The sequence below is a fragment of the Poecilia mexicana genome, unplaced genomic scaffold (assembly GCF_051168715.1).
Source record: "Poecilia mexicana isolate PSO_F unplaced genomic scaffold, ASM5116871v1 scaffold_22, whole genome shotgun sequence".
In the NCBI taxonomy this organism is placed as follows: Eukaryota; Metazoa; Chordata; class Actinopteri; order Cyprinodontiformes; family Poeciliidae; genus Poecilia; species Poecilia mexicana.
The window spans coordinates 22441388-22553823 of record NW_028263391.1 but is presented as its reverse complement, the minus strand read 5'-3'; the positions used below and the strand labels follow the sequence as shown (position 1 = coordinate 22553823).

Here is a 112436-nt window from a genome sequence, read left to right as displayed (position 1 = left end):
CTCTCTTACAAGCTGCTGATTTGTTTTTCGAGAAGCGCTCATTTGGAATTTACAACAGAGTTAATACGTTTATGGCTTATTAACACTCATAGCACTTACTGCAAATCCTCATATGTTGCTCAGAAACCATAAACTGGTAAAAGTTGAATCATATTTAAATCATGCTGAAGGATTTGGAAGGAGCCGTCTGGAGGTGACTCTCCGAGGTCAGTGAGCAACGATGCAGAACACCCATCGGTTAGCTGCAGCAGCAATGCGGTCCACGAAAGACGTCTTTGCATTACTTTGGGTACGAAACCTAAAAAGACTGCCACACACACACGCACACACACTCACACACAGTTGACGCATACACAATCACACACCCTGCTGACACCTCAGTGTGGCCACACTCTCACCTCAAACCTTTCCATTCACTGAGCGACAGGCCAAATTTTCCACCAGCGGATGTTTTTTGAGGCCAGCTTTTGTTTGATGAAACATAAGACCTCAGTGGGGGCCGGAGAAAGCCGCGTTTTCTGGTGGATACTTCACGTTTTGTTCCACCGACTGAAATCACCTTTTATTAGCTTTTTATTGTCTTTGTTTATCTGAATCAGACATAAATTCGACATTTTAATGAAGCTGACTTTTCTCATGCTTCTCTTCCAACTTTAAAACAATAAACATGAGGCTACTTACAAAAAAAGACGCCCAAAGCTGAACAACATGAGTTTGTCTTTCCATATATGGAAGTAAAACACCAAAACTACAGACAAAATAGTATTTTTTTAGCTCTTGCTCAGATACACACACTCCAACAGGAAGAGTGTGGGTGTTTGGGAACAGCTGCATGGAGAGGCATCAGACCCAGCTTCCTCCTGGTGCAGCGAGCACCAGCTCTCCTCCCTTTCTCTCTTTCACTCCCTCCATCTTCTCATTTCTTTGACGTTTAATTATTCTTTTCCTTGATTCAAAAAAAAAATCTGCTCCTCTCCTACACAGCGAGAAACAGACAGTATCACACCACCATCTCATGTTGGCTCAACTTGAGATTCAATCTGCACCGTTGGCAGAAATTAGCAGGCTTTGGCATGCACACAGAAAACAGTTAGTGCATGTTGCAATGCAAACACAACATGCGTATGTGTGTGAGTGTGTGTGCGTCTGTCCTGTTTTTGTCCTCCTTTCCACGTAATGGTGAAACATCAGCACATCACCACTTGAAAGCCTGAATATTGCACAACATTTTCCTGTGTCGAGCTCTAATCGCGGCGCTCGCTGGCAACGTTAAAACTTTCCTTCACTTGCACAGCTGTGTGAGGTGAGGCTGAGATGACTCAAGAGGCAGATGGACAGAGCAGATAAAGATTCAAGATGAACATGGGGAGGAAGATGTTTTGGAAATTTGACTGTTGCATCAGAGTCTCGGTTGTAAAATGTCAATGGTTGAGATGGTCTTTGAAGCCGGTTATCAAAATGATAAATGGATGCTGCATATGTTGGCAAATTTGCGCACCATATGAATGTTTCATCCCCCGGTTTGAATCAAGGCCAGACAAATCTACATGCACAGGTGCAAGAGAGGCTGAGCATATCTGTGTTTCACTTTCCCTTCCAGTTTTCTCTTCCTGCTCCCAAACGCTAATGCTCCGCGCCGTTCCAGCCGGTATTCCTGTTCCTTTAAAGCCTCTTTCAGCCACTTTCTGTCAGCAGCACGCCCCCAGTGCACAGTAACTGCACTGAAGACACTCAGCAGTTATTTCTGGGTTTCCTGTGTGTCATGCGGTGGTAGCTTGAGCTAGCTAGCATGGCTGACAACACACAGGCTGACAGGTGCAGCATGTCACGGAGTGGGCCGTCAGCCAGAAAGCCTGTGGGCCAGTTAGTAGTCAACTGGGCCCTGCAGCACGTGCTGCCCTCCGCCCGAAACACGGCTCCAATCCCAGAGGGGCAGAGAACAAACTCTGTCATGTTTCCTCAGTGGAATTAAAAACCATTGTGTGTGTGAACATGTGTGAGCTCGCCGCGCCACACAAACCTGTTTTAGATAACCTTTTTATTAACTTACACATAACTACATGCACAGTAGCTGCGCTTATTTCCTTCTTCTCCCTCGGCGTTGAATCGTCACCCACAGATCAGACCTGGAGTTTAACCAGCTTGCAGGGGCCACCAGGATTTGCCCTCTCTCCCCAGCTTGCCCCCAAGCCGCAGATGCAGGAACCCAGACAAGGCTGCACTTCTCTGGGCAGCACAGAGACGCCGCTGTGCTCTGGTTCCTGGAGCCCCGACGCTCTGATTGAGACCGTGTGCCCCTGCAGGAACCAGAGGGAGGGGAAGGGAGAGCATGGGAGGGGATGCAAACACATCTGGCATCTGAAAAACCCTGCACATAGCTGCTCATATCATCAGGAGATAAATGTACAAGCAATTAAAAAAAAAAGGAAAGTAGAAAACAGACATATCTAAAGCATGCCTGCTGGAGCTCTACAATTTGGATGAAGCAATTAAGTGAGGAGCAGAACAAGACGGCACAGCCATTCTCCAGCTGGTAGGACAGCACAACTCCAAGCTATTGTTCTATTTATACATCCTACCAAACAACGCCGTGCTGATGTCTGAAGCAACAAATTATGTTACTGCAAAGCACATGAAGAGGAAATGCCAAAAAAACAAAGCAACTTTTAATCATGTGTATAAATACCGCACAAAAATAAGTTAAGATCTATTGATGTCGTCAAAGGGAAGTTAAATAGAAAGCTGCGAAAAGGAGGACACAATAGAGAGCGTATCAGTGCAAGACATTTTGCGTGGGTGCACGGCTGTGCAAGGTGTCTTTTTGGTGTCTTTTTGCTCGTTTTGCGTGGGCGCTCCCCTTTTGCATTAGGCGGCGGTACAGGACGGCATTCGGAGTTGCTGCTGCTGCTGCTGCTGGTGGAGACGTGTGCTTACGTGAATGCATGTGTATGTGTGGGTAAAAGTGCAGAGAACCTCTGATAAACAACCGACACGTTTATCTCCACGTCTCAGCCCACTGTTTCACAGCGCCACCTGTTTTCACAAACCTGCTCAATCCTCCATTAGGAGGGTTTTTATTGAACCGATTAACTAAGAGATGTGTATTCTTAAAACGTTTCAGCGAGAGACGCAGTTTGTGGCCAGCTGTGGGGCCGTTATAAGCCCATCTGCAGACAATAGGCTCTGTCTGATGGGCACACAGCCTGGTTCCTGTCCTGCCTCGCCCCACTGTGTTTGTGTGGATGCCTATATGACAGTACCATGCATTTCCATGCCCCTTTTTAACCTATCACAAAGACACCACACACTCCTGCAGCTATTTCTAAATGTGACTCATTTTTGCATGAAATTTTCGCAGCACATCTCGACTCATTCTGAACCTAGTGTGTGTGTGTGTGTGTGTGGCAGAAATCAGCAGCAGCTCGCTGAGGCCACTGGTGCAGGTGGCGGAGAAGCTGATCACTGATCCCAGCCTGCGATTAGAGCTCGTCAAAACCTGAGGAACTCAACAAGCTCGTTTTATTAAAAGGTTATCTACTGTTAAAAATGAAAAAATCAAACTGACATGCAAAGTATAAGCAGGCTCTGGAAAACAGCTTGTTGGCCAAACCACACACAACTCTGAGCAGTTCGATCAAGCAAGCCGCAGCTCCACATGCCTCGACACACACATGCACGCACGCACGGCTCCTGCATGCAGACACATGCAAAAATATCTGCCCCAATACTAAAATAGGCCCGGGGAGGTTGCACCTGCACCTGTGCCCTGGTCCACACCTACACACAGGTGTCAGGATGTGACACATACACACAGACAGAGAAAGAGATAGCGGAGAGGGAGGGGGAAAAACAAGAGCGGGGTGAATCACACTACTGCGGTCGACCAGAAAGCTTTTTCTAGATATCATCTCTGTATTTTGGATTCTAACCATGAGTGTGATTTTCATTTTTAACTACACTTTCACAGCCGTGTGTTTAATTTTAAAAACACGGCGTGCAGAACGGTTTCCGGGGATTTCTTGTTTCTTTTCTGAATGATTGTATTTTTAAGATGTTCAGCTGTAAGTTGTTTTTCTTTTAATTCTAATTGTGGTTTTGCAAGAAGTGGGGTGAGGGGTTCAGCAAAAACCGAACCAGACAAAGAGCACAGAGGCTCAGAGTTTCTCATTCTGCTTTCCAAAATGAGTCCTCTCTAAACGTGTGTCTGAGTCACAGATGTTCCCTCGCTGCTGTGGCACGTCCCTTCTCAGACGGGACAAAATAGTTTATAAATATAGCATAAAATAGTGGGCAGGTGTGTGCATAAACAAATATTGATACATAGAAAAAAAATCATCCACACAACAATCAAAAATATGAAAGAGATTCAGTTTATTGTTTCTTAAATGAGATAAGAAATGTCCTTTAATTAAAATTTATATGAAATGTTATAAATGACAATAGCAATAGAAAACTGGATATAAAGCAATAAAGCAATCAATTTATATTTAGCAATTATTTCACAGTTATTGAACTTCATCTGACTCAAAGCGCCTTTACATTTGTTTTCTAGATTGTTTTAGTTTAGAAAGTTTACATAAGAAAAGTTTTGATGATGATTTTTAACATGAAAAAACAAAGTGAAAGTCGATCATGTTTAAGAAATACCGCCACCGTGTGGACATTGAGTGCAGCTGCAGTCCAAACATTTTGACTTATTCTCTAAAATAACATCAGGTCTCTGTTTTACTTTAGTTTACTGATTCATCTTGAATGTTTTTTTTATTTTTGTAAAAGATAAAGAAGCACTCTCATGTTATAAATGTGACTTTTGCAACACATCTCCACACTTTAGCTGAAATTCTAAATATATAATTTCAGGCTTATTAATAGTTCCAATACATGTGGATAACATAAAATTATATAAAAGACACCTTTTATGTACACTCATTGGCCATTTTATTAGGTACGCCTGTTAGATTACCTGGAAAAACTAACAGTGACTCAACCAATCACATCACAGAGTGAAACCTGGGAGTGGGAGAGTGGAGCTAATAAAGTGGCCGATGAGTTTCTATCATTTCAGGATTACATGCAACAACCATCCAGTGGTTAAATGTAGATATACTGGAATTAGAAGCGGGCGACATGAAGATCTTGGTTAAAACACAGCAGAGAGATGGCGTGATCATCTGTTCTGTGCTCTTGCTCTGATTTATCAGTTTTTCTTTAGCTTCACAAATTAGCTGTAATGTAGCAAGAGAGTGTGTTACCTGAGAGGTGTTACTGTTTATTTAAAAAAGTAAAGTATAGTTCTGAGCTGAAGGAAACGTTCGGAGGGAGAGTTAACACCAGAGAACCCTGGGTGTTGTGCAGGATAAAAATCAGATGGGTGGAATTTTTTTTACATCACAGAAACCTGACATTTTATCAGAGGGTGCTCACTTTTGTTGACTAGAAGTCTTTCTTCCCCCCACAAGTTGGAAAAATTGTGCAAACTAATATTAATCTGTTAATCTGAAGATGTTTTCTGTCCGTTGTGTTTTTCTTTCTGAGCTTTTTTAGGAAATGATGATAAAATGGTGATTCTGACTTTGATGTAAAAAACAAACTGAAAAGGTTCATGGAGTGTTCTTGTCATGTCGCCCACTGCTAACTGGAATCATGTAAGTATTTTCCAGTTTGTCGTAAATTTCAGACTGAATATGCAAAAGATAATAAAGAGTAAATATGCATTGACTGTTATTTCTGTTTCAACTTCTCTGTTGCATTTCACATCTTTAGGTTCTGTTGCTACATACATGTTAAATCTGTCACTAATTCCATTTCCTTCTTATCAAAGCTCCACTTGTCTTCAGTATTTAGGTTTCTTTACTTTATTTTCAGTCTACTGCTTTAAACTGTAATATTTTCACAAATTTTAAATGTTTTTGATATATATATTTTAGCATATTTTAAGGATGTTGCTTCATTTTATTGCTTTTTGCTGAACAAAATTCCTGTTTGGATCATACAATCGCCTCCACACACGCCTTACAGCTCCTCCTTGCTGCCTCCGATGGGACAGGAAACCCCGGTCCCTTTAAGGCCACAGTATCCTTTGGGGACCTTCCTCAGGTACTGCTGGTGGTAGTCCTCCGCGTAGAAAAACTCCTGTCCCTCCAGGATCTCAGTGGTGATTGGACCGTAGCCTTTCTTATCCAGTTCCTAGAGACAAAACATGGAAGCGTAAATCCAAGCAGCAGAAAAAGTCAAATGAAACCATCAGTGCTGAAATGTCTTCATCTGCAGCAGAGCATTCCCAGAGGTTTCCTCCCAAACATTCAGGATTCCTTTTTCCCCCCAAAATGACACTTAATGCATCCTTTAATCTGAAATATGCTGATACTGACATTTAGAGACAAAAGCCTCATAAAAAAGATCAAACTAAAAATAATTTAATACACTACATAATTTTTAAATCCGTAACATTTTTATTTATCTGTTGAATTCATATAATACATAAGTAATCACAATTATTCTTACATAATTGTGTAGTTATTTATTTTTAATTAATTATTTTTTTTAATTTCTTTGCTCCTGTCCACCAAAAAATAATTCAAATTGTCACTTTGACTGTCACTACAACTATAAAATCAAACATAATACCTCTAAAACAAAATGGTTCTAATTATTTGAATATGAATTATTTCACTATACATTTATCTAAATGATTTGTATTTAACCTAAATCTTTAATGTTGAAAAACTTTTTAAAAATTGTTGCATTCAGTTGTGTTTTACTCTGGGCCAAAATGTTCCATAATCCAGTTAGTATGTCAGTTTTACATACATATTTGTATATGTAATAAAAAACATACACAATAAATAAAAATGCATGTACACCAAAATTATAATAAAAATTTGATTGAATTAGATGTTAAAATCATACTACATTATTTCAGTATTTAATTATTCCACAAGGAAAACGAGACAGTTAAATAAATCTATCTCAAATAATTGTACTTAAATAAAAAAAATCATGCTTATTAATATCGTTTTAAATTAAATAAATATGTTTATATGTATTCATTTAAACGTTTAAGTATTGATAAACCTGTTTATTATTTTAAGGAATTGTAATTTTATTTGAATGTCATTGTAGTTACAAAGCATACAAAGGATTTTATTTATGTGTTGAATTTTCCCTCACAGCTGTGAATTTTCAACATTTTCATTTTACGCTCCTCAGTCCGACTGCAAAGTGACACTAGAAAGGAATATCAGCTTCTTCTTATAGTGCAGCAAGCCTTCTGCGGCTCTCTGTAGGACAAAGATTCAAAGAGTATCCGCTCGCTTTGAGAACTCCTCAGGACATTTTCACACTTACCTTTTTCTAAACATGACGAGAGAAACCTTCAAACGCTCTAAAACAACGCTTTCTTCCACACACTGAGCCTCTAACAGCTATATCAAAGCTATACCTGCTGCGCTGAGTGGTTTTCTCCATCTAATAATACAAGCGTTCAGTCCTCTATAGATCGCTGCTGCTGGAGCTGACGAAACAAACTGGAGGAGCACCGAGACTGTTTGTGGGCAACAAGTAGGTCTCTCTGCGTCAGAACAGTTTGCAGCACTCTGGAGGTTTGTTTTGCTTTGTGGGGGAGTACGCCAAGTTCAGCAGGCATCAAGAGGAAGAAGCAGAGCGTGTTCGATACGGGCTCAACTTGTTCTCATCAGCCTGCATCCGCTTTCTGCAGGATTCATAGACTTTGCTCCTCATAAGGAGACAAAAGTTTGTATTTGACATGTTTGCAATGTTGGCCAACAAACAAAACTTAAATTATTTGAGGAAAGCATGCCTTCTATGGCAATTTATTTTAAAGTGGCAGTGTGTTACTTATATATAAAAATATATTGTTTGCATGTTTGTTGAAACTGTCACTATGTTGTGACAGTTTGGTATGAGACAGATAATAACTGAGTTTCTCTGGCTTCTGCCAGTGCTAACAACAACCAATCAGAGCCAGGAGGCGGGTCTTAGTGCTGTCAATCATGCCATTCACGCCCTCAGTGTCCTCCCCCATGATTCGCTACAGCTTCTCCCCGTTGTGAATGCTAAGTTTAACTGGCAGATAAACAGTTGTTTACCCGCCATCAGAACATTTACAGTGTTGATTGACAGCACTAAGACCCGCCTCCTGGCTCTGATTGGTTGTTTTTGGTTGGGAGCGGTGGATTTCGTTCAACAGCCCAGGAAGGATGATGAGGTGGAGATGGAGCTTTTCACAGATCGTCTCTTAAATACTGTCACGACATGCTTAAGTTTTGATCAAAGTTGTAGCTTTAAGGTTGTTAAACGTTGCTGTATAAAGACTGCAACTTTAAGCTTTAAATGCTGCCAAATCAGGCAAATGTTTCAAATGAAGAGCTTACATGTGAGTAGTGTGTAGTACATGTTCATGCTGCTTTGAAAGGCATGCCAGAAGATAAAGAAAGAATGCATGTTTCTGCAAGAGATTTGTAAGTACAGGAGAAAAACACAAAAAAGAGTTCAACAACGGCTGTGCTCTGTTCTGACAATGCTGAGGATGTTAAACTTTAATGAAAGGAGCTCTATTTAAAGATTCATTACAGCCTCGCGATCCGATTCATCTAAGAGTAAAAGGAAATTTTTATTTGAAGAGGATTAAGATGAGATTATAGAGGAAAAGGTCAGACAGCTTTCTGAAAACGGAGCCGTGGGCAGCGTGAGACCTTTCAGTGAGATAACCATCAGAAACGGGTCAAGAAAACCTAACGGACGAAAAGGAAACATTGTTGAACTCGTCTGAGGAAAACATTGACCTCAATTATGTCTTCTCATTGAAAAACACAAATTTGAATCCGAATAATGACTTTGACTACTTATAGCTGCATTTTAACAAATTAGATTATAATTGAAAATGTTCATTTATAATTTACACAAACAGTGTAATGCATCCAAGCATTTGTTTGAGCCAATTTTGATTATAATGGCTTAAAGCTGATGAAAATCCAAAGTTAAGTTTCAGAAAATTTTGACAAAATGGCTACAGTAACACAAAAACTTAGGACAACTGAAGGGTTTTCCTTTGTTCTCAGACATGATGACTGCTTGGTTGTGGCTCCTTTAGCCTGAATTAGTGGATCAGTGCAGCGTGACATGGAAGGATCAGCCTTGCTTTACTATTGACCCTCAGCTTGTCTGGTGGTGCCGTTCCTGTTTGCTGACCAACCAATCACAATGATCCCATGGTCACAAGCCGCAGTGTACCGATAAATAAATCACCCAATGAACTGGGCCGTTAACAACAGTAACCTCACTGTTGCCAACTCTGCAACTTTCTTGCTGTTTTTAGTGACATTTCAGATAAAAATAAATAAATAAAACAGTATCGGTCAAAACTAACTTACTAATAACTTTTCAGCACAACTTAAGCACTTGTTTTAAGTCAATAATTCTTTAGTACTGAATTTAAAAAGTACCAGCTATAAGTAAAAAATGTCAGTGGAGCAAAACATCATAACTTATAATATGGGAAACGTGTTTTGTTCCACTGGTTGATTATTTTATCAATATTAAATAATTATTGACATAAAACAAGCTTCTATATTGTGCTGAATGGCACATAATGGCACATTTTCTCATGTTATAAGTGAAATAATCTGCCAGTGGAACTATTACTTTTTTTTAATCAATATTAAGGAATTATTAAATAAAGCTTCTGTAAGATAGTTTTGTCTCATTTCAAGTGTACTGAAATATTTGCACTAGAGGTTAAACCAGAAATACTTGGAAAGATTTCAGTGTAACATTCGAGTTAACAGAAAAAGTCACGTAAATCTATATATGGTTTGGGTTTTTGATGGGAAAAACAAAGATAAACCATCTTTTGATTACATTGAATTTTATCCAGCACACTTATTTCATAATGGAAACTTTAGCAGCTCAGTTTGAGGGCACCGCTGGTTGAGAGTAACAGCCGTGTTGTGTGTGTGTTTGTCCACATGGAGGCAGTGTCGCACCGGCTCAGCGTGGCAGCGCTGGGACTGATGCAGAGGAGTCAGTAAATCAAAGCTCAGAGCCCCACAGAGAGGTTGAGGCAGCAGCTGACCTCTAACTCCTCAGCGGCTGCTGCTTCAGTGTGAGGTCTCTGGTCTCCCTGCAGGATCCAACCAGCGCAGCCTTTAACAAATACAGCAGACAGATTCACTTCACCGCTGCACACTATGCACATACCGCCAGGAAAGGCCATATTTTGATGATTTCAGGCAGCAGGGCTGTGGAAAGCCGGCTGACGGAAGCACAGAGCTGCACGCCGTGGCCTAATTAATCAGTTATCACCAACAAACCACAGTCAGCGCCGCAGAACCCTCCGGGGCGTTCTGGACGGCCAAGGAAAGGTTTGCTATTCCGAGCCAAACACACACCTCCACCCTGACGCCCCCGCACCACTCCCTCGCTCTCCATCCAAGCCTCTACAGCAGTCACAACACGGCAGCCATTTTAGATCTATAAATCAGAATGCATGGCGTCATGCCACTGTGTATAACCTTATGTGGCTTCACTTTCTCTCTCTCTCACTGCAGCAGCGGCAGAGGAATGGAGGAAAGAATATGGAGGATAAAAGCGTCCAACATGGAGAGAAGCGGAGTTAGCTAGACGTCTTCAGGTTGATGCTAATCGGGATGTTTGGACTGAAGCTGGCGGACCCGTTCAGGTTCTGTGCATTAGTGGCTGAAAAGCGACAGAAATCATCTCTGGAAACCACCTAATATTGGGATGTGAATCCTAAATGTAAACTAGAAGCGCATCTCTGCCTCGGCTCAGGAGGTTTTAGGAGAAAACCGGAGCGAATGTGAACCAAATGTGGTTAAATTTAATGTTAAATTCAGAGTTAAAAATCTCTAAGTCGTCCTGAGTGAGAAAAACATCCCTGAGTGTGTGCGGCCAGAGCGGCGCTCACTCAGCCCAGTCAGCCCTTCCTTTCTTCACGCCTGTCGGAAACACTCCCATGTCAAAGACATGGCTGAATGGGTGCATCCCTCCTCCTCCTCCTCTTCCACTCTCTCCATCTCCTGATGGATTTTCATTCTCTTGCTTTCTCTCTCTCCCTCAGACCAACGCTCCAATGTCCTCCCTGCTTCCCAGCCAAGCGAGAGAACCCCTCCGCCCCCCAGCAACGTCGCCGTTGCCACAGAGGCGACCCCGGGACACAAATAGGACGTGACACCCCGAGAGAGGGGCAGAGGTGGAAGAGGAGGGAGGAGGAAGAACATGTACTCTCCCTTCTTCTCTTCTTTACCCCACAGTCTTGTCTCTGTGCCTCCTTCCCTCTGAGGGCCTTCAGCAGAACAGCGGTGGGGAAGACAAGTGCACTGACGTAGAGTTTGTGACACTCCATGACTCACAGTGAAGACATCTGAAGACGGATACGACCTCAATTTGACTGTTTTCTCAGCTTCGCTGCAAAAACACGAAATCTTACTAAATATGTTTAGTCTAGTTTCTAGTGCAAATATCTTAGTACTCTTGAAATAAGACAAAACTATCTTACAGAAGCTTTATTTAATAATTCCTTAATATTGATTAAAAAAAAGTAATAGTTCCACTGGCAGATTATTTCACTTATAACATGAGAAAATGTGCCATTATAAGTAAAATAATCTGCCAATGGATCTTGTACTTTTTTTATCAATATTGAGAATTTATTTTATTTAGGACAAGCTCGTACTTCTTGCTGAAAAGTTGCTTCTAAGCTAATTTTGTCATATTTCATGTAAACTAAGATCTGCATTAAAATTATACCAAAAACACTAAGTAAGGTTTTATTTTTTTGCAGTATATTTTCCTAGCAGAGCAGTAATGGTACTAATATAAATCAATTCAAATTCAAAAATACTTTTTTGATCCCAAAGGTAAACTAAGTGTTGTTGTAACTCGTATTAATTCAAAATTCTTCATAGAGTCATTGTAGATGGTGATGGCTGGAACAATCTCCTGTAGCGGTCTGTATTACAGCAATTTTGAAGACGCCTCTGACTAAAGACAGTGTTTCTCTAAGACAGTCTCAGAAAGAGGCTGGTCAGGGGGGTCTATAATTTTCTTTATTTTATGTAAAAATTGCAAATATGTGCAAAACAACTTCAAACATATTCATGACTCTGATACCTCATATAACTAAAGCTAAAAGATAGCTCTCTAGTTATATGAGATTAAGATGAAACTTTTGGACCTGGATGCAAAGCACAGCTGTAAACGAACACCGTGAAATTGTGATGGCTGCATCATGCTGTGGGGATGCGTTTCTGCAGTAGGACGGCTGAAGTGAAGGACAGATGAAACTAAATGCACAAGAATCCTTAGAAGAAAACTGATGCTGGACATACAGCAGTGCGACCATGAAATGGTTCAGATCGAAGCAAATGTGTGTGTTTTGATTGCCTAAAACTACATTTAAAAATAGAAAAGATGGTAGAAACACACCCAGAAAGCTTTCAGCTCCAACTGCAGTAAAAGGAAGTTTTACAAAGTAACAAGTCAATGTGGAAGTCCCACCTGTGAGATAAAGAAAATGCATATTTTTCCTCTCACTTCTCAATTATGAGCTACTTTGTGTTGAAATAAAATGAATATGTTGTAGTTTGTGGTTGTATTGTGACAAAATGTAAATAAATTTAAGGGGTTTTAAAAACCGTAACTGCAAAAGGTAAAAAAAAAATTAAAACAGGAAGCAAAGCAAAATTAGTGCATTACTAAAGATATGGACTGAATTTAGTTTGCATTTAAGAAGCAGAAAGTCTTAGCAGCAAAGTTTAGATGTATCAGAGTAAATATGTAGATTTTTTTTCTCACAAAGAAATAATTTAAAATGAAATCTGCTGGATCACTTCTGTTAAATCTTGTATTATTTTTACAATATGAAACTGAGTTCTGTGTAACATGTTTTCTAGGTGCAATCAAATTTTTTTATTTTGTCCACCATGTGTTAAGAAAACAGACCAAACATTTACAAAATGTGTTTTAGTAATTAAAGCTGGTGTCCTCTGAGCACGGCTCTGATTTTCTCTGCATTTCAAATACCTTAAACCTTAAGCTGGTTTTAGGTTTATTTATTAAAATAAACACTATATGTAGCGCTAAAGTTAAAAAATGAAAATAAACTGCAAATTTCCAACCGAGATGAGCTCATTTAAATAAATCTAGAAGTTAAAAAGACAACAGATGAAGGGATTTCCATTCCCATCCTGCTCCGGATTCCCTTCGCTCTGATCTAAAACCGGAGTGGCGTCGACTGCAGCTGCACACCTGAACTCTGGAGTTCAGAAAAAAAAAAAAAAAGCCCTTCAACATCTTAAAAATGTAAATACACTTTTGAGCACGCACTGCACACATCAAAGCTGCTCTACGGTGAAGAGGCGCTAGTAATAGACAGACTGTGGCTCAGCCTGGAAATACATGAAAAAGCCTGACATGGTGCAAGCCGACGAGCGCGCTGCAGCCCCGGGGTCGCCCTCTGTGACCTCAGAGAGGCAGAGACGGCAGGACGCAGAGAAACAGATGAAAAGATGAAGATTATGAAGAGGAATGAATGCAAATAAAACACATTTAGCTGTTGGAAAAAAAAGAGGAATGGAAGATAAGAAGGCATCCTGAAATGTGCCCGACGGATGAAGAGATTTTTATTTTCTGCTCTCCTCATCCGTCTTTCCCTGCTGCAGCACGGGTCAGGATCCATTTTAGTCAGGCTCTAATCTTCGCCGAGCCCTCCTACATTTTGTGAGCGAGGAAGCCAGCACTCCTACATCCCTGGAGCAGAGAGGGATGCACGTGCTTTTTGGAGCGAGGGGACGAGCGCTTAAACTTGTTTTATTGTTGTTGTTTTTTAAGGCAGATGTGAAGCGGAAGAAAGAAAATCTCAGCAGGTCCGTCCTGATTTCACGTTAAAACGCGTCTGAATAGAAATCCCAGATTAAGAACAACTCATTTCATTAACGGACGTCTCAGTAATACCGATCAGTTTATAGGAAACGGCAATAACTTTTGCAGAAATTGAGGAACATTTGGAATATCAAAATCTCACTTTTGAACACTTTCCAGAAAATAAAAAGCAAAAATAAACTTGTGACTAGAAGTCTGATTACAAAACCTGCTGATGCTCCCCAGCCTCAGGCATGTCACTTCTAAACTCAAATGCCTTTTTTTCCCCTCCACTCATCATCAGAACTTCACTCCCCCTTCCCTCTTCATCCCGTTTTCAAGCTCATTAAGTTGGGATGCTTTATCAGAGGGCACACTCCCTCCTCCAAGGCCCGACACACACACATGTGCATGCACAAACACGCACGCCATATTCAAAGCTAGCTTGATAAACCCTATTGTTCATACATGCACACACACATATAGGAGCCCCCGTTCATCCATTTTTCTCTCCAAACCCCTAACCCATCCCTAAGCCCCCCCCAACCCCCTCCGTCTCCTCCTAATCAACTCTTCCCATCCCTTCTCTCTCACCCTCCACTAAACCCTACACCCCTCACCCAGCTCTGGGGAGACACTTTCAGGCAGAGAGGGAGGGATGAAGAAGAAGGGGAAGAAGAGAGATCGGGGAGACGGAGAAAGAGAAGCACTCCTCCTCTCTGCTCTGCTGCCACAGCGGCTGGGCTACAGAAGCCTTTGATGTTCTGCAAATTTCAAATTTCATTACAGAGAACCCCCTTCTCCCCAGCGCCCCCCCCTCCTCCACTAACCCTCCCTCCCTCTTCGCTCTTGTGCTTAAACAAGCTTTTCTGCCTCACTCTCTTACCCCCCCTCACCCAAACCTCCCCCTCAACGCTGAAGTTAAGGAACTGAAAGCCCTGCAGAGGAGACTCCTCATATGGGTTAATTATTCATTGGGCTGTGCCTGTATGTGCCAGATGTATGTTTGTGTGTGTGTGTGTGTGTGTGCGTGTGTGTGTGTACGTCTATGACTCACGGCCCCGGCAGTGGGCTGGAATCTGGATTTTTGCGATGCCTGTCTTATCTCTGGTCATCATCCACTCCCTCTTGTCACTTCAGTGAACGAGGCTTAGTTTCTGCCGCGAAAGTCTTCCAGACCTCGAACGCAGCAGGAACGCCTTCATCTAGCTTCGTCCTAAGACAAGTGTTTGAGAGCAGCGCGCTGCCATCTTGGTTGGGGTTGTGTCAGCCGCTTTAGGAAGATGGGAGCCCCAGTGGCCCGTTGATGGGAGCGAGGTGACGTTAAAGTGCTTGACAGATCGGTTGTGTCAGCAGCGTTGGTGGGGAGAAGGAAGGAACGAGTCTGAATGTGTGTAGAAATGCGTTTTGAGAGTCTCTGCTGTAAACCTGCCTTGAAATCAATAAAACAAAAATAATACAACTGTGTTTTAATATGACCCTGCATGGTTTTATAAGCTTCTGATCCATGTTATTACTGTAGTTAGGCAGTAATATGGTGATTCTGTGCACCACATTATCTAAAAATAGCAGATAAAACAGAACTATATGTGTGTGTGGAAATACTTCCTTTACTCCGATACCCTTAAATAAATTCTGTATTAAAAGTAATCTAAAAATAGCAGATAAAACAGAACTATATGTGTGTGTGGAAATATTTCCTTTACTCCGATACCCTTAAATAAATTCTGTATTAAAAGTCATCTAAAACAACCCACCTGAGTGTATCAACCAGAAAGTATCAGGAACACAAAGGATCACAGCAGACAGGTCAAGGAGGGAGATATGCAGATGATCAAATGAGTGTTGGGTTTTAAATCAATATTTCAGGCTATGAACATCTCACAGAGCTCTGCTCAATCCATGATATGATGATGGAAAGAGACTTTTAATCAGAGAAGCCTATAAAACTTTGGAGAGGTACACAGCTCAGGTGGGAGAAACCGTTACCAGGACAACTACAAATCATTTCTTTCCAGAAGTGCAGCGAGAGGAAATCCACTGTTGAAGGGAAGCAATAAGAACTCGTTTGCAGTTTGTTAGAGACAGAAAACAGATGGAAGAACCTGAACACAACATAACTCATGATGAAGCACGGTGGCGGGAGTGTCATGCTCTGGAGATGCTTTTTATTCAGCAGGGATGGAGAAGGTGACCTCAAAACTCTTTTCATCATCGCCCGATGTATGAGGAAGGATTGTCTGTTTTTTAGTTTTTTGAGACATTAATCTGCAAGCACTGAAGTGTCAAAAATTGCAGCAACATTGATTATTATATAATTAATTAAGTGTAAAGTCGATTATAATAAATTGCTCTGCCTGCACAAAAAAGTGCTTTTTTGTTCATTCATGGCAATAGCAAAAAAATAAATATACATAAAAAACACACAAAAATATTTACTTTACACCTACAAATAAAATAAAAATAAATATCCAATTGCAGCAGTAGCGGCTTAAAAATGATTTTAAATAGAAGTCAACAAAATTAGCCTATGAATAAAACTAAAATTATAAAAAAATATATAATTAAAAACTCACAAAACCTCATAAATTTTAAGACATAACTTGAAATATGAAATCTTTTTTTGGCTCTAGCATTATAACTGAGTTAGATACACAAACTAGTTCTATAGACAATCCCAGGCTAGAATATTCCACATTGATTGCAGATTTAAAAAAAGTTGAAATTCCTCAAACACTCATGTCTGAAAAATAGAAAGAAAGACTGATAAATATTCCTTATGATCTCATTTTGCCTTGTGAACTCAGTATCTCCACCTGCTGGATGTTTTGTTACACACCTTTTGTGTACAGAATTTTAATTGGCTTTAATTGGCATTTCATGATTTAGCTGCTCAGTTCAAAGCATGAGAAGTAACTAAAACCCATGCATTGAGTTTTAGTTGAAAAGATAAAGATAGCTCCATCAGCTTTAATGAGGTTTATGTGTTTCAGGAAGTCAGTGTGGGACATGAGGTCAGCAGAAAGAGACAAAAATGTCTCTTCAGGTTTTGTGAACATTTTTAGTTTAGTTCAGGTTTTGATGTGAATGTACGAAGTCTGAGTTGCACATCTCTTAGTCTCATGATGCCTAAAACACTGAGGGTGCCTGGTTTATAAACACAGAACGTGTGCGTGTGTGTGTGTGTGTGTGTTTCAGTTGACAGCCTGTCAGCAGTGACGGCCCCCTGACATGGCTTCTTCCCTCTTTAGCTTTTTCTGCTGTCCTTCCCCGCCTCCCTGTCCCTCTGGACCCAGCTGCCAAAGCTCCCCTAACCCCTGACCCCAGCTCAAGGCCAAGGTTGAGAGGTTGTTGCCACGACAACATAGCAGCCCTCTGATCCTTGCCTGCTGACCCAGAGCGCCCAACGTAACCAGGAAGATGGTAATTTGCTCTCCTTTGCCCCCCGTCAGCTAGTCCATGAAAGCCATTTAGAGCTGAGAGGAGGAGAATGAGCCAAGAAGATGCAGGGATCAATTTTAAATGATGGATGGATGGACAGATGGACTGAAAGAACAAAAGGGGAACGCGTGTGCTGCTGAAAGGAAATCAGTTGGGATGACCTATTGACCCTCCTCCCTTCTTTCAGCTTAAAAAGATGGAGATGAGTTTGATCCAAACAGAACTCGTTTTTTCAAACTAAGAGGTCAAAACTTAAAGCACTGACTAGTTATTGTTATTCAAATAACAAAAAAACGGTTAATGAGTCAAATAAAGACATCAGCTGCATTAACTTATTCCTATTTGTTGAAGTGTTTGTTTCCTTTTACCCTTTTGTCAATTCAAACTCACATGGCGATGCCATTTTAACCAAATACTTTTATTTTGTACCTGTAACTAAAGCAGATTTCAACCTTGTACTTAACTTACGTTTTAGTAAGTTAACCTTAGTTTTAGATACATGAATTTAAAACTATGTGCAAATACCATGATTTAGTGAGTCCCATACAAGATCACCATTGTGAGCCATCTAGCACTCATCCAGTTTTAGAAAAATCCTAACAGGACACTCACACACACGTTGGCTGGTGTGTGTTTGTGTGTGATCACCTTCTGGAAGGCCTCCTTGCTCTTCAGTGCAGCCTCCTGCTGAGCTGGGCTGGACGTGTAAATGACTGAACGATACTGAGTGCCGCTGTCATTGTGCTGCTTCATGCCTGCAGAAAACACAAAGCAGGATGAACACAGCAGCTGCACAAGGGAAGAACAACCAGAGGATGGAAACGTTCTGCATGAATACGTCACCACGCTGCATTTTCATGAAACAAGAAAAACTGCCAATACCAAGTCTGAGCTTCGTTTCATTTGCCACGCTCAGGCCTGATTCGTCCCGGACATGTTCAACCTAGAAATCCCTTCAGCAGAACTTGTCTGACAGCATAAAGTAGGCCACATTTTGTTTAAAAGCAACATCTTTTGAAAAAAACATTTTGTACGTACTCAGATTATCTTCTTCCAATATAATTGTTTAGCCAACCAGAAACGAGCAAAAAGGACAAACAGGACAATTCACAAGAATCTTTTTACAACACTGTAAAACATAAGATCTAGATCTGATAGATATTACTTACTTTTCTTTACTCTTTTGAATTTCTTAATTAATGCCAAATTGGTTTGGATAGTTATTGTTTCTTAATAAATCAGATTCTCATAAAAAACTGTGGTTTATTTAATTGACTGACTTTGTTGAAATCTTTAAGTATCACAAAAAAGTAAAAGCAGATTTTAATTTGCAGAGGAGCAAATAGGACTGTAGGTAGATGCATTTTCGTCTCCTATAATCTGAGAGACGCTCTCAACATTTTCATCAGATTTACATCAGTGGGTTTGGAAGGAGGCCAGGCCCAAAGCACCTTGATTTAGAGGGCTAAACAGCTTCCATCACTTCTAACGTTTTAAGGAGCTACAATCCTTAATGCACACTGATGCATCAAGGAATGCATCAGTGTGCAACTCTCTGCTGGCTGCAGCGTTTGCTTTTTGTCTGATTCTTAAACTCATCCATAACTGGAAATGCTGCCGTTTCGGACTGGTTGTTATGAGCGGCAGTCAGTGGAGGCTGTAACAGAAACGCCTTGCAGCCAACTGAACGCACCATCAGCTCCCTGCAGCGTTCTCCTAAAGAGGAACTTTTCCCTTTCAGGACTTCTCGAATGTTTCTTATTGTGTTAGGTAATTTTCTGGCACTAATTCAAGGAGAAGCTCTAGCTGTAAACCCAACAGTGATTGCTAATCACCTTATAAAGTTGACGTGAGAACGAGTTGGCAAACGGCTTCTTGGTTGCACATCACACATGCACCAGTGTTGGATTCCAAGCTGTGTTTGAGCTCATCCAACAGATCCGAGTTTCAACATAAAAAAATAACCTCCTGTGGGAAATCATTGGCTTTTCAATCACTAAATGTTCAATAAATAGTAACTCAGAGTGTCCAGGTTGGGTGATGCTTTTCAGAGCGGCCATATGCCAGAGCTACAACTGAACTAGATGTAAGAATTGGCACAGAAACCAAAACTGTTTTTCTGTGTAAAACGATAATAATTAGCTGATGGTTTTTATCAAGTTTTGACATCTTTTACATAACAAAGTGTAAATCATTTTACAAATTGGCTAATAATATCAATTATAATAATACCATATCATAATGCTGCCCACATCAATCTCCATTCACACACACTTTTATACACCAACGAAGCTGGAATCGAACCTACAACCTTCTGATCACAGGATGACTACTCTACACACAGAGCCACTGTCACTGTAGGTAGACTGTGTAAAACTCAAAAAATATAATTACATAATATTTCCCCTTTAAATAGAGAGTGGATAACCACAGACCAAATTAGCACAATTCATAAGTAATGTAAATATTTGTTTATTAAAGTGTGTCTGTCTACCCCAACTCTAATGTCAAATTTCTTTTACGTCTTTTTTGATGTATGAAACATTTTTATAACAACTGAAGTTACTTTAATGTACTATAAAATGGTATTATGTGCCTGTAAAACACATAATGTTGCCCCAGAAGGACAGAGGCAGCAGTGATGTAAGACTGCTCTGTAGCTCAGGCTCGTCTCCCCAGAGACGAGTCGGCACTTCACACATTGGGACATGTCCAAAACTGCTCACATGGCATTGTTAGCGACAAGCAACAACTTCTCAAACACTGAGCTGTAAAGTTTGGATGAGAGGCGAAAGGTGAAAAGAAACGGGAGAAAAGTCCAGCTGCATCCTAGTAAAGCACTTCTGTTTGTGCAGACCTGGATAAGTGAGAAATTAGAAATTCAACATTTGTGCAATTTTATACAACAGAGCTTACATTGACCTCAGTGCGATTTACTCTGAGCCTTAAAATCTGGCATGACATTTGGCAAGGCTGGGAATTACCCAGAGGATGCATTAAGCACTTTAACTAAGATGTCTGTTACTTCTGGCTCCATTAACCCAAGATGGCCGAAGCCTGACTACCGAAACCGAAGCCTCAAAGCAGTGGTTGAGATTATGTTGCCTACATTTATCCGTTGTAATGAATGGATCAGTTGTGATCACAGTAAGTTAACGCTGCCGTGATACATCAGCAGTACTGCTGCGTCGCCTTTCTGTGTTCACCACGGGAGAGAAACAATCTCCACTGACACAGAAAACGTCTCCTTGACACAGTAATCTGCATATCTTGTTGTCTTTAGATTAAACGTTACCTTACATCATGGAATGTCACAACCTATCTGCGAAGCGGCCTGCTGGAGCGGAACGGCCATAAGTATTCATCTGGTCGTCATTCAAATCAAATCAGACAAGCAACCAGCGGCTGCTCTGTGACACACACTGAATAAACTCACAAGAAGGGATGTTTGCTGCCTCGGAGAATCCGCTTCACTCAATGTTCCTCAATAAAACTACATTCTTGCGTGGTTCAAATATGATGAAAATGTGTATTGGAGGGGAAAAGCTGAATTACAGAAACCTATGCTGGCAACATTCAGGGGAAACATTTTTCAAATACAAAGATTTTGAAAACAAAGGGGAGCAGCAGTTACTGTAGTTGTGATGTCAGTTCATGAATTCATCCTACAACTATTTAAACAAAACATTAACTTATGAATCATGTTGGCATCAGTAACTTTGCATATCTTTTTGCATAAGAGCCAGAGGAAATATCTCATTTAAATATCAATTGTTATTGGAGAACTTTCCTTTTGGTTTTATGAAGCAATAATACATTAAATAATTCAGAACATTACAAATGAACTAAATTTTTCTTTACAACTTAATCCCAAACAACATCCAGATGTTTTCCAGTAAAATCACTTCCTACATTAACATTACGGCAGCGGATCGTGCAGAACGCTGCAGAATTTCTCACCCCTCCAGCGTTTGCATAGAAATTTTTTCTGTGAAATATTGCTGAGTGATGATGCAATTCTGCTAAAATTTACTTCACTAAAGTTAATCTGTGAAAGTTTTTATATTCTCACAAGGAGAGCAGACAGTTCCTAAAGAACAATGTCACAACTATGTTCCAGCAAAAAAAAAAAAAGTTAGCACTGTGATCAGACGCCTGAATTAAACAATAAAAGTGAGCTGCAGTTTGTAAAAGTTTTCTTACCCTAAGATTTATTTGCTTTCAGCTCTTTTCAACAACAAACTTATTGATGTTCCATTAGATTTTAATTGCTAGGCTAACAAACATAACTCAGTATTAGGAGGAGGAAGGAAAATGGTCTTCGAAAATGTTTACAAATAAAAATCAAAAATTAGTGGCACGCATATATTCAGCCCCTTTAATGTCATACCGCAAAATAAAATCCAGTGCAGGTTATTGCTTTCAGAAGTCACTTGATTAGTAAATATAGTCCAGATGTGTTCATTTTATTCTCGGTATAAAAAACGTACGACCCACTAGGCAAATCATTTTGGCCCGACCCAGACCAAATTTTGGGTCTAAATTGTAGCACAAAATCTAACTTCTAACAAGTAATTTGATAAAGCATTTGAAGACTAAACTATCTATATGGCTTTCATTATAATTTATTAAAACACTCTGAATAGAGAGACTATAGGCTTAAAAAGAAGAAGAGTCGCCCTGTTCCACATAAAATAAATTTGTTTTAAAAAGCTAACTGTGAGAAGCATTAAGTACCAATTTATTGGTACGATCAGCATCAGTATCTGTGAGTACCTAAACCGAAATGCTCATACTCATAAGTTTTCCAGCTAAGAAAACCCAGCAGATGGCATCGAATAACGGACTTACAATACCCAATACGAGGATGCAAGCAGCGACAGTGGAGAGGAAAAACTCTGCTTTAGCAGAAAGAAACCTCCAGCAGAACCAGAACCTGATTCAGTACGAGCGACCATCCGCCACGAACGACTGGAGGTTTGACAAGACAAAGCGGATACACAAAAAGAACCGATAGAGACTTTCAGAGTTATAAAAAGTAAATAACGGAAGAGGGGGAATGTTTAGTTGTTGGCAGCACTATCTCAGCTGATGTTCTCCTCCTGGGAGCAACCACAGGGAAACAGAACATCAGACCAGAAGAAGGAACAAAACTGAGAGAAAACATACAGATAACAGTTTAAAAATGAGCAAATGATGCAATTTAGAGAGTAGTAGAAGAAGAAAGTAGCAGAGTAAAATATATGTCCATAATTGTCTCTATAAGATCCTCGTCTCCATAACTAAAAATCAAACAAAACCCCCATAAAAAGAAAGAAAAAAATAAAACCTCCCGCCTTCGCCTCACTCTCTCCATTTTTAACAGCCCCCTTCGTTATTTTCTACATCCATCAAAGGCGGCAGTAATTATTAATGAGAACCTCCCTGTTCTCTCTGCATTATGCATGAGAGCCTTGCCTCTGAAAGCAGAGGGTAATGGGGGTGGACAGAAGAGGAGGGGCCAGAGGTCACACATGTGCACACACACATGCACACACCGCCTTGAGGGGTCACTGACCTACGCCCGGCGAGCTGAAAATATTAATTAATAGCCCCTCCCAAAAACGGGAGAATTTTAACGTGGCTCCTTTAACTTACACGGAAGCTAAAGTCAAAAGGAAGTGGGAGGGTGGAGGAGGCGGGTGGAGGGGGTGTCACTAAGGGAGTAACTCTCTCCTGGAGACAGTCATGCACAAACCTAATGTACGCGCAAACACTTTTGGTTGTCTTCAAACCCGCTGAGAATTGCTGCAGCTCTGTAAAATCTCTTCCAGTGTTTTTGTTGCAAGGAGGGAAAAAAATGGCTCCACTCAAGTTGTCCCTGCTGGCTGCTGGGGATAAAAGCCTGTCATTTCCCCCACGTCCAACTTTCCCTTCAGGTCTCTGCTTCCAGATTTTGCTCTAATTCTCCGTTCTCCTCCGGCTCGAGGCTCGTCGCTTGTTAATGCGTGTCCTTCTAGACTCCGTTTGTAACTGTCTGAGCCAAAATCGAAGATTCTGTAAAATTAGGGGTTTGAGATGATTCGTCTTGCAGAAAGCACATCTCACCTCAGTTCAGTTTTAGAAGATAGAAATATAATAAGAAGGTATCAGTTTGAAAATTATGTTGATATTTCTGAGAAAAGAATGAGAGACTAAGATTTTATTTGCTTCTGAACTTTCCATTATTTTCTTTCTGAAGTAACTGGCTGCGTTTCCATTGTACATAATTGGGCAATTTCACATTTCGAAAATACATTCACTTAATGGAAACACACCATTTTGAAAAAAACTCATTTGTTGATTAAAAGTATCACTTTTTTCCAATCATATGAATCACATGATCAACAACCGGATGTTGCCACTGGCAGAAACCATGAAGAAGAAAACAACAGGAAGTGGTAGGAGGATGACGGCCCGCCGCCATTTTTAATGATTTATTGCCTGAACAAACTTATTTTTAATTTAAGTACATGTCTTATTTAATGGAACCAGCACAATTGCAAAATTTTATTTTTTCAACATTAGCAGAATACTGATAAAGTTTTACACACGTCTGTAATGGAAATGCGGCTCCTGATAAACAGAAAGCCCTGACCTGCTGCTGGTGTCCAGTTATTGTTGGTGTTTTTCTATAACTGGCACGTTTTTGAGCATGAAGGAAGAATATTTGATCTCAAAATTATTGCACAAAGTCTGTCCAATTAGATGGTGGTAAAGTGAACACTAATGAACAATCTAATGAATTTTCTTTTACGTCTTTTTTCCTCCCCACCCTTTTATCTTTTCATCATCCTCCCCTTGAATGCAATATCAACCCAATATCTGTAAAAACTGTAACCTGGCCCCCCATTCGTTCCAACATCAAAAGGAGATTACTTAATGTTGATGGGGTTTTATTTTTGCTTTTTTATTAGAGAAATACACAGAAAGACCTGTAATTCCAGATAGATGCAGAGATCCCCGTACATGTGTGATAGTAGTAGTGTTTGTGCCGTGCCCTGCAGGCCCGTTCCGGCTGTGTGCGTGCCAGCAGAGCTCTCTCCTCCTCCTCTCTCCTCTCGACTTCTATTTTTGCCCTGTTCTTATGTAAGCCGCTGCTAACGCGCTGGAGACAGAGGCAGAGTACGTAGCAGGGATGGTGAGAGCCTCCCTGGTGGACACACACACCTGCACACACGTCCATACGGGCTGCGTACGCATGCAAAGGCACGGAAAGGGGAGCAGAAAGCGACGTTATGCTTGCACATACAGAGGCAATATTAAATCACAACGGTGACTCTGCACATGACACATCATGCACATTACCACAGTCGTTTTCTAGAAAGGGGAGCACATCTCACTCGGTTATTATCTGATTACTCATTAAATACACAGAGAGACACAAGCAGGGTGAGTTTACACTCTGCAGTCGCTTCACGCGTTAAAAACAGCTTTATTTTCTGTTTTTAGTGGCGCGGCGCTCTCTAACATGATCACTTCATGGTTCTGGGCGCGCTGTCAGAACACTGTAACTCTGGCCCTTAACTGTTTATTTTTAGCTGCTTCTAAATGGAATAAGTGAAGCTTGCTGCCACTGCATAAGATCAAAATTTTTACTCCTCAAAATGTATAACCGTCAACATTAGACAGTAGTTTTACTCAGCAGCTTTTTTTGAGGCAGATTTCCATAAAAATTATGCTCATCAATATTAATGGATTCTAGAACAACTCCACATATTTTCGTTTTGTTATACTTATTGCCTTTTTAAAATTAGATTACAATAGGAGACGGAGTCAATCTGATCTCATATCAGTATAAATTACTGGAGTAATTCCTGGATCAGATATTGGACTTTCCATCCTCTAAGTCAAACAGCATGGTCCTGTGTTGCTGCAGGTCTTATTTTTCCAGATTGTCAGGTTTTATGTACTGTGGTAGAAAGTCAGAGTACCCAGAGAGAACGCATGCATGCATGGGGAGAACTTGTGAACGCCATGCAGAAAGACCCTCGCCCAGATTTTGAAGTATGAACACATGGAAAGCCCCACCGTCTTCTGAGATATTCCAGTGTTAAAAGTAAAAAATTAAAATAAAAAAAATGCAAGATTCATATGTGCTCTTTGCAAACATTTAGAGTGGTGGGGATTGTCTCTGTGAAGACAGCAAACTGCTACAAGAGAAGCAACTAAGAGCTTCAGAAAGAGCAGGAAAGATAACTCAAATACAGAAATTTGGTTTGATTTTTTTCTGACTATGTAGGACATGGAAATGTCTGCAGCCTGTAGAGGCTATTTTATTGGTTTTTTTGTGTTTTTTGTTTTCAGATCAAACATCCAAAGTCAGGAACTTGAAAGTTGCATTTTACTTTTTTTTGTATCCCGTTTGGGACAAACGAACAAAGATCCATTTTCTATTGTTTCCCACTGCTTCTCCTGCTCTAATAAAAATAAATAAATAAAGGTAGACCCCAGTGCATGCTGGTCATATACCAGTCCCCGTTCTCTTTTAGAAATGGTCCCACCATTTTTCAAAGAACAAAACAAAAAATCTAACAATTACATATACCTTATAAATAACCCAAAACCATAATGTAATCCAAATACAAATTTAACATAATTCAAAGAAACAAATAATAAACTGATCTGATAGCCATCTATTTTATGAAAGAGTCAGTACCACACATAATAGTAATATTTACAATGTAGACATTAAAAAGAAGCTGCTGCTTAGCGCAAATTGTGTTAATCCCTAACAAAATTTATTAAAAATGACAAATTGCTACTTCATTAAGCTTATGAATACCTTATATTCAAAACAGTAGTGCAACATTTTATAACATGTTGAGGTTGACTTCTGCATCTGCAAGTCTAAACATTTTAAGTTTGAGAAGTTCTGTTAGCTCTATGGTCAGTAAGGTATAAAATAGGCTGGGCTTGTTTCCAGTGAAGTAAGATTGATCCTCCAGCAGCGTCAACAAGATTCCCCCAAGTGCACTGGACGGATAAGTTACTCCAACGAGAGCAACAGATCAGAAAAGGCATCATTTGACATTACATCTAAGAGACCTTGTGCGGTTCTGCACATGTAATGTCTTCGGTCATAACTTTAACAAACGCTGACACTTAAATCTGAAAAAAGCTAAAATGGTTGCAGCCATTTTTATTTTTCAATTCTTTATTATACTCCACTTATTTATTTCAAAGCAACAAACAGACATCACACATTAAGGCATTTTGAGGTTACACCAGACGTGGAAGTCTTGGCGAACTTATTTATTTTTCCATGAACCATTGAAGGAAATGACAAAAACCTCAGAGGAAAACACTGAGGGCAACAAAAATGGAGTGGCATCAGATGTTAGTGGTTGTGGGATTTCTCTTTTGCTATTGCTAACACTAGACCCATGCATTTGTTATGGCTGTATTTACCCAGAATGCCCTGCACTATAGTCCACTTCCTGCTTCTGGAGCGATCTCCTCTTTGCATCCAAACTGTGTCAGAGTTCACTTCAATCAAACTGAGACCTAACTGTTTAGAGTTCGTGTTTTTAGTCCTCATCAGAGTTTGAATACATGTTCACACTTCCACAAACAAACCGGAGTTTGATTAAAACAGACTAAACAGAATGCACTGTTAGAGTCTAACTCGTTTTTATGCTCCATAAATACCATATTCCATAATGTTCTTGTAAACACAAGACTTCTTTAAAAACATATACAAAATGTATTTCATCAGAATTAAATGGGGGTTAAAACTCAACCCCCACAATGCATACACTCATGCTGCAATCTCCATAAATTAGGGTCGCAGCACGTGTGAGAGTGTAATGACTGACACCTGGTAACGAGCAGGCCATCATCAGCCAACCAAGCAGGAGAAACAGGGTCAGGTTAGGAGAGTGTGGGGGTGGCTGGGGCCACAGGTCAGAGGTCAAGGCCTCCTCATGGGAGTGGGGTTTGCTTTAGACGGCAGGAGCACCCCTAACATTAAGGGACGGGGTGACACAGGGGATATGAGGAGGTACCCCAACAGGGAATTGGCGTGTGTCGCAGCCAGCTGGGGTTAAGATATTATATAAAGGAATATTCATGCTCATTTCAGCTGTCAGAAAGAAACTGCCGCCAGATGGAAGACAGCTTGATTTATGTCCGTTTGATTGTTTGACCCTGTATCTGTGAAGAGCTGCAAAAGTGTATCTTCATTTTGTGGATCAGCCCTGCACAGCTTACAGGGGAATCTAAAAATCTAGGTTTTGCGAAATGTCAAAACAAACCGTGAACGACTTCATCTCAAAAACGTGTCAGACAGATATGCAGAAAGTCTCTTTTCCGACAATCCCACTCCACAAATGTTTCCAAACCGGTGTGAGCGTGCATGTACGTGCAGACGTTATCAAATGAGGACAGCTGCGTCGGCCATTTTAGCTGTGCATTTGTGTTTTTGTGTCTATCGGCACACGCCTGAGTTGCCTGTTCACTGACGCAGCATCAGCAAGCCCACACCATAAATACTGCATGGCCTCAAAAAATAGAGAGGATGAATGCAATGAGGGAAGAGGAAGTACAGGGGAGGAAAAGGGATCAGGAGGAAACAACAAGGAGGGTGGGAAAGCATAGGTTGTTAAGATGAAGGGCGGCTGGGGGTTGAAGAAAGGGATGGAGAAGAAGGGAAGATGGGGGGAGGGAGGATGAGGAACAGGAGGAGATAGTGACTAAGAGATAAAAGAGGAGCGAGTGGATGTGAGTGTGTTTGTGTGATGAGCGGATGGCCTGAGGGAGCGGCCGAGTCAGCGTGCCGCTCTGCGGATGTACCAAAGGGGCTCCGGGCCGTTTGCTCACTCACTCGCCCCTTCGCTCTGTTCGTTGCAAAGAGGACAAGGGTGGAGGGGGAAGGGGGTGCAGGTGAACCTGACAAGTTGGGGGAGGATGGAAAAATGTGCAAACATGAAGAGAACACAAAAACTGAGGGGGGAACGGGGTAGAAAGAGGAAAACCAGAAAAAGGGTAAAAGGGGGGAAACAGAGAAAAGCAGAGGGTTGCAACTGATGCAAAGATGCAGTGATGGGATGACAGAGAGAAGCTGCACAAAATGATCCATTTTCCACTGCTTAACCGCAAAGTTTAAGGAAACCATTAAGGAAAACATGACCTACAGGCCTCTGAAGGTATTTGAGAACAATAAACGGTAAAAAATAAACCAAAAAAAAAGACATAAGGCTATTAGTGGATCTTATTTGCATGTTTACGTGAATGTGCATTGGTTAAAGTGCCGCCACATGAATATTTATCCTGAAATCAAACAACCTTTTCAGTCATGATGATGAAACAGGACTGCTGTGACCCTCTGACACAAAGAAGCCACTTTGTTGACAATTTGTTTGTGCCTGAGAACTGTGCATGAGCGCATGCGAAGGTATGCTGCTGAGGGCTTGTCAAAACACAGACATAAGAAACTTATGATATGGAAGCGTGTTGAATCGAGGGGGGTATCGAGGGGTGGAGGGGGTTTATGCAACATCCCAGGGAAGCCAGCGGATTGAGACTAGCGTTGCTGAATATGGAAAGAGGGCACACAGCAAAGGCTGCTGGGAGTTTCTGATTGGCTGCTAATGTTGCTATCCAGGCCGGGATTGGTGGAGCCAATGCAGCCCGACATCACGTTGTTGGGACTAAACCCTTTTGAACTAAGGCAAAGCAGCAAAGGCACAGATATCAAAACACATTCACCCGCGCCCACGCGCACATGCATGCACGCATTTGCAGCTGCACATATTACATGCAACTAAATAAGTACCTATGCACGGTTTCAATCACATGCCAACACTGATTATTAAATAACCCTGGCCTCCGTGCTGATGCACATCAGGAGGAAACAGAATCCCAAAACGCTCTTTGGCTTTTCCCCACATACCATCTCGAGTGAATCTACACAGGTCAAAGCGGAAAGAGCAAACTTCTTTAATTTCTTCATTCTCTTTTAAGCTCAGCTCTAAGGTGGACAGAATAAATTGAAGCTTAAGCATGCATGAAGGCACAGCCAGCGGGCCGCTTTCCACCACTCCACGCTACATTTGTCAAATCAGAAGAATTTCTGCTACACGTGAACCCCGGATCTGAGAGCAGGGGAACGGCACGGATTCACATTTAAGTCACGCGTGAGGAGCAGAGCTCCTAGAAAAAATTTTATATATATGAGTACTTTTGAGTTTGCGGTGATTTTTCAATATGTCGGCCGGTTTTAACTGTGACTAACAAAACAGAGTGCATAGAAAATTAGCTGCATGCTATTAATAAAACATGAGATGAGCCACGGCAGTGTGATCGGGGGAAATGTATGACGACTCCTTTGGCCTCGCTGCCTCTGCCCTGTGGCGTGTCGGCTCAACTCTGTCTGCGACTTTGCCTGTGGTAAGACGTGTCTCTTCCCTCGGCTACTGTGAAGAGGGGACTAATCTCTTCTAATCAGGAGAATGTGGTTCTCAGATAAACCCAAAAAAAAAAAAAAAGTCTATGTCTTCCCCTGCCTCCCGTCTTAAACATACTGAACAATGGGTCGGCCAAAACCTAAACAGCTGCAACAAAATAACTCATAACTCATTTGATTCATTTTACACCAATCAAAACTTTTTCACAGATCATCATCATGCAACCACAATCTTCAAAGTATTTTATTGCTGTTCTTGTGTGACAGACCAACACAGAATAGAGTGTTATTGTAAAGTAGTAAAAATAAAGATCTTCACCAGAGGTAAAACATGCATTTGTTTTACCCGTTTTAAACTCAGCTGTATTTCTCTACCAGCTTTAGGTCGATTTTGAAGACTGCCACAGATTTAGGTCTGAACTTTGACTGGGCCATTTTAATACATTGATAAATTTAGATTGTAGATTTAGCTGTAAGGTTAGGCCCAGCCTGTGGGAAGGTGAACCTCCACCGTATTTTCAAGTCTTTTGCAGACTCTTATATTTGCCCAACTTTGACCAGTTTCCATGTCCGTGTTGATATAAAGCTGCATGATGGGACTCTGAGTTTAATGTTATGGATTCTTTAGTGTGTTAGTTTTCTACCACGTTTCTTCCAACTAAAGTACGCTATTCCATGTGTTTTCTGTGCAGCTTACATGAATTGTGACAAACATCGTGTGGCTTTCTTTAAAAAAAAAAGTCCTTGTTGCCAGTCTTCCATAAAGACCAGGTATATGCAGTGCACTACTAATAGTTTTGATGGATTGTTGCAGCTCCTCCAGAGTAATTATGAACCTTTTGGATGTTTTGCAGCCTGTGTTCTGTTGTTTGCTCTAGATGTGTGCTGCTTCTTAGAGTAAATCTGTTACCTTAGCACTGATTTGTTCTTTTTCTAAACTTTTGTTCATTTTTTTTTGGTTGAGGCATTGAATGTTTGGACAACTATGTACTCTAGGTTTGGATGTTGTGCAGCTGCAATGATTTTTGCTTTTGAACAGTTGCTATGACGCTTAGAGTAAATTACATATTTTTGTTACCCAGGACATGTTACTGTGGAATACCGTCTCTGTCGCCCAGATATTAACATGCTATGTCATGAGATTGTTAAATATCTACTGAGTCTTACGTCAGAAATGTATTTAGACTTATTCAAACTCTGACTGCTACTGGAGATCCTTCCTGCCACAGCATCACCATCCACAACGACTCTTAGAGGATACTTGAATGACGAGAGTTATGGCAGCATTTAATTTCTCTTTGTGATGAATAAAGTGTTTTTGAACTGAAGTGAATTTGGTTATGTTCTCTAACAGACTGAAGATGTCTCAATAGAATAGCTGGATTAATTAAAGGGACTAAATTACACACAAAGGGATGGACTCTTTACTGAAAGATTAACAATGGTTTGCTCTGGATTTCATTTAGGGATATTAGAGTAAAGGGGGCTGAATACATATGTACACCAAACGATGAAATTTATGAGCGAAAAGACAAAAAAACTGTAAAATCATCAAGGATATAAATTCTTTTGTAAGGTATTTAATGACATTTCCTAAAGTGATGCTACTGAACGAGGTGCGTGCGCCTCTTAGGGCTGAAGGTCGGGCCTATGAATCTTTGATCCGTCTTTCCTGGTCCCACCCTCCCTACATTCAATATGAGCTAGCAGAGTGCCACTTGGCCCGTTCCTGCCATCTCTCTCACACACACACACACACACACACACACACCCTCCATGTGTCCTCCTGGTGCATTAATGTTCTTACATCACCTCCTCCAGTGAGCACAGAAAACAAGAGCACCAGACTCGAAGAGATGGAGAGATGGCTTTTAGTGGGGGATGGGTACGCTGTGCACGTGTGGGTGGCAAATATGTGGCAGGCTTCACAATAATGCTGCAATATGCATCATAAGGCAAACACTTAAATCAGGCACAATTTACTTGAAAAAGGTCAAATTTTCTAAATTCATTTGCTCCAAGAGGCTCAAGTTTAAAAAAATTATATTTTTACATTATTCGTATACAAAAGATGTTGTTGTTGTTTTTGTGTTTTTTTTAAAGTGCAAGATGTGCACAATGTAAGAAATACTTTTTCCATAATTTTGGCTTGAATGTGGCACCACAGTGGCGTGCGCCATCATGGATGGCTGGGTCTCAGACACATTAACACTGTCTGGCATTGACTTGCACCCACGAGACCTTCCCCCCACTGCAACATGCACGAGCGCATGCCTGGGCATCACCCTTCTGCTCTAATACACTCTCTCCCCCTTGGGATGGCTCCTTTTTGGAGGGTGACTGCGGTTTGTTTGGATGCGCGCTCCTCCTACCTTGTGTAGGATCGTGATTCTCCCAAAACTGTCTGAGGAGTTCCTCCAGGCTGATGTCTTGAGGGGAGAAGACCACCCTCACCACCTCAGTGTGGGCCGTCAGACCTGAGGGGGAATCACAAATTGACATCGCTCAAAACAATCCACCTCATACTCTTTATTTTCAAATACACAATATGTTTAGTACTAAAAATAAAAAAGAAGTTCCAGGTTTAAAATTGAAGACGAGAGAATCAGGGTCCATGCACCACAGGTAGAAAACATTCAGGCTGAATCTCCTATGAGCTGTGTTATTTCTCATGGCACCAGAGGAGAAAGAGAGAAACAGAGGGATGTATGGAGAGAGAGAAAATGAAGGCAAAGACAAAGATGGAGCTTATGGTGGAGGTTGCCAAAAGCTCACAGATACTCATTCCTGTATGCAGCTGCCAGGATACTGAAGCCTCAGCGAACTGCCTGCAGGCGCTCTCTAACTGAGAGCTGCTTTAGGTCTCATATGTTCTGCATGTGCATCTGTGCACGTTCATAGCAGAAAAGGTATTTTACATTTCTTAACATAGACATATTTTATTAGTAAGTGAGGCATCATCTAAAATCTTGCAGCACAGTAGAGGTAATATAACTGTAGACGTATTGTACAGCGATCACTGAGTTCACATAAATCCAGGCTTGATTTGCTAACAAGCCTGGAAAAAAATTTAAATAAAACATGTATTTTCATATGATCATCTTAGAAAAAAAAATCATAAACAGCTGCCTGCCAACAAATAACAGGAATATATTGGAAGCATTTACATATTTTTGTACTGAAATGACAGTTTAGGAGCATTAAATACTCAATAACAGCAACAAACTGTACAGGCCAGCAGCAGCTGCAGAGACATTAGCCATAACCAAAAGCAACAATTTCATTTGGAACAAACAAGATCTTCTCAGGAAAAGGTGACCATGTGCCACGACTCTCAAAGCTTGTTCCACATGTAGAGGGTGAAAGGCTGGGAAAAATCAGGACCAGTAAAGCTGCAGAGCTTTAATGTTCTGCTGAAGGACCATTCAGTCAGCTAAAAAATCAACAAGCCAGCCTGTTTAACTCCTCTGCCACTGAAAACAAGCAACTCTGGACACCAATTAAAATGAGTAAAGTTAGGAGTAGAGCTTTTACATTTGTTCAAAGATGTACTGATAAAGTGTCATGTTCACACGTCCTGAAGTACACTGGCTCCTAATATTGTTTTTTTTTCTTTTGGATTAAAATGTCAGGTTTTTGTAACGTAAAGAAAAAAAAACATGTCAAAAGTCATGATGTGACAATAATCCTTTACAACTGAAATGCAAAACAAAGAAATCCTTTAAAAAAAGGAAAAATAAATTGAAAAATGTGCAATAATGTGTTTGTACAGCGTTCACACCCTTACATTATTTTTAAACCACTTTTTGAGTTGTATGCATTTATGTAATTATTTTTCCTCCCCCTCAAAAAGTTAATTATTTCTTTACAATAAAACGTGTCATTTATTGCACCCCACAAAATAAAATGTGAACTAAGTTTTTTGCTCTAAGTCATGAATTATATTAGTATTTTAATCTACCATCCCTGGAAAGATATTTTTTACTGCATTGTATTTTAGCAAGAACTGAATTAGAATACATTTAATTAAAATGAATGTTTTTAATTTAATGTGAATGTGACTATGTAATTGAACTGAATTTACTAAATTGGATCTTTTTCTTCTTTTCAAGAGCCTTGTTCCCAGAACCTGTTGGGAACTGTCACTGTGTAGAGTTAAATTGAAATATATGCATAATGTAGCAAATATGTTTCAATGTAGCAATTGTAGCAAAAATTTATAAAATAAAAATGTTATTTATGCATTTACAAATAAAAAAGCCAGAGTATTTATAACACCATATGTGAAGAGACTGAGCTGGAAATGAGCTAAAACAGCAACTCCAATAAAAACTTTCTGCTTCATATTTTAGGCAACATCTTATAATAGAGATGGTAACTTTACCTGACCTCATGCTGTTCTAACAGTGGGCCTTCAAATGTATCTTCATTCACTGCTTTGGTTATCATTGCAGATGTATCTTTGTTCATGAAACCTTTTTCTCCATAAGGTTCATGTTTTTTTGTCTTTCTAACTGTAAATGTAACAGATTGAGGTCCTGACCTGCAGGGCATCTACCATGTTTTGTGTCTCTTCTGAATGATTTGCAAAAAAAAATAAAATAAAATGCCAGAAGGGCCTTTGAGCTCATTGCAGAGAACAGGACGGTTTCAATAAACGGCAGGAAGTCGTATTATTGGTTCAATCATTTTACCCAGGTTCTTAACATTTTTCCTTCCACAGCTTTGCATTCTGTGTTGCAATTGTCTGGCACATTAGAGTGTGCTTGTGCTGTAAATGAGGTAAATTACGCTGATTGATAATAAGATGCATACACAAAGGGAATTTCTGACTGCTCTCCATCCTCCCCTGTTTCTGTCCGTCAGGCCATCCACCTGCCTGCCTCTCCTTCCCGTCTCTTCTGACAGTTCCATCAGCCGTCTCAGTCAGTCCGTCCTGCCATGGCGGCGCTGACAGCTCCTCGGCCGCGTGCCGTCGCAGTGTTCTGCTCCGTCATGGCCACTGGAGCGACGCCTGCTCTCTCTGAGCCGATGGACAGGACCACTGCTTTTTTCTCACGCTTTTTTTTAACCTCCCTTAAAAAGTTTATTTCGCTCATTCCTGCGTTTGAGCACTTAGTCTCGTCGTTTTACTCATCCTTCTCCATTTTCCTCCACAGATGACCATCTTGCTTCTAAGAAGCTGAGAGAAGCAGCAACAGGGGAGGCTGCTGGTAGAAACCATGTGAAGGAGCATCCTGTCGGTGCGCTTCATGCTGTGCCTGCACCGCGACTCAAAGCCGCCTCCCTCCTCATAAAGTCCCAAACGAACAATTGAACATCTTCATTTTCAATATGCATCACCTTCCTACGAATCCATTTGACTGCTACAATAACATAATGGGAATTTTCTTAACATTACGATCAACAAGAACAGAATCTGTTTCTGCAAATCACATTCTGTGGGAAAGAAGCCCATGTATGGCGCCTTCGATGCAGAAACCTCCGTTACTAAAAAAAACACCGCAATACAGCACAGCAGAGAGCAAAATCCTCACAAGTAGGTCATGTGGGGGTGGGGATGTTGGGGGGTGCAGCCCATCTGGAGCAGTGCATTCTGAGTAGTTGACTGCAGATGAAGGGAAGAACCAAGACGAGAGAGCTTTATTTAAAACAATCTTCCTCTGCATCCGCTTCCTTTTTTCTTTAAATTCTCTTTAACCTTGACACTTGCAGCGTCAAACGTTCTGCCAACCTGTTTCACTTCCTCGCAGGAAGGCAGAAGGATCTGTTAGCGGGGATCGGAGAGTGGGAGGTGTAAATACCAGTAAAAAATGTGCAAAGTGGAATACCTGTGCAGACTTCATTGTAGGTCGGGTTGGGTGTGAAGCCCCCGGCGAAGCCCACCTGGGTGGAGAAGACTCCTGGAAGCCGCCAGAACAGCTTCTCAGCTCCCCAGAAACAGCCCATTCCTGCACACGCACACACACACACACACACACACACACACAGGCTCAGTTAGGCCTTTTTGCACTGCGTCACACAGAGATTTCATGAATGCGGTGAAGTTTCAGGCTTTATAAACGGATGACTCTGCCACCTCACCAAACATGATGGTTTCCATGCCTTCTGGAAAAGGCTCCACAGTGGGATTCCCGTTAACGGCATGCTTGTCTGTGAGGTAAAACAGTGGAAAATGTGTTATGGGATCATAACAGTAAAACGAAACAGCGTGACTTTCAGAGTGTTAAAGAGCCTGAATGCAGCGTCGAGTCGGCCTCAGCGGCTCTCATTTAACAACATCCTGACCCAGGCTGACGGAGCAGAGCTACGAGAAGATATTTAAGAGATTACATAGCTTTGATTGTCCCTCTGATTCTCCCTGCAGTTCCCTCTTTATACAACTACACATATTTAACCCATTATAGTTCTGCTTTTATTACTCAGATGGGTCAAAAGTCCAGTCAAAGTTGAGATAAGAAGGTGTTTCCTGATCTGCAGATGTAACTGTATCAAAAGGTGGTTGTGCAACATGTTGACTCAGGAGGATAAAATACAAAAACACACCACACTTTTCAGGTTTTATTTGGGATTTAATTTCATTTCACAATAAATCCCAGAAAAACAAATTCAAGTTTATTGTTGTTCAAAATGTGGAAAGTTTGATTAATATCTTTGAAAGGCAACAGGATTCACAACATATAACACATGTGATCGATGTCAACAGGTAATATGTCTGATGGAATATTTAATATTCAATATAGGAAATATTCACTGAACTCTGACCCAGAACTACACAGCCTTCAGGAGGATGTAGGCTGCTGAAGCCTTTCCTACAGGGGTTGTAGCATCCAAGGCAAGGCTGGTAGCATCAACTAACTCACTCACTCTCTGGTTACCTAGCAACAACATGTTGAGTAACATGCACAGCAGCAGTTTAAGTTTTTGCCACTGTGACTCAAAAATGCTTCATAATGTCGAGTAAAATCTATGGATAAAAGAGGAAAAGTCATGCCATAGGTTCTATACTAATTCAAATATTTAAAACAAAAAACTCATCGATAATTATCAATATCAACTGATACGTTCTTCAGCTATATAGACCAGTTCTATCTCATCACAGTGAAAACATACAACTATAAACAGTACAGAAACAGTGCAGCCTGAAATTAGAGTGCTAAATGGGAGGTGCGTGTGTGTGTGTGTGTGTGCGTGCGTGCGTGCGTGCGTGCGTGTGTGTGTGTGTGTGAGGCCCTCAGATATGTCAGGAGGATTAAGGTTTAAGAAGACTGAGGTGACTTAGCGTGTAAATCTCCACTCAGCAAGGCTGGTTTGTACTGCAACCACTAATAGTTGTCTCCAGATAAACAGGCCACAGCGTACACTAAGAGCTTAGCTGTATGTCGGTAATGGATGCTTATTCCAAGTTCCATGAGGTGATCGCTTATTGTCCGATTAAGTTACGTTATGTGTGACACTGACCTGAATACTAACAATCACTAATCTGATACAGACAGAATAGTTCATTTCCTAGATAGGCCTGGGATGATCCTTAGCTGTGACAAAAGGCCAAAGACCATTAGCTACCTGCAGTTTGCTTCAGACTTAGAGGAGATTACGATAAAGACAGACCACACTGAAGCACTGAAAAGAAAATGTTTTCCCATGCTGGGACTCTAAAGATAAGGTCTTTTGAAGAAAAAAGGAAGCAAGGGGCCACTGCAACGCTTGAGCAGATAATACAAGTCTTGTTGTATTGGGGCATTTTTTGATATTTCACAAAATCGTTTGGTTTTCTGTGCAGTAACAGATTGCAGACACATGAAGGACTAAAATGTCACGGAGGCCTGGATGCCCCCAGGCAGCCGCATCGTGGACTCCTATTGAGCGGCAATTCTGTGTTTTTATTTTTTTATTTTTAGCAGGAGGTTATTTGGCGCTGCCAGGTCACGCTCACAAGCACAGTCGGCTGCAGAATCAAAGCAGAATCAAAGCACATCCATGTGACGGACATGCTAAATCTTCTCCGTCTCATTGGACGACTTGAGACGGTGGAAGAACAGAAGAAATCGTCTTCTACCATTTTCACCGTCTCCTAGATATCACCCCCTGGAGTTGCCAAATGACTTCGAGAGGTAAAATGAGAGAGTGAGAGGGAGTTAAGTGTGAGATAAAGGAGTAGGAGGAGAGGAAAGAATAGTCGGAGGAGGAGATATCCGCCTGCCAAAACGATAAAAAGAAGTAAATCGCCAGTTAGAAGCAACAGATTAAAGTTCCGGTGAGGAAGCAAAAGACTCGCCTGGCTTTCAGACAACCAAACCTTCAGACACCTCATAAAGAGACGAAGCACTTCATGTAAGTGAGAACACCGAGAAAATAAACACAAACAAGAAAATATACAATAAAGAAAAGGCGAGTTAGCTAAGAACCTGTTGACATGATATCCGCGTGTTTCAGCTGCTCTCCATCATTACTTCACACTCGCTTCCTCACACCACCGCACTTTGCTCTTACAATCACTTGCATGGTGACGTGCATGCAACCTGCAGCACAACTGTTGGTGCACCAACCGCTGTTGTGTTTATTTTTTCCTGTGGAGGAGCTGGCAGAGGTCCAGTTGGTGCCAGGCTAGCGCTTTTCATTGTGCCCGGTCCAACACACCCTCCTTCTCACACCCCACTCTGCAAGAATTACCCCATCTTACACACACGCATCGAGAAAGAACCCGGCTGAATACCCTCACTACGCTGCCTTACCATGCCAGCAAAAGAAAGAAAAGAAGACGACAAAAAACAAGCAGGGAGGGGGATTGCCTGGGTTTACAAAATAAGTTAACAGGCTGAAAATGTGGAAAGGACTCATGAAAAGATTTTTTTCCTGTTTTGGATGGGATCCAGGCTTAACTTCTTTAGCACACCTTTGTTTTTGCAGATATCTGGAAAGTGCAGATCACAGTGTACGCCATGTAAGGAATGAAGCAAAATCCTTTGGTCACCTTTTGTTGCTTTAAGCCTAGCTGCTGTAGGCGGCTGGATCAGAACCAAAACGTTGGACCGGACGCCCTGCCATTCTGCTTGAATCAAGGTGACTACTGTTCAGGGGCAACAATCTGGTGCTCAGCGGAAAACAAACACCCAGTTTGAAGTCTTGTGGTGGATTTTTTTTAGCCTTTGATAACTTCAGATTCAACCTATGGTCCTTGTGTTTCTCACCCGCACAACTGAAGTCCAAGCGCTGCTGCCTCCTCACACAGAGACACGGGAGAGGTACCATCCCAGCATGCCAAACTGGTGACGTTGGGTTGATTTCCAGACAGCTCGGTTTGTTTCCTTCCAAAAATCCTCTCTTTCTCTTTCCCTTCCCTCCCTCTTGCCATTCCTCTTTCTAGTTGCGCACAGGTTGGCAAGGAGTCAGGCACGAGTCGTCGGAGGAGGCTGATGCTTTATACTGGTGCCAACTACCCTCTGCTGGATGGGAGGAAGGGAAGGGGCGAGAAAAGAGTGGGGCGAGGGGGGCAGCAAGACGGGGGGAAGACCGAGATCTGGTTTTACTCAACAAAAGGAGGTAAATTAAGGAACTAATGAGAGTGGCCTTCAAACAACCCAGAGAATTTTGTGACACACTTAAACATACACACTCTGGCCACTATATTAGGTACACCTTGCTTGTATCTGACTGGGCCCTCTTTTGCCTAATTATTAGTGGCAAAGAGATTTTGATTCATATTGACATGATGGCAGCGCCGTACAGTTGTTACAGATTTATTGGGTCCACATCCATGATGCATATCAGAATTCTATTGGATGTATTTTCTACTAATATTGATCATGTGACTATCGAGATCGATATCGTTATTGTATTATAGCCCAGTCCTAATATATTATATTATTATAAAGTGATCTGGGTTCATTTCAAATCCGATGGACTCTGACACAGAAAAGAAAGGGGGAAAAGAAAGAAATAGAGGTTGGATAAAACATAAATAGAAAAGCAGGAAATAAAAATAGAGGAGAGGTAGAAGTAAATCTGTCGCAATAAGCAGTTAATGAATTCATCATATTATAAATAGAAATGAGGTCAATAATTTCTACTCTGATGGTTAATATGTTAGGGCAATTTCATTTACACAGACATCATAATCAGTTTGAATTATTGCTTCTGTTGTGTGTGGTTTTTATTCCTATTTTTTTCCTTTTTTGTTGTGTGTTTTATTTTGGAAAATATTTTTTAGTTCCAGTGTTAAGCATTAAAAAAGTTTATTTATCTGGGAGGGAGCAAACTGGCATTATTATGCTATTATCAATAAATTACTTGAAAATGGTATCAAAACTATAATATTATCATAAATTGCAATAACTACTGGGACAATTTATTGTGCGGTAAAATTTGTTATTATGACAGGCCTAGGGAGACGGATCGAGAGAAGACAAGAAGACATACCAGATGTGTATGCATCTGCAGAAAGAGAGAAAAACCAACACCAAGAAAGCAACAACATGCATATATAAAACAGCAATATCACTGAAAAGCACACAATACTAACTAAACGATGTATTTAGTGGCAACCACAGCCCAATTTATCTGAACACCTGAATCCAGACTTGTGTGTGTTTGCATGCTTGTATTTATAAGGTTTATAAGGAAGAAGTGTGGCCCCCAGGATCCAAGGCAGACACGGATGAGGTCCAAGTCTCCAAAAATGGGAGCCCCGAGAAGACCACTGCAGGTATTTAGCTGCATTGCCATTAGTACACAATGTGTTCTGTCTGCCAAATAATGCTCCAACCAGTGGACAGTTTCTGTGGACAGATCTGCTAAATTATGCATTTGCAATGAGTGGGACTGTAAGCCTTAGAGAGGTCAGCAGAGAGGGCAGCACAGTGTGTGTTATTATAATGGATAAAATCATTAATATCTTTAAGAGCTTCTGTTATTGTGCCATGTTTCCTTTTTCTAAACCCAGACTAGAAGTCAAATACAACCTAGTTGATAATTAAAAGCCCCATTAAATGATCACTAGCAAGGAAATTGAGAAGTTTGGCCTTTACAAGTAGCTTGGCAATGAGCCTATAGTTATTTAGAACAGACAGCAGACTTCCAAGGATCAATGTGTGTTTGGAGGCACTGTCCAGTTGGAATTCCCAGTGGCTTGACTGGTTTGACGCTTGCAGACACCAAGACTCAAGTGACTAAAACCTGAGCAGGAAACAACTGGAACAGCTGTGTCTCTGTCCAAACCAAAGCCAGTTTTTAACATCAACACGGACTGAAAAGTACCAGCTCCAAAATCAGATTCATATTCATATTAATTTGTGGTCCAAAGTATAGAAACTAAAAGACAAAGTATCAAAGAATCAACACAATTAAGCTCCACTTTTGTCTTCAAGACAAAGAACATAAAGTGTTCCTGCTGAGGCCTTTTAACCTAAAAGCCTTGCACCAACTTCCAAGCATGGGGTTGACCACATCATGCTAAAGGCATATTTCACATAACCGATTGCAGAAAGTGACTGGAATAAGATGGATGAACTTCTGACCAGAACTGTAAATTGAAGTCCCAACTATAGGTCACAATGCGAATGCTCCATTTCTGTGTATGGAGTTAGATTCTTGAATGTGATTTTTTTTTATTCACCCATGTTTTTGATTGAATGGTTTTCCAAGATCAATGTCAGAACAAAAACTTACATTTTAGGAAACCCTCCTCCACACGGAGCAAATCCTTTTTTATTTGGCTCACATTTGCCTATTTGTAAACTTGCATCACCACTTTGTCATTCCTCACAAACTGAATAAAAACAGAAAGGGCATCTAGAGAGAGCTGTGAAACAATACTGGCAATATATCATTGCCATGAATCTGTTTATAACAGTTACAGTGAAACACGTAGCAGAAATTGATTTCAGTCGGCTTGCCTCCCCCCCCATCCTGTTTAGAAGAAATATTGGCAGTCTATCCTGCCCTGACTCAAAATAATAGCTACTGTGCCCCTACCATGTAGCAATCTGCCATTGGATAATTCCTGCCAAGGTCACAGACTACATCACACAGACCACAGTGAGGGAGGGAATGCAGGGCAACAGGAAACAGAACCAGGAAGAAGGAGTAACTTTATCAGGGTGCCAGGGCAAAAGGTTAATCTGAAAAGGAGTCCTGTTCGATGCAGAGAGGAATAAAATGGTGTCTGCTCTGAGGTCCGCAGGGCTGGGACTGAACTGGGCACATATGAAGACACTCCTTAAATCATTACTGCTTGGAGGACCACAGAGATACGACACACACACACACACACTGGAGACAAAAACCCCATCCTCATCTAAACTGCCACCCCCATGGTGAAAGGGGAGGAACAGATTTCTGCCATGCAGTGTCTCCGAGCTGCTTCGACAGACGGAGAGGCAACTTACGACGGGGTGGAGCCTTCATGCGCATAATGCCCAGATGGGCCCCTGGATGCTATAGTACCTCTTCCTCCTATGCACTCACGCCTGGCTCCCACAATGCACTTAGCGGACGCAAGTGTCTGAACAGGTGACAAATGCAAGCAGCCGACTCAGATTGCATAATGTTTCTCATAACGGGCCATCCTGTTTCATAAGAGAAACCCGAGCAGGTGAATGAAAGTGTCACACTGCGATCAGCCAAGTAATAAAACTGTTGACAGCAACTACTAACAGCAAACAACCCAGCAGGCTCTTACAACCACTGAAAAAGAGTTTATCAGTGTCCAAAGGTTAGAGCTTTGGCTCAAAAGACTTTACAATACATGTTGGTTGCCAAGGTTAACTTTGGACAAGAATTTTAGAAGTTACCGTTGATTCAAAGATGTGTGAATCACCATCACTGTGTGCCCAGTTTAATTTCAGGACACACGTTACAGCTACTCGTATAAACAGAAATTCAACAAAAGTTTCACTCTGCATATCTTTCCACATTTGGTCAGGTCACAACCAAACTTTTTGACAACCTGATCACTGACTTATCACACAGAACATGAATTATACTGAGATTAAATGACCCATATGTGAACTGGATTTAATTTAATTTAGGCTTATCAGCATAAAGAGCCCAGAATACTGATGAATGCCATGCTTCTTAAGACTTTCATCTGTAAAACATGTTAAAACCACATACTATTTTCACATCACAATCATGCACCAGTTTGTTTTAAACTCACCTGCACAAAACTAAAAGTCTTATTTGTGATTGTTTGCATCCAAACTGTTTTATATCTACACAGACAGGTAGCAGTGAGTGTACCAGAGTTTGAACTGTTTATATGTAATCACATCCTGGTTATTTAACTACAATGCTGGGTTTATCGTTGAAGAGCTCTGATACTTATATACTGTTAGAGTTGCTCAGTGAAGCATTTGATTTTAAGACCTTTGAACTGAAATATGTTGTTTTACATCACAAGTTCATCAGCAGAGGCTGCAGGCTGACCAAATCAACGTGGTTTCAGTTCACGTTTTGTTTCCAGAATACATGTCTTTTTAATTCATGAACACAGGTAATTTTTTAATAATAAAACATTAAAAACAGCAATTTTAACCAGAAAACTAACAATCTTAGTTAGTTTAGAACTTAAAATGAGTGATCCTCGGTTATGATTTGTCTTTTACCGATTCATTTGGATCATTACTCTGGATGTTTCTTTAACCTTTATGGAAAAAAATAACCCTGAAATTTGGCTGAATCTGTTCATACTGAGTGCAACTAAATCTTTTTCTGTGTTTTTATGAGGATCATATTCCACTGAGTTGGACACAGTCATCAGGAGTCTGACCTCGATTGTTTGGAGGAACTGTTGTCTAATACATTTTAGGAAATGTTATTTTCTGTTGCTTCCACCTTTGGATATCTTGTTTTGATGGGAGGTTTTAGAAATGTTGAGGTTTTTTATGTTTTCAACCCGAGTCACTAACTGTATCAGGCTGGGCTAACCCATTAAAACTGACATTTCACCGCTTTTCTAAAATAAGAAAACTGCATTTCTAGCTTCCCCTGACAAGCAATATAGACCACCATTCAGGCATAACATTATGACCCATGATATGATCATCTCTACATGCCATCTGCTAGTGGGTGAAATACTAAAAGTGATAACTGTCCTGAACGTTTAGTCCGTGTTATTAGAAATTTGCATGAGTTTCACAAGGACCAAATTGTGATGACTAGACACTTGGATGAAAGCATCTTAAAACCTTTGACCATGAAGCAATGGAGGAAGGTGGCTTGGTTCTTTTACATCAAGTAGATTGTTGGGCGTGCATGAATTGTTTACCTGGAAAACATGTGGCAGCTGGACATCTTTTGGGAGGATGGCTTGACTTCCTCCCAGTATGCCACTCGAAATTTACCTTACCCTTCCACATGTGCTTTTACTGTTTGTCTGTGATGGACTGGAAACCTGTACAGTCTGGATAGGACCCTGCATGGATGGGTGTAGCTCCTTTCAGCAGGATAATTCACTCTGCCACAAAGCCAGAGTTTTGAAGAGTTGATTTTTCCTTTAAAACAAACCTATTTTGCCTATAGGTTTGCATAGCATACTAGTGCAGCAGATGGTCATAATGTTATGCCTGATCTGTGTGTTCTATTTAGGAGTTTATATTTAGAGAATCTTGGTTAAACTAATTTGTATCCAGTGAGTTGGTGATTAAAGTGCTATCAGTTTATGATGTCATGCCCATCTGTTGCTGCAAATGAATCAGCAGAGCTTTCCATTATGATTTAGGTATAAATAAAAATATTATAAAATTCTGGGAGAAAAAATATAGATGAAGTTGTTTCCTTGCATTATTTTGAACCTCAGTTCTTCTACAGTCAGTGTGTGTGTGGGTCTTTCTTTTTTCAACGTTACATAACAAAGCTTTATTAGTTTCAGCAGACGTGGCTCCAGAAAAAAAATCCGACTCCACGATTCGTTTAAACTTTTATAAACTTACGTTACTCTGCAATTTACCTGCTACGACCATCCTCTCCTCCCTTCCCTTCAGAGCCCGCTCTCTGCTCGGCAGCTCGGTCTTATCGGTCATTCTGTCAGCGGCGAGCAGCGACACGTACACCAGCAGCAGCCCTGCGCACTTTCTGAGTGTCTGTGGAAACCAGGCCGAGCACGGCGGAGCCTTCCGGGAAGGTTTCATAACGGCCCCCATCACGGACTTACGTTAAACGGCGAGGACGGGAGGGAGCGACACCGGAAAGGGGAAAAAAAAAAAACGCCATCAGGATGAATATTCATGGCACGTGGGCCACGTCGTGCGATGCATATTAACTAGTCAAGGGGTTAATATGACTTTGGCACAAAAGCCTGCAGAGCACCGTGTGCGGGAACGAAATTAAATTTAAATAAATATCCACCACATTCAGCATGCAAATGAGCACTCGCCAATTATCTGCTGCCGTTTTGTGGGAGGTGCTTCTGGTGGAGCAGGTTAAAGTATGGATGTATAAAGTACCAGTCTTAATGGTCTGTGCAAGTTTTGGTAACTGGATGTTTTCATTAGACACCAGCAGAAGTGGTGAGAGTAAACCAAAAACTGTCCTCAAGTCAGAGTAGCACTACTTACAATTTTACTCAACAAAACAGTGAAGCAGCCATCAAAGAAACAAGAAAAAGTAAATATGCATTTGATCAAGAGTGAGTAAATAATATATTTTAAAAAATCGGCAGACAAAATTATAAAACTATGCAAATTCTGGTGTTTCAAAGAGTAAAAAATAAACACAAATACATAACAGTTAAAATATAAATTACTGAGAGGAAACATTTCCAAATGAAATGTGTTCAACAGAAAGCTTGATATCAATCACTTCGGTAGCTAATGAAAGTGGTATGTCTACATTATATATACTATCAATCAGTCAAGTTTATTTGTAAAGCACATTTCAGCAGCAGCATGGCCTTCAAAGTGCTTTACACTGTGAAAACATTAAAAACTGATCAATAAACACACGATACAGTCACCAATTGTGAAAGCCAATAACACACATTACATTTTGTGAAGTGAATTTGTTAAAATCATCAACACATCAAATATGTTGATCAATGTTTCATTTATTATTGTTCAAAAGCAACTCTAAGCAGGTGGGTTTTTAGTCTCCATTTAAAAGGACTCAGTGTTTCAGCTGTTTCACAGTTTTTGGGAAGTTTATTGTGGCACATAAAGCTGAATGTTGCGTTTGATCCTGGTTCTGGGGAGGCGAAGCAGACCAGATCCAGAAAACCTGAGAGGTCTGGAAGGTTGATCTTCCCAGAGCAGATCTTTAATATGTTTTTGTGCTGAGCCGTTCAGTGATTTATAAACTAACTAACTAAAGTCTATTCTCTCAGGGTGGAAGGACTTTAAACTGGGTTGATGTGCTCTCACTTCCTGGTTTTAGTGAGAACACAAACAGCAGCGTTCTGGATCAGCAGCAGCTGTCTGATTGATTGTTTTTAGGCAGACCTGTGAAGACACTATTGGATTATTAAATATATTATGCAGGGCACTTAGGGACCACAACTGTCCATCAATAGCTCTGTGAATACTTGAGAGCCCCTTTAAAACACTTATAAATGCCTGTTTTAATAGTTTAAACACTAAATATGAATTAATATGGATACTGGAAACCATCTTGGCTCTACTGGAAGATTTTCATTTATGATAATATATAACTATGATTCTTGAAGAAAACTCAAGTATTCTAAATATTTTTTCTAAGTAATCTAAAACCAAATTCATTAATTAATTCTTCAGTGTTTCCCTTCAGGGCCCGCCGCAGTGAATCATCTGTGCAACTTCTACAGCTTCGTTATTGATTTAGCCAAGTACTTTGGTATTGTGAATCAAACTTATCTCACTATGTTTTCACATAAAAAAATATATAAGTGGGTAAATAAAACTGAATATCAAAGAATGACATTTTCTATCAAAGTCTTTTAAAGGTACAGTTCTCCACTGCTTTCAACTTGAACTTCAGGAAGACCTAGCGATGGGACGGTAATGATGATAATTGTTTGTCAGTGGGAGCATAAAGTATCATTCCTTGTTCTCTGATTCAGTCAATGAGAACAACAAAAAAGAAGTACTCAGGGCATTGTTCCCATATTCTGCAAGCCAAAATAACATCACAGCCTCCTCTACAACCCTTCCCTCCTCCCTGTCTTCCTTTCTCCCCTCTCTTATCTGCCAGAGAAATGAAGCTCAGTCACCTGTGGAGGAGCTGAATGCTGAACAGAGGGACTTTGCAATGCAAATGCCAGGTAATTACCCGAAAGCTAGGAGAGTGGAAGCACACAGATGAAAACAGAGCAGGCAGAGTAAGAGCGGAAGGCAGAAGGAGAGATGAACCAAGTGCTAGGTTCACATGCCTGTTGATGCCGGATGATTGGGGTGTAACTGTGAGTTTGGAGAGGCGGTGTGGGAAGAGGAGAAGGGATGAGGTACAGAGGACCAAAGGGATGTGAAGACACTACATAAATACAGTAGACACAGTGTGTTCTTCTTCTCCCCATTCTTCTCTGCTTCTAAAAACACGCTTCCCACTTAAAAATCAATCAATATCATTTCTGTAACCTCTGCAGAGTTGTGATTTTAGAAGGATCTACTTTAATTTGAAGGAATTTCTGTGATCAAATGAATGTAGGAGTGGATATGTGTGTGCTTGAGCGCTTTTGTGCACATGAGCATACGTACACGCTTTCTTACAAGCACTTGTGCAGACATGCATGCATGGAGTGGTTGCATGCATATATTTGACTGTATAGCTGGTGTGTTGTAGCGGAAGATTTAGCGAGCATGCCAGCTTGCAGCTGTTTGATTGTCAGACAGTGAATGCGGAGAGATGTGCAGATGCGATTATCAAAGAGATTATGAAATGACCTGGAATTAAACACTGCGGCAGACTTTAGCAGGGTATCACTCTTTGTTAAGCCCCGGGTTTGATGGGAGACACTTGGTTAGCCAGGTCACATACCTGCCGTATGCACTGTAAGCTGACATGCTTGTTTAAATTCACTTCATGGAGACATAAAGCACTGCTTAGACAGACTCTTTATATGTCTCAAAATACAGTCACTGGTATCAATTTCAAAACTTTTAATGATTTATTTGAACTTTTACTTTTCCAGGGTGGAATGTTTTTTAAAATGAAAAACTATAATAAATATGAAAAACAAGAAATTGGTGGACAGGTCTAAGTTTAACATTTTTTCCCATACATAATGTGTCAAAATGATATAGACTCAAATATTAGCATTCACGCATGAATGTTTTTTTTTAATACCTTCAAGCAAGAAAAGAAAATCCAGACATTTTTTCTAGCAAATTTCTAACAAATTTCTGGCATCATTCTGGATGGATTTCAACTTGTTTTGGCTCCATTAAACTGGTTGATCTCCTAAGACGGACCCTTCTTTTAAGAGTACTCAATAAGTTTTCATCAGGTTTGGACCTATTGGATCACCATCTGTATCCAAATTTCAAACATCTTCTCCAAACTCTCACCCTCAGATGAAATCAAGTTTGAATGAAACTTGCAGCTGCACGCATGGACAAACCAAAATGTTTCTGGAGAAAGGTTTTATGATCAAAAAGGGACAAAGATTGACTTGTTTAGCCAAAATGTCAAGAAATAAGTTTATACGAGTCAAGAGAAGACTTTCAAAACTTAGAACACAGTATCAGTTGTCACATGGTGGAGGTAGCATCATGCTGTGGGTTTGTTTGGCTGTCACAAATTTAGAAAGAAAGGAGACTACCTACATTTTTTTTCCTATTTCTAGAGCAAATCTAGAGTTTGATGTTGTGAACTTGGACCAGTTGGGTGTTTGGATGGAACATTAATCCAAAGCTAATGCTACAGACAGCTTAATTTGAACTTAAGGTGATTTTTCTCCAGTACCAGTGATGTTTAAATTCAATTTGATGTTGTTTCAGGTGAGTAAATAAGTTACATCCAGAACTTAAAATGCATACAATGGCAAAGTTGGCACCTTTGTTTTTACAATGCAGAATTTTGACCCTGTGGATTTATGAAAATCAACAGTAAATTCAGACTTGTGAACACAATTCTTGCTTAAAATCATCCCTGAAATTGTAGTTTGAATATCCATCCAGCTTCCAAAAAGAAAAGTTAAAGTAAGTCATTAAAAGTTGAAATTAACATTCCTGCAGTTAAAGAGTGGATGCAAGCTTCTTACCAGAACTGACCAGAAGAAGGGGTCGTCAACCTGGAAACTGCTTTGCTTGTTTAGTGTAATTGTGGCTTTTTAAAAGTCTCACTTAGACTAATTAGAATAATAAATCATGCCGCCTCTGTGTTTTTAAAGGACTCTTTTCGTCTCGCCAAAGCAGGTGGGATTGTGGGCTGGTGAGAAAAAAACAAAGGCTTTGATTGCTCTGCTGAAGCTGCTGCTTCAATGTGGTTCTCTGGCAGTATTCACAGACCAGAGTGGGAAAAGCAAACTTGACAAATTTTCATTCATATGCCTGCCTGTGCTTGAGTTCACTTGCCATAAATCAGTCGGCTTATTGCAGAATGGGAAGAGATGGAGGCCAGTTTGAATGACTTGGAAAGGTGAGGGTGGTTTGGACAGTGGTGCATTTCCAAGAATTTGCAGCAAATATATTCTCTGCATAGGTCATTCGGCTATAGCAGAATCTCATTTTTCTCTCACTTTAGAGACCCAACACAATGTAACAAAGTGAAAATCATGATGCAGCAAACAGTGACATGTTAACAAGTTGATTTATATGAACGTCTCTTTTATAGATACAAGGGGAGAATTTTTTTATTGTGCTCATAAAATCTGAATAAATTTAGAATTTGAACAAAGACAAGTTTACTCAATATAAATAGTAATTTAAGAAAGCATGAGCCCTGAGATTTTCTGGCTTAATAAAAACTGTACCTCATTTTTTGCACATGTATATGATAGAGATGGGATGGACCAAATGCAGACCTACAAAGACATGACCGTCCTCTCAAACTGAAAGACTGAGTCAGAAAAGGAGCTGCAGGGACCCACAGCTCTGGAGGAACATACGTTGTCTAGTTGTGATAAAGCTATGTATGGGACACAGCAATTACTTGGAAGGAGGTGGATTTCTGCAGCTCCTCCTGTAAAGACTGGTAAGATACCATTGCAACCTCATGTCTTTTTCTCTGATTAGTGCTCTCCTGTCTGGTCTGTCTGCTTAGGTGGACATCCATGCCTTGGTAGATTTACAGTTGATGGATTTAGCAGAGCTCTGATAGGCATTGCTTTAAATTTCTTTGCAGTTTTATTCATCTTCAGGAAATGGGTTTCTTTTGGTTGACTTCTTCAACGGCCTGCCTGCAATCTAAATCGGTTTAACACCGGAAATCTATCAAGGCGTCTATTTTAAAGAAGATAAGTGGACAAATATAGTCCAGAAAGACGCACCCAACCCACCAAACCAACTCAGAAACACAATTGTTCACTTAGAATATCCTAGTGCTTAATTTTGGACTGCAGGAATTTGACGGATCTGGGGAAAAACCACCCACCACTGCATGTGAGTGGGGTTTGAATAACTACTGTGATTCAAACCATTTTCCTTCTGTCCTGTTAGCTCACTGCTCCGACCTCTGAACCGTCAAACTGGCCCTCAGACATGTGAAGAATTTGAAACTAGAGGAGTCAGAAATGGGACTTTTTGTTGGATAATTGAAAAGCTTTTGTAATATAAATGTTTCCCAGAGCTTGTCCCGTTGCTCCACTGATTAACCATTTGATCAATGTAAGACTAAAATGAAGCAAAAATAACAAAAAACACAGTAACATTATTACTGCCTCTGAAATATTCTTAAATATAACACGACTTTGAACTTAAGTGAAGTGTATTACTGTCACTTCTGAAATGTTTCCACTCTACAGAAGAAAGCTGTCACAACCTCTTGTGTTTGAAAGTGATTACACACTGCATGCTCTCATACTTGTGTGTGCATTCCTCTCATTTGACACTGAGTCTATGCAGTGCATGCTTAGCTTTCCTATGCTTCTGAGGACAGACTTCCAATTAGTTTTTCACTTTCATGTAGCATAACGTTTTAAACTTAGTTTTGCATTTGTTATGTCAGCAGTTCAAATAATTAATTCGATTTATGAAGTGACTCTTGAATTATTGTCAATATTTAAACTTTAACTCAAATTTGGAGTGCTCTCAAAACTTAATACCACAAGGATCATCAAGGTCTGCAGTTTAGCAATGAAAGTACTCTCCATGGAAACTGTAGACTTCTCAACATAATGAAATAAAACAAAAACACATGCAACGTATAAATAGATTAGGCTCCTAATGAAGAGCTAGTTATTGGAACTTCTTTAGGAAGGGGTATATTGTTCTTATGTTCTTACGCTCCAATACATTTTTTAAAGATGGCCAAAAATATGAAGTAAGACATTCAGATCAGTAATGTTCAAAGTGAAACAGAATGGCTGCTATATCTGTGTCATGTGATCTGCTACGATATCCCTGGACAGATAAATGTGTGTGTGTAGAGAGAGAGAGAGAGAGAGAGAGAGAGAGAGAGAGAGAGAGATAATGGTGGGAAAAGAGCAACTAAAAATCATTCAAATGTAAGACTTTCAAGCTTACATGTATGAGGCAGAGCCAGTTTTTGTGTCAGTTCTGTTGTCACAAAATTAACTGGAACCGCACTTCAATATGATACAAGTTGAATCATCAACAGGTCATATTACAACAGAGCAGAAGCTAATGTTAGCATTTTTAGCTATTGTTTTTGTAGCAGATATATTTTTTCCACAGTAAGATTTTGTAAACATTTAGTCATCAGATATATTTGGGTGATTCGATCATGACCTTTTTGGAATGCTCATCACTGCTGTTGCAAATAAATGATAAAATCAATCAATCAAATTTTATTTGTATAGCACATTTCAGCAGCAAGGCATTTCAAAGTGCTTTACATAATTAAAATAAAAACAGCATGTAATAAACAGTGATAAAGAGAAATAAAAAGCTGTAGAACTTTAGTTTAAAATTACATTTTAGGTGTTACTTTGTGAGAACACAGAAGCAGCTTTCTTAACCATGTAAACTCATGTTAAAGCAGAACACTAAGAAAACGACAGCTGGGAAAAAGTACTGGTTGAAGAGGCTGCAGCGTCCTGAACGTCATAGGAGGTATATTACTGATGAAATGTGGCGTGCTGTTTTAATGCTATTTTAATGCTGCAGAGTTTATAAGCTCATAAATAGAACTGTTTTTATGAAGTTTACTGGAGCTTTGGTTATTATTTTATATCCTAACTTTGCTTTAAACCTGCCTGCTGTGTTCCTTGGTCTTCATGATGTTTCTGTCACAAACCTCTGAGGCCTTTGCAGAACAGCCTGATTTATTCTGTACGCTACACATCGGTGGACTGTGTTTTCTAACTAGGTTTGATGTGGATTTTAAAGGGGCTCAAATATGCATTTCTAAAAAAATGTGAACCCATCCATCATTTTCCTTGTGGGTCTTTATGTGGGTCTATCATAAAAAGCCAAATTTATTTTTATGGGTTTTTGGTTATGATGTGACAAAATGTGAAAATGTTCAGGGGGTGTGAAGACTTTTACACTTTGCTGTATGTGAAACAAGCAGCCAGACAGAGAGCAGGTGGATAAAAGCAGAAAAACCAAAAAAACGACCTGATGGGCGATTTGAGTGAGATGAGTGCTGCTCCATAATGCCGGTCCACTTCCTCTCCATCTCGCTCCAGCCTTGCTAAGAGCGGCTGGGCTAAGCTACTCTTGCCCTACATACAGCCTAAACAGCAGATTACCGACTGTCCCTCTAATCCCATGCACCGGGGCATGTGCCACTGTCACCATGCACGAACCACCCAATCACCCTGCCGCCTCTGTCGCAGCCCCCCGCTGGGCTGGTATCCGAATAACCTCCCCCCACTCCAAACCCAGACCACAGCAGCTTCTCTCATTCTGGTTTCTGTCTGTTATTGTTTTTTTAAATTTAGTTCAATCTGCAAAAAAGCTCGCTCAAAGCAAAAAATATTGAAAACCTTAGTCTATTTGCTGCTCTCCTTCTTCTCCCCTAGCAACACCCCCTCTGATTCCACATCCTCTCCCAGCTTTAACCTCCTCATGACCACCTGGCATCATGGCACAGCCTCCTCCAGTCCCCCGGCCTTACCTAAACCAGCAGACCTGAGATTAGGGTTAATCTGGACCTTGTGTCATCCTGTATCCATCCACCTCCCCCCACAGCCCCATTCTTTCCACCCTACCTCCCTTCCTCTGCTTTACCAAAGAGGCTTTGGTTTAAAATCCTTTATTGCAAACCCCCACTCCCTTTGCAGTGTCTTTCTGCGTGCTGCCAACTGCAACTTTTCCTCCTGCACCACGTCCTCAGCCAATCCTCCAGCAGACACTGGGAGAACCTGTCCCCGAGCGATGAGATGCTTGCAAAGGATTTTTTTTTTTTCTGATCGTCTCCTCCGTTAGAATAAATCTGAAATTAGGTGTCTGCAGAAATGCGCTAAAATAAAACAAGAAATCTGTTCATTTCTACAAAGTGAAACATAGAAAGTCTGCATCCATGAAGAGTTTTTTTATACTCAAGTTCGGGACAGAATAACTAAACAATTCATCCCTCCGTCTTCGCTCCTGATCAAGGCTACCCGATGCATTTAGTGATTTCTGTTCTAGCCGGAGGACTGAGTGAAGATGTGAAGGCCTGAGTTGGAGGAAGGCTTTTATAATAGGTGGAGAAAGAAAAAGCAAAGATGCACAAAGCAAGGAGACAAATAAAGAGCCAAAGTGCTAATGCTCCCTTCTTTTTCTTTTCTTTTTTTCTTTGTCTGTGAAAGTAAATGGCAAATTCCCCCTCAAGCAAAGTCTCCCATCTTGAGTTGAAAGGCCAAAAAAAAAAAAAAAATTTGGCTGACGGATACTGGAAAAAAAGAAGAATTAAAGTTCCAGCGGAAGTGGCGGCAGATGTAGGCCAGTGAGGATGAATAAGGAAACTTAAATGTAAAGGGAAAAATAAAAAGGCCCTTGAGCATAAGAACCTGAATGAAATTATGCTTTCATGATAAAACAGAATGCAGAATGTCGTGGCATGATCAGAAGATGCACAGCTTATAATGTTAATATCCAATTCCTTGTGTAGTTCTAGTCAATTTGCTTAGCTGTGTTTAAGTTATTCACATTTTTCACCATGTATGTTTTTTAAATTTTAATTAAAGTGTGGATACACCCTTTAAAATATCTCAAATCCTAAGTTCCTCATTCTGTTGCCTTCCTGTGAAAAGAACAAAAATGCAGCTACATAACAGTCATTACATGTAGAGGTGAACCTGTAGGAGTGACTGACGAAAAGCAAGCTCACCCGCTGACGGGTGGGAGAAAAAAAAGTCAAAGAGGAGAAGCGAAAAGCGTTCGAACTGGTTGCGCAAAAAAACGTCCTCAGAGAGCAAGAAGGAGAGAGCAAGCAATGTGGTTAATGGACGTAAATTAATTGCTGTCATGTGGATTCTGATCCCAATAAATCAGGGTCAGTGAGGTCTCTGGTGCCATCGCTCCATCACTGGGATCCTGCAGGAAGAAACCTTCATCTCACACACACAGACACACACAGCGACTCGCAGCTGTACACATAGAAATATTTGACTTTTTTTAGTTGAGAATTAAAATTAAACATGCAGGTAGAAATAAAATTTCCCCCAAAAAAACAAACAAAACCTAAAATAAGAATGCAAAAATAATATCAAGTTATTGCGGCACTCCTTGACTGTATTTTGGATGCCGGATCCTCGCATAAGTGAGGGTTTTTAAAAAAATGCACCACAAGTCAAGGCAAGACACTGGATGCCAACTGGTGCAGATCTAACTGGGTTATAAATGCAATGTGCCTCAATAAATTAGCAATGCTTATTATTAAAAATTACCAGTGTGCTTTCTGCTTAGCTAGGCTGCAAAATTGATTTACCTTGTTTTCTGACCATGGCCGTCACAAACACTTCCTCTCTGCTCTGAGAATTACTAAACGTGCTAATCAGAAAATATGTGATCCATGTATTTTAATTACAATTCACACAAGAAAATTCAAAAACAAAAAGTGGTAAAAGAGGCCGCAGCACTGCAACAACCCACAGATGAAACTCGGAACAAAAACGCCGTCCACGCTGAAGTTGACATTTTTATATTTAATTTATAACCACTTACAGTAAAGCATGCCTTATTTTGTATACCGCACATTGTGCCCTCTTTGATACCGTATGCCCCAAAGCAAATCACTCATGTTCAAACAATAATATCTGAATGCGAGCGAAATGGTGCAAAATGGGAAGTAGGTCACATAGCAATTTATTTGACAAAAAGGGGATGGGGGGTGGGGAACTGGGACAGGGTGTATGCAGAGGCAGCAGCAGCAGCGAAGGTTTTCGGGACCAGAGATCAGATTTTAACGGAGAAAGTGATCGATCCTGGAAGAAAAGTTACAAACACTTAACGCTCATTAGATCTGTGTTTGGGCTGGTGTGAAGCTGGAACAATAAGCTCGGCATGAAGTCTCACACACACACACACACACACGCAACAAATAAAGCATGCTTACTTATCAGAGGCGTCATTGTCTGTTCTTGTGAAACTGAGACCAATTTCGCAGCGCTGCAACGATACTGTGCTTCAGCACAGCTGACACAGAGAACGGCAGCAGCATTGATCAGCTATCAATGAGCAGCCCAATAATCCTGACCAATATATAACAAACTGATTTCTAAATATATTTTAAAAACTCTGTATAAATTACAACAAGTATATCACTAAGCATCACATATGTATGACAACAATAAAAAACATTTCAATCCCATGTATTTTTTCATGATTTTATTTAGGAATAATCTTGCACTTGTAATTTATCTAAAAACTGTAAATATTTTTTTAATCAGAAATAAAACTGTCTAGAAAAAAAATATTCAAATGCAATATAAAAATAAATTACAAGTGCAAATTTAGAGGCTATTTAAAAATGCTACATTTCTATGGATGAGTGAAATCTGATATTTAGAGACGACTAATATAAAACATTTTATTAGATAAATATGAGGATTGCAGATAAGATATGACAAAAAAATGATCATTTAAATAATGTCACAGATATACAGTTACACACACCAGGTCTGAGGAGTGTTGGGTGATGCGGCCCTCTTTGCATGTTTAGAGACGATGTCATGTACATCCTCTGCAATCTGCACAGACCGCGCTCAGGACCTGTAAAGCCACATTAACACATGAGAGAGGCTCTGGAGCACCAGTCTTTTCTAATGACCCGATAATCCGACCCAAATGCTGCCTGCTTGCTAATCTCCCCATCAGATTACCAAAGTGGGAGACGAGCACTGCCTATTTGTCCCTGCCTGCCTGTCTGTCTGTTTCTGCCTGTCTGTCTGTCTCTTCTGGCTTGTCTCTTTATATAATCGCTTGACTCTTTTTTCCCTGTGTATAAAAAAAAAAAAAAAATCTTTTTTCGAGTCTTTCTGATCTTCGCAGCTGCCAGCTAGCAGTGGTTGCACGCCCGTTTGTTACTCTCGTCTTTAAAAATTAAGGACAAAGTGCGAAGACGTAAAAAACGCTGTAAGAAATATTTGTTCTGCCATGTTTTTGATGTGGACAAGGTTCAACTTTTTGTGAAAAAGCACCATTTATGCTTATACACCATAGCATGCAATTAAAGGGAAAATTAAAGAATTAAAGAATGATCTTTAACAGAAAAATATTTTAAAAAAATAATCTCGTCTTCACAAACAAAAACAGGATCTCTCTGGTGTTTCACACTGGAGCTCTGCTCCAAGGTGTCCGAGCATTTCAGGCGGAAAACATCCAACCTAACATCATGTATGTCTCCCATCAGCATGTCTGCATCTACATGTTAGCCTTCGAGGCCACATAAAATGTCATGTTAAATCTATAGAAAGCACTTTGAGGAGCTCGCTCCTCGGGTCTGTACGTGCATTTAAAATTTTTGTGCATATATTTGACACACATATTTACAAAAAGCTCAGACGGAAGCCCAGTTTGCACACGGATAAACAAAAGATGTCTGATTTACTGCTTCAAATCTGTAACTGTGAGGAGTTAGTGACAGATTATGGACGGTGTCTACGTTTCATAAATTGTGCACATCTGATGTGTTTAAGGAACATTTTTAAAGATTTTTCTGCATTCTTTTGCAGAGGCTGAAATAAAATAAGTTTCACTTTTCTTTCCATTTTTTTTTCTAACTGTATTTTAATGAAGGATAATAATAATAATACCTACACTGAATAAAGGAAGCAGTGGCACTGATGTATGAATAAATCAGATCAGCAGCCATAACAAAATGTTACATTGTTTATTGTAAAAAAAAAAAAACAACAGCAACAGCTTTACTCTTGAAAGGCTTTTAATGTGTGACCTATTGATTTCAACCTAAGTATTTGTGTACTTCTACACAAGTGGAGACAAAATACATTGTAATGTGGAAGAAGTTCACAGCCTTACAAAAACACTGACAAAGAAAATCTCATTCAATATGATTCAACGACGACCAGATGAAAATATGCTCCTGTTTCTGTGTGGATACGACAGCTGTGGACACTTATTAAGGAACGGGAATGGTGATAGCAGCGGGAATACCGGGATGAGCTAAGTGCTGAAGTGAGACATGAGACGGAAAAGAGCAGTGGTGCGCTGGAGGGAGCGGGAGCTGGAAAATAAAAAAAAAGAGCTAAGGTCATCCCTGGTAGATTCAGCAGCGTTAGCGGGGCTCGTGTCGGTGTGCACGTGTGTGTTTGACAGGGAGAGCGAGGGGAGGGGGGGGGGGCTGCTGCCGCTGCCCATTTACCAGAATCAGCTGATGGCTGCGGATGATGGAGCGGGGAAGGAGTCAAGGGTCAAAGCCTCGCATTGTCAGCCCTGCTCCACTCTCTCATGGGGTTCCCTCCCTCTGCCGTCAGCCCCCCCACCCCGCGGCCTCCTCCACATTAACACCCATTCACCAGCTTGGTGCATTGTTGTTGCTTGCAGCAGGAAGAGAGGATGCGATGCGTAGCTTACAGACGTCACTCCTGCAGCTCATTTCTGTTCTGCTGCGGTCGCTCCAAACCGTTCATCTGCTTCAAGTGTGTGAGTGCACTAATATGTGTTTATATGCAGGTGTGTGTGTGTAGGACAAGACAAGAGAACTGCCCCAGCCCCCCCCACTCCTCTCATCCCCCAGTATTAGATCTACCCTCTCACCCCTCAGCTACCCCCCCCGCCCCGCCGCCCAGTGCAAACCTCCCCCCACTTTGCCTGTGTAATCCCTGCCAGCTGGCCCTGTTGGCTAATCCCTGTGCACTGATCAGCTGGGCCATGCATCCAGTACGGGACAGGATAGGGACAGGGGCAGATAGGGGCGGGACATTCGATAGATGTGTGTTTGTGTGTGTGTATGGATGTATGTGAGATGGGGGGTGGTGTCGACCAGAAAGCATAAATTGAAGCCCGTGCCTTTTCCTCAGCGCACTGTGTCTGCGTGTGAGCCAGTCGCCTGTCCTCCTCGTCCGTCCGTCCCTTATTTCCCTGTTCTCCTCCTTCTCCCTGGGATCCTCATACATATATACCTACCTGGCTTATATATGTATATTCTACATCGTGGGCTTTTTTTCCCCATTGTTTCTGGTTTTGTCTTGAGCAGATCCAAATGGATTTTTCCTAAAGCCGATGAACGGCTAGAATTTAGCTGAGTCCATGTTTTTTTTTTCTTCCTCCTGCTACCTTCTCCTCCTTTCCCCCTTGACTGCATGCGTGACACCTGCCTGCATCCCGTCCCTTCAGTCCCCCCCTGTTTGCTATCCCGCCACCCCTTGTGTCTTCCCAACGCAGAAGAACCCAGACAGGATGGAGATGGAGCGGCGCAGCCACAACAACTACAGCGGCAACAAACAACAACAAGACCGGGAGCGAGGACCTGAAGGAGGACACACTCTCCATCTTCTCTGCTGTTTTTCACTTCAGCCTTAGAGAGGAAGGACGTATTCGATCAGAGAAAAGAAAGATTCTGTTTGTGGTAGCATTGTGTAGGGTAAAACGGAAAAAGAGACTGATTGCAGTGATGAAGAGTTTTAAAAAAAAAGTGATTTCCTGGAGTGATTTGTATGATAAAAAGCTTCAATTCAGAATTTTTTCCTTCTTTCCATCACACTTTACTGCTTGCAAATCGATTTGTGCGTGTGTGTGTGTTGATATTTAGGTCCTGCTCTCTGGTCTGTACAGATACATGCGCAGAGTGTACAGAGCGAGAGAGAACAGTAAAGAGATGGAGAGCAGGAGGGAGGGCGAGAGGGAGATAGCGACACAGCTTTACCAACTGGGATGAAGATCGGTTTGGTCTGGTTAAGCCGTACCGAGCTCCAGAGATCTGGCGATGTGTAGAGTCCGGCGCTTTGCTCACATCAGGACATTGCGGAGCGTCGTTGGTGTGTCCTCGTGAAAAAACGAGCGTCCTTCCTTTGTTTTGCTCTCAGGGGGAAGATGTTCTGCAGGAATGGTAGCGATCAGGTAGCCGGGCAGCTGCTCTCTTTATGGTGCAACAAAGGTAGCTTCGCTCGCTCGCTCTGCCGCTCTCGTCTCTCTGTTCCGTTTACCCAAACAGCATCTGAAGGCTGTGAACCCTGCTTTGATGACAACACTTTTTTTTCCTCTCCCCCCCTCAAATTTTGTTGCTGCACATCCACATTTGCATGCGTGCATGTATGTGTGCCGTTCAGTGCGAGCCACCGTTTGCAGTGTGTGTTTGTGTCTTTTTCTGTACTATCTGCACAGAAAACATTATTTTTTTAAATCAGACTGCACATTTGTGTGGGATTAACATGGCTGGCACTCTGACGTGTGAAAGACCCGCAGAGCCGCATCTGAGCCTACAGGGAGGACAGATCACAGGTGAGGAAAAGGGAATGAGAAAGTACAGCTGAGCGGAGGCAGAAATTTCTTTGCACTTTTGCAACAGAAAAGAGGCGAAAAAATGCAGCAAAAGGAGCGAAGTTCAACGTGCGGTACATGACAGATTAGAGGAACATGGAAGCGTTAGCTGCGAATGCTTGGAAGTTTGGGTTTGAGCTCTTTGTGTTCACAGTGGACCTTGATTTAATTTCAATACAATTAAGGCACGCGGTGAATGCCAAGAGAGAAGCCACAGTCGACCCTCACCTGCAGCGTGTAGGCGACAGGACAGGGCTGCACAGATTAACGCGCTTCACAATCCAGATTAACCAGACTGCACGCACAGATCGAAGAGGAGCAAATGTATATTTTAGGACACAGACCCACAACCACTGGGCACTGGGCGGTTAACATACTGGTTTCCATATTGTCCCAGCAAACAGAGCCATAGGCAGCATTGCAGTGTTACTCCTGCAGCCAAGTGGACAGAGGGATCACACTGGGGGGATTTGCCATGTGGTGACAGTGGGACACTTCAAAGGTCTGTGTGTTTTCTCTGAGAATACACTTCCTCATGAGGTAAAAAAAAAAAGACAAAAAAGAAAAATACTGCCATGATATTACTTAAGGAAAGCAATAAATCAAACTCCTGCTGTGTATTTGTCTTGTAAAAAACTCAAAGTCATCCTCCTGCATGTTGGTTTATAACTTTAGCTTCGATTTCAGCTGCAACACGCTTACCTGCATTTGAAATGATCCGTTTGGATTTCTGACTTTCAGCATCACACTTGTGTTTTTTCCTTCTTTGAAACATTTCAATAAAGTCGTCGTTTTATGGACTGAATTTCTATCCGTAGTATTTCTTGTTAAAGTACAAAAAAAAATCCAAAATAAGAAAGCCTCAAGTAATTTTAATAATGAGCATAAATTATTGTATTAAATAAAAGAAAATCACAGCCTTACATCAAATGATTCAAGCTGCAAATCGCTGCAGGCAACAAAGATGTGAGCTGACCTACATCACAGATGAGGGAGGCAGAATATGCAGACAAAAATAAGATTTTTTTGTTGTTGTACAAATTCATTATTTACAATAAGTTGACATATAATTCAGATTTTTTTCAGATCAGACAACAGCAGCTAAAAACTTCACTAACAAATTTATTTAAGAGCAAAATCCGTGTCTTATTTAAAAAAAAAATAAGATAAGATACCACAGCTTTAGAGCAGGTCTACATCTACGCATTTCTATTCGCATGCATTCATCTCCTCACAATTAAAGTGTGCAGCCGGTGAGTGTGCCACATATGTTGAGACAGAGGTCATCAACTGTTTTCAGGTCCCTCTGCCTGTCTGCACATTATGCATCGTCACAATGCTCAATACAATTAGGAGACATGCGGAGGGGGATGCCGAACACATCAAACACTGCAGAACCCCTGGTGCTGGAGAGCAGGTGACCATGTACAGACGGCCCCTCCCCCACCGCCCAGAAAAATCATCTCCCAACATGACATCTTTTTTTTTTCTTTCTTACATATATGTAAGTAAAAAGAAGTAAGAATATGCCATGAGGCCGCCATATTCAATTAATACTAAAATAAAATAAACATAAATAGCGTAAAATAGATGATTCTGAAACTTCCAACTGACAATACGCATTTAAAATGCATTGATATAATAATATTCTCAGAAAAAAGATTGTGCGATCTATCTTTTAATACAAACTACATTATGATATTTAGAGGATTAATTTTCTCATTTTGATATGGAGATTATTTTTTTCCCAGTAAAATGCAGGAGAAGACAGAGGCAATCTAATTTAGTCACGTAAATAGAGGTCGGGTTGGCGACATGGCGAAGCGTCACTAATGGAAGAAAGAGATGGATGCCTTATGATAATGAGGGGAAAATAAAGCAGAACCATGACCTTGCAGTGCAAAATGAACCCAAACCGTGTAATACGTCGCTCACAAAAGGATCTCATGAGTCGAGAATGTTTTCTCTGGATCGATCTCATCAGGATTTAAAATATATATAAATAATTTTATCCTCAATCGTAGCTGTATGATAATTCAAATTTTTATTTTATGGATTTGATCCATTTAAAGAAAATAAACCGTGGGTTGAGGATGCCACCTCACACACCATCACAAACTCTCCCATCATGTCTTAGTTTGCTGCTTCATCTCCGGCATGCTCTCAGCGTAATATGCACTCTGTGGGATGTTCCAGAGCTGACCCTCCTCCTCCTCCTCTTCCTCCTCCACCTCTAGCACCACTTTCTCTTTCTTCCCCGCCGCCCTCTCCGTATGGGGCATCTCAATGCGCCCTGCTTTATGGCTGCTCATTTGCATCCCAGGAGGGGCTGAAAGGCGTCCCCAGAGACACGCAGATAAGGGTCACAGGAGAACCCCTTGAGGGCGGCACGCTTGCCTCGCACACACACACCCTCCCCCCCACCACAACACACAGACGACACGTGCCATGGAGCTCCCTCCCGACACACTCAACGCTCACCAGCCGTGGCTCTTTTATCAGCTGTTGTCACTTTGTTAGATGCCGTCCATTCACGATAAACCCGCCTGTAATAAGGTTGAATCTGATTTCTGAGGGTTATCCCCAGCAGTGGGCGACACGGACTTGAAGTTTCGTCATGATATTTTGCTGTACTGTTGTGATAATGAAAAATTAGGGGTGGGCATTTATTGTATTGTTTATCATTCATGCCATAATAAGAATTTTGATTTCTTAATGATGTTAAAACCCCCAAAACTTTTCACTGTTTGTTTAATGAGAGTGTAGATTAATATCATTAATTTGAAAATGTGATTCAAACCCGTTTTCGAGCGCAGTCATACGTCTGCATGTAATGTTTATCATTATCACAGCAGTACTACAAAAAATCGTGATAAAATTTTAAGTCGATATCTCTCACCCCCACGATAAATGTAATAAAAACGATTTCTATATCCGAGAGTGAGAAACGTTTGCGTGTTGCGGCGGAAAATTACCTCAGGGCTGAAACTCGTCAAAATGCATCAACACAACGACTCTAATATGGCATTTAAAGAACAAGCACTTGACGGAGTTTGGCTAAATCGAGGCTCAATGCAGGGAAAAAAGGACAGATAGCAGGCAAAGCAGCGCACAGCTACCAACACTCACCCGGATTAGCATCACGGTCAGAAAGCTAAACAAATAACAGAAAAAATAATTAAAGTCTTCAAGCTGGCGGTGTAAGACGCTGGTTCTGCTCTCGCTTTTGGACCGCCGCTACGCGCTAAAGGTAGTAATATTTCTCATACTGAGCGCCACTCAACCTCCACCAGACAGTGAACTCTCACACCGAACATCTGCTTGAAGCTGCAGCATGTGACTTAAAAAAAAAAAGATTTTAGATATGTATTAAAATATATCTATTATGTCTAAATTAGGTGAATTTATTGCCAGATAATTTTTTCCATTTTGCCAGATAACATAGTATCATTTATACCTAAAGCGAAAAATTAGCAACCATTCCAGGCGATTGGCAGTGATCAGTGATCAGCATCACTGATGATCGGAATCGGCATCAAAAAACCTGATTGGAGCATCCCTATAACATCTTTTACACTGAACCATCCAGATTAAGCCTAAAATCATCAGTGTGAAACCTCTGACAGAACCAACGTACAGCGAAAGTCAAAATGTGCACGACCTTGTTACAAAGGTTAAATTTCTGTAGCATAAATAAATTCTACAACCAAAAAAAAATTTTTTCCAACTTTAACACAACATGCCTAGTATTCAAGTCAACTAAAAAACACACTTAGGAGAAAATAACTATTATTGTTATTCTGTTTTTCCTCCTACCAACAACTTTCCTGTCATTCCTCTGATCTTATTCAATCATCCGAGATAGTCACATGTGGGGTACCCCAAGGTTCCATCCTCAGACGCCTCCCTTTTAGCATACATGCTTCCGCTAGCTCACGTTATGTAAAGCAATTATGAGATTAGCTCCCATAGATATGCAGGTGATTCATAACTCTTTATCATAATGTCACCAGGTGACAGCACTGAATAGAGGCTGGAAACAAGTCAGAGCAAGGATGTGCCATAACTTTCTCCAGCTCAGCACAAACAAAACTGAAGTTATCTTTGGATGCAAACATGAACAATGTAGAGTTAGCTACTGCAGCTAAAAACTATTGCTCAGGCCCAAAAGCTGAAGGGAAATACATTTTAAGATACTTTTGTTAGTTTATAAATCACTGAATGGCTTAGCACCACAATACTTTAAAGAGCAGTTGTTTTTCTATCAAGCTTCCAGACCAATCAAGTCTTCTGGTTCAAGTCCACTCTGCATTCCCAGAATCAGAACCAAACCAGGAGAAGCAGCATTCAATGTTATGGTTCACGAATATGGAGCAAATTTCCTGAAAAATGCATAATTGCTGAAACACTGAGCTCCTGCTGTTGGCTTGGAGGTGGCTAAAAACCCATTGTTTATGTTAAGCCCTACTTTAATCTACTGTTAATATGCTGACAATTAGTCTGACTGCAAGAATATCAAATAGTCAGCCAATTTATTTTTTACTAACAGGTCTACACCGGTACAAATATTAGATTTTTGCTTGTTTAAATGCGAAAAATGCGTCAAAGTGCACAATATATGCCCTTTTGAATTTGTTTTTCCAAATGCAATATGTTGGAGGATATCAAATTAGACATTACGGTGATTATTATGGCACTTAATACCCATGTCACTTTAAAATCTCTATTTTTAAGACGTACATAAACCGCTTAGACACCTCTAGCCTTGAAGAAACGTATTCAGAAATGTAGAAAATCCGAAATGAAAGCTGCAATACAGGCTGCTGTTCATTTACACACCAACGTTGCGCAAGCGTGACCAAAAATATTCTTGAAAAGCCTAATTCTTTTCATTTCTTGCAGATTGTAAAGCTTTTCTCAATTTCTGATCAGATGACGTGATAAATTTCCACACCAGTACATTTTATAGACAGTATTGCTTACCTTGTAACACAAGGCCTCGTGACCAGGAAGGAAGCGCGATGAACTGATCCCGGCTGAAGAACATGACACGGTAAACGATCCTGTGCCGCCCTCTTGTGTCCACTTCGACTATTACAGAAATAATTTCCAAGACAGAAAATGGCGGAATGTGGATTAATCAAATATTTATGGTAATTACGGAATCTTGTACGTGTCATATTTTACAAAATGTCATTTTCCACCAATGAGTGAGTGTATGTAAGGTTTTTAATCAAGCTGAGTCACATTTCATGCCAAAAAAAAATAACTGAAACGATCCGAAATACGTAGTTCTAGGATATATTTTCAATTTACCTTAAGCAGGTAGAAGATGCAATATTCTAAACACAATTATGAGAAGTTGACGGCTATACCCGGACAGTTTCACAGCAGACATTTGACTTGAATGCTTAAAGAACAAAGGTGTCTGCAAGAACTGCATTCCATTTAGATCATTTCTAGTTTGACACACACTTAGCCCAATAACCGACATGCACCAATGCAGAGGTGGAATTCAATCCTCATGAAATCAGTTTAAACTTTACTGGTTTAAAGGAGAATAAGTGCAAGTACAAATAGCCAATGAAAAGCAAAACCCAACATAACTTTGTGGAGCATCTTTATTATGCCACAAATAAAAGCCAGTAGTTCTCAAGGTTTCCTTTTTTTCTAAACTGACAATGACACCGAGCAATGCATGGCTGCAATTAATGGTTTATTATGAATGTCTGGCTGAGCAGAAATAAGAATTGGGGAGTGTGGAGGACAAGGTGACACAGAAAAGTGGAGCAGTAGGAGAGGCAAAGCAGGGTTAAAGTAGAACCTCCATCATTTGCAGGCTGATTATAACTGAGCAGAAAAAAACATTAATACCATGTAAAAACAAGCTGAATAAAGAAGCCACTTTCAAGTCGAACATAAGGAATGCACACAACTCTGCTGAATATACCACATTTATTACTTTTGAACTGATTAATAGAAAGAGTGGGGGCAAGGCCACTCGCATCAGTCATAAGAAAACGGAAGAAAAAAAAGCAGCCCATAGCAACAATGAGTCAACTTCTTCAAGAGACAAAGAAAAAGGCGTAAATAAAGTCCAATGAAGACTTAACAGACGGCCCCATTTTTTCCCCATAAAATTATACAGTGAGCAAAAGCTCATCAACTTAACATGTTCTCTGAATTTAAACATTTAACCCCATTCCTTGGTGTTCCTGCCTTGATCCTCCTCACCCCACCTCCCATACACACTCCGACAACATGTGAAAACACAGAGGGCTTTACTTTTTTCTTTTTTTTAAACAAACATCTGTAGTCCTCCTAAACAAAAACGTGGCAAGCATGTACAAACAGAAACTGAAGTGAGAATAGTTGGCACCAGCCGTCGGTGAGGAATCCACTGTGGAAGAAGTTGCTCTGGGTTTCTTGGTTGATGATCCGAGCATCATTTGCAGACAGGTGTAAGGTTTGCTTTTAAAGATGAAGATCTTTCCATTCTTTTTTTTTTTTTTTTCTGGGCAGAGGGGGACGCTAAATTTTTCTATATGGATTTTTATCATTAAGGTTTGTGTGAGAATTACAGACTCAAGTCTTGGACCATAAAAAATGGATGCCGATCCTTGTGTTTACAAAAAGAAAGGAAAGAAAGAAGGAAAGGAAAAAGCAGCATACAAGGAAAAAGCGTATGTAGTGGAATGGGGTAGGGCAAAAAAAAAAAAAAAAAAAAAAAGGATTTCAGCTAAGGATGCTATGCATTTAGTTGTAGTCCTATGAATAATCGTTTCCTTTTTACTACAAGTTCGAAGTAAGTCTTTAAAGTCAAAAGAAATCAAAGTCTTCATTTAGTTTTTTTTTTCCTCTTGTCCTTTGTTAAATCTTCACCCCTATTAGAATTTCTTAGAGATCTGAATGTAATAATGTACTGGAGCGGACAGGGTTTTAGGAAGGGGCATTGCAGTCCTTTGACCAAAGCACCAACTGTTACTTGACTCGTCCTTGACGCTCCTGGAAAAAAAAAAGAAGCAACAATTAAAAACAACAATAAGTACAAAATAAAATACAATAAAACATTTTTTTCTTCCATTTCCAATGGATTATAACAGAAGGGGACGTGTGGTGCATTAAACAAGCAGATAGAGATTGCATACTGTGAAGAGTGGATATCACTGTATCAAATAACCGACGATGTAGGTAGAATAAAAAAGCAAACACGTTTTTATTAAAAAGTCAACATACCATGGCATAAATCAACAATACATGTGCATCAAATTACTCCTGAGCTCAAGTAAAGTTACCTGAAGCCTGTAATGACTCCTGTTGCTTGGGTTGCTGGGATATGGCTCACTGCCTTGGACCTCCACCTGTCAGACACAGCACAGGAAACTGAGCACAACATAAAGAATGTGGTTTCCACCTATAGACTTCAATTATAACCACACATTTTAGATTAAAAACAACTTTGATACCGTAAAAAGAATAAAGGTTGTGCTTCAGAGACAGAGTAATTAGAGCAGTAATCCAATAAGGAGAAGTTAATATTTCCAGAAATGTATGAAAATAAACTATTTCTAAGCATTTATTTAAATGTTCAAAATGACATTCAAGAAAAGTAAAACTACACAGCAAAGAAATGGACTGTAAAACTAAAAGTATGTTTCCAAAACTCATACATGGACAGTTTAACTGTAAAACTGTTTTGTGTGCAAACACATGGAAGAAATGAATAAATATTATTTTAATCAAATACCCCAACCTGTGAAAGAATCCAAAATCTGCTGCTTGATCATTTTATTCCTCATGCTTTAAATTCACTATGTAAATGATGAAGTGCAATAATTGCAAAATAAAGATAGTGTTTCACCGTTTCATGGTCTAATCTGGTTCATTGTAAAGCCAAAGGTTAAAGGTTACAACAAAAAGAAAGGAGCCAAGCTTCTGGACTATACCAGAAAATGTGTAAAAATATTACGAAATACACAAACCCTATTGTGTTATGGCAAGTAGCTACTGCACACATTGGTATATTAAAATATCTGAGGTGCGATGCGTGCCTATTTTCTTCTTCCATCACTCTGTGGCCTTCAGCATCTTAGCCAAGGTCATTTGTGTCCAGTGTGAGGATCTGCTGCCATGAGACTCCAACTAATTATTACATTAACATGTAAAATGGAAGTTCAAAACACTTGGAATAGATTAACCAGCAATTATTGCTCTCCAAACAGTCCTTTGTAACGTGAATATTGCACACACTCATGTTACGATATTTTGTCCAGCTGTAGTTTCTGCATACAAAACCAAAACCACCACCAACATGGCAGCTGAGCTGAAAAAAAAAAGTCATTCACACATATTCAGGGTATTTCCAGTTTATAATTTGACTTGTGACTAAAATATTTAAGAACTGCACAATACTTTGCTGTATTGTCATGTGTTTGCATATCAACACTGGAAAGCAGTAATTGAAGGCTAATATACACCAAGTGTCATCAATGTACACTTTGAATGCCGATAAGGCTTGATACAAGTTTCACTGCAGTAGATTCCCACAATTGACAGATCAAGGTAATCTGTCAAAGGTCAGAGGTCATGAGTAAAAAGAAAAAGTGGATTTCTTCTAATTGATACATCATTACATTTACCTACAACACTGTTTTTTTTTAATATTGTGCAGCTCAACGATAAACAGAGAAGGGATAAACAGGTCATTACAGAGAAAATAGTTAAACTTAGAATAAAAATCAAACTTGTACTAAACCTTTTCATTCTGTGTAATGTGACAGAAAAATGCAATATATAAAAACATTCAGAGTTGAACAATTGTTTTATTACACATTTCAATCATTTAGGAATGGTGTTTTACCTTTTTCACACACTCTTCCTCCTCCTGACGCTTCTCATAGTGAGAGAAGTCATCGAAGATGGAAGTGGTGTGTTTATATCCAGCGATGATCTTTAACACCTGCCTGGCCTTGTCCAGCGGTACCTCCTGTGTGTCCCGAGAGTTGGTCACCGGTTTGTTTTCGTTGTTCTCTAGCCGAATGTGCCTCAGCTGACTGTTGGGAACGTCTTTAACAAAGATCCAGCGCACGTCGAAGCGGCCCTTCCACTTGTCCTGCGACCACACGCCAGCAGACGTGTTGTAGTCCACCGGTGAGCGCATCTCCGCTACACCACAGAAGTGCCCGCTACCGTTGACGCTGAACAGAAGATAAAGCGGCCCTTTGCCCGCCAACGAGCGGTAGGCGGCGTCGAGCCGCTTGTTGCCGTGCTCCGTGCTGCACCAAATGTTGTACTTGATGGAGCGGTGGATGTCGTCCTCGGAGTAGCTCTTGATGATGAACACGCGGCCCTGCTTGAGGTTCCAGTCGAAGTCCTTGGGGTTGTAGTTGTTAACCATCCGCAGCTTTTCTAAAACGGGGTGAGGCTCGGACGGGACTCCGGGAACCACGCCGATGCTGGAAGAGGAGGGAGGCGACTGGCCTGACCCGCTTCCGCCAGCGTCTCCAAACCCATTGGCCCGGTTACGCGGAGGGACCCAGCGAGTCGGTTGAGAAGGCTGCTGCTGTTGGTGGTTTGGCGGTGGTGGACCCTGGGAGAGGGGTTGGGGTATCTGAGCCATACCTGGCTGTCCAGTAGGTGGAAGATGATGCTGCCCCAGCTGGGAGACAGGTGGAACCAGCTGTCCATTGCTCAGAGGCATCTGTGGGTTCCCTGCAGCTGTGGCTCCAGGCTGCGGAGAAGCCTGATTAGGTGGCTGCCCGTTGCTGGGAATAGAGGGTACCTGCTGAGGGGTGGCAGCTTTGGGCATGGTGCCCTTGTTGTCCCAAGTGCCAATGTCCATGTTGTGTTTAATGGGCGGAGGAGGCAAATTGGCACCTGCCATGCCACCCTTGGTTTTAAGCTTGGGTTGAGGCTTGGCGGGTTTGCTGGCGATGTCGGCCCAGGAGGCCGGCTTGGCTGGGGCAATGGAGACGGGGGGCATGCTGGGAGGTCCAACAGAAGATACAGGGCCCAAGGGCCCCCCACCAGGCAGCCCAGAGCCAACCACCTTCGGAGCCATTTCTCCATTCCCACCAGGGGCAGCACCACCGATTTTAAGACCCGCCATGCCCTGGTCCAGGCTGTTCATGCCAGGTGCCTTGTTGAGGGGTTCGTTGGCAGCAGGTGCAAATGGGGACTGTCCATCAATCATGGCACCCCCAAGCGAGCTGGGGGCGTAGGCATAGCTGCTGCTGTAGCCAGAGCTCTGCGGTGTCCCCGACTGTCCCTGAGAGCTGCTGTTGCCCCACGCGGAGAAGTCGATGCCGCTGGGGAAAAAGTTGAAGCCATGCTGGCCCAGGAACGGGTTGTTCCCCAGGGGACCAGGCTGGCCGAACATTGCATCTGGGAGGTAGTGGGGTTCGCCATTGCTCAGCTGTCCATAGGAGGCCAGGTAAGGCATAGGAGGGTCCCCACCAGTGGACCACGCTGCCTCATTCAGGGAGTAGGAAAAGCCAATGGAAGGACTGTAGTAGCTGGGCATGTACGAGTCCGACATGGCCGTATAGGCATTGCTCTACAACAGAAACAGACACGGCATTAACAGTGTTTCAAATAACACTCCATATTATTCCCCCACATTTATCATGCCAAAATTCCATATTTTTCCAGATTCCAGCATACTTTTCAGCCAATTTTTACAGTATAAATACAAAAGTTCACTATGAAGTCATTTGGAGATACTTTCACACTGACTGGACTCGGTAAATGTAAAAAAACACTCTGACTTAAGAGGATGGATAAACAGTAGCAAATTATGCCAACAACAGATTGAAGGATGGATACAACTTTTACACCAGAAACAAGTCAGTTTCAGACCCCTAAAAAAACAACACTGGAGAAAACTTCTGAACCCAAAATATCAGTCTAGTCTAAAAGCTTTACCAAAAGGGCAACTAAACAGGATTATAATGAAAACACAATCTCCTGGAATATTTAAACACAAATAGACCTTCAGCATCTCTCACTCATTTGTAACTTCTTAGTAGAGAGGTTGCAAACGAACCTCTCTCTACTCCATGGTGTTTCCTTACAGGTAAAACAACAACCAAATACTTGTTAGAAGTTTTCAGATATAAAATCCATCAGTGTCCTGTTAGAAAAGCAAAATAAATGCCACTATACATATTAAAAGGCTTTTTTTAAATTAATAAAAATTAATCAGTGATGCCCCAGATAACAGAAATAGACTGGAAACAAGTTAAGTCTTTGTAAATCAAGTTTCAAATTATTTTACATGCAAAATTATTTTTATAAATTTGAACCCATCACAAAAAACTAAGTAGGTAGTTTTTTGTGATAATTTTTTATTTAATTTGCAAACTCCACTTCCACCATCGTCAACAAAGAATAAAGGTATGTTTTTTATTAATGCATGATGAAAATGCGGTCGTGGTGGTCAACATGATTCATCATCTTCTCACACCTCAGTCAAATGCTCACCTGTCTGGCCTGAGTATTCAGGTAAGGCTCAAACTCATCGTCATTCAAAGTATCCTTTTGGGTCACAGCTCCGTTTTGCACTGAACAGAAAAAAAGACAAACATGTTTGTGAATCTGATATAGAAATGTTACAGTTTCAATTTATATCACCATCATCGCCTGTTATAAGATTAAACTTATCAGATGATGAGGGAGCAGCCTGAGCAAGTTAAAAGATGTTCTGATGTACTGAAGAGGCAGACTTTGTTACAGATAACGGATCAAAATGATATAAAAACCCATGAAAGACAGAAATGTGAGTAAGACTACAATAAAGTGAAATCTAACAGACAAGAAATGTTAGTTATTAACTGCTGGCTATTGGCTATGTTACCATTAGTGAATCTGTGCTGATATTCCTGTAACAGTAACTGGATTTGAATTTACATTAAGAATAATATAAATTCAGAATGCTATTCCTTATTGACGTACTTCCTGTTAGGGAGATAATGGAAGACTTTTGATTCACAGAAAGTGTGCCAAATTTGTTTGTAGGTAGGCTATTTTTTTAAACCCTATGTAGTCTAAAGTTTTTAAGTTCTAGTAAAACAAAATTAAACTAATCTGACATCTCTGATTTCAAACCAGAGGGGAAAAAACAGTGTCTAATGGTGCTGAGATTATCAGAAAAATATAATTTAAATGCTAGTGCTGGGAAACTGATAACAATATTGACATTTTTCACATCCCTTTCTTTACCTTTACACAATGTTGCCACCACTATGGGTGGCTTTAGATTATCTGTACTAAACATGTAGATCCTGTTTGAGGCCTGGGAACTTTGACAGTAAATTTAACTGGTCCAATATTATATAATTACAGACGGTGTGAATGAATGACATATAATATACAGTATCCAGCCAAATATTACAACCATCCAAGTCATGTTTTATAATCACAATTTTGCGTCAAAACTATGATTTAAAGTACATCTAATGCAAAATCTTAAAATCAGAAGCAGAATCCTCCTAATGTGATAAATGCCAAGTCTATTGTGACTTTGAAAGTAAATTTTCCTTTCAAAATGTCTAAATATTTTACAATTGATAGGTTAGACAGAATAAGGACATCCAGGACTTGTGAACATTTTGTTTGACAGATGGATGACACTTTTTCATAAACAATCTCAAATTCAGCACATCTATTAAAAGTAACAGTTGATTTTTTTATTATTATTTCTAATTTTATTGGTCAGTAGATTAATGCCTTGAGAATTAATTGTGTTTAGGCTGATGGAATGATTAAAACATATTTCATAACTATATAAAAATAATAAATTACACACATTTTGTGATGATATTACATTTTGGGTTATAACTTGTCGTTTTGGGAGGACATAATTGCTTGAGGATTTTGTATTTTAACATTTTAAACTTTCATATACGTTTGTGCCATTTGAAGTTGGTTTTAAATTAATTTCTTTTGACATTCAACTCTTCTGAAAATGTTGATAGCAAATTTTGCTGAAATTTCTTCTGGGATCCCGCTAATCACCAAGTATCATAGTAAAGATTGATAACTGCAAGTGAAATCATAGAGACAGGTTAAAATTTATTTAAATGTAGACTTATAGCGTTAGCGGTAAAGTGGTGGTAAAGCATGTGTAGAGACGTGTCGTTTCGGGTTAACATAGCAACATGCTAACATTAGCACGCTACCAAGCGACGAGTCCTTTCAACTTGACGGGCTTGGCTGACATTAGCCATAGAGAAAGGCACCTGTAGATTAAACGCAGCTAAAATGCCGTTAAGTGTGTGCTGTAGAGGAAGACTGAGTGGTAAAACGTTGTCTTTGTTCAGTTCTTTGCCCAGAAAAGCGTCCAGTCTAACCAGGAAAACGATGCCGACGTGAATCATTTTGCTATTAACATTAGCAAGTCAACGCTACCTGTGGGGACCCTTTTAAAACTTGTACCGTAAAAGCTCCAGAACTGGTTTTAGATAAAACAACGTTGCGTTTTTTTATATTTAAACTTAAAATATGCGTAAAACTAGTTTGTGATAGACACAGAGGGGCCTTTTACCAGCAACAAGCTAACAGCACTCGTGAACGCAGGATTTTCAGAGCGCACGGCACGTAAGGAGATCCGTATTCACAACCCCAGTCAGTGAGTAGCTCTTACCTTTATTAGCTTGGCCTTTCGGTCTCTGGATTGGGTCCAGGTGATTCATGAAGGTTTGATTTATGAGAAGAGAGGAAGGGGAAAAAATAGATGAAGAGATGTATTTTCAGCAGTCAGTTTGTTTTGCAGGTGGTCAGGCCTACTGCACTACTGAGCCACAGCCGCTGCCTCGAAGCTAAGCTACCTGCTTTAGCCGTCGCGATGCTGACAAATTTGGCCCTCGCAAACGTTCAGAAAATACCTCTTTTTACCTGTTCAAGAAGGCTGCTGGCTGACATGTCTTTCCCCCCCCACGGCCTGTGTAACTGTATTCTCTCCTAATTAACAGCGGCGGGGTGTACAATTTGTCCGGCTATGAAGGAGTTTCAGGCAAGCACTCTTATCTCTCTATAGAGCCTGGTTTCTACACAATGGCGGGCTGCAGTTTGCTTGACAGACTCCTCAACATGGCTGGGCGGCCCTCGTCAACTCAGAATGACATTTATTCACAGTGAACACGCGCCCCCTAGTGACTGGGAGGAACAAGATACGAATGGTCCATTAAAGGTGGGTAGAATACCCTAAATTGTACTCAAGAAGGAGTAGCACTACTTCAAAAAATTAGGGACTTTCTGTTTGTTTTCTTTTTTTCTTTTCTTTTTTTTTTGTTTAGAAAAGTCAGAACCTTAAGATTAAAGTCACTTTAATTTCACAATTCTCACTTCTGGAATTTTTGAGGAAAAAAATCTGAATTCTGAAGTTATAGCCAGAATTCTTTTTTTTTCTGTGTGGCTCTAATCATCCTCCGTAACTTCAACATAGTTTTACTAATATAAAAATGAAAAGTTTCCACCTAAGGAATTACTCAAGAGTTAAAAAAATATTCCATATAAAGGCTACTTTTAACTTAAGTACTGAGTAACTTATTAGAATATCTTATGATATCAGATAGACAAAGCATTTAGTTTTGTGTAACTTCTAGTATTTTAAAAATTGAAATGAAAAGTATAATATAAATAAATAACCTCTAAAGGCACAGCAAGCTCAACAAATAGAAATAGCATTAGAATAACAAATCCTGTGCACGAAAAAGAAGTCTCACTTTAACATAAGCTATAGATGTATGAGTCTTTCTGGTGCTTTTTTAGTTAAAATGTGTTTACTCTTCATTCAGTGAAGTACGTCACAGTTGATAGAGTATCCAGATATTTTACCCAAGTTAGCAATACTAAATGTAGCTGTTATCACCCACTTCTGAAAAGAACTGTAGATGTTACAGAACTCAAAGCTTAACTTTTTATTTAAATATTTATCCAAGACACTTTAAACATGTATAGCAATTTGTAAAGTATTTATATTTTCTAATTTCGTCTCATTGCCACACCAACCTAAAGTGCATTTTATCAGGATTTGAGGTGATTGAGTGCATAGTTACAAATTAGAAGGAAAATCATATATAATTTTCTATTTTATGCAAATAAAAATCTGAAAGTGCGACCTGCATTTGTATTCAGCCCTCCTGGTTCTCGGTAGAATCATCTTATGGTGGAATTACAGCTGTGAGTCCTTTTGAGTATATCATTTCTAGCTTTACATGTCAAGAGATACAAATTTTGCCCATCCTTCTTTTGCAAAATAGCTCAAACTAAGTCAGATGGGACAGAAAGCATTGGTCAACATAAAGTTTCAAGTCTTACTGCAGATTCTCAGTAGGGGTTTTAAGTTTGAGCGCACAAACATGGAATTTTCATTCGGTTCCGCTTTGTTCACAATACCGATAATTTAAATATAGATATTTAAGAATGGAAATGGAAAAAAAAGCTTTGTAAATATTTATTTACAGACAATACTATCAATACTTTTACAAGACAACACATGCTTTTCAGTAAAAAGTTTTCATAAGGTCAAAAAACAATGTTTTAATTGTCATCTGTTATTTTGTAAAAATAAGACAATGCCCCTTCCCCCAGATTTTATATGTTTTTGGGAGTGAAGTACTACATAAAACGTTGTTGAGTATAGACAGTAACAACATTTTGAACTTATTTGTTACTCACAGTTTCAACAGAGAACGTCCATATTGAGTGATTATCTCAGCTGAATCTGAAGCTCACCAGAACCAGAAAGTTGTGAAAGCTTTTTAAGTAACTTTAAGGGATTCAGGATCTGTCCGAAAGATGAACCTTGCTTACAGTGAAGTAGGTTATTACCCTAACTGGTACTAATGTGCGACATACAGTAAATCAAGAGCCTTTGCTGTAATGGCATTCCTCGGCCACTAGATGGACGCAGAGACACTTTTCTGAGTAAAAGCAAAGTTAAAATTAGTTTCTATTTGTGCTTCTTATTAATGATGATTCAGGATTAACTCTGTTTGTTTTAGTTTTTTCTTTTGACTCAGCACTAAGTGAAAAAATATGCTCCTGCACATGTTCTGACCGTATGTGGAGAGACATGGAGGACACTGAGAAAACCATGCTTTCTTTTGGCATTGGAGAACAGGTTACTAGTCCATCACAAGAACTAGTCCATCAGAAGAACATAAAGGGATATGTTCAATTCATTTAAAATCATTTCAGTTATTGAATCATCCCTCACAAACTTACCAATCAAAAATACCAAAATACCCAAGCACACTGATCTGCATAGCCCTCTTCATTTTCCATCAGGCAATTATTCCTTGTTATTGTTGCCATTCTTGCTTTTATAAACAGCTGTTTAATGTTGTCTCTATGCTTATTTTTCCCATTTTGACTCATTATTATCTACAGTTATTCTTTCCCTTAATGCAATAGGCTTAAACAGTGACACCCTTGATTCATTATGGGTGGCCTGTGACCAACTTCTGATCAAATGACTCAAGGACAGGAATAACCCCATGCAGGCAACCCACCACAACCCAAACACACACACGTATATCAAACTGGTTTTTTAAAACCAGGTATTATAGCTAAAATCTTAATTTATATGCAAAACTCAGCAAGTAATTACCAAAAGCAGAGCATAAGCAAAGATAAAACATATTAGATCAGTGATAAAACACAATGGCATCAACATTATAGGATACACAACTGACTGCACTCAGTGCATCAGTGTGACAAATTGGGATGGCAGACCAGTAGCTGTGAAAAGACATCTGACTTGTTAGACATGCTTCAGACAGTAGCATGGCATGCCTATATCATTTTCAGCCTTTCAACTCTCAATCATTTTTTGGGTGCATGATTTTTTTCCCCCTTCTCTCCAGGGTCTTGTTGACTGGTGTGGATTGGGCAGGTGGCGGTGCACGGAAAGGAGCTGGCCCTTTACTGTCCAATAAAAATAGCTGTGGTCTCCATGATGTCACCGCTGAGTAAATCATAGATCTTGAGAGTGAAGAAGGGGATAAAATGATGCAAATTTTAAAAGATATGTACTTTTTTTTTACACTTCGCACTTCCATTGGTAATTCAGATTTTTTTTTATATCTTGGTTTTCATATTATTCAGAACAACTTACACGAATGCTCACTGTTTTGCATTCATAAATGCTAGCTTACCTGCAATCTTGAAGATGTAGAAAAAAAAAATCAAAGATTTCTCCCTTCTCCCACAGGTGACACTGTCATTTTCAACTAGTCACACCGGCTGTATGCTGCCAGAAGGGGTGAACAAACTATAGTCAGAGTCTGATCTCACTCCCATACCTGGCATTCTGGAGCCACAACACCATGCTGCTGATGAGGAACCCGATCAGTCGTAAATCTTCACTGTTTGACCATGTGACATGCCAAATTTGTGATTCTGCTCAGTCTCCCTTTGGTATCTCATTCTCTTCACCTTTTGCCACCCAGGTCGCTCCTCTAACGGCTCCGTTCTCTGACAGAGACAATCCTGCATTCCCAGATCAGTTCTTAAGACTTCAGCTCCTTCATTTTTGATTTTCTTTGGCTTTACATCTGGATTCGAACATGTAATTTTAATTGTGTGTACATAACTTCAGTGGCCCAACAGGAGGGTGTCAGCTATGTCAGTAGTAGGAATGTAGCACCTGTCAGCCTCGCCAAGGATGCAGTTTTTCCAGATTTTGCCCATTTCACAAGATGAACTATTGATAAATAGTGAGGCAGCTTTGGGGGGTCATTAACAAATCTCAAGTGCAATAAAAAAGTGCAGCCATTTCTTGGCCTTGGCAATTCCTGGTATGTTAACAAGATGGAAGGAAAAACAATAAACACTAATATTTTTATTTTTATTTTCTGAACATCTTTGTTAACAGTGCTAATTCTTTAACTTTTCCTTTCAAAAAGAGAAATGGATATGTTTTATGGTGATTAACTGTATTTATTAAAGGTCTGTTGATTTTTTTTTCATAATAGTAAAATAATATGGATATGCAAATAGAATAAATGAAATAATATCAGAATCTTTAAAAGTACATAAAATATCAAACCAAACATTTTGTCAACTAAGTTACAGAAAAAATAATTCAGGCTATTTATATTCAATAAAAACAACTTTAGAATAGTTGCAAATATGCAGAGAATCTGAGGTTTTTTTTTTATTATGCTCTCAGTGGTGTATTGAGAAAATGGTTTATTTGTAGAGAATACTAAATGCTTTTTAGCAATCTTCACAAAAAAAACCTGAAAGGTGTGGCATGCAGCTCCTTTTTCTTTGACACCCCTAAACAGAATCTATTCCAAACAACTGCTTTCAGAGTTAAGCTAAGGAGTAAACACAATCTTTAAAATCTTACAGAGAACTCAACCAGTCGTCAGAATTTCACCTAAACTAAGAGGAAGAGCATCAATAAGAGAATCATGGTAAATTAGATGCCAAGAAAGAATGAGAGGATAAATATCACTCCAAACACATAAAAAGTTCTGTTTTCAGTTTGATAGAAGATATAGAAGACATGAGAAAAATGCGCGTGATGGATTTGTTTTTTCAGATTTAACTTTTTTGCAACTGCATATTATCTGAAAATCTTTTACACTGGGCTGGAGGCTCACTTTTCAGTAGGACAATGCATATTTGTTTGTTAGAATGACCTAGCCAAAGTCCAGACCTATCAACAGCAGTGAATTTATGAAGATTTGAGAACTACCAATCTGACTAAGATTGCCCTTTCTTGAGAAGAAGATAGGTTTTAGTTTCTAGATGTTCACAGATTTTAAAGACAAACCTAGAAATATTTGAAACTGATTTCAGTGAAAGGTGTCTGTTTTAAATTGACTAAGGGAGGCCTGCATACAAAGGCACCACACTTGTCAGATTTGTGTTGATATACAAACTGAAAACCATGTGTCATTTTTTCCACTTACAGCTGTGGAATACTTTGTGTTGGTCTATCACAAAAATCCCTACAAAATACAGTTTGTGGTTGAAATGTGACACAAAGTGTGGAAAAAATACAGTGAAGGATTTTACAAGACTGCAAAACTGAAAAGCAATTAAAGCAACAAATTGACTTCTGTTATCTTTTTTAGCTAATCAAAGTTGATCAGACCTGATGTTTCTCTTGAAACCAAAGAAAATAATTCATCAGAAGAAAAGAAACACGTCTTGATTTGTTGTGTATAAAGTTTAATTTCTAATTTAATTTGTTTCCTTATATTTCCTTATTTCCAATATCCTGGTGGTCTGTGAGGACAATAAGTAGGTTGTTTGAGAAATAAAATAGCCGCACACTTGCTCACTCTGTGACAGAGGATTTATTACCAACATTTGTGTAGAAGGTTGAATGAGCTGGACCTGTCCATATGTGGCCCTTTTGTAAGAGCGCGCCTGTGTGCCAGAGTGTCTTTCCGATGACACCCGGTGATGATTTTCAACAGCTGAGATGAGTTTGTGTGGAAGTGGACAACGGGGCAGCTGTACATCTCTGCCTTGGACATATACACCCACATTCACACGAACACCAAGGCTTATAAACAACAGTGGAATCCCGAGGTCCATCCCTCCTGGGACCAAGCCACACTAAGACCTTAATAAAGGACTTGTTGTTTCAGGAGGCAGCTTATATCATTTTGGGTTCATGTTGCAACCTAAACATCTTTCAAGACTGTCTCTAAAACCTCACATGCTTTCTGAAACATCCACCTTATCTCTGATTGTTAAAGTTTAAGCATTTTATAAAAAGTTAGCAGGAGCACCGATGCTTTTTTTAATTGCAGTCAGGTATTTCTAGCAGACTATATACTATTAAAGGTGCTGTTGCAATTTGAATAGTGTGCTAAATAAAACCAAGCTGCTGTTACTACCTCAACTAGCCTGCAACATCTCAGCCAATGAGAGACGCTGCCTGCTCAGAGCCTTTTTAATGGGGGTGGAGCAGCACCGAAGGGTCACAAGGAATGATGTAATCTGTGTTTATTTTCAGCACACACAAGTAAATGTATACAACTCCTCAAGATCTCGTTCACAGATTCACTCTGAGTGACAGATTCAGCTTTTGCTTGCAAAGATTTACATATTTCATTTTGGATCTCTACCTTATCGGTTGTCTTTTTTGACTTGTTTGGCAAGGCAAATATCTATGAAATCACTCCCATTTCCGTGTGTCTTAAGGCTAGCATTATAAGCGGAGAAGCAGTGTTTATCACGAGGGAAGACAAGTGAGAGGCAGAGACAGAAAGGGAGACGGAGACACAGAAATTTAGTCATGGCAGTTAATACTAATAGTGGCCTCCCTTCCATTCCGTCAGCTGCAGCTGTTGATCACGCTGGTGTAACACTGAGCTTTCTAGCATTGCATCACTCTCTTTCTCCAACCACTACTTTGCCGACCAGCATTACTGTGCAGGAAGCTTTTCTGATGGCTGTGAACAGAAGCAAGAACGAAAAGGCTTGTTATTATCATATAAAAATCTACATTTGTATATTTACTCATAAGCTCATATAAACTGAGACAGGAAAGCACCTTAATGAATTTGAATCTGCCTCAATGATTGGATTGTTGGAGTTATTTGAAGAGATAAAATATATTGCAAAAAGTAAATAAATAATCAAATTGAGGTGATCCAATCATTTCCATGGCCACAGGTGTGTAAAATGCAACAACTAAGCGTGCAGGCTGTTTCTGTTTCCCAGACATCTCTATCTGGGAAACCAATGATTCTGGGTTTGACAGTTGCCAGAACAATGGCACTTGTCTGAATGATGTCAAGTGTAAGTTCTGGTGAAGGGGGATCATGTTGGGGGGATGTTTTTCAGTGTTGGGATCAGCTCTACAGTTCCGTTAAAAGGAACTCTTAATACTTCAGCATACCAAGGATTAAAGATGATTTCATGCTCCCTGCTTAGTAGGAAACAGTTTGGGAATGGCCCAGTTGTTTGGAAATGACTGCGCACCCGTGCACGAAGCAAGGTCCATAAAAGCATAAAAGAGCAATCTACTGGGAAGGAACTTAACTCCCCTGCACAGAGTACTGACTAACCCATAAAAACTCATTTCTGATGAATTAGAGGATTGACTGTGAGCCCTGTCGTCCTACATCAGTGGAAGAATGCTCAAAATGATCCAAATTAAATGCAACATTGAGGGAATGAATTTACAGAAGTGTTGAAGCTGTTCTTGTTGTAAAGGGTGGAGTGGAATGGCAATAGACATCATGCATTAAGAAGAAGATATCACTCAAATTCATATGCTTACAAACTCAGACAAGCAAATATTTATGTATTTCTGCATGTGATTTCGCCCTGCTTGTCTTTTAAAAGTGCCTTGATTTGACATTTGTTGTAAACTCGCACTGTATTAATTAATTAAAATAAATACAGAGACAATGAAAGATGCACAATTTTCTCCATAACATGACTTGACTAGAATTTGTCACATGATCATGCAATTGTAATTCATTAATGTCTATGGGGAAGCATAGTAGTAGCTCCATTATGCTGAGGGGCTGTTGTGCTTCCTTTCACACTGGCTGGAATGTTGCAGGGTGAGGAATTCACTAAAGCTTGGTTTCACAAGACATCTTGGAAGAGGCAACAGAGGCCGTCAGAGTTGCTTGACTTGAACTGTAAGAAATCTCTTGTGAGATTTGAAAGATGTGGTTGCAGCATGAACACCCATCAATATCAATTACCTGAAGATCTTTGCTCATAACAAGTGAGCTAAGATTCCTCATAAGTTGTATGGCTCTGCGTCACACTTGAAGAAGGTCATAACAGTGAAAGAGTGCTTTACTAAGTGCTGAAGATGCACATCAAAGAGGGTTTGAATAATTCTGAGACTGCAGTACTCACTAAAAATGTCATGTTTAATTTGAACCACTTGTTATATTAGCTAATAGTTAAGCTATTTTAATAACTTCAATTTGATTTTTTTATTGTAAATAGCTGTTGATTTGTGTGTTTTTTGTTTTGTCAAATCAGCCCTCAATTTCCAGTGAGGGATGAAAGACTTTAGGTGAAAATGTTGCTATGTAGGAGATAAAAGATCCATTTCACCAAAAGAGTTTAAGAACATGTTTAATCCATCAGCATGTTAATAACCTGGCCTCAGTTATTCATAATATGTGCAACGTGTGCACAGCAAGTTGTTGGTCATGTTCTCCATCTAGAGAACGCAGCAGAGGGACGATGTAACTTCCCAAGGAGCTCGTCCACTAGCATACATCAGAGACATTCCACCTCATCTGACACTCGTCCATGGAATTCTGCAAATTTTCCACACTATTCTCACAGGCATTCTGAAGTGCCTGTCAAAAAGACTGGCATGCCCAGACCTCAAGCACAAGAAGCACACAAGAATTAAAAAAAGCATGTATTTACAGTTTTTTTAAAGTCTGGATATACATTGAATCTTCAGTTTCTGCTCTCTTGGTGCTTCTGGGGGTCTGTTTGTTTGTGTATGTGTGTGAAAATATATTTTGTTTGCACTGCTGATAGGTGATAATTTGTCATAGATTTGTGCAGAGTCCCTTTCTCGTCCATGTCGGTGTGGCCAGTGTATGCAACCTATAGTTGACACCTATGTGTCATACTGGGAGCACACTAAATACTTCAGATGACTTGAGGGTTTACTTGGCAACCAATGGCTGTTTTAAGAGCATGGATACACTTTCAGTTTGGACCGAGCACAAGGTCTGCAAGTATCCAAAGTGCACACAGAGGAATAGAAAAGTCACAGAACCACATGCATCATGTGCTCATTGTTGTTTGTCTGCTTATCTAAGTGACTTCATCCAGATCTATTTGTGTAACATGACATAGTCGTTAACAGCCGTTTGTATGAGAAATCAGATATTGCAGAACCACAACTTGTTTCCATGTTTCAGAGCTCCATAAATTATGTTCACATTAGAAGTAAATTTATTTCAGCGTTTCAATTCAAAAGATGATACTTTTATAGCTGAATTACACATAGAGGTATAAATGTCAGGAATGAATTTCTGTTAATCTTGACAATAATGACTTGCAGCTCAGGAAAACCAAGAGAATTAATACAGAAATCTTATTGTCATGCAGATTTCCAAACGAGACTCTACAAGGAAGAGAAGCCATGAAGATGGAGACAATGTTGAAAAATATAGTAGAAGAAAACATGCGATTGGTGCATATAAAGTGAATAAGAAAATAGACAACCAGGCCCTTGAGAGGATTATAAAGCAGAGTCTATTTAAAAGTTTTCAGGAGATTCAGAAGGCTGCAACTCGAAGGTGAAACTTCAAGAACACACGACTAGTCTACAACCGTCACTCCTTTAACTCTGGCACTCCTGAAACAGACGCAATATAAGGACTTACTTACATGAGCTTAAGAGAATGAGGAACTGACTGCTGTCTCAGTGGTCCAAAGTTTTACTTTTAGAGGAAAGTAAATTTAATAATAATAATCAATTTTATTCATAAAGCTCATCGCATTCACACGCTGATGCTACTGGGCTGGAGCTGCAGCTGGTTCCTGGTTCAGATTGACGGAAGAGACTGCAAAATCGTACCATCGGCTCTTCTGACTGACACTAGCTGGCAAGACAGGTGAAGTGTCTCGCCTAAGGGCACAAACGAAGAGGGCGGGCAGACTGGGAACTGAACCGGCGATCCACCAGTTGAAGGGCAAACTCCTACCGCCGCCACCCCAATTCCTCACATCTTGCATTTCATTTGGAAACCAAGGTGCCAGAATCTGCAGGAATGGTGGAGAGGTACAGAATTCAAGCTGCTGTGAAGTTTCCACAGTCAGTGAGGACTTGGGAGGCAACATTACCTGCAGGTGTTTATTCTCAACTACAAAGTAAGTGTAACACTCTGCCAGCACAATTTAAACCCCTTCCTCTCTGCTGACTAGGTTTTTAGATGCTTGTTCCATTCTGCAGGGTGAGATAAATCCCACAGAGAATCTAAGGAGTTCTGTCAGGAGTAGATGAGAATACCAGAGCAAATAATCACCACACAGCAATGATGCAATATTACATGCAAAAGGAAAATCAGTCAAATCACCTGTGGGGTTCTCCAAGGCTCCATCTTGGAGTGCCCTCTATTTGATATTAACATGCTTCCATTGAGTCAGATAATAACTAACATAACATGGTATGATAATTATGCACAGCTCTACCACACAATGTCAGTAGGTGACTATCAACTCATTCAAGTGTTGAGTAGATACATTCATTTGTTCAAAGAATGGATGTGCCATAACTTTCTTCAGTTGAATAAAATCAAAATTGAAGTTATTATTCTTGGAGAAGCTGTGATCAGCTGTGTCCTGATGAAGAGTCAGCACACAGCTTAGATTTTATAGTTAGAAACTATACAGATCCGTCCTGAAATCTGGCTGATGGACTTGGACCTGGACCTTTATTATCACCTGAATGTTTCCAGGAATAAACAAGATAAAAAAAAAAAAACCTCATCCATGCATTTATCTTTACTTGCATTGATTACTGCAACAAAGTCTTCACAGACTGTCTGCCTAAAACTCAGCTGCAGCTGATCCAGAACGCTGCTGCTCCAGTTCTCACTAAAACCAGGAAGAGAGAGCACATCAGCACAGCTTTAAAGTCCTTATAGAGGCTCCCTGGAGTTCAGATAATCAGTAAATACCTGAATGACTTAGTACCAAAATGGATGTTATTCTATTCCAAACACTCAGGACTTCTGGTTCTGGTCTGTATCCCCAGAACCAAACATGGACAAGCAGCATTCAGTTTTTAGGCTCTTCTAATCTGGAACAAACTTCCAGAAAACCGCAAAAATCCTGAAATAGTAAAGTCAAATCAAAACTAAAAATCCATCTTATACTTTGACTGTCCAACTTTTTACTTTCCTTTTATTACTTTTATTATAAGTTTCTATGTTTTCATCTTGTAAAGCACTTTGTATTCAAAGTTTGAAATGTGTTGTTGCTGAAAAGTGCTGTACAAATAAACCTGGACATGCTTTTCAATAGACTCAGATTTCTGTTTTTTTAATCCCTTTTTATTAATCTTATACAATTAATGAATATATGTGAATGTCTCCTATTTAGTGAATTGAAGGAATTACTTCAACTTTTCAATGGAGGAAAAGTGGATTCCACCATAATGTCCATAAACTAAATGATTTATGCTAAATCATCCATTATTATTTTCCATATTGTGGATGTAACGGCGTGCCGGGGATAATAATGTGGAGCTGGAGGGCAGGAGAGGAAGGAGATGGCGGGTAGGAGGGGTCGACACTGCGATGCACAGGACAGGACACCCTCATGCTGGCTTCATAAACCTCTCCACATTTTGCAACCGCGGCTGTTGAGGAGCGCGCAGGACGCGGAGGGAGTGCGCTCCTTCTGGAGTGATTATGTCAAATCTGGAACGGGCTTTGCTTCACGCCGCATAACCCCAGCTGAGCTCTCCCCACTTCCACAAACAGGGATGTTGTCGCGCAGTCGGTTGCGAAGGTCGGTTCCAGCAGAACAGTGAGGACACCGCTCGTTTACCATGAGCTGTTTGGATGTTATGTATCCAGCCTATGGACATTACGCACCGTACGCACCGACTGCTCCCGCTTTTATCAACAGCTTACAGGTAGGATGCGAGCAAATATTTAAAGTTGAGTTAAATTCCTCCCCCAAGTTTAACTGGAGTCACTGAGATGAATGTAGAATATTTTTAAATCGGATACATTATGCTGGTTGATGTGGCTTGTGCGTAAACGTTAATAGGTTTGGTTTTAGGCAAGGGATTTAATACGTTTACGATTGAAATGTATTTATTTTTAATTGAATATCTTGTTCAAATCAGATGTTTAGCGCGCGTGGACATGCCAGCGCAGCAGCACAATGATAAGCATGTCAAAAAGCCTCATAATAATTTCCAGAAGTGTTTCTGCAGCACCTGTCTTAACCCTCGCCCTGCTCCCCCGCCCACGCCCCCCCTCCCGCCCACTGATCTCCCCCTGACAGGCTCCTTCAGGTCTGAGGAGCTCTGCGCCCAACAGTCGGGATTTTATGGAACCTCCCAGCGTTCCCGAAGGGATGTCTGGGGGCCCCGGCACTGGAGGATCTACGTCCTCCTCATCTTCGTCCAGTTCTTCTTCCTCCTCCTCCTACACACCTGCGGTACCGAGGCCGGCGGAGGGCCCCAAGGAGAAGCAGGAGGGCCCCGAGGCAGAGTACCTGACTTCTCGCTGTGTGCTCTTCACTTACTACCATGGAGACATCAGCAGCGTGGTGGACGAGCACTTCTCCAGGGCTCTCAGCTCCTACATGGATGGAGAGGGCAAACGGCGGGCGCCAGAGCAACAGGGCACAGGTAGCTGCAGGTTTCACATGACTGAACTATTAATGTTGTCAAGATTTTGCACCACTAATGGAAATAATTGTCTTCACAATTAAAGTCATGAGATATATTACTGTAAATAAAGCTAATATAGGCCAGGATGTAAAACTTGGATAAATATCAGTGTTGTTTGGAGAAAAATGTAGTATTTGTGACTAACCAATTTATTATTCTGATTATGATTATTACTATCGTAATTATTAGACATATAGACCTAAATTGATTTTCCAACACAGACAGAGGATGCTGGACAACTGGCGAAAAGTGACACCCATACTGGTTCTGGAAATGTTTGTGCAATTTCATCTGAATTTATTCAATGTGACTCACCTGATGCCTGCACAGAGAATCCTGCTGGTAATTCTGATCCACGTTCAAATTAGTAAATACATGTGGTTCCCATAAATGAGTATTGTGATCTTAGTCCCATTTTGCAAACACTTAGTCTGAGCAAAACACATACTGGGCCCACAAATGCATGCCATGTGTGTTTTGGGGTGTCTTTCATGAATTTTAAGACACTGGTGGAGCTGGCAGTTCTGCAGAGCACAGCAGAAAGTCGGACCGGTGATGTTGTCAGGTGACAGGACTAAAGGGTAGATGTGGTCTTGGAGGAGTCAGGGCAGAAGGTCACGCAGGTCAATGGCTCTTTGGCAGAATAATGTGGCTTCTGTGGTTCTGGCTGGGCCCAAAGTTTGAAGTAAGACAAAAAAACAAAGAGTCTGTGCAGTTGTGTGCGTTGCTTTATGTAACATTACCAGTTTTGATTTATTGGGCCTCAATAAATTTTTAATATTTTTATTTGTAATTTTGATATTTAAAATCCATCTTAAAATAAAACGGCTGTATGCATGCTTATCTGAACCAATGCACTGAATAGGACACCTGAAATTGAAAATCTTCCTAAGCTCTCTGCGTCCAACAGGGCGTCCCTCAGCTCTCCATGTAGGGTCTGCACCCTCACTCGCTGCCCCTCTCTGCTCTCCCTGCGCTCTTTTTTCTCGTTAGGCTGGACGTCTTCATTTCGGCACCAGCGAGCGCTCCCTGCCTCACAACAGATGCTATGTTTATACCCGGCTGTAAGCGTACAGCCTCGCCGGCGTATCCCCTTCAAACATCTCCGCGGCAGCCATTCTGACTCTGATTCCAACTCATGCTCCACAATGGTTGCACAGTCAGCTGCCTGCCTGCTACTCAGATTTATGTCTATTCTCAGTGCAGTAGCAACAATGAGAAACACGGTGGGTCTTCTTGAGGAATAGCTAAATATAAAGCTATATTTCTGAAAATATATAACAGCATATTGAATCTCTGTCAAGGGCGTTCAGAGAGCGGGAGGGGTTGCGAAAACAACAGGTGAAGGTGTGGGGCGCAGAAGAGAGGGGCGGCGGGTGCTAGCATGGGGTCAGAACTGCTTGTGTGTGTTTTTAGATTTTCAGGAGCACCGGGCCGACATGAAAGTGAGAAGTGTCACCACAGCCAGTGATTTAACACTCTGTGAGCCCTGGGCTGCCTCCAGGTTACAGCGTCTGCCTTATATAGCATTCTAGAATATAGGGACATCTCTCTTTCTAAATTGTGTCTCTCCTGAAGTGTATGGGAGCGTGGTTGTGTTTATTTCTGTGTCTTGTTGGACCTGGGTCGTGTGACCCTATGATCCAATGAGGAAGATATCTGACCCAGAGGGTGTCGCAGTCATGTGAGCAACATCGTTGGTCCATTCCCATTCATTTGCTTCTGTGAAATAAGTGCACCAACCAGTCAGTTAACACGACGTGCTTTATGTGAAATTAAAACAGGAGGGAGTGAAACAAATAAAAAGCATTGGTTCTCAAATCCTGATGTGAGATAAATTAATAAATAAAAAGAAAACTTTTAAACTCAAATCTACATTTGAGTCAAACAACTGATACAAATGTTTATCAGCAATAAAACAAATTAAATAATTATTATAATGAACAGAATGATTTTAAGTCAATATAATATCCAGGCAAAACTTAAACAGTTCAAACCATACACTGTATAAAAAAAGACACTAAACTGTTTGAGCTTTTCCTGTTCAACGTCAAATAGGATCACCAAAACGATTTGCTAAATGCCAGAATATTAAGTGAGTGAACATTTTCAAAGACTGTGTTTTTTTTCCAAACCAGAAGTTTACGTAAACTAAGATTACTATTTGTTTAGAGAATTTGGGAGCCCAGATTATGATGTCATGGCTTTGTAAGCTTCTAACAGGTTAATTTATGACATTTGAACCAATTAGAGGCACATCTCCACAAGTCTGAATCACCCCTTGGTACGATTTCCAGATGCCTGGAGATGCCGGAGACATGATGATTCAAAAATGTAAGTGTTTGGCCATAATTAAGGGAAAATTGAGAACACTTGGAAGCCTGAAAACACAATCCCAAGTGTGAGGTACCTGGGTGCCAGCATTGTGATGTTTGGTTGCTTAAGGGAAAGTGCACTTCACAAAGTAAATGGTGTCAAAATGAGAGAAAATTATGTAGAAATACTGAAGATTAATCCCAAGTTCCATAGAAACTTGGCTTTGGGACAGAAAAGTGTCCCAAAGCTGACAAGCATGAAGCAGCTACAGCAGGTCTGTCAGGGGGAATATACATGAAGTCCAGCAAACTACTGTGAGAAATCATGAAATGATACTGGAAACTTTTGACCCCAATCAGGGTCAATTTCACCAAATACTGAGGAAATGTTGGTGTACTAACCTAACCTAGTTAGACTAAAACAAAACAAAAAATGAATAAATAAGTTTTATTAAATGTAAAACACTGAAGGAAAAAGTTGTGTCTTTTTAAACAGTGCATGTAAATATTTGATTTTAAGTGTACATGGCCATGAGCTCTAAGAAAAACAACAGTCACTGGTGGAGTTCTTACATGATATTTTAAATAACATAAAACTATACATTTTGAGTTTCAAAACCTAGAATATAAATTAATTCATTGTAAAGATTGTTCAGTTTTACTGTGATTTTGTTGCTGAATCTCGGTTTTGTTCTGATTCATCTGGAGGTCATGATTGTGCAAAATGCAGCATTCAGCTTCTATGCACCTCAAATCTGGAGCAAACTTCCAGAAAGGTGCAAAACAGATGATTTCTGTTTAGCTTCTGGTTTCTCTATTAGTGACTGTATGACAAGTTTATGATTCAAAGCACTTTGAACTGCCTTGTTGCTGAAACGTGTAATACAAATAAACTTGATTGATTGATTGATAGGACTCAAGACTTGATCTGATGTTGATCGCAGTTTTTCTCTCGTCTGTTAGAAACTTCTTCCTCTACCAGTCGGCGCAGCTTCCCCCCGTCTTTCTGGGATAGTAACTACACGTCGCCTCAGAGTCGCCCCCACTGTGAGACCAGCGCCCCGGCTTATTCCATGGACCCGTACGCGTCGGCGCTGCATCCAGGCCTGTCACACCCGCATACTCATCCTCACCCACACGCCCACACTCATCCCCACCCCCACCCACCGGAGGGCTGGGGGTACCCTCAGGCCCAAGCCTACGGCCCCCCTCGACCGCTACATGAACTGTACTCACCGTCGGCTCTGGAGCCTCACTATGGGGGTCTGCTCGTGCCCACTGTGAGGCCGCCTCATCTTCCCACCTTGCCAAGCCACTATGAAGTGGGCAAGCTGGAGCCCACCGCCTCCTGGCCGAGCCTGCTGCCCCCTGGAGATGTCGGCCAGACGCTGGCTCTCAACATGGATGCAGGTACCCACTCAGAAATGTCCTGAATCATACCAGTGTTTCGCTTTCAATTTGTCTATGGAAGCAGAAAGAAACGTCTTTGAATAATGTTCATTCAAGAAGTTTTGGAGCTCTCAATATGCATTAACAGCAAAATGCAGTCAGAGCAAAAGAACAAATAGCGACTCTGCAGGTAAGGCATTGAAAAACTGTTTTACAGCCACTAAAATAGGAAGGTGATCACTTTCCACAATGTTGTGTCACAATTTAATAATAAGTGGTAAATAAAAATAAATACATTATGTCAAAAGAAGACGTCTAATAAAAATGGTCAATGTTTATTTGTCCATAAACTAATCCATTTTCAAATGAAGCTTTTTAAAATCTTAAAGTAGATTTGGAGCAGTTTAATATTACTTTTTCCCAGTCCACCCAGTAGCACGAAAGTAAAATCATAAATAAATTCAAGAAAACTGATCAAACAACTTGAAAACAGGTATCTATATGCAATATTAAAACTCTAAAATGTACAAGCTTTTACTATGCACACCATAAAGGACACACTGTTCTGAACCAATGAAAATGAATTTATTCTTAATATGCCACCTTTTACACCACCTATGATACAATCAATCAACCAATCAATCAATTAGACACCAGCTTTATTTTTTAGATGTGTTTCTGGTTTTTCTGGAGGTTTCTCCTGTGAAACAAAGCCTAACCCCCCCGCCCCACCGTCGCCACATGATCTGACTGCGTTATATTATAACTAGGAATTAAATGAAATCCTTATAACTGGTATTTAAACCGTCTACATGGTGGGATTATTTTTTAAATATGAGTTGGACGTCTTCTAAAGTATTTTGTGGTGACATCTGTTGTAGCTATATATAAGCTATAAATGTAAGCAGATGCAAAAGATTAAATGTATTTGACATGTTTCTTATAATGATCAAGATAAACTGTGAATTTATAAATAAGTTAAACTAAATGCAGATTGAACTGAGAACTGAGGGTTTTCATAAACATCATGTCTCATCATGAACTCTCACTTTATGGCCTACAAGTCTTATAAATAGGTTTGACCAAGATCATCAATAGTTTAAAAATCAATACTCTATCAGGTTAATATCAATTCTGATTTGCTCCTGGTTCAGCCCCCTCTGCGCCCCCCCGCCCCTCCTCCATGTTCAGACCTGCATACAGAAACACACAACACATCATAATCATCACAGAAGCTCTTTTCAGCCGCCTAAACCAGCATGTTTGGCCATAGAAGGCTCCATGACAACCTGTGTTCTGCCGTTCACTGTTGTCCTTCTCATTGTTCCCATGTTTTTTTTATTTCCTCAGGCCTCCAGCAGCACAAGAAAGGCAAGGAGCTGTACTGGTTCTAACGAGCCCCTCAGTAACACTGACCTGCCATTACCAGACCCAATTAGTCCCTGGATCTGCTCTGCTTTTCAAGCATTGTGTCCTTTCACCCCCACCCCACACATTCACACACCACTTCCCCATCCACCCACCCCCTTCTTTCTGCCTTTAGCCTCCCCTGCCAGTACACGGCCTTGCTCCAGGTCGACGTGTGTGCACCATGGAGATAAAGAAGCGAGGGAACGAGGGAGAGAGGCCCAGCATCTGAACTGGCCGTGATGTGCACCATCGTTGCTCCCTCTCCTCCATCTCTCCTCCTCTGAATCCAGTTGCTCTGGCAGGATGCGGGCCACGGTGACCTGTTTGGATTGGGAAGCAGGATCACAGCAGACTTTTGCAGCTGGGGGAAGAAAAAAAGACAGAGGGGTACCGGGATGAATCACAGCGAGCAGGGATTTCTTCCAACCTTCCTGGTTATCTCAGTCTCATGCTCTGTGTTGCTACAGTCACTGTCATTATCCACTTATCTGCATTTCACAAATGCAATGTGCAGCAATATCCAAGAGCAGAATTCATGGAGGTTAGTGCTTTGTGACAGTCATCACAAGGCCTTTTTATTTTAAAAAGCCATTTCTTTTAAAATAAAGTGTTTTTATTTATCAGTGTTAATGTCTATTTTTAATATGATTGCTTGGCCAGTGTTCTGAGATTCTTGTGGTTCAGTTGATGTTTTTAAAAGTGGACAGTCATAGATCAGCCAGTGCAATGTGGTTTTGGTGTAGTTTCTCAAGGATATCGTTTCAAATGCTGTCAGATCATATTTATCCACGAACACTCTCAGAGAAGGTAGTATTTTTAATATGAAGATGTTCCATTTTAGTTCGAAATTTCAGTTTTTTTTCCCCTTTTATTGTGGTTTTGAATTTGGACTTCTTGAATATTTTGGGGTTTTTCCTTGTGTGAATTATTTCTCATTTTTGTGTCCAAGAAAATGTTATTGTCAATAAATATTTTTATGGATAATTACCACATCTCCTGAATGATTACAGTCATCATGCTTATGCAAAAGGCTTTAGTTGTCCCTCTTTTCCTTGTATTTTCCTTCAAAACTCGCTCGTGTTTCACAAAAGTGTTTTTGCCAATTGTTTCTTTGAGCACACACAAATACTTTTTCCAGTTAAAGTTTTGTACAAATCACATTCTTTCTGCAGGACAAACGTTTTATACCTGAAGAAATGGTCTTTGATTAACTTCTGCCCAGTGTTTAAGTCACTTTTTACTTACTGCTTCAGGAATGGACAAGTGGAGCTACATTTAGTCAAATTATTGATGAAAATAAAGAGATATGACTTTATTATGAGTAGAATCAACAAGTTACAATAAGTTCTTTGGAAATGTGTTTATTGTGTGCACATAAACATTGTCCATGTCTTGTGTTTGTAAGTATTTTTGATAACTGAATAAGGTGACAAGCTATTGATTAAGATCGTTAGAAAATATTTAATTTAGCATAATCAACTCATGCTAAACTGAAGATGTCAGATCAGCTTCTCAAATTCAGGGAAAGCCCAGATGCTTGTCCCTGAGACGGTGGCAGAGCCAGATGTGATCGAGGTTTTGCTTCCAGATTCATCTCATTTAAAAGGCCTTCCATTTGAATTCCTGCTCACATTCACACTTTGTCACCTATAAAGTGGGAACGAGTGTTGAATGCCAGCAATGTGCAATGTGAGAAGAAGCCAGCTATCTGAGCAATGCTTCAAATGTTGCTCTGTTATTGATCCAATAATCAGATTACGCAGTATGCAAAGTAAAGCCTGAACCAAGCTACTGCCGCATTTTAGAGGCTGATACATTATTTCTGACTCGCAGTGTGAGAGCTGCCAACAGTGTGAATGACTAAGCTGAGGAGATATGCAGGGTAATGAAATTAGACGAGTTTACAAGAGACAGCTTTCCCTCTTAGTTTCCAATTCCAAACACATCGTTGCTTTATTAGAGGGACGTTTCTTTCCGCTCTGGATCCTTCAAGAGGTCCAGCATGGTGTGACAAATTTTGTTACATCGTATTTCTGAGCCATCAATGAACCCCACATAAAGCCAAGTTAACTACTTATAAGGAATAGTTGGACAAATTCTCCACTCCAGTTTGCTCATTGCTGCTCATTCCTGAGATTTAATCTGATTGGTTCAGTTTAACAGATCTGAGAGAGGAAGTAGGAGGAAGCCGCTTGTATAAAATCATGTTAATATAAATTAAGTGTTTTCTAAACGGATCTATATTGTGTATGATGCTTTGGAAATGCTGCCATCTTCTGGTGTTTTCACAATAAAGCAACAGTTAGCACTTTTTGCGTTGCACTCTGATCAGTCGTAAGTTATTGCAACTATTAGATGTAAAATATTGTTAAAATCACTGTTGAGTTCTCAGCATTAAGGTAATTTGTGTTGGTTTTATTAGTACACATGTAATATACACTTTATTAGGAAGATGTGTTCAAGATGTTTGATGAAAATCGAATTATAATGCAAAAACAGAACATTTTACCAAGTAATTGTTGCCTAGATTTTTATGCAAATATCTAAGTATACTTGAAATAAGACAAAACAAACTTACAAGTACCTTTTCAACAAAATATTCGAGCTTGTTTTAAGTCATAAATTCCTTGGCAGATTAAAAAGTATTAGTTCCATTGACAGATTATTTTACTTACAGTAAGACCCATGTTATAAGTGATCTAACCTGCCAATTGATCAATTTAAAGATCGATATACAGTAGATGAGAGTTTGCGTATACTGTTTAAGTGTTGCCTTGAGAAATGCTGCCATCTCCTGGTGGTTTCTTAACACAGCAAGCGTTAGATCAAATTATGATGACGTCTTTTACTGTGTTCCCTGTTTCACTGTGAAATGCTGTCATTTATACAGTGGTGTTAATGTTTGACTTAACAATATTTTGTCACAAACCAATTCAAATAGGTTTCCAGTGATAGATAAGAGATTAGAATAAATGGCTATTTTATGTCCTAATATCCTGCTGACTGCCTGCAGTCTGGGAAGTGAGAAAATAAATTAATGAGTCATAAAACCAAACCAGTGACATTTACACTTTTTTTGGCAACAGTTCCCAGCATTTCCTGAGAATAACTTGCCAGTTAGTTTTGGTCACAGTTTACAGTCAGACAATTTCTGAGATATAACACCTGCAACAGAGCGGGTCATATGATCATTCAGTGGAGGAAGTCACATGATATGACAGGCATGTTCACTTTTAAAAATAACTCACTTCACACAGCTTTAAAATAAGAACGGGGAATTTGTTTAAGAAACTTTAATAGTGGTAAAAAAAAAAAGAATTGTTGCCATTTATTAATTGAGGAACATATATGATGTGTCAGCCATGTGCTGGACAACATAAAAGGAAGGGGAAATTACGGGAACGTAAATTCTTCTTTTGCTGCCAGTTTCAGTTTTGCCTTCGGAGAACAAACTCAGTATTTCCCCTAAGCTTGTGTGGAGACGCCCTAAAACACATTCTCCAACCACTTCCAAGTTTATATAAACCTTTGATCCACGAAACTGTACAGAATAAATGTAGTTTTTTTTTTATCTATCTGCTACTGCGTTGACTCCTGACTTGCTTTTGCAGGTGTAGTAAATGATTGGTAGAACTCCAGACCAGTCACAACCTTCAGCGTCGTGCAGAGCTGCTCGTGACTCCAGCCGTGCTTACACACATAAACACACTTGTGATGTTTCTCATTCTATAGGTCATAGTTACTCAGCAGATTGCAGTTGGTTGAAAACAAAATTTTCATAAACTGGGAACCATATGGCCAACAGTTATCTGAGAATTACCTCCAGAAGTTTACCTAATCAGTAACCTGTGTTTAATGTAACCGTATTATAAATGCAGCTGTTCTGTGGAGACCTCTTAGAGAATATTAGTGAACAAATATCATCATGAAGACTAAGGAACACAGCAGGCAGAACAGAGAGAATGTTATTTAAAGCAGAGTTAGGTTCTGAAACAGTATCTCACAGAGCTCTGGTTAATCCATCATCTGAACATCAGAGGATTTTTGCAAATGTACCAAAGTAATCTGAAAGGTCGGGTTTCAGGTGGCTGTGAAGAACCACAGGAACCTCCAGCCTGCTACAAGCCATGTGGTCCTTTGGTCAGATGAGACCAGAATTTATTTTTTGGTATGTGCGGTATAAAACTAACACTGCATATCGTCATAAACCCATTATCTCAACGGGAAGCACGGTGGTGCACCATCATCCTGTGGGGGATGCTTTTCCTACACACAGGAGAGAAACCTGATAGAGATGAACCTCAAAAAAATCAGCAGCTGTAGCAAATAAATGTACACCACTGTTAGGTAAATTGTATTATTATCAACTATTTGTTATGCTGTTTTTAGTTTATGTACTCTTACTTGTTTATTCATATCTTTAAGAAATGTTTTGTATTGTTAATCACTCTGACTTCCTTTCTCAGAGGGCCTCTCTGAATCAGAGCAGTGACAGCAGCTCTTCACAGAACGCCCTGCTTTTGACCTCTCAGGTAGCTGTAAATCCATCGGTGTGAAGATGTACAACTTGCTCTGTTTGACCCTGTATCAGGAACTGGAGAATCTAGATCAAGACAGATTGTGTTGTTAGTTAGTGATAATCTTGGCGCTGTAACTGTGTGAAGTGTTTCCCCCTCCCTTTAGAGATACAGCGCTCTCTGTGATTAGGGATCCTAAAGACAATAAAAAGAGAGGAGCAGGCAAATGTGCTTCAGAGCAGCAGGAGATTTGTAACTGAAAGCACATCTCTGTCTGTTCTCCTCGCGAGTATTCACAATCTAACTTTCTCTTGTCTTTCCTGTGTTATTTGCTGTGTTTAATAGGTGTCAACTCTGACAACCACATTTTTAGATTTTATTTGTACGTAAGAGGATTAGGGCTACTGAAAAAAAAAAACATTTTTCTCAGACGCTTAAAGTCAGAATTTCTTTTAAAAACATAAAATCTTTTTTGCTTTGATATCACTTTTATGAAAATGATCCCATGAAATCCCAATAAAATACATGTATCAGTATGAAGTCCATTGCAATGAGCTGTAAAACACAATCTAAGGATTGATGACAGCATATATGAGTCGTATCCTCAGGGTTTTATTCTCTTTCCATTATTGTATGTCATGTACACTAACCATTACAGAAATCATTGCAGATGAAATTATCAGCTGACTGGGCAAAGAGAGAATGACCCACCTGGTCAGCTGGAGGATTTTATGGTAGGTTTTAAGTATTTTATGCTTAAAACTGAATTACAGTGCAGAATATTTCAGTGGTTTAAGTATCGAGGTGTTGTCATTGGCAGGAAGCCGACATTCAGTGACAAATCTGATGAGATCTGCAAAAAAGCAAATCAAACACAAGCACACTTCCTCCTCAAATGGAATCAATTTAGAGTTTGTAAAAAGTTGATGATCGTTTTCTATGATCATCAACAACTGAGATAGCTGAAGAACATCTGCTGCGTACTTACATTCTGTTACTTCAAATGTGATTCTTCTTCTGAATTTAATCAGGATTACATGGTTTACATTTTGAAAGTAAGGCATTACCCCTCTAGGAGACTCAAACAGTAATACATTACACTAAATTCTTCTAAAATTAGATATTTAGATAACAATCAACATAGTTGTCTTTTTTTATTGCTCTTTCAGTTTCAGTTTGTCTGCATAAAACGGAAAAACACCAGATCGTGTTCAGGAATCATATGAGCTATTTGCATCCTGACTGCAAAGCAAGAAGTAAAATTAGACTGAGCTTCAACAAAGATAAAATTATACATCATGATCAAATATCATCTTGATAGCTGCAGAAATAATCATAAAGTAGAAACAGGAGATCAGAGGTAGAGGCAGCAGCCCTCTAAAAACAGCCAGGTGTCTCATTCTGAGTCTCTTTGTTAACACACAGTCAAATCTCACAGTGTGGACTGGAGGTTTTGGGACCTTTTGAGGAGAATAAAGATGTGAGCACTTTGAAATAATCAGACAATGTTGCAGTCTCACTTTTTGCTCTTTTGTAGCTTTGGTCCATAGTTGAGGCATGCATGTCATAGCAGAAGAACTTATTTATCTCGATTTCTGTTTTTAATTAAACAGAAAATTCTTGTGGCTTTTTTTAAAAATGTTTTGTCTTCAAATATCAAACATCTGTAAACTAAATGACAGTTAATTTTATCTAAAATGAAGAAGATGCACTTAATTTCTTAAAGTAAGCTATGTTTGTTTACTATTGCAAGAGACTGACAGACTGAGTCCACAGAATCAAATAAATATGACTTACGTAACGTTTTAGCTTGGTTATCAGTTCTCTTTGCTTTTTACTCTATCTTTATGGTCTAAGCTCTGTCATGAGACTGAGAGCCTTGTGACATTTAGGAGGCAGAGCAGCATGAGTTGGGAAGATATGCAGTCACTTGTAAAAGTCACTGCACATACATCACACCACTTTAACTTTTAACTTTTCTATATTTTGTGACGCTACAACCACAAACGTCTTGGGATTTTATACGACAGACCAACATGAAGGAGAATTGAGGAATTCTTAAAACATGTTTACAAATTAAAATCTTAAAAAGTGTGGAGTGCATTGACATTCTAACTTCTTTAAATCCTACATTTTCAGAATTGCTCTCATGAGTAAAAATAAGGGTCCAGTTGTGAGTTTATTCAATCGATGGATTTGGACCAAAGTAAATTAACTATAGATGAAAACTTTCCTCACATAATGAACAACTAAAACTTTAAAGTCTGATTTACTGAGATGCAAATTGTCAGAGGTGAAGCTCTACAGTCATTTTTGTGTTTTTTTTAATATAATTTCTCTATCACAGAGTCTAATATTTCAGGCGGCCATGTTAGATTTAGACATTTGAGTTGTTGTGAAGTTCCATCTTTTTCACTCCAAATTCTTGGGAATTTTGACTTTTTTGTAAAACTACAACCAAACCTGCAAGTGCCAATGAAGAAGAAACCTTTTAGTGTTCAGAGCAAAGGAATGGTTTAGAATGGACCAGTCAAAGTCCAGGCCAAAATCTAACTTGAAAACAGACGTCCGCAGATGCTGTCCAAACATGGCTTAGCTCAAGTTTTTTGTAAAGAGAAATGGATAAAAATCTCAGGCTTTAAATGTGCAAAACTTGTAGAGAGACTCTAAAAGACATTCAAGAACTCTTCACAGTTTTGTTTATTTATACATTTTAACAGCTCAGCTTGTTTAGGACCAAGTCAAACAAAGAAAGAAATTTTAGTCTTGAAAAAAAAAAATAAAAACTTAAATCTTAATCAAAGCTAATTTAGAAAAAGGATTTCCCACAGTGTGTGCTCTGTGTTTTGATGTGTTCAGCGCACAAGAAGACTTCCTCCAGAGGGTTATAAAAAGTTATCAAAGTTGCACAAGTGTGATTTTTTTTGTTTTTGTTTGTGTTTTAATCAACCTAGACAGAATTTATTTTTGTGTAGTGAGTGGAGTAATTTCAGCCCAGAGGTAAAGATGGAGCAACATTTCATGTAAACCCTCATAATTCAGCTAACTATAATTGAGTGGGTGTCCGCTGAAGTCAGCCTGCTTTAGGAAACAGAAACACACCGCTTCTGCACGTTCAGTATTTTCCAATGCGCCATTGTTTTGTCTATTAGGTTTCATAAAAAACATGTGGGTGTTAGCGCATGCAAAGCCTGTTTTATTTATTTTTTAATGTTAGATTTCGTCTGGAACTCAGAAGAATCCCCACTTCTCTGACTGGAACCAGGCTGAAGGCAGCAGAAAATCCCAGCTGTGGTATTGAAAAGAAAAATATTTTACCATCACATGTGACTGTAAAATCTCAAACCAACAAACTGCTGAGTGAAGTCACTTCATAGAAACCCCAAATGAGTAACTGATGTTGCTTATTTTGCTGATGTTGAATCTATTTGACATGCAAGCTTGTCAGAACTTCTAACTCCACCTTTTACTTGTTTTAGTGCTTCACTTGTTACTTTTTTGTTTATGGGCTCCTGACAGCCACCTGACTGGAATGCTGTAATCGTAACAGTTGTCATCTATATAAGAAGCTCTTTCCAGCACACCTCTGTCACCCACGGGAGGAAATACATCTGTCTTCAGCCCAGAAACAAAGATAGACACAGGTAAGAGCAGATAAGACCTAAACCTCATACACATTCTGTATATTAACACTAACCAAAGGGGAAAGGAGCGAGAGGAAGAGGTAAAAGAGACATTCATGAAAAGTAGGTTATGGAACTGAAGTTCTGCTGAGAGCTGGTAACATCAAACATCCCATCAAGGAAGCGTCTGAAAAAAGCAAAAGAAGAAAAGCTGAAGTGAACCTGTGTGGTTTCCTGTAACTCAAACAAGTTTTAGTTTTTTTATCTGTGTGTGTTTAGCCAAGATGAAGATCCTGCTCTTTGTTGCTGCTGCTCTGGCTGTGGCCAGCTGTGCAAGCATCTCACTGGAAGACCTCGAATTTCACGCCTGGAAACTGAAGTTCGGTGAGATCCTGCATCCTCTAACAAGATGCCTAAATGTTCATTTAAGTCTGTTTTTGTGTGTAGATTTCTTCTCTTTGTTTTCTCATGGTTTTTTGTTTCTTTATTCCAGGAAGGACTTACAGATCCCCATCAGAGGAGGCACAGAGGAAGCAAATCTGGCTCAACAATCGCAAACTGGTTCTGGTTCACAACATCATGGCAGATGAGGGCATCAAGTCATACCGCCTTGGAATGACCTACTTTGCTGACATGGTATGTGCAGAAAAATCATCTTCCATTTCACCTTTATTGTCACCACTTTATTTGACTGCATGCTAAGATTTATTAATATATTTCATCTCTTTATCTCATCTGTGGAGCTCTGAGGGAGGCTACTGGGCTTCTCTTTCCAATAATATGACTTTATTATGTAAATATAGACATGTTCTTAGCTTTATTTCTTATTATTCTTTCTTATTTTAGCTATGTTTCACCTAGAAGGCAACCAGATCCATCACATTGGCTGAGAAGGCTGTCAGAAAGGGACAGGCTAAGAAAAAAACAGATATTTCTCTGTGATGACTCTTTGAACTCGGTTCTTCTTCTCCAGGAAAATGAAGAGTACAGGCGTATGATTTCCCTGGGCTGCCTGCGTTCATTCAACGCCTCCCTGCCTCGCCGTGGCTCTTCTTTCCTCAGCTTGTTCAACGCCAACGATCTGCCCACATCTGTTGACTGGAGGAACAAGGGATACGTTACAGATGTCAAGGATCAGAAGGACTGCGGCTCCTGCTGGGCCTTCAGCACGGTACGCTCCAGAATAACTTAGTGTTTCTTTTGAATTCAGGAAACTTTAGGAAACTGTTCTCTTCTTTAAAAACCCCGTTTCTCTGTTGTAGACCGGTTCCCTGGAAGGTCAGACCTTCAGGAAGACCGGGAAGCTGGTGTCTCTGAGTGAGCAGCAGTTGGTTGACTGCTCTGGTGACTATGGCAACATGGGATGCAACGGCGGCTTGATGGACAACGCCTTCAAGTACATCAAGGCTAACGGTGGGATAGACACAGAGGAGTCCTACCCCTATGAGGCGGAGGTGAGAAAAAATATTACTTAAACTTCAAACAAAACAGAATCAAAGAATTGTCAAGATTCAAATCAACTTACTGAGTGCTAAACGTTTGAATGAGTGAACAATGCTGCCATCTTCTGGATGTGACATGTACTTGCATTAATCCTGAAAGCGAACAGGAGCTTTGTGTCTGGACTTTTTCTTTTTCCAAAATATTTTTTGCATGACATTTGCTGTATTTATGCAAATTGAATAATATTTGTTTGTACTTTTTGGGAAAAAAGCTTCTATTTTGTGATTTTTTTTTTCTCCAAATCTTTAATATGGTTTTTCACTATGGGATTTTTTTGTTGTTTTTCTGCAAGTCTGCCAATTTCAAGGAGGTGGATTGAAATAAATAAATTTAATTTTTGATAACTTTTAAGTGTTTAAAAGTTCATAAAATTCACAGCTATGCATCAGGATTTAAATTAATAATATAATTTTAAAAAAGTAGGAGAAAGTATAAGGATGCATACTATATGTCAATCTTTAAATTAAGCTTTTTTGGAGCACATTTTTAAAAACTTGATCAGAATCATTGTTGCTGTCGGTTTTTCACATTTTGAGACTTTGTTAAAATATTATATTTTATATATGGGATAAGAAAAACATTTAATTTCTAAAACAGTAATCTAGAGAGTTACTTTGTGAATGGTGGCGTGTTTTCCCTCCTTCAGGATGGACAGTGCCGCTACAACCCCAGCACCGTTGGAGCCACGTGCACTGGCTACGTTGATGTGAATCAAGGTGATGAAGATGCCCTGAAGGAGGCTGTGGCCACCATCGGACCAATTTCTGTTGGCATTGATGCCGGTCATTCATCATTCCAGCTCTATGAATCAGGTTAATATAGATTAAACCCTGTAAAGAAATGACAACGGGGCTTTAGAATTTGACCTTGTGTGTGACCTGTGGATCTGTGTTGTAGGTGTGTATGATGAGCCTGACTGCAGCAGCACTGAGCTGGATCATGGAGTCCTCGCTGTTGGTTACGGCAGTGACAATGGCCTTGACTATTGGCTGGTTAAAAACAGGTAAGCACGTAGCTCATATTTACATTGTCCTTCAAAGCAAACTATTTTTCTTTGAACAAATAAAGAAACATAATTTGTGTGTTTCTGCAGCTGGGGTCTTAGCTGGGGAGTCAGTGGATACATCAAGATGTCCAGGAACAAAAACAACCAGTGTGGAATCGCCACTGCAGCCAGCTATCCACTGGTCTGAACAGGTACGCTTTTTTTTTTTTTTTTTACTTTTTAAAATGCAAATGCTAAATAAATAAACCAAAAGCCAGAATCCAAGCAGCACATGTGAGCCTAAAGCTGTGTTTATCTTCACCCTGCAGTTTACTGCCTATTTATTTCCTCTTTCTGTTTATCGGATTTTTCAGGTCCAGCACTTCTCAACAGAGGGAAAAAGTGACATGTAATTTGCTGTAATTCCTTTTTAAGAGCAACTGAGTCATGTGCTGTAAACTAAACATGTTTCTCTGTTCTCTGCAATGGCTCTTTGCCTCAGTGCACTCGTAATAAAAGTTGTTTATGAGCCTTGTAAATAAATGTAAAGAAATAAAATCTGTCATGAATATAAACGTTGCTGGTATGAGCTTTGCTTTGTCAGCGTTAAGTGATTTATAGCCAACACTGCACTGTTTTCGTCCTCTGAAAAACACAAATACTCAAAACTACATGCTAAGCTGAGTAGTGACGAATTAAGCGGTGAAGATTGCAAGTCTATCTGCCTCAAGCAAACATCAAACACTGGATATATTTAAACTGACAGCACAGAGAGAAATGTGCTTATCTAAAGTCAGTGATGTTTCTGTAATATGTATGTATATATACACATATTTGAGGAGTTAAAAAGAGAAAGTCTCCCTAAATCAGTAAAATTCACTTTAGACACTTTTAAGAATGTTTGTTTAAATAAATATTTTCAGAGCTGCCAAATCCCATAAATCCTACCAATGTTTGCACTTTTCCCCCTTTTGAGCTTCTGCAGGAGATATTTTTATAGTTTTACTGTAACAGGAAAAACAAAAACATTCCAGCTGTAGGATCTACATAGTATCTGCTCTGAATCTCACATTAACTCGTCTGTTTTATCCACTTTCCAAATCCAGTTTTTGATATTCGTTTGGGATCCACCCAACTTTGTCCAAATCTCAGCCATCTAGCTTAGTGGTAGTTCTCATTTGTGATTATTCCATTCACTTTGTGAAAAGCATTAGCAGCAAATGCCTTTATAACGATGCTAACAGGGCCATGCTAAACCGTTTTTACAGTGTCCTCAGGTGGGGAGGTTATTGGAACAGCTCAATGTTTGTCTTATCTGACCATAAAATGTTTCTCCAAAAGATGTTTAGCTCACTCAGGTAGTTCCTGCTTAAAGTCGTTGATTTAGGATTAGGGATTATTCCTCATGATGAATCTGAGTTCTGTGTGATGAACTCAGAAATGTATGATCAGCTGTGATTTCAGATTTTACATGTTCAAAACAACCAAGCAAACCTCTTTAAATTCTAGGCTAAAATCAATCATGTTAGAATATCTGTCAAATAATATCATCAACATAATGATGTCTTTGAGAGAAAATGGTTAGCCTGATCAATCAAAACGGTTAGCTTTCTTTACCTTTGAAAAAGATCTTACTTTGATATTTCCTTCATTTAAAACCCTGCAGAAGCTCTGGTTTGTTCCCAGCCAATGAAATAAAAACCAACATTTTTGAAAGCAACATTTAAAGAATGATGAATGTATAAAGTAATAAATCAAACAATATTTTGTGAAGTATTGATATGGCTGGTTGCAAACTCACTAAATCATAAAACTCTGATATCACTCCAACACGTTTAACTTTATAATTTGACTCATATTCAGGTGTAGTTAGTATTGACTGCATTTTGTTTGATTGAATCAGATTCATACCTAGATATCTGTGTTCACAGTTTAAATCGTCGTGTTGCTTGGGTCATTTTAAGAGTAGCTTACCCCCTTTCTCCACTTGTTGTGCTCTGTAGTTCATTTTTTCCTGCTAATAGTCTCTGACTCACAGTTTCCACAAACCTGCTGGGGTCTGGAACATCCTTGTTAGCTGTCCTGAGATATCATCTACTGCTGCTAGTTAGGACAAACTGGCAACACGCTTACACCAACCGTCTGCAAAGAAATCCCCTAATGGACTCTGGCCTCTTTCTATGCTCAGGGATTTTACATGTAATCCAACTAAATAGTGATACTTAGATCAGTATTTGAACATCTCTTTTGAACCTTGGGCAGTGGACGGTTGCTTAACTCTGCTGCAGATTAACGTCAGCTATAAATAAGGTTATGGTGCCGGATTTTTCTTTTGTTAATTTGTTGTAGACTGTTCAGCTTTACTGGGTTTAACTCTAATTTTCTCTCATGTAACAAAGCTTAAAGACTTCAGCATATAAAATCAAGGAAAAATATGAGCAAAACAAGGCTAAACGTGGACAAGAATGTTAACAGAAACTAAATTGGTTTAAAATAGGAGAAGATGGTGAAGGCACATATAGATGAGGTGATGGAGGTGTGAGTTCGTCCTGTAACTGGTGGGTTGCTGGTTCAAAGCCTGATCTGTCTGTGTCTGTTGTTGGGCTCTTGGGCTTGACACTTAACTAGCTTGTGAATTACTTAATGTAATGATCATTTATTTGGAGTCTTCTGGACTGAAGTAAGTAATATACAAGCACAAAAAATGAACAAAATAAAATTATATTAAATCAAGACAAAGTCAAATTAAAAGTGTAATAAAACAACTTATATAAATATGTTAAAATCATTTTAAATATGAAAAAAAACATGTTATTATTTTATCACTCATTTCAGAAATAAGGATACACGATTATTTGGAAGAAGCTGACTCAACAGATGCAAAAATTAAAAAGTAAACCAGAGCCCTGTGAAACTCTGTCTCAGTTTGTGATGCTGAGATCCTGACTTTCCCATGTAAGCAGTTTTTTTCTGTCAGATATGATATGAACCACTTAACATTACTGCAGATGGTTATCCTTGTGGGTTGATTAGGTAAAATGCAATTTTCTAGTCCGATATTAATGGGATGGTTTCTTCAGAACCAGGTTACACCTGAGGTTCTGATAAGCTTAATTAGACCTGGACTTTCATAAACAGTTTTTCTTCAGATGCTGTTAAAACCTGTTTAAATCGTTTACAGTAGTTTCCTCAGTCTAATTAATGAAGTCATACTAGGTGCCTGCAAATTGCCCATGCTAAATGTCACATTAGGTCTGGTGGTGATAATATTTGATTGGAGGTGCAAAACATAGAGGCTGTGGATACGGAAAGACGGGGAACATATTAGGGAATTAATCAGCTTGTCTGACAAAATGTGACCTTAACGTCTTTCTTTTTCCGCCCTCAGCTGAAGCAGCAGCTGTGGAAAGAGACGCAGTCTGGAAGCAAACATCCACAGGCAAAGTAATTGAATGAAAGATTTAAATTATCTTTTGTCAGGCAAGCCTCGTAACAGCATAAAAAGAGTAAAAAAAAAATTCTTCCCATTTTATCAGCACCCCAGTGTGACAGTATTCAGCCAATTAGGCTTGAATGATTGTTATCCGGTGACATTATCTTCATTATTCCTTTTATTTCTGTGAGTATGAAGTAGGGCATTAGAGAGCGGGAAAAGTAAACGATGAAAAAGCTCCCAGACAGAAACAAAGGGAGACAGAAGTAGGGCGCATAAGAGGTGAGGCAAATTAATTGGTTTTGCTAAATCCTCCTCAAAGAGCAGAAGCCAATGTGGTTCCACAAAAAGGCCATTACCGGTAATCAATTTAAATCTGTTTTACCCTTCCCAAGGAAACCAATTAGGAAATTTAATTTGGCTTTTTTGATTCACAGCATAACCACAGCACAGGACAGGACATCCAATTCACTTCCTGCGGAGAGGGACAAGTGAAAACACTGGGAGATGTTGCTGCAACAAACAAAGCTATTGATCTGAGGGAAGGCTGTAGGAGCAAGAGAAGGAGGCGGAGACACGGGCAGCGGGGCAGGAAGCGCGAATTAAATCCTTATTAAGAAAGAGAACAAAAACACATCCCTGCTCCTGCTGCGTCAACTGAATGCTGCCCCAGTAATTAAACTTTAGTGCAGGTTATTTTCTTTATTCGTGTTCTGTAATTTTATTGGTGAAATGAATGAGTCACCTGGCTTCAAAAAACAACAGCAGGAAATGAAAGATAAATGAATAAAAACAAGAAAAAGAGTAGAAGCAATAAATGTACCATAAATGTGTGGGTCTCACTGAGTAGATAAAAAGTAAAAAATAAATAAATAAATAAATAAATAAATAAATAAATAAATAAATAAATAAATAAAAAAACTAAATAATAATAATAATAATAATGTTTCCTATTATTTTGCTATAATAAAAATCCATAGTTCTTTAATAATATATTTTGTATTTGTTTATCTCATAAGTTGAATCATTATATATGTTTTGCATCACCATTACTACTCCTATTAGTGGTAGTTTGTCGTAGATCTAACAACATTTTCTAATCTTACTAAATAGATTAATTAAAGTTTAACTTTTAGATAAATCCTACAAATTCTATTTCACTCAACTGAAGTGACTGATTTCTGCCACTAGATGGCAGCACTTTACTTCTGATGATTATCTCAACGTTTGGGGCGCTGCTATTGGCCCGGCTCGAATCATACAAGCTCTGGTTCAAAGTCAAATGTAGTCCTTTGATATCTGCTGTCGCGCGTCCTTGGAAGGAACATGTAATACAGAGAAATATTCTTGCAACGCACACACACACACACACACACACACACACACACACACACACACACACACACACACACACACACACCCACACACACACAAGCTCAGATTGCATTTTCTTGCACCAGTGAACCCATCACACCATAACAACGCACACGATGAACACTGAATGTCCACTTAATCAACAATGTCACAGCACAATTTCAGTAGATTGGCTGTCTGGTTGGAGGAAAGTGTCAGTCAGCCGTGTCACCTATCACTGAAAACAAACAGTGTCTCCTCTGGGGACGCAGACGGGGCCACAATATTTCTGCTCCGGAGTGTTATGCCTCTGCCGTCACGCCTTTCGGGGAGCGGTCCCTTTCGTTTGTGGAAATAGGGTGTTTGGTGGAGTCTTATAATGGAGAACATGTGTGATGGCGACAAACAGGACAAGACTGCATGACCGCTCACAACACTGATGTGTGTAAAAACCTGTTAACTGAATGAGTAAGCAGGAACCCAGGAACACATGCTCACCTCTGTAATTATGCTCCTTTAAAATAAGCGTTTTTTTTTTTAAACTCAATTTTCCATCCCTCCACCCATCAGCCAGCTGTAGTTCTTGGACGGTGCTGCTGGCTGCGGTCTGAGAAAGACGAGTGAAGCTAACCGTCTAAGAAAAACAGCCCTGGCAAGCCCAATTACACACAGACAAAGCACTTTGCATGTTATTGTGTTCAGGATTCATGCTTGATTGACTGAGTGGGTTCTAATGAGGCCTGGGGAAAGGAAGAGGAAGAAAGGCTGCCTCCTTTCTCCCTGATGGACTGAGTTCTCCTCATCTTCACACATAGATGTGTCCAAACACATATACTGGTGACAGGTACAGCACATACAGTAGGTGTAAATTGACACTGGTGTGAACATTGAGATGCACCTATAGAGAAAACAGAAGATGACCAGTATAAGCTACTGCCATCAGGACAGTACAGTTAGGGAGATATTACAATAAACAGTTAACCTGGGAGAGTTTCACTCCTACCAGCATCCATTAGTAGCATCACCTCAACATAGGTGAAGTTACATATCGCAGCAGATGGATTGGTGAGCCTTCAATAGGGATGAAAATGTCGGCGGAAATAATGCATCAGATCCTGGTTTCACATTGGACGTTGAATCTCAAATCCAAGTTTGAGCAAAACTTGAAATTACTTCTGCATATCACTTGACAGTGAAACTGATAGAATCCTGTGAAGTCTGTGAAGTCAGCCTGCAAAGTAAAGAAAGCAACTATGGATTTCAACGTTGGGGATATTATGCAAATTCTACTTTTTCAGCTTTATATCATGTTCTAATGTGATTCCATCAAACACATATCTGATTGTTGCTTTGACTCATTCCCCCATGTGTCCTCCTCTACAGACATGCAGGGCAGAGGGTGGGAACAGGTTCCAGTCCAAGTCCAGTCTTTGCATTACCTCTGTCTAACTGTCCTTCTGTCCATCCGTCTTCCACCATCATCCCAAAACAAAGGGGTGAAATTCATTCCAAGAAATATACAAATTAATCATTTCAATATAATCCAGACATTTTCAATTTCAGTCATGTTGGCAAAAAGACAGATGATTTAAGACGTACATGAGAAAACAATATACTTTCTGTTGGGTGAAAGTATTTTTAAATCAAAAGTCTCAGATTAAAGTACAGTCATGAGTCATTAGTGGGGACATTTTTAAAGTTGGGTTTAGAGTCAATAAATGTGTAACTTGAGTTGGGTTTGAGCCCAAGTCATGTGACGTCAGTGGACTCCTCTGTCATGTTGTGTTTGCATCCGTCTTTAAAACTCTTTGCTTAAAGCTCTTTTGTGTGTCGCTTCGTTGTGCTAAATTTGGGATTTCTTCTCCATGTGGTTGTTCAGACTTTTATTGAGGTCATTTTGTGTAATTCTGTAAGTCTGTGTGCACATTTTACATCTCTGCTCTTATTGGTCTCAGAAGGCATCTACCCTTTAAGCCCATTTTTAATACCTCCATGAGAATAGAGGCTGAATATCCCCAGCAGAACTTTTGCTCCCTTTCTTTCCTCTTTTATACGTCTTTTTCAACCCCTTTCCATGTGCTGCTTTCCATTTCCTCCTTTCCTCTACACCTCTCTCATTTATCATTTCTTGTTGCCCTTCGTTTTGCTCTCAGCCCTCTCCTTTGCCTCATTCATCTCCCCTGCCTACCGAGGTCAGGGTGAAGGGTCAATTGCCCGGGCACACCTCCGAGCCTGTTCTTGAAGGAGCGGTCATGTATCTGAGCTTATCCTTGTGTTTTATTTCACCTGACAACTCTTTTCTACAAGAGCCCTGCACATTGAACCCTCCATTTACTGCCACCTTGCACATATATTTCTGTGTCCATTTCTGTGTAATTGAGGATTTTAATGTGGGTGGATGCTTTCTCTTGTTACCGACCTTTGTTTATTTGCCCAGCTATGTCTCCTCCTCTCCTTCAGTCTTCCTTGCTTGACCTTTTTCTCTCGCTGCATTGTCTCCACCATTGATGGCCACTGCTAATAAGGCAATTAAAGCCTAATTAAATGAGTCTTTTGAGAGGACGAAGGTCTCAAGCTACTTCATGAGTGAAAAAGAAGGGTGTGTTTATTTGCAGGCTTCCTAATACACAACTGCCACAAGGTTGCAAAAAGCCAAGAAATAAGAAAACACTCAATTTTTTAAGTAATACCCTAACTGTTGTTAGACATTTCAACCAAACTGATTTTCTGTTTTTAGTTTATTTTTAGAAAGAAAACAATATATAGAAATATAGAATATAGAAATCATTTAAAAAGAACCTATCTGACAACATGAAACAACATAAAACTGAAACTGAAAAAGATTAACAATCAGCCTGGAAAGGGTCTGGACTCCAGGAAACCAGAGACATCCATCCATTTTCTATAGCCATCGGGGGATACATGAGTCAAGTTTATGTCACGTTAACTGCTGTAACACATCTCAGAAACAAGACAAAGTGCTCACACCCTGGCCAGGTCACCAGTCAATCACATGGTAACACAGAGACCCATCAGGAGGTCACAGAAGATCCCAGAGCAACATTTAAAACAATGCCAGTCTAATTTGCTTCTGCCCAAAAAGTCTTGATGAGTGTGATCTGAGGAGACAACTTCAGAAAGTGCGTGTCCTGTTAAAAATAATGTAAACTATCAGGATTTGAGGGGGGAAAAGTGTCATACTGATAGTCAAATATGGTGGTGGAAATGTCATGATCTGGGTTTGATTTCCTGCGCCAGAACCTGGACAATATCATTGTCTGACCCATAAGTTCTGCTCTCTGAAAGAAAAACACCTAAACCAAAATTAACCTTCTGAAGTGGTGTAGTCAAAGTCTGACTGTGGACTGACACCAAACAGGCTAAAAGCTCTTCAGTGTGAAGTGAAAGACTCATTGCCACAACCACTACATACTTTCTGCAGCTTGATTAGACAGTTTGCTGCTACTTCTGCTGCCTTTTGTATTACTCAGGTCGTTTTTGTGTGATTTCAAAATGAATTTGTTAATCTGAAAGATTTGAGTCTGTCTTCAAAAGAAAAAGCAAGCAATCTGTAAGGTTTTGCACAGTTCTAGTGTATTTATATAACCAGGATCAGCCCAGTTATTGTTGTAAAATTTGCCAGCAAAGATCAAAGATGAAGCATGTCTGCCAGGCTACCTCTGCTTGGCACCCTGACGCAAAACCGTGGATTAAACAGGGGAGCAGGAAAGGGGAAGAAGTTCAAGACAAGGCCGTGTGAGGAGCGATGATCCTCTCTTTGGGAGCTGCTTGTCACAAAGGTCTCCTGTAAATCTGTCTTCGTTTTGGCATATCGCAGAAGCCCCCTTCTTACATCCTGATGTATACGATTGCTGTTTGCTCTTGTAGTCTGAAACAAAATCTTTACCCCTGATTTAGAAGGCACTTACAATGCATTAGCCTTGTGGTAATTACTAGAAACTCAATTAGAAGAAACCGCTGAAGACCCGAACCAAACTGGAGGGCTTAAGCTGCAACGCTAGTAAATGGATTTGGAGTTAATTTAGTGAGTCAGAGGGTGAAACAGCCATCAGTGATGTTTTAAGCTGCAGCAGCAACCTGAGCGCTCAGAGCTCTCTGTTCCGTGGGCTGATCTCGTCTGTAGTCTCAGCTCAGTTGGCATTCAGCGTCACTTTGAACTGAGTGCAGCAATTAAAATGCTGTGGGAGTTTCATTTTCACGTATGCCTCCGACACCCTGCATTCAGCATGTTCTTTTTTTGGTTTATTATTACTTAGTGGGATTTACATGTGTCCAATCTTACGTTCTCGCCTCATATCCTCTTTGGAATGGCAGTTTTTATATTTTATTCATGAATATTTCTATGTTCCCTTTAATGCCACGGGGCATTTTATGACCTGAAGCTGTGCTCGTCTGTCTCCTGTGAAGAACTGCGTTAACAGTTGTTTGGTGGTACAAACAAAACATCCTTAACATAAAAACAAGCATTTTAGTTCTTGAAAATTTGATGCCAAGACATAGAGGGAGCAGTGTTATTTAGTGCAATAAAAACAAACTTTGCAGGGATCCCTACAGGACAAAGTTTTATTGGCGACACATTCTGTAAAGTACCTCAAACACACAGTAACTCTGTGCCACAAATAAGTGAAATATATTATAGGCCGATTTTAGCAGCCATGTTGTGGTTTATGAGTACCTCAGACACCTGCACCTCAGGGGACTGTATTGCAAACCGAGCTGGCATTCCAATATATCACATATTGGAATGCCATCTAAATCTATGGAGAGAGCAGATGGACTGCACCTCGGAGAAATGGTGGGTGGAAAAGCCTGCCTGTCCCTGTATGTTTACTTGTGAATGCTCCTAGCGGTGCCAGCATGTGTGTTGGCGTGTGTGTCCATGTTGGTAGTACTGCAGGATCTTGGATTTGGCCTCGGAGTGAAGTTGTGTGAGAGCGTGTGTGTGTCTCGTTGTGCTTTGTGGGCTGGTGAGTGGGTGTGCATGGCGAGCGAACTGCTGTGCCTCCCTCTTCTTGGGACCAGATGGTGATGGAACCTGCCACTGCTCTCCACTGTTTCTGACAAGGAGACAAAGAAACAAAGAAAAACAACTCCATAGGTCACGTACAACGCTGTCATTGTTCCTTATTTTTGAGAATGCATACTGTGGCTTTTAGGAATTATCATTTTTCTGCATTAAGGTGTACTAATTTTATCTGGTTAGAGAACAATTCAGATCATATTTTACAGCCAGAGAACCCAAAAACTTTGAAAACATGAAGCAATAAATATCAGGCTTTTTATTTATTTCAAAAAAAGACCTCCAAATGAATGAATGACAATAGATACATTAATTTGCCACTTGAACTTTACATCAACTTCAGAGACATCTCATTTTTAATTCATAGGGTTTAGTATGAATTAAAAATGAAAGGCTTTCCACAAGGTTTAGAGGTGCATTCATGGGAAACTGTGATCATTATTGCTGATGCTCATTTGGATGAAAAGGTCTGGATCACAGTATCCACTCCAATCCATCCCAATCATGTTCTTTCAAGTTTAAATCAAAACTCCAAGAAGGCCAGTTACTCTGCACCAGTCCAAGGTCATGTTGGACCAGGAAGACGCCATCACAAAGATGTTCCCACAAAGTTGGAAAAATGAAATTCTTGAAAATGTCTTGACATGTTGACGCATCGAAAACCAAACCACAATCCCCTGTGGACCAAGCTTTAGTTGTGACACTGCGCAGTTATTGACTTTCTGCTGGACTGCCTGAGGCCAGAGAACAGTCCTCCACTACAGAG

General features: G+C 40.1%; 4 protein-coding genes and 1 long non-coding RNA gene across 7 annotated transcripts; 3 read left to right on the top strand and 2 right to left on the bottom strand.

Moving 5' to 3' along the window:
* Nucleotides 1-4354: 4354 nt before the first annotated feature.
* On the bottom strand, nt 4355-64783 carry msrab (methionine sulfoxide reductase Ab). Of its 3 annotated transcripts, none has more exons than XM_088002909.1 (7): nt 64705-64783; nt 55897-55992; nt 35849-35917; nt 35596-35715; nt 32137-32241; nt 17989-18095; nt 4355-6186 (listed from the first exon to the last, which is right to left on the bottom strand). In XM_088002909.1, the coding sequence occupies exons 1-7, from the start codon at nt 64766-64768 to the stop codon at nt 6013-6015; spliced, it is 735 nt and encodes a 244-aa protein (XP_087859035.1). In that variant the 5' UTR covers nt 64769-64783; the 3' UTR covers nt 4355-6012. The 3 variants fall into 3 exon arrangements, with proteins under 3 accessions (XP_087859035.1, XP_087859034.1, XP_087859036.1); XM_088002908.1 differs by lacking the exon at nt 55897-55992 and adding an exon at nt 44712-44910; XM_088002910.1 differs by lacking the exon at nt 55897-55992.
* Nucleotides 64784-65324: 541 nt separating this feature from the next.
* On the bottom strand, nt 65325-73781 carry ythdf2 (YTH N6-methyladenosine RNA binding protein F2). The gene is made up of 6 exons (XM_014967664.2): nt 73615-73781; nt 73364-73388; nt 71203-71282; nt 68582-70276; nt 67017-67082; nt 65325-66726 (listed from the first exon to the last, which is right to left on the bottom strand). The coding sequence occupies exons 1-6, from the start codon at nt 73639-73641 to the stop codon at nt 66703-66705; spliced, it is 1917 nt and encodes a 638-aa protein (XP_014823150.2). The 5' UTR covers nt 73642-73781; the 3' UTR covers nt 65325-66702.
* Nucleotides 73782-77584, top strand: LOC106903700 (uncharacterized). Its single transcript, XR_001414730.2, has 2 exons — nt 73782-73909; nt 76590-77584. It is a non-coding gene; the product is annotated as an uncharacterized LOC106903700 (long non-coding RNA).
* Nucleotides 77585-84975: 7391 nt separating this feature from the next.
* Nucleotides 84976-92202, top strand: vgll2b (vestigial-like family member 2b). Its single transcript, XM_014967665.2, has 4 exons — nt 84976-85333; nt 85711-86059; nt 89380-89826; nt 91156-92202. The coding sequence occupies exons 1-4, from the start codon at nt 85247-85249 to the stop codon at nt 91197-91199; spliced, it is 927 nt and encodes a 308-aa protein (XP_014823151.1). The 5' UTR covers nt 84976-85246; the 3' UTR covers nt 91200-92202.
* A 6908-nt stretch (nt 92203-99110) lies between these two features.
* On the top strand, nt 99111-102418 carry ctsl.1 (cathepsin L.1). The gene is made up of 9 exons (XM_014967663.2): nt 99111-99376; nt 99635-99739; nt 99849-99991; nt 100329-100526; nt 100618-100809; nt 101505-101670; nt 101756-101861; nt 101952-102055; nt 102218-102418. The coding sequence occupies exons 2-8, from the start codon at nt 99640-99642 to the stop codon at nt 102049-102051; spliced, it is 1005 nt and encodes a 334-aa protein (XP_014823149.1). The 5' UTR covers nt 99111-99376; nt 99635-99639; the 3' UTR covers nt 102052-102055; nt 102218-102418.
* Nucleotides 102419-112436: the final 10018 nt, after the last annotated feature.

What these genes read in the sequence shown, in the direction of transcription:
- msrab (XM_088002908.1), bottom strand. Translation starts at nt 44,904, where the DNA reads ATGGGGGCCGTTATGAAACCTTCCCGGAAGGCTCCGCCGTGCTCGGCC. An exon ending in CTACAATGAAGTCTGCACAG is followed by an intron (nt 32,242 to 35,595) that starts GTATTCCACTTT and finishes ATTCCCCCTCAG; the next exon opens with GTCTGACGGCCCACACTGAG. An exon ending in GAATCACGATCCTACACAAG is followed by an intron (nt 18,096 to 32,136) that starts GTAGGAGGAGCG and finishes TGTTTTCTGCAG; the next exon opens with GCATGAAGCAGCACAATGAC.
- ythdf2 (XM_014967664.2), bottom strand. Translation starts at nt 73,641, where the DNA reads ATGTCAGCCAGCAGCCTTCTTGAACAG. An exon ending in CCAGCAGCCTTCTTGAACAG is followed by an intron (nt 73,389 to 73,614) that starts GTAAAAAGAGGT and finishes GACCCAATCCAG; the next exon opens with AGACCGAAAGGCCAAGCTAA. An exon ending in TGAATACTCAGGCCAGACAG is followed by an intron (nt 70,277 to 71,202) that starts GTGAGCATTTGA and finishes TTTCTGTTGTAG; the next exon opens with AGCAATGCCTATACGGCCAT.
- vgll2b (XM_014967665.2), top strand. Translation starts at nt 85,247, where the DNA reads ATGAGCTGTTTGGATGTTATGTATCCAGCCTATGGACATTACGCACCG. An exon ending in CTTTTATCAACAGCTTACAG is followed by an intron (nt 85,334 to 85,710) that starts GTAGGATGCGAG and finishes TCCCCCTGACAG; the next exon opens with GCTCCTTCAGGTCTGAGGAG. An exon ending in GCCAGAGCAACAGGGCACAG is followed by an intron (nt 86,060 to 89,379) that starts GTAGCTGCAGGT and finishes CTCGTCTGTTAG; the next exon opens with AAACTTCTTCCTCTACCAGT.
- ctsl.1 (XM_014967663.2), top strand. Translation starts at nt 99,640, where the DNA reads ATGAAGATCCTGCTCTTTGTTGCTGCTGCTCTGGCTGTGGCCAGCTGT. An exon ending in CCTGCTGGGCCTTCAGCACG is followed by an intron (nt 100,527 to 100,617) that starts GTACGCTCCAGA and finishes TCTCTGTTGTAG; the next exon opens with ACCGGTTCCCTGGAAGGTCA. An exon ending in ATTCCAGCTCTATGAATCAG is followed by an intron (nt 101,671 to 101,755) that starts GTTAATATAGAT and finishes TCTGTGTTGTAG; the next exon opens with GTGTGTATGATGAGCCTGAC.